Source organism: Parambassis ranga, chromosome 10 (assembly GCF_900634625.1).
Source record: "Parambassis ranga chromosome 10, fParRan2.1, whole genome shotgun sequence".
In the NCBI taxonomy this organism is placed as follows: domain Eukaryota; kingdom Metazoa; phylum Chordata; class Actinopteri; family Ambassidae; genus Parambassis; species Parambassis ranga.
Genome location: NC_041031.1, coordinates 151,952 through 261,600, shown reverse-complemented (window position 1 = coordinate 261,600; position 109,649 = coordinate 151,952). Strand labels below are relative to the sequence as shown.

Here is a 109,649-nt window from a genome sequence, read left to right as displayed (position 1 = left end):
CTTTTTACATACCACAGTATGATGTTGTAAAGCTCATCCGAATGTCTGAGGGGGTTTCAGTCTATACAACAGAGCTGACTGCTGTTATTCAATTTCAATTCAGTTTTATTTATATAGCGCATATTACAATCAGACATTGTCTCAAAGCGCTTCACAGGAACCCCCCTAAGAGCACTGTGGCAAGGAAAAACTCCCTTTAAGAGGAATGGAATTATCTGGGCTTTAAAACGGGTGGAGGAGGTCCTGCCAACAAGCTTCGGTGCTAGAAGTGTTGGGGAAGGGTAGTCTGGGAGCCCGGCCAGATCTTATTATTGAACTAGTAACGTGTATAGAATTGAGAAGGCTGGAGTGTCAGTGGGGTTTCTCTGGGTGGCTGCACATGTGGGAGTGGATGGTAATGAGGCAGCCAAAATGGCCTTAAGAATGAAGCCTAATGTATCAGTGTGTATGGGTGTGAGTGAGTGGGGGTCTGTCATAAAAGATTATTCCACAACGCTGTGGCAGAAGAAGTGGGAGACTGAGGAGAAGGGGCGGCATTATTTCTCTATTCAAAACAAAGTAAACGTAAAACCAAGGAAGAAGTCAGGCTGTAATTATGACCAGACTCAGATTAGGTCGTTGTGGTTTGGCATGGGATCTTCAAAGATTGGGAAGCATGAAGACGGTCTTTGCAGAGTCTGCAATACATTCCAAACAGTTGAGCATGTGTTGGACTGCTGGATATATAAAGAACAGAGATTTCTGCTCTACTGGACACTGGAATTAACAGAATATCGCTGCGAGGCATGTTAAACCCATCTGAAAACCAGCCACACATTGTGAAAGCAGTTTTGAACTTCATCACAGCAACAGGAGTTCTCTTCCTCCGAAATGAATGATACATCGAACCATTACCAACCCTGACCTGTGGGAGGCAGCGATAAGCCAATTGGCATCCAGTCTGCCGGAAATGAAGAAGAAGAAGAAGACACGCACGAGGAAGCAGAGCAACATCAACACCGCGTCATGTTTTGGTGAAGCGCTCAGTGACCAATGGAATAATGGAGAGCTCGGAGCTGTCTCTTACCTTGGCCTACGTGGTGTTCTCCGTGTGCTTTGTGTTCACGCCTAATGAGTTCCGCTCGGCCGGGTTAACCATCCAGAACCTGTTCTCGTCTTGGCTAGGGAGCGAGGACGTAAACTTCATCCAGTACCACGTCAGAAGGACAAGTGTTACCGTGCTGGTCCACTCCGTCCTGCCTTTAGGTCAGCACACACACGTCGCCATCACCAGCCATTAACGATCAGTGGCTTTTGTTGAAATGTGTTTTTTCGTTGGTTAAATCAAAGCAGGCAACAAACCTGCCTGCTAGCTTGTAAAAGTGTTACGTAATACTGTGGATGTAACAACTTAAGCTGATTCGTATGTTTTACACACAGTCAAATGTAAATAAACACAACATGCCCCCATGTCTGTACACGTGCTTTGACTGTGTGGGGTGTTGTGGACTGGTTCTGGTGGTCATGGGTTCTGTGGTCTTTTCGTAAATCCAGGTTACTACGTGGGGATGTGTATTGCTGCTCCAGAAAAACACCTTGTATACATAAACCAGGTCTGTCTGCTCATTTATTATCACACACATCTGTTAGACTAAATACAGCCACACTGCATTATGTTGACTGCTTGTATTATTAAGTGGTACAGATAATATTCTACATTTAGACACATGACAAATAGAACAGAACCAGAACTCAGTAACTGGTGTGGTCTAAGCAATCAGAAGCTATGTGTCTGTAATGTGTCTTCACACCTGTACTTCAAGCAACACTGGGTGCAAAAGTGTGGGCAAGTGCATAGACTGTAGAGAGATGTGACTGTCTACATTCATATTTGGATTGTCTTCTCTTATGTTTTTGTTTGTTTGTTGTTTGTTTTTTACACCTGTGTTTCAGCAGGTGAGTGACAGCTGGAGGGTATTTTTCCTCGTTTCCCTTTGCCTCCAGTTGGCCAGCTGGGCACTTATCATTTATTGGTCCCACTCTCACTGGCTCAATCATCCAATCAGCCGCACCCTGCAGGCCCATGTCCAGCCTCCCTACTCTAGCTGGGGCTTTGTGGCGGCCAACATCAACACAGAGTTCAGGCGCATTGATAAGTTTGCCACAGGGTCACCTGGAGCCAGAGTTATTGTCACTGACAGCTGGGTGCTAAAGGTGAGTAAAACTTTCAACTAATTAATGGACAAAACCTACAACCCCTACAAGGGTTTGCAAATGTATGCAGACATGAGGGGAAAACAAACCACCGCCCCTCAGGGCTTCTCTACAGTGAATAAGCATGTCGTACATTGTTTCACTGTACAAAGGTATTTTGCAATACATCACGATCAAACAATGGAAGGACACATGGTGGACCTATTGTGATGCAGTCACAGATAGATCTGGGCCTCTTGTGGCCGTTTCTTCTTAGCAGTGTGTACAACACGGTCTTCTAGCTGGATACCCTTTGCTCAAGCTGGAAATTCATGCATATAATTTATTCCAAAATGCTTTAAAGGGCTTTAAAAGACATAATAAAAAACAGACACAGATTTACAACAGGGATTAGAAAAAAAAATAAAAATGTAAAATTCAGAGAACTTAAATATTTAATGATTGAGAAATGATGATGATGATGATGATGGAACCCCCAACATCTCAGTCTGTAGCTGTTCTGTACTGTGAATGGGCTAAATTCCTCCAAGCCATTGTGGACAACTGATCAGCATCAACCTTTAGTTGTTAAGTTGTTGACTTAAATATAGTCAGTAACATCATGTGGGAGGGTGAGAGATGGCAGACATGTGCTGAGCCAGTAAGATTTGTACATGAATAGTGATGTTTTAAAGACAATTCTCTGAGAGACAGACAGCCAGTAGAGATTTTAGAACTGGAATAATGTGGTCATACTTCGGGCTTTAGTCAGGACCCAAACAGCTGCATTCTGAATACACTGAAGTTGTCGTATTAAGCTTGTTTTGAGAGCCCTGTGGGCAGACTATTACAGTAATCTAACCTGCTGGAAAGAAGAGTTACAGCACTTTCATCGCCTTTGACTATGCCCAGAAAGTTTGTTGCCACAGCATGGCAAGATGAAACATGCGTTGTCAGAATCAACATGTCCACTGCATTTGTTAAAAATGTCATTTACTAATTTTGGTGAGGACTGGGTGAAACATGGTTCAAGGAGTCAAAAGTATGTTGAACATGAACATAGAATTTAAAAAAATGGCTGATCTTTTTTCTCACTTGCTCGCTTCCATCTCACCACATGGTGGCACAACACTGTTAACTGTGTAACTGTGTGACAAAAGTTTCACCAGAATACCTTTTAGTAGTATTTATACTTTGAGCAGTGGTGGAGGAAGTGATGAAGCTTGGTGCTTATGGAAAAGTACAATTACCCAGTTAAATATGAACTTGAATTTACTTACTTTTGAATGTACTAAATGTATTAAAAGTAAAAGTCCTCTAGGTGGTGATATTTTGATAAAGAATGCAGATATACTGTAGCTCCTGGTGATACTTCTGCCTCTACAGATGTCACTACTAGTACATGCCAGCAGCTCTTTTCTTTGAGGCCCACACAGAACGCTTTGTTATATCCACCAATCGTTTAATATGTCCACATGTGGCTCAGCTCAGTGGAGGCTGACTCTGGATCTGTGTTCAATGGTGGTACTGCTCTGCTATCATTGGAGCTGGTAGAGCCACCTGATTGGTTCAAATTTCAGAGATAACAACACATTCAAACCAATTGTGTAGACTGAGGCAACATTTTGGCGGAACTGAATTCACAAAATGTAACGAGTAACAACAAACATTGTAGAAATATAGTGGAGTAGAAAGTATAGATAATGGCTACAAATAATAATTGAAACCTTTATTAGTCCCACAATGGGGAAATTGCAAAGAGCGCCATACGCCAGTGAGTACACTGGAGGCTATGCAGGTAGTGTCTTGCCCAAGGACACACAACAGTGACTAGGGAGGAGTTGGGATCGAACCACCAACCTTCCGGTTACAGGACAACCCTGCTATACCACTGCGCCACTGCTGCCCACAAAAACAGTGTTAGTAAAAGTCTAAAGTATGCATGGATTGATTTTACTTAAGTAAGTTTAATTAAGTACAATAAAGAAGTACAAAATCAAATTAAATCAGCTTTTATAGCTATTAGTGTCAAAAGTCATAGTAGATTTGTCAATATACATTTTTGCTATTTTTGTGTGCTTCTATTTTACCTGCTGTAACACTGAATTTCTCCTGTGGGGGACTAATAAAGGATTATCTTATCATAATGGACATTTAAGGTTTGGAGTTTTTTTCTTCAATAAAAGCTGTAGGAGTAGTGGGAGAAATTAAGATTAAAAAATAGAGCAAAAACATCAATCGCACAAATTAAACATTAAACACTATGTTGTTTATTTACATTCATCCCTGTGTATGGCTCATCTTTAGGTGACCACTTATCACATCTACATGGCCTTACAGAGTGAGTGCCATGTTACAGTGATAGACTCCATACAGCACCATCTTAGCCCAGATTCAGCCACACCTACAGAGATCTTGACCCTAAGAGTGGACAGCATCAACCCTGCTGTCAGGCCTTTTAACATTTGGTATGTGTGTGTGCATGTTTTTTTAAATGCTCAGGACCCAGATTGGTCTGACAAATGTATTGTTTAAAAATGCTATTTACTGTTTCCAGTGTCAACTCCACAGAGTATGCAGAGCTCAGGGAAAAGCTCCAAGCTCCCATTAGAAACTCCCCCAATGTTGTGATTCACCAGACGATTGGTGAACTCTTCTTGGAGACATTCAGAGCTCAGGTCAACCTCAACCAGTCATACACATTACCTAGTGGACAGGTACAGTTCATGGTCTCACTGTTGAATCAAAAACTGAATGAAGGTGTAAGTAAACCACAATGATGTGTTCTCTGCACAGGAAGTTGAGCCCTGTATTGGCTGTATGCAGGTTCCAGCTAACACCAAATTGGTCAGACTCTGTCAAGCAGCAGGTAAGAGTGTCTGTGTTTCTGTCTGTGGGGGTGCTAGTGTATCAGGGTGTCCACGGGGCTTTAAAAAGAATTCAAATTAATACATTTAAGGCCATTAAAAGTGGTACATTTTGTTTTAGTGGTATTACTTTTTTTTGAAATAGGTATGATTTTTTAGACTCTGAGGTGTCCTATTTTGATTGAAATTCTGTCTGCTAAAGTTTGCGTTAGTTTGTTTAAACGGTGGGCTTCAGCCATATCTTGATCCTTGTCTCAGCTGTTTGACGCCATATTCAGTGGTTGTTCGATATTTAAACACTGCACGCTCAGCTGGCTTACATTTTTGGTTTGCTAGGCATATCTTCAATGTCCAGTCCAGACAACTATTATCGTCATTGGCAAGTTTTCTGACAGCTGGGTGGAAGACCCAGCATTTAAGGACTGGTTCAGGCCTGCAGTAGGGAATAACCGGCAGGCTTATTTTTTGGTTTGTAAAAGAATTTCACTGTGAACTGGAAGGAAGCTAACGCACTTTGGTCATACATGCAATCCACTTAATATACATGCGCGGTCGGCGAGAGCAGTTAACTCTACCACTATCAACTTTCTGTGCTGCTGCACCACCACCACCACAAACTAGTGAAACCAGCAACAACCGTTATGTTAGTGAGTCTCGAATCTACTCTTGAGTACACATCACACACACATTACATTAGGTTGTGGATTAACACTCAATGTCGTGATGGTTTTAAAAAAAATCAAAGGTAGAAAAAAATGTATTAAAAAGTATTACATTTCCTCTTCAGGATTGCTGCATATACCCTGTGTGTGTTTTAGTTAATGTGACTGCTGTGTTGCAGGAGGGGACATTGAGTCAGAGTGCCAGCAGTGTTTTTGCAGACCCATGTGGTGTCTTTCCTGTCTGGGTCGATGGTTCGCGAGCCGTCAAGATCAGCAGAGACCAGAGACTTGGTTGTCTAGCAAAGTCCCCTGCCCCACCTGTAGAGCTAAATTTTGTATCGTGGACATCTGCATGGTCCGGTAAGACCACACAAACGCATCTGTTCTGAGTCAGAATAATGTGGAGGTGTGTTTTAGTGCAGCAGCTTCTCTGCAAGAATAATGGACAAGACACTGGTGCTGCTTGACGGTTGTTAACCCTTTATTATTTTCTATATTTCTGAATAAATATGACCCATAACATCAGCTGATTTTCTGACAGTAGTATAAGAGAAACCAATGGAACGCAAAACATGTATTTTGTCATTTATTTGTTCAGGAAAATGGTCCAATATTACATAAGAGGAGTGGCAAAAGTATGTGAACCTCAACTATCAGCAGGTCAAAGTAGAATCCATCTGTTCAGACATGTTTTCAATAAAAATACAGTGGGTACAGAAAGTATTCAGCCATTTGCTAAAATCATTTAAGTTCATTTTTGTCCTCTTTAATGTACACAAGGCACCACATATTGACAGAAAAGACAGAGTTGACAGAATTGTTGACATTTTTGCAGATTTATTAAAAAAAGTGAAATATCACATAGACAAGACAGTGTGTCATGTGGCAGGTAAACAACAACAACCACACAAGTCATTTTACAAAAAAATTGTTTATGTTTTGAGATCCCTGTTACAGACAGCAGACCGTTACAGTGATCTAACCTGCTGGAAAGAAGAGTGACGGTACTAAGATGTATGTGCAGATTTCAAACCTGGTGTATATTGATTTACTGGATGCATGATCAACAGGTAAAATCTGCAGGCTGACTTTAAGGTTCAATCAAGGTCTACAACTGACGGGTCTTATGCTGTTTCATGTGCCTACTTTTAATGTTCGTGTCCGGTATTGAATAAGCATCATTAAATATATTTTTTAAATATAGTAATTGTACTTTATGTTTACATATTAACTTCATGTGTATGTTCTGTGCAGATTTTAAATGTTGGTACGTATGCTCATAAAAGAAAATGTACAAAGACATTTATAGCTTTTTTCAAGTTATATATATATATATATATATATATATATATATATATATATATATATATATATATATATATATATATCCAGAAACTAGATTATTTTATTATATATATATATATATATAATAAAATAATCTAGTATTATTTATTGGGCGTGTATTGGGGCCCACCTGATGAAATGAGTGGACTTATCTGCATTTGAGTTGATGCTGAAACTTGTTGGTGGGCCTGTGCTGATGGCTGGATAATTCTATGAACGGTCTTGTATGAATGGAAACATTTCAGTAGTAAAATAACTTTTATTGGTCCTACAGAAATTTTTTTCATGTGCATTTAAACAAAAATACGCATGTGCATAAATATACGCACCCCAAAGAAATAATTCCATTAATATTTACTTTTGCTGCAATAGCTGCAACAGCCTGTAGACGCCTTCTATAGCCACAGACAAGTCCCTTCCTCCATACAAAACAGCTCCAGTTCAGTCAGGTTTCTTGGCTTCTGTGCGTAGAAAGCACAGAAGGGTCTGAGGACTGGGTGGCCATTCCATAACGTTGTACTTTGGTACAATTCCTTGGTGGATTTTGAACAGTGCTTAGGATCATTGTCCTGCTGAAATACCAACCCTGGCATAGCTTCAACTTTGAGACTGACTCTTGAACATTCTCCAAAAATCTGCTAATACTGAGAGGAATACACGTGGCCCTCAACTTTAACAAGGTTTCTAGTACCTGTACAGCCACACAGCCCCGGAACATGATGGAACCTCCACCAAATGTCACGGTAGGCAATAAGTTCCTCTCATGGACTTCAGTGTGTGTTTTCCACCATGCATGCCTCTTCTACTTGTGACCAAATAACTCTATCTTAGGCTCATCTGACCACAGTATTTCTTTCCCAAAAGAAATTTCTTTCTTGTCCAGATGTGCTTTTGCATACATCAGGTGACTCTTCTAGTGATGAAGTAGCCAGATGTTCTTGTAGTTCTCTGGAGGTGGTCTGTGACCATTCTAACCATCCTTCACCTGTGCCTTTTCTGTATTTGTTTCGGCCATTCACATCTTTCCTTCACAGTGACTGCTCCTGTGACCTTCTGTTTCTGCACTACATTTCTGACAGTGGAGTCAAGACAGTCCAGACCTTCCAGGTCATTTGTTGTACCCTTCTCCTAATCCATAATAATGAATCTTCTTAGTTTTTAGGTTTAGTTTAGAATCCCCCATGTTTCCACTCTCCAAGGACAAGCACAGCCAGTGGTGACCTATATGTTAAATAACCTTTCATGATTGATTCCACCTGTCTTTGTAACTGAAGATCTAACAAGCCAATCAAAGCAGTTTTGTGCTTCAACCTGTCATCTACAACTCCCTACACATCTTGAAATGAATGTGAGAGAAAGGGTGCCCAAATTTATGCACATGCCTAATTTTATTTAAATGTTTCTGTTGGGTCAATAAAGGTAATTTCCATAAGATATAACATATGTTAAAAAAGTTGCTGCTTCAAAAGCTCAGCAAGTGACACTGTATACAGCACATTTTACAATCAGAATTGTCGCAAAGAGCTTGAACCCCCTTAAGAGCAACAGTGGCAAAAAAACTCCCTCTTAACAGGAAGAAACCTTGAACAGGACCCGACTCATAAGGAGAACCTTCCAGCTGCCGGTCGGCCGGGTGGAGGAGGAGAAGAAGAGGGAGACAGGACAGAGAGGATGAAGGAGAGAGAGAGAGGAGAAGAGGGAGACAGGACAGAGAGAGGAGAAGAAGAGAGAGGAGAAGAAGAGGGAGACAGGACAGAGAGGATGAAGGAGAGAGAGAGAGGAGAAGAAGAGGGAGACAGGACAGAGAGGATGAAGGAGAGAGAGGAGAAGAGGGAGACAGGACAGAGAGAGGAGAAGAAGAGGGAGACAGGACAGAGAGAGGAGAAGAAGAGGGAGACAGGACAGAGAGGATGAAGGAGAGAGAGAGGAGAAGAGGGAGACAGGACAGAGAGGATGAAGGAGAGAGTTTACATACCCTGGCAGAATTTATGATTTCTTGTTATGTAAATTTATGAGCACAACTGTATGCTAAAAGTTAAGAATTTATCGGCCCTGTGTACATTTTGTGTTTTTTTTGTGTGTGTAATTACCCCCAATATGTCCAATATGGACTCTGTATAAACGAGTGACGAGAAAATATTTTTGTTTTTTTTATTGCACTTTTATGAAAGGGACTCATTTGGAGCCTAAGCTTAAAATGTGTATGTTTTTTGAATATTCTCTCATTACTCCAACAATAATATAATCAATGTTGTTATCAATTATTGACCAAGTGAAGACTGTCATAGCCTCATACCAATCAGGTTCTGGCACATCACTTTTTAATAATATTGCATATTTTGCATTGCCATAAGGTTTTAATTACAAAAAGAGTATAAAAATGTAAAAAAATATTAAAAAACAATAATGAATTTTATATCAATAGTTCCAAAAAGAGTGAAGTTGCCAAAAAGATTTGATGCAGTGAAAGTAAAAAAAACAAAAACATTTTTATTGCACTTTTATGAAATGGACATGTTTAGGTCCTAAGCTAAAAAAGTGTGTTTTTTTTAATAATCTCTCATTACTCCAGTAATAATAATAATGCATCAAAATCAATGTTGGTATCAATTACTGTCATTGTGAAGTTAGGGCTGTAATAGTTTCATACCAAGTAACTCTTGGCACATCAATTTTTGAAAACATTGCATATTTTGTGTTTTGCCTGTCAAAAAAAACACAAGTTTATATATATATAAAAAAACGACATCAATAGTTGGGTCTGAAGTTGCTGAAAAGTCCATTTAAACAAGCCTCTAAAGGGTTAAAGGTGGAGGTGGTGTCTGCCTCCCGAACCCAAGTTGTTAACTTGTTCCATAATAGCCTGATAGCTAAAGGCTTGTCCTCCCATTCTACTGTTATGAGTTTCAGGAACTACAAGTAAACCTGCACATGCATCTAGTTCTGATATGTTTGGGTCTGAAAACAATGACCTCAGTTTTGTCCGAGTTAAAAAATGGAGGTCACCCAGTCCTTTATGTCCTTAAGTAATGCCTGTAGTCTGACGTATCGGTTCTGTTTCTTCAGGCTTCATGGATAAATACAGCTGGGTATCATCAGCACGTTGAGTTAAATATATTTTTAGAATTATAAAAAGTGTTTGACAGTTGTGATACAAAATAAAGACTTTGAGAAAGGGCATGAATAACTTCTTTTTGTCAAACTTTGTGTTTTTTACCACAGTGTCTTACTGTCCTTTGCATCTTTGTTGTGTCATTTTTGGTCAGAACAGATCCATTAATACACTTAAAATTTGGCTAAGGCCAAGATTTTCTTTTCTTCTTAACTATAGGAACGGGGGTGCAGAAAAACTTGCTTCATGCATAGTTGCTTAAGTTGTTTTAACTTGGTGGAGGTATGGCTTTTTGGCGGCAATTCTTCTACGAACACCTTTTTGGCCAAACTTCTATAACTTTCCCACAGTCGATGGCTGCACCTGGATCCATTCTTCTCTGCCAGTTCTGTGCTTATGGCACTGCTGGACATCTTCCCATTCCAAATGCCATTAAGCATGGAGTTTCCTTGGCTGACTACTGCATTACAATCCTTAACACTGCAAGTTTCTTTGAGCTTTTTCAAAAGCGGCTTTAAAAGCACATATTGAAACTGTTCTACTTTGAAATCTTTGCCTGTGAGAGACCTTGCTGCATTATAACTACCTTGTGCCTTGTTGCTGTGCTCAGTCTTGCCGTGGTATATAACCTGTATCATAAACGTTTCTCCTCAACCTCACCTTAGAACAAGAGTTTATCTGTTCTTCATTCAGGTTTAAGCCTCCTATAAAGCTATTTCTGTTTCAGTAAATGACTGTTTGAACATGCATATAAAATGACCTGCTTGGTATACCTGGGTAATCATACTTCATACTCATAATCATACTTACTCTACTTCTGCAAAAAAGACATTGTGTGTATTTGACGCAAAGGGAAGTCACAAAAATCTTGACTTGATTTAGATTTTTCTATTGTTGTTGATAAAAAATACTATAATATTCAAGCATTCTTGAAAATTGACAGCATTTTTTTCACCCATGTCAAAAATGTCTGCAGTGCAAGTGCTGTATGTTTCAAATTCAGCATAGACATGCAATACCAGAGGACTGCTTCTGGTGATCATACCACGTGTTTTGCATCTTTTATGCAGTTGGAGAGGCATTTGACACTGGCTCTGATAACAGGCAACAGACATTTTTGTCATTTGTATTGAAATAACAAAGTTAATTGTGTTTACAATGCTGAGACCACACAATCTTAGGGCCGAGTGCTACAAACAAATTCAAACAAAATACAGATCTGAAGCAGTAATGTGCAAGGTCATTGTTCAGTCTTCACTTATCTTTCTTCTTGCATATATTTCAGTTTTTATAGTGCTGATCAATGTATAATTCTCCTCTAGCATCCATCTTCTTCATTGTCATCTGTCCTGTGATCCTCTGTAGTTTTAGCCTCACTCCTGAAACACAAAGAAGAATTAGTCCAGAAACAACAACATTATAGATAGGACAGACCCAAAACAAGCAGCCAATACTGACAAACCTTACAGTTACTGGATATCTGTCACACATCACCAATCTACTTCGCAATTTGACAGCTATTGATTGATTTGGAGGTGCTGACCCTCATTCCAGCCGCATTACACTCAGATGTAAAACTAAGAATGATGATGCCAGCATGACAACAACATAGAATGTGACCTCCCAGTCCCCGTGCCCCAGCCACACCTAATCACCCCTAATCATGACAATCAAGAACAGGTCCAGAGACAGCACAGCCTGGCAGAGTCCAACTCCCAACTTAAAACCAGTCCGACTTTATTCCGACTAACTGAACACTGCTCTTAATTTTGAGCTGCCCAGATACTCCATACTTCCTGACCACCTCCCAGAGAGTCCCTCTGGGAACCAGGGTTGTAAGCCTTCTCCAGGTCCACAAAATAATTATAGGCCTGTTTGGCAAATTTCCAGGTCCCTATTGACCAGCTGCAGGATAGTTAAAGGCTGGTCCCACCATGGCAGCCCAACATCGCTGAGGGCCTTCTGCACTAATCTCATCCATGTTTCTGTTAATGAAAAAACCATCAATGCAAACGTGTTGTCAGTGGTGAACATAGCTATACCAGCAAACTGTATGCAGTTTACCTGTAGACCACGCACCAAGTAGAACAGAGGCAAGCCAATACACAAAGCCTCAGCTCACGATCACAACATACTTGGTTTCATGTGGGTGGATATCAACTTCTTCTGTTCTTTTTGTCTTTCAGTGTGAAATGTGCACATTAGATTTGGCTCTGAACCGGCTGTTAATGTCAGCGTGAGTGTGAATGGTTGTGCCTCTGTGTGTGTTAGCCCTGCGGTAGACTAGCAACTCATCCATAGGGCCAGTGATGTTGTGGGGGTGGAGCTGGACTCCTTGACAGTGGTGTCAGATAGAAGGATGCTGTCTAAGCTGAGGGGGATCCTGGAGAACAGCTTCCATCCTCCCCACAGCGTGCTGCTGAGCTGCAGGAGGACTTTCAGTGCTAGAGCCCTCCTAAATGCAGCACTGAACTGTGATCTAACACATTCTCTTATTCATTATACAATATTGGATGTTATTTTAATACTGTTATATTTTAGTTGCTTGCGTATTCAAATTATATTATTTGACTCCTATGTTTCGACGGCGTTTTATTATTTGTTTAGAATATTTTATATATATAATATTTTATTTAATATTTAATTTACTTCGTGCTATTTTACTTCACCTTATTTTATGTTTCTAATGTGTTCATATTTCTGATCATGCATGGAGCACCTGTGAACAGTTTACTGTACAGTGGTCCCTCGTAATCGCAGGAGTTACGTTCAAAAATAACCTGCAATAGGCGAAATCCACAAAGTAGTCAGCCTTATTTTTTACAATTATTATATATGTTTTAAGGCTGTAAAACACCTGACTACATATACACCTTTCTTAGACAGGCATTAACATGTCACACTTTTCTCTCTGGTTTAAACACTCTCAAAACTCAATAGTTTCCAAAACTTTCATAGAAGAATACGTCCAGTACTATAGAATGAAACCAAAGATCAAACCCTGTTTTCAGACCTGTACTGTACAGGAGACACAGCATGAAGGAGATTGGCAATGTTCTACAGCCAATCAGGACGCTGACACAATGCGCTGTAAAAAAATAAAAATAAAAAAAAGCCTGCTAAATTGCACAAAAAAAAAAATCTGTGAAACTCTGTGAGTTGTAGTGAGGTAGAGTGGTTACTCTACCTTAATAAATCACTGGGCCTTTGTGTAAGCAGAATGAATGAATAAGCTGCAGAAAAATTAAGAGCAGCGCTTCTTATTGTCGGTTTAAACAGAAAGTTGGAAAGTTGTAATTATTCAGATCTTTTTTGGAACCAACATGAAACTGGCCTCAAGTCAAAGCTACAAGGATCATGAAGGTGGCTCTCTTTTAAGCTGGCTACATCACTGTGGTAACTTATGCTGCAAGATTAGGATTAAGAAACATTTACTTGTGACAAATATACAACAAAAAACAGAAATCACGAAGGGGTCGAACACTTATTCACTGCTTGTGTGAGTGTGTGTGTCATTTTTGCCTTAAAGAAGACTCAAAGTCTTTTTGCCTGCTAATTGTGTGCATATTCAGTTTCAGTGGCTCTGAGACTCCAACGTTCACTCCACCCTCCTCCTTTTACCCTCTGTCTTTCTAACAGCTGCTGCTGTCTGACAGGCTAGAGGATGATTGTGTTTTTCCCTCTCAAAGTATGCTGGAGCAGATGGCCTGGAGAGGCAGAGTGGGGGAATGTGTTGGAAAGACTGCTAGTGAATGTGCCGTGAGTGTGTGTGTGTGTGGTTTCAGTTCGCGTGCCTTCTCACTGCCCTCTGCCCTTCATGGCGCCAGCTCCACTTCCCCTCCACTCTAAACATCTGGTGTCTGGGACTTTCAGGACACACACACACACAGCAGGGAAAAGTAAGTGGATGTAAAAGTTGTGCACTAACTTTGCTTCACAAATGTGAACCTCAGCCAAGTTTACTTACTTTGGATATCACTGCTGTTAAACTCCAACAGACATGGATTATAGACTCTTTCTGAGTGTTGGTTTCTACTTATATTTACAAATATAACACATTTAACCCTTGTGATGTTCAGTATATTGTAGACTGGGACTGTAGGATTTGGGGCCTGCAAGCCATCTGAAATATTTCGAAACTTAATTTGAAAGATTACTTTTAATTTGCTGCGTGTGAACCTTATGTCAAGAACACAGTGCATACACACAGATTAATGAAAATTTAGGTCTTCATCTAGATTAATTTCTGGCCCTTAACAAAAAAGAACCTGGGCCTCTAGTACAGATACAGCATGCAACATTATTGCAAAGACAGTTGACAATAAGATTTTGTTGCGCACACTTGGAACTCCAGAGGAGAAAGGAATATCGTGTAATCTATAAACTCACCCATAAAACTCCAACAGTAGCAGACCAGAAAAATGACAAGAAACATTCAGAAGATAACTTACCTGTAGTCATACCAGTCCTCAGAGTGGAATGACTCTGTTTTTGGCTATGATTTTTTGGACAGGGAGGACTCTACTAATATGATTAAAGGAATTTTAAAGCATTGTGTGCAGTCTCACCTTCCTCTTCTTGCTCCGGCCCTCAGCCTGCAGGGTCCTGGTACACTGTTCCACACACTGAGAGAAGCTCAGACTGCTGTGGTCTGAACTGTAGTCCAGCTCTGCTAACTGAGCCAGAGACAGGATATAGTTGCATGCAATTCGTAAAATTGCCAGCTTTGACAGCTTCTGCCCATAAGAGTAACATGGGACCTGGAAAGAGAAAGCAATTGAGAGAAATGAACACCAAATGTTTTATTTCTTTGCCTTATAATGGAGTTTGTAGGACAACCAGAACACCCAATCCATATGCATTTCACCACAGTATGGTGCACAATCACAAACACAGTTTTATCCCATTACATAAAATTCAGAAATTCCCCCTGGGGATCTATCCATCTAAACCTTCCCATCCTCTATTAGTTTAAAATGTGTGCCTGCTGTCACAAAAAGAAAAATGCCACTCACATAAAGTAACATGGTCTTTTTCACTGCCCCACCCCTTCATCACATGTGATTCCAATGGAAGAAGTGAACATGATCTCACATTCTGAGTATTTCTGTTCCCCCATATATCACCATTTATTCTCATATAAGCATTATTTTTTTCAATAAAACCATACCATGTGTGCAAAATGTGATGCATATTTTTGTTAATGGTATCACAAACACAAGAGTCTAAGAGGAGAACAGCTGTGTTACTGTCCTTGCAGGGCTAGTAGAGATCAGACATTAGTAGCTGTGTACTGACACAGTGTATCACTTGCTGTTGCGTGTTCATATAGTGGAAACAATACATGTGTAATGTTGTTGGTGAGACACCAGCAAGTAAGCCATGTATGTTTAGTGATAGTAGCATTAGCTACTAATATGTAATTTACATGTTGTTATGCTAATGATGACATTACAGAGTCAGCAGGCTAGGCTTGGGCTTAGTTGCACTAATTTGAAAGCACTGCTAATGATAGCTAATAAAATAACTACAAGCATATCAATTCAGTGGCCAATCAGCCACGGGTATTGAATTGAACTGAATTAGAATCTGTTATCTAGCCACTATTTTGCATCATCACAAAGAGAGAAGGTTGTCTTTGTTATATATCACTGAAGTACGCCATGGGGCTGGCAGTGATTGCCTAGAAGCTCTTATAAGTCTTGGTCTGACCTGTTTCCTCAGGGCTTCAAATGCAGCACTGATAGTGTGGACACGGGTCCTCTCTCTGGCGTTTGCTAGAAGCCTCCTTGTTTGCTGGATGGCTTTGACCTCTGGAAGATGACCAGGCCCATCAGTACTACTACGCTTCCTGGGGGATTCCTGACAGCAGAAACAATAGAGGTTTAGGTTGTACAGCTCATTAACAGTTCAGTTACCCCTGTATTACACTTAGTACTATGTGACTCTGATTGTTAAATAATAGATGAAATTACTTTATTATTAGAATTGGTGTTGAATAATGTTCTGTTTGTTGACCTATAGTGTGAGTGAATAATCAATAAAAGTTTCATTTTCTACACAGTGAATTTCCTGAAGGGCTTTCCTTTATTCTGATATATTCACCTTTGATGAAGGGGCCTGGGGCTCCACATGTTCATGACACTGGGAGGACTGGGAAGTACTGGACAGTCCTGCCCCCTGTTCTGACAAAGAGGGCTCCAGGGAGAAGGCCTGGTGGTTGAGTGAGTGGCTGCTGCTGCTTGATGTTGACAAAGGGAAGGTAGAGTGAAAGCCAAGTTTAAGTCTGTTGGATAAAGGCTGAGAAATGGAGGTAGGCCAGTGGGAGATTTCTGGGCTTGAGAATGGAGGGGTGGGTAACTGGGACACTTTGGAAGTTATGTCAGGGAGATTAATGCCAATTCTCATGTCTATAGCACCACTCTGAGCGGAAGCCATGGTCTCTTCTGGTAGTCCTGAGTGAACCCCTGTAGTGCTGGCTATTGCCTCCTGTGACATCATCAGCTCTCTCTGGGATGCCTCCATACCACTGTCATATACTGAGTCTATATCCGCCATGACCACTGGGTAAGTTTGTATCCTCTCAGTCTCAGAGCCACCATAAAGTCGTTTTGGCTCGCGGGACTTCCTCTTGAACTTTTTGTTTGTTGCTGACACGGAGGTGAGCACTGACTCTCTCTTGATGGATCTGTTCCAGGTATTAGTCAGTGGAAGAGGATTCTTCATGTTGCAACAAAGTGTAAAACCAGCAAGCCAATGTGAAATATAAAAAAGTCTAAGGTCCAACAATTGCTTTCAATTCCATACTGTTCGATCATAAACAAACTAAACTACATCTAAAGCAGACAACAACAAACTGGCCTCAGCTGCTAGACGTGCTGTCACCTGTGCTGCCATGTGTGTCACTTCAATCTACCAGCAGGCTCCTCTCTGTCTTTTACAGAAGCATCCTGTACTAAGTCCACATTAGTACACAAAGCAGTGTAATAACTGTTGCTCCACACAGCTTGTCCCTGTAGAGTGCGAGCAGACAGCCTTTCCTCTGCTGTGAGGGCTTCTCTGTGTGAGGAATCCGGGCCCTTCCCTCAGATTTAGGGTTACATTAAGGCTGTCTGAGCGTGGCTCCAGTCAGTCTGCATAGCAGCCCTGTGAATAACCCACACTGACACACACACCGAGCACAGATATGCTTGCAGTGCAGCTGCTGGACATAAAGTGAGCGCAGGAGAGAAACTCTTTCACTGTTGCACTGAGCGGTCATGACAGCTCTAACACCGCTGACATGTTTAGCGCACGGGTAACGAACAGACACACAGAAAAGGACACACAGACACAGTTCATCTGTGAGGAACTGTCATCAGACTCCACCGCTCACCGACAATTCCTCTGTCCACCTCTGGTTCCTGAAGGCAGCTTTCGGACGCTTAATGTTTCAATAAGTTAGCCTACTTGTTATCCAGGTACTGGTGTGTATGAATAAATCCAGATGTGTGCTGGATTCAGGCGGTAGATCGGGTCTGGACCTCCGGTCTTGCTCTCCGTACTCCCTCCCGGTCGTCTGGAAAGAACGTTCACGTAGTCTACCTTCCAGCACGAACCATAGCCGACAGCTAATCAGATCCACTGCAGAGGGGGCTCACGCTCCTCCAAATCCAATGGCGTCTGACTGGCTGGATCCCTCTCTCACACACACTCTCTCTCTCTCTCTCTCTCTCACACACACACAGACACACACACACACACACACGCTTGCGGTTCCTGTGTGGATCTGTTTAGCTGTATGATGAAGCCTGGTCAACAGCGCCAGCTTTTACCAGCATATTTGTCTCTCAGCACAACAGAGCTCTCCAAGAGATTCGAATGGTCTACATCGCCTCCTGGTGGCACATAGCAGGTGTTGATTTTGATCAGGAAAGCAATATAGTTTTGTTTCATTGTTTTCAGTTTTGTGCAGACATTAAAGAGGTAGGTTAAAGAAGTAGGCCCATAGCTTGTGGAAGTACTTAGATTTGTCTCGAGCCTTTCAAAGCTTCATCTTCAGCTTAAGGGAGCATCATCATATTGAAAGGTGAAGTCAATGAACAGAGCCAGGTGTAGAAGCAACAAACTTGTTCCAACTTCAGCAAGATGATAATCAGCAATTTGATTCTAGTTAGACTGTCTTAACTGGCACAGCAATATGCAGTGTTTGCATATAAAAAGCTGTGCTTCCAAGGAAAAAATAGTTTCGCTGTGGTTATGTAGGCACAGAGACATGCACCTCTGTGAAACCCTGCAGAAGGTGGCTCAGAGGCAACCACTGACACAGTCCTGCATATACAGACTGGGGAAAAATACAACGAATAACAGAGGCTGGGTTGTGTTAACTAATAAATCACAGCTACAATATATTTTGTCAGTTGCAGTTGTCAGTGCTGGTGCAGTTCTAAAAAACAGAATTAGCTTTGCAGCTTGCCAGCAGAGTATAGTTGGCTTTTGCATTATTTGAAAACTGCTTTTTTATTAAGCTTTAACTTCTTAAATGGATAAGCCACCTCCATTTGTATATGTCTCAGTGTAGAATCAGTCCTGTGTGTTTATACCAAGGTTATTTATGTAAAAATGACCACCCTGTTAAGTAAAAGATCTGACAGCACTGCCAAAATACAGGCTTAAAAAATTTTGTCCAGGCTGCCACTGGCATTTTAAAGATGATTTTTATTTATATATTTATTTTCATGGTTATTTTGTATCTACATTGTCTTATGGTTTGTTAAAGTTACTTCTGGCTTTACAAGAATAAGCCCCATCAGGAACATAGAGATGTTTTCAAAAGGTGAAACAAAGCCGACTACAGAGGCATGGCTATTGAAAGGGAACAGCAAACATATAGCAAAGGGACGTGGAATTTGTTTTAAGCAAATCTGTCTTAAAATGGAATTCTCACATTACAGTAAACAGCAGATTGTTGGCAGGGTTGTTTCACCACAAGTTTGAATTTATGTAGACTTTTCCATGTTGCTTAAGACATAAGTACATCCATTCCCTGTAAGCAATGCTAATTACAATGCCCACACATACAGCGAAGACGGTTTGATTTCGCAGTTGACCATGATGCAGGATAGAGCTGACAGTGCTTTCATGCAGTTAGAAATATTTCTATACAGATGACGTCTCTCACTGCCATAAAAAAACAGCAGAATGCTGAAAGGTTAAAAAAGTACTATGGAAATTTCTTTATTGGACTACATAAATTACTGCAAAGACCACTGACAGGGAAGTGATGGTTCTATCAATTATGGTGGAAACAGGACAGAAAACAAGACTTAATATCAACAGCCCTGGTCACTTTTCATGTTTCCCCCTCTTTACTCCAGTAACAGTAAGACTTTTAATAAGGTTGAGGAGACTTAAAGGCTTGAATAGTTGATCAAGCTTGTAGTGTGTTTTCTGTGGAGATTTGTGTGGCTTTCTGCTGTTTATTTTTGTAGCTGGGCCAGCGACAGACAGGGCAGCAATGTCTGCCTGCTGCCAGCCATACCACAATGCACTGCTGGTGGAAGGCATGGCCACAGGGCAGACCCATCAGCAGCTCTTCACTCACAAAGTTTTCCAAACACACCACACATTCTGAGCACTCAAGCATGTCACAGGGCCACACTGAGCAATCACAGTGCTGATGAGGTGTGCTGCAGCCGTCCTCCATACACTGACTCCTGGAGCCTATGTTGCTATAACTGGAGGCCTGTGTGCTGCTGTTGTGACTGTACAGTGACCTCTGGTGACTGTGTGGAGGGTGAGCATGAGAGGAATCCCTCTGCTCTCGGCTCTCTGTGTCTGAGTTGGAGCTATCAGTGTCCTCTGAAACCTCCCCTCTGTGCTGACCAACAGCCCTGAGCCTCCAGGTTGGTAGTGCTTTAATGTAGTCCATGTTTACTAGTGGGCGAAGCCAAAGATCAGGGAAAGCCAAATGCTCTAATAAGAAGTTGGGATCGTCCTCCCAGTCTGAGTGGTCAGATGGAAACTGCTGTAGTGATGCAATGGGGTGAAGCAAATAGGAAGTGTACCAGTCCCACAAACTGGCCAGCCACTCTAGATTGGTGGTGCTGTCCTCCTGGCTCCTAGCACCACAGCGCCTTTTCTTCTCAAAGTAGTCGACCAGCAGGCCATGAGCCAGGTAGGTGGATAGGAAGAGAGCTGGGTGGGATGAGTAGAAGGTCCAATCAGCTCTCACAAGGCTGGCCAACGTGGTGGTGTCAGCATACCGAAGCAGCTTTAGACTGTAGCCATAAAAAGTGTCCAGATAGGGCAGCTGTAGAAGAGCCTAAATGGAGGGAACAATCCATAATTAGTGATCAATTCAGCTAATTTAAAACTGCTTTTAATGTTTTCTAACACTTTGTGCTCAGAGGCGACTTTGATGCAAAACATTATATTGAGAAACTGACACTCCATTAGAGTTGTCTGGAATGTCAACCAAGTGCTGGAACATTTGTTTGCTCATGTGGACTAGGACTGCATTACAATTTTCTTTGTTTAACAACCACTACACAGAAAATGTCTGCTTTGACAGTCAGTTAAAGCTGAAATTGTATCTGAAACTGAAAAGGTTAAGGCATTGAAACATTTTGATGTTAAATTGTTAAAACAAAGTTTTAAAGATGAAAAGCACAAATGAATCAAGAGTCAAAATGTTTATTGTTAATCATTTCTGTAGCTTAAAATGTGTTTCAGGTATAAGGAGATAAATTAACCTCAGAGCCTTTAAATTGTGAATGTAACTCTGCTGCGTGCCTGCCTCTGTATCAGCACATGTAAGCTGAATCCCTTGTTTATGTGTTTGATTGCCCCGTTTGTGTTATGTTCCTTGTGGTTTAGTCTTGTTTGCTGTTTTATTTTGATAGTCTTGTCTTCCTTGTGTTTTCCTATGTGTTTTCAGATAAGAAAATCCTTTATTAGAATTAAGAAAAAAACAAAAAAACAGAAGAAGTTTTATTGCTTTGTAGCAATGAAAACACAAGAAATCAGTAAAGTCAGTAACAAGAATGGTGTATTGTAAAAGATTGCCTACCAGAACAGGAAGCCAGGACACCAAGAGTATGGAGTTGTAGGTTCCAAGTGTTCGGATCAGGACTACAAATCGTTTGACCGTTGCACCCTGTGTATGAAGGTTATTACATAGTACACATATTAATAAAGTGCACAATAGAAAACTGAATAACTATGCTAATGTAAAAAGATATCCTTGACAGTCTTATGTAAAAGCACAAAAGTCACCAGCATATATTATAATTATGACCACCCGCCTAATATGGTGTTGGCCATATTATTGCTCCCAAAACAGCTCTGACCTGTTCAGATATTGGATCAGACTCCACTAGACCTTTGAAGGTATGCTCTGGTATCTGGCCTCCATGGATCTGACATGTTTGTCCAGTACATCACACAGATGCTGGATTGGATTGAGAAGTCAACACCTCAAACTTGCTGTAGGCTCCTGAAACCATTCCTGAACCATTTTTGCTTTGTGGCACAGCGCAATATCCAGCCGAAAGAGGCCACAGCCATCAGGGAATACTATTTCCATGGTCTGCAACAGGGCTTAGGTAGGTGGTACATGTCAAAGTAACATTCACATGGATGGCAGGACCCAAGCTTTCCCAGCAGAACATTGTCCAAAGCATCACACTGCCTCTGCTGGCTTGCCTTTTCCCCCATAGTGCATTCTGGTGCCATGTGTTCCTCAGGGAAGTGGTGCACATGCAGCTAGCTATCCACGTGATCCACATGAAAACATGATTCGTCAGACCAGACCACCTTCTACCATTGCTTCAGGGTTCAGTTCTGATGCTTATTTGTCCATTGTGGTGCTTTTAGTACTGGACAGGGGTCAGCTTGGGCACCCTGACTGGTCTGTCTATGCAGGTCCATACATAACAAATTGCGATGTGCTGTGTGTTCTGACACCTATAAGCACCAGCATTAACTTCTTCAGCAGTTTGAGCAACAGTAGCTCATTTGTTGGATCAGACCACACATCCAGCCTTCACTCCCCACATTAATGAGCCTCTGCCATCCATGACCCTGTCGCCGGTTCACCAGTGTACCAGTACTTTTGATAGATAATAATCACTGTAGACTGGGGACACCACACACGAGCTGCAGTTTTGGAGATGCTCTGACCCAGTCTAGACCTTGTCAAACTTACTCAAGTCCTTATGCTTGCCCCTTTTCTCTGCTTCTCTGATGACAAACTGTTCACTTGCTGCCTAATATGTTCCACCCACTGACAGATCTTTTAGTTCACCTCATCAATGGTTAAATGGTCAACGTTTGTAAAGTGTGTTAATTTATGTAACACTTGGGTGAGGTTTCTTTACCAACATTTCTGCACCATTGTGACATGGCATGGATGCATAAAGACTGCTGAAGTGTTGGTTTTCTTCTTCTAGGAAAAATGGCCTAAGACGGGCTTGACACTAATGACACAGTGTCCTTTCCTGAATATGGTTTTACCGAGTGGCTGTTCAGCTGGTCAGTGACTCATTCAGTGAAGGTTTGCCAACTCCTTTTCAGCAATGACCCACTGAGGCTTACACTACTTGACAGTTGTCAAGTCAGCAGTCTTTTCCAAGATTGTGCTTATGTGCATCGTACAATACCCAGTACTGCTTGAAACGTAATCTTGTCAAACTCTAAATAAAATTTGAATGCAATGTCTGCCTGCTGCCAACCACACCACAATACACTTACATTTTTAAGCTGTAAGAAAAAGTTACAACAGAAAAATTGCTTGGTAGAATCATTATGCATTTTAGATTGTGTGTGATGATTCTAGCTTATTACACTTTTTACTGATGGAAAACATTGAACTTTTTCACAATATTCCAATATTTGAGATGCACCTGTATATTAGAGCCAAACCAATATTTGATCTTATGACACTGGCCTATCATAGATCAGTATCAGTGTATCAGTGTTAGCTGATTAAGGGTGCTCCAATCAATAGTTGCAGATCCTAATAGGCCAATATTAGCTCTAAATTGATCAATGGCACATTCCAAAAAGGCCAAGCGTAGCCAATTTGACGATGTAGTTTAATTTAAGTTTCTCATTTATACTGTAGTAACGCAGTGTGAAACACACAATGACACTGCATTGCACAGACGACCTGTAAACATCTCATTTTGGCCAACAGATAGGGCTGGCTGCTACAGGGGGCTTGAACTTATTCAATAAGTCACCAAAATTCAATCCCTAAATTTATATATTTGTATTTCACTGTGGTCACAATAGGCATGGCCAGATGCCCTAGCAGCACACCCTAGAATGACATCTGGGTCCCAATTAGACCCGACACATACAGACCTACATTTAAGAAATATCTCTTAAAGCCAAGGGTGTAGTTTTGCTTTTGACATTGGTGGGGACCTAAGATTCCAACAGAATTTAACCCTTCCTGCACCCAATGAAAATCTGTTTTTTAGGAAGGAATCAAATTATTGGTGGGGTTGCGTCCCCTCCATCCATACTAAAACTACACCCTTGCTTGAAGGTGTCTCTGATATTAACAGGAAGTCTGTCATAGGGCCGATAAATTCCTAAACTTTAGCATAGCTATGCGGCTTCTTGCCACTGTCAACCTGAAATATTCGCTACTAAGACACTAATGACCACAAGTTATCAAGATCTTTACTCTTCTTTACATGGTTTGCCTTAATTGTACACCTTATTCTGCCACTTACATTGCCACTTATATTTTTTTTTATATTGCTGGAATTGCTAAGACCTGCCAGACCTGCTTTAACTCTACTTTCTTTATGTTTTACTTATTCCAATAATATTAAATAATTCTGTTCTACTGTGTTCTTTGCTGCTGTAATTTCAATCTGCGGGATCAATAAAGTCTGTGTCTGCCTGTCTGTCTTTGACTACATGGAGATGAAAAGGACATGATGCAGTGTTAGATATAGACATGTGTGTCTGTGCATGTTTAAGAGGCAAATGACTGAATAACATGATTAAGTGTAAATGTGTGTAACTGGCATGTTTGTTGCAGTCAGCAATGGGGCTGAATTAAATTTAATATGAATTAATTAATCACTATACCCAAGGCATAAACCTGGTTAGAGTTGGTGTAAACCTTAACTGTGATCGTTTCTAATTCTACAAATTAATTTATCTTTTGTCTTCCTCACAGGTGTCTTTTAATAACATATTAACAAAAGGTACCTGGAAGTAGCGCGTGCCTCAGTGCAGGACCATGTTGAACTAGAACAAGCTTTTTAGAAGAAAATGCTTGCTTAATGTTGAAGTATCTGCTCTGAATATGTTGAAGAGAATAAAATCTGAAAGAATTTTTTAAAGATTTAGTCAGGTGTATGTCTTGAAAAGGATGAAGAAATTGTCAAACTAAAGTTTAATAGAAGGCTGGAATTATATCTGAAGCTGAAGATGGTGACTGGTCAAATTTATTGGGCAGGGTTCTCTCCCCTGCCGGAAGCTCAGGAATTGAGACTCCGTTCTCAGTCTATGCGTCACCAGTGGGTTATTCCTCGAACATTTCAGAGAACGGCTTAAGATTACGGATGCCTCCCTGACGGGCTGGGGTGCTGTCTTAGAAGGCAGGTCTGCCCGCGGCCTTTGGGGTCCGGTGCACTCCACTTGGCACATCAACCGCCTTGTGGCCCTTCCTGCCAGCTTTACAGGACAGGAAGGTCATGGTGAGGACAGACAGTACTGCGGTGGTGTCTTACATCAACCATCAGGGCGGTCTGAGGTCACCGACCTTGCGTGCCCTCCTCTCTTGTGTGCTTGGTCAGAGGGAATGTCTCTGAGGGCCTTCTATCTCTCAGGCACCATGAATGCAGCAGCAGACCTGTTGTCAAGGATGGGCCCTCATCCTGGTGAATTCACCAGATCTGGCGCAGCTTCGGCTAAGCCTCAGTGGATCTCTTTGCCACAGCGGACAATGCCCATTGTCCTCTGTGGTCCACAGGGGCCGACGCACTGAGCCTTTCATGGCCTCAGGTGCTGTTGTATGCCTTTCCATCCACTTGTTGATGACGATTCTCAATCATCCAGGTCATATATGTAGGGAAGATTGAAGCAAGGCGTCTGGATTTGTAGAGTTTTACTTGGCGTTTCACTGCTCATCCGAGCAGCTTCATCAGTTCTACTTCCAGCCTTCCTCCACCGGGTAAGGCTGTTGCAGGCCTGTGTGCTCTTGGTGGCCCGAAATGGCCGCAGAGGCCTTGGATGGCCAAGCTCCAGGAGTTGGCAGCTTCCCACTAGGACAGATTTATTGTCACAAGCGCAAGGCAGGGTGTGGCACTCTCGGCCAAAGTCCCTGAGCCTTCATGAGTGGGCCTTGAATGGCGCCGATGGCGTGATCTTGGGCTGGATAATGATGTAGTGGCTACCTTACAGGCTTCACGGGCTCCCTCCACTCAGTGCTTGTATGCCTGTAGGTGGAGGGTGTTTGAGTGGTGTTCTGAGAGGACAGTTGATCCCTTATCCTGTTGCATGATTATGATACTGTTCTTCCTTTAGCGTCTGTTAGGCCAGGGACAGTCAGAGTCCCCTATTAAGGGGCTCTTGCTGTTTCTTCTGCTCATGGCAGGTGTGATGGCTTGACTCTGGGAGCGCATCCCCTTTGCCACACAGAGGTGTGAGGAGGCAGCGCCCCAGAAAGGGGATGTTGCTCCCTTCCTGGGATCTCTGATGGTCTTCCGGGTGCTCTGCTTGCCTCCATTTGAACCATTGTCTGGTCTGGACCTTCGCCTTCTCAGCCTGAAGGCTATTTTTGTGGTTGCCATCACTTTGGCTAAGTGGGTGAGCCAGCTGGCTGCCCTCTCAGTTGGTACGGTCTGCCTGCAGTTTGGTGAAAACGATGGGGTGGTTCATTTGGTGCCTTTCCAGGCCATCCACCGAATATCCAACTATAGACCGTCTCCCAACTTTGTCACTGGACCCCTTTGGAGTCGTTTTATCCTCCGCCACACCATACGGGGGAGGACGACAGACTTCACTGTTTGTGTCCTGTGAGGGCTCTTAGGTCATATGTAGACCACACTCAGTCCCATCCTTCCACTAACAATCTGTTTATGATTTATGGTGAGGTCACAGTGGGCAGGCCTGTAATGAAACATCGTCTTGCCCATTGGATGGTTGACCTCTTTGCACTGGCCTATATACACAGCCGGGGCAACCTCCCCCATCACGAGTGGTCGCCCACTCTACTCGGGATGGCTGCATCATGGGCACTGTTTAGAGGTGCGTCACTAGAAAAGATGTGTGATGCTGCCGGTTGGGCATCCTCCTCAACCTTTACCAGGTTTTATAGGCTAAACCTGCCTGCATCCACCATCCCCTCAGCTGTTCTAGGAGCTGTGATGGATGGGTGACGTTTGTCAAAGTCACAGTCAGTTTTATTGTCAAACTATATGTGCTGTACATAAAGATAATTTGTTTTTTTGTTTCTTCATTTCTTATGGAGCTTATTATGTTCTGGGTAGTATTACTTGCCCATCACTTCAATGGTTGTCCCAGAATCACTTTCTGTTCAACAACCGTGTAATAGATTATATTGCATTTGCCTGCAATTGTTGCTGTGCTCTGTTCTGTTATTGACAGCTGTTGGGTGCCACTCACCTTGTTTGTGACTGATTTGGCATTTTGTTGTCACAGGGTTACAGGTCCACTGATATGAAATAGAACATTTACGGATGTAAACACGGTTCTATGAATGAAGTGAACCTGTAACCGTCTAGGTCACTCTCTTTCGGTGATTGGCTGGGTGAATTAACCATAACGCTTCTGAACCGAGGGTTGTAGTCACAGGGTTACAGGTTCACTTCATTCATAGAACCATGTTTACATCCGTAAACAATCATTCGCTCAGTTAATAAATGAACCCACACACTGTCACAATCACACACTCGATCTGGTTCTCACATACAGCCTAGAAACTAAGAACCTGCTAGTGTGGTCTCATTAATGACTTTTGATTTTACAATTCCAGACCTATCGCCGTATCACAGTTTAGGACAGCAATCCTACCATTACTCCCTGAAGTCCGATGTATAAGTACTAAAGGGAGTATTAATTTAAATGTTACTCCTGCAGAAATTGACTGCTGTATCAATAACACTGCAGACACATTACACTCAGTTTTAGACAGCATTGCTCCACTGAAGAAGAACACTACAAATCAGAAGAGGCAAGCTCTGTGGTACAACTCAAATATCCGATCGTTGGAACAGTCTACACGAAGGATGGAGAGAGAGTGGTGTTCCTCTAAATCAGATGAATCCCAAAGGGCCTGAAGAGACAGTTTAAGACGTATAAGAAGGCCCTTCTCGTAAAGCTAGGACAGCTTACTACTCATCATTAATAGAAAAAAACAAGAAACACCTACGCTTCTCTTTAACACTGTAGCCAGGCTGATAAAGAGCCACAGGCTCTGTGGAGCCTGCAATTTCTGCAGCTCTTAGTAGTGAAGACGTCACGAGATTCTTTGCCAAATAAATGTACTAATATTAGAGAAAAAAATCAACCATGACCTCTCTGCGACCGCTGAGAATACACCGCTACTTCTAGAAACAGATCCTAATCTAACTCTGGACTGCTTCGTGCCCATAGACCTCCCCAAGCTGACCACCAGCATCAATAAATCTAAACCTACTACCTGTCTTTTAGAAGGATGCTATTCCTCTGATAGGAGACTCCATATTAGGCCCGATCAACCTGTCTCTAACAACAGGATCACAGGCTTTTAATCTGTGTGATCATTCCTAGACTTAAAAAACCTTCACTGGACCCAGACATCTTAGGAAACTATAGACTGATCTCCAACCTCACCTTTATTTTTAAAATACTTGAAAGAGTGGTTGTAAGTCAGTTAAATGACCACCTGCATAGGAACAGTCTCTTTGATGTGTTCCAGTCTGGATTCAGGGCCCATCACAGCACAGAAACAGCAGTGGTTAAAGTCACTAATGACCTCCTCATGGCATCAGACCATGGACTTTTCTCTGTACTTGTTCTACTGGATCTCAGTGCTGCCTTTGACACTGTAGACCACAGCATCTTAGTACACAGATTAGAACATGAGATTAGGATTACAGGACCAGCACTACACTTTTCACAGTTTAAATCATATTTAAATCATATTTATCTGACATTTTACAATGTCTCCTCCCGTACAAGGGTTAATAACAGTGTTCCAAAGGGTTCAGTGCTTGGACCGATCCTGTTCACCCTCTACATGCTCCCTCTAGGAAATATCATTCAGAAGCACGGTATAAACTTTCATTGTTATGCTGATGATACCCAGCTGTATTTATCCACGAAACCTGAAAAACAGAGCGGTTACTCAGACTACAGGCATGACTTAAAATGCCTGTAGTCATGACATAAAAGACTTGATGACCTACAAATTAAACTACAAACTGAGGTCATTGTTTTTGGCTCCAAACATCTCAGAAGTAGATTGATGATAACATTCTCTCTCTGGATGGCATTACTCTGGCCTCCAGTACGACTGTGAGGAACCTCTGAGTTATCTTTGATCAAGACATGTAGTTTATCTCTCATATTAAACACTCACTTTCACCTCTGTAATAATTTGGGGGGCAACAGTGGCGCAGTGGGATAGCAGGGTTGTTGGTGGTTCGATCCCAACTCCTCCCTAGTCACTGTTGTGTGTTCTTGGGCAAGACACTTCACCCTAGCCTGTGGCGCGCCTGGCAGTCCATTTTTTTTTGCTACTTCTAGACTGGACTACTGCAACTCCATAGTGTCAGGATGTCCACATTACTCCATTAACAGTCTGCAGTTGATCCAGAATAAGCAGCTAGAGTTCTAAAAGGAATCAGCAAAGGGATCATATCTCTCCTGTCTCTTCACTGGCTCCCAGTGGGCTCAAAAACTTCAAAATCTTTCTCCTTACCTACAAGGCTCTACATGGACTAGCTCCATTGTATCAGCAGGACCTGATAGTACCGTATGTTCCTAATAGAACTCTTAGATCTCAGAGTGCAGGTTTACTTGTAGTTCCTAGGATTAGAAAAGTAGAATAGGAGGACGAGCCTTTAGCTATCAGGCACTGCTAATATAGAGCCAGTTACCAATTTTACCACTGACACAATCCATTCATTATTCCACACAGTACACACTGTACGGCCAAAAACTGACTTGATTTTTAACCTGCAGTTAAAAAACTAATAGAGATTGCAAAAAGTCTAATATTTAAATTTTAATCAAAATACAAGCACCCATGTCCTTAAAAGCAGAAGAGTTTGGTATTTGATTGGTTCTAATAGCACGAAGCATATGGATGTAGTTAGAAACCTATTTTATTAATGATAATTATAATTAATCAATAATTAATCAAACTATTGCTCCACTGCTCTGCCTTTATGGGTACAGCTATCAATTTTAAAGCCAATACTCACCAGTTATGACCGGGGCCCAATTGATCAGAGCACCTTTGTATCCAATATTAAAGTACTTAACTCCCCCCAAAAATCCCAGCAATGTTCAGTACTGTGTCTGAAGGAGCAAGTGACCTGTGTAATGAAGAGGTCCATCCAGGCCAGCAAGTTGATGAGCACCAGACTGAGGACAAAAAGATCATTAACCTCTGGCTGGACTGAGCGCAGAAAAGTATCCATCGCAGCAAGGGACAGGAACTCCCCAGTGCTGCAGAGAAGAGAAGAGGACAAGAAAAACAGGAAATGAAACAGCGGTCATTAAAGACACATGAATTCTGCCTGTAAATAATCATTTCTATATATTTATTTACCACCTGTTGCCATAGTGATAAACGCCCTCCGGCATGTTGAGGATGTATGCAGGACTCTGCTTCACACCGATCTCCGACAGGCTGCTGTGGTTGTTCCAGTGACGAACGTCCACAAAGATAAACTCAATCCTGCCAGTGAATTTGACAGACAGTGAAGAGAAGAAAGCAGGGGGCTGGGAAAGATGGGCGAACAGAAACATTTTCACAGGGTGAGCTGGGTCAAAGCTCCACTCCTTCATCAGCTGCTCAGAGTGACTGAGGGTTTTGATTCGATGAGCCACATGTGAGGTCATCCAGCGGAAGATATGTTCAGTTTCCATGGTGTGGCCGTTATACTCTTTCAGCATGACTTTGCCCTTTGATGATGAAGTCTGAGGAACAGACATGATGAGAGTGGAGCGCAGCCAGCCACGCTTGATGCATGACCTGATGGATAGCATGGAGAGCCACTGTGTTAGTATGGCACAACATGTAGAACCTATTAATAAAGACTCTAAGATGAACACATTGTCAACATAAAACAGGTATTATGACATTATGATAACTTAATAGCAAGAAAAATCTGCCCAGAACAAGTAGAACCACTTCATTATTCATTGAGGCTTCTTTTGTGCTTTATGTAATGTCGGCATTGTTGAGGAGTATGTAGGATGCCAAAAGTACTGGCATGTTTACATTTGGGTACTTTTGGCATACTAGATCAAATCCTTCTTGATGTAGTAGAATCCAACCCACTATCCTGCATAAAGGAAGATGTGTCAAATGACTGAGCTGTCAAGACATATGAGACAACATATATAGTGAAATATGACAATGATACATGTGGCAGTAATCATTTAATTTAGAATGTTTAAATTATGAGAGCTACAGATTCAAAATTTAGGACCCCATGTGGCGAGGCCATAATTTAACAGTCATGTATGAAGAATAAATGGACGTTTTGAGAACAGTAAGAAGGAGTGATGTGGTTACTGGAACACAGCACTGGTGTGAAGAAAGTTAGAGTAACTGTTGATTGCTTTTGTGCTGTGACACTTTCTCACCTGTAGTCATTAGAGCAGTTGAAGGTTCCAGTTCTGATTCCAAACTGAGACACTTTCTGTACCATCTTCCCCCAGCTGGACTGACTGAGGAGAGCATCCCGATCATTGGCAATGACCTGCAGACACAGAGGGACGTGACAAGGTCACAGAGGGTTGTAAATCTGACTACTGAGCCTTTAAGTACAGCTTTTATGTTGTGTATTTTACCGACTCTAAACTGAGCATTGTGCATTATTCATACATGGACATGTGTATACAGTTATTGTGGCATGCCCAGTTGTAATTAATAATGCAACTGTAGGGTTTGTACCTGCCTGTTAGCTTGACAATAAAGTACATTTAAAAGTCGTCAGAAACGTCTTCAAGAAAACTCTACAAGTCCAGTTGCCTTGCTTCAACCCCTTTGAATGTAAACCATATTCAGCATTGAATAACACATAGCACGATCTTTAGTTAAAAGAGACAGCTGTGCCTCAGGTGGTAAGTGTCCACTAACCACAAGGTTAGCAGGTTGATCCCCTATCCTGCCTGCCCCTCACAAGCCCTTTAAGCACCTTTGTAAATAATTAAAAATAAAAATACACATACAGACTAATTCACAGATGACTGGTTGTCAAAATGATGGTAAAAAGTTGTGCACATTTGCAGGATATAAAACCAAGCCAGCTTAGCAGTTATAGAAGTCAACCAGTCAGAATTCATCCTTATATACATACACAATCATTACCATACCACAGTAAATTCAGAAATTTCAGAAGTATTTAGTGAAAGCTGATGAGACTGTTAAGCAGGGATGTTTATCATGTTAATGTGTGCCAGTGTACACATACTGGATTGTCCATAGAAAAGCTGTTGCCTTCCCTAACTTATACACTGTAATCTGTGTGGAAGCAATGCTCAAAAATCAGTTTGGCGAAACAGACCCCCAGTTGCCAGCCATCCTCAGTGTAAGCTCACAACATTCTAGATTTGCAGATTTACATGTACATTAAAGTGAAGCTAGTGTGGCACTATTGTAAAACTTAAGCTATTCAGAAAGACTTTTAAAAAAACTCATACAGTGTAGTATTCCTGTTCACTGTACTTAAATGTCCACTTACCTGAACAAGCCAGATCCCATCTTTAGTGTCTTCAACTAGTTCATAGAAATGCAATTCTCCACTAAAGTGAATTGAATCTCCTGCCACTGTCTGCTCCTTCTCTTTCTTGATGGCTGAGTACAGCTCCCCTTGTGTCAACTCACCTAGGAGGGAGCAAAGTGCCATTATATGACGTGTCATCCTTAAGTCCCCAACACCATTCAACATACAATATGTGTTATATGTAAGCCCACAAACATAGCAGGCAGAGATATAAACAACAGTTCTAGTCCATGTAGTCTCTAAGCTGCGAAGGTGCGATCTAACAGTACCTTAGGAAAAAGAAGAGGATTAGGTTAAAACGAACTTCTGCATAGATGTCTTTTTTATTGCATGTCGTTTGGCAATGTGTTTTTCTTATTATATTAATTTGATATCTGAGCATCACAGGTATTTACCATACACTCGGTGTTTATATACAGTATATTCAAAACTGCATGAGATAGGTTCCCACTCTTCACTAAAATCATTTTCCAGGACAAGTTCGGTGATGTAAGATGGTTTTGACAGTGTAGAAGGAATATTTGTTTGGTATCATACATGTGTACATGTGTATCACGGGGGTGTGTCTACTCTCAGGCCTCTGGAAGCTGTACCTAGTTCCCCAAAAAAGGGTGCCAAACCTTGTTCTGCTGTACATGCTGACCAGTATGAACAGGTCCGCTGTGAGACACAGAGCTGGCTGACATGACATGATACTGAATTACCATCCAAGCACATCAACACTACTTCTCCCAACTACTACAATTCATTTGTTAAATAATTGACCAACTGTTAATCAATTTTTACAAAAATATATGTACATCACAAACCAATAATCATGGCATTGTGTTGCTATCTCCTATTTCACCACAAGATGTCACTAAAACAAAGCTTTTAATGAATGAACCCATACTCGAGACAATTTATGAAGTGGTTCAATACTGATTCATTGCTTCATTTGCACATCACTAAGACAACATGTTTAACCAAACAGTGCAGACAACAACAGCAAAACAGGGAGAATACAGGGAGCACCGGTTGACAGAGTCTCTCTAGCACTGCACACTGCCCTGACTCACCTGGAGCATCCCAACACCTACGTTTCGATATGTTACGTCCACTCGGGTGTCCCTGAGCCAGGGTCGTAACAGGATATTTGTGGACTTCAGTTCAGACAAGCTGACACTGAAATTCCACAACCTGGGACTGCCTGGCTCTCTGTGCTTCTGGATCAAGGACTTTCTCACCAACAGGCCTCAAAATGGTGAGAATTGGGGACTCCACCTCATCCACACTGATGAGCACAGGCACACCGCAGGGGTCTTTTCACCCTGTTCACGCATGACTGTTCTGCCATTCATCCCACAAACATGGTTGTGAAGTTTGCAGATGACACCACCGTAGTGGGTCTCATAACAGACAATGATGAGACTCACTACAGAGAGGAGATCCAGCACCTGACAGGATGGTGTTCAGACAACAACCTTGTCCTGAACACTAGCAAGACCAAGGTCATTGTGGACTTCCAGGAGGATGGAACACATCCCTCTCCTCATTCATGGGGAGGAGGTGGAGCGTGTGGACAACATCAGGTTCCTGGGCATCCACATCACATCTGACCTGTCTTGGTCCCTGCACTTGTCCCACCTGGTGAAGAAGGCCCAACAAAGGCTCTTCTTCCTCAGGAAGCTCAAGAGGACTAGACTCTCCCCTCAGCTTCTGACAAACTTCTACAGAGCCTCAATAAAAAGCATCCTCTGTCTGAGTGCAACAGTGTGGTTCGGGAGCTGCACAGTGGGTTAGTGAAGGCAGCACAGGGGATTGTGGGGAGTCCTCTCCCACAGCTGGACTCCATATACGACAGCCGGATTCAAAGAAGGGCTGGTTGTATAGCTGCAGACCCCACCTACCCAGGACACGAACCGTTTGTACCTCTTCCCTCTGGACAGAGGTACAGGAGCATTAGAACTCACACCAACAGACTGAGACACAGCTTCATCCCCAGAACTGTGAAATCCATCACCCCCCTTTCCCACCGACAGACTGTACTTTTGAACATTAATATGCTGCAATATATTCATACTGTCACTTTAAAAAAGTTAATTTGAACTGTTAGTTTTACTGCTTTTATTCTTTAATCTATTTTATATTTATTTAGATATATTAAGCCTTTTTTTCATTCCATGTGTCTACCTGTGTGCCTTACGCCAAGAGCTGCTAACACAATTTCATTGTGCCTTGCTGCTCTGCATCTACGTCACACTGCCAGTCACTACCTGTTCATGTGAGAGGTCATGTTCTGTGATGTGGAGAAGCACAGGGAATGACAGACTTTCAGGGCTTACAATGATGCGTGTGCATAAAAACAGACTGCTGTGACGCCTCTGGTCATAGAAGGATGCATTTGCATTTAAATAAAAACAAATGCAAACAAATCATGTTGTGAGCACAAATAAATATATTTAAAAGTGGTATATTAATTTATGTCATAATCATGACATAGAGCCATCCACATGATGGAACAGCAGCCATCAGTCGCAGTTGTGTAATCCAATCAGATTGGGCCCTATCGGGACAGATTTGATGCTTAAAATACTTTGACTATCAATGGTTGAAAAAGTAAACAGTAACAGTTTTATAACCACCCTAAATTAAACAGAACCTTTGCAATAGTGTGCAAGTGCGTCGTATGCATTTTTACCATAATGTTTAGACTAAGGTCGCGTTCAAAAACGTAGGCTTGACCGCAGTTATGATGAGCGCTTGTTGCCACATCCTTGGTAACATTTTAATGACGTCTGCTTACAGAGCCGAACAGACGAACCCAGCACCGACTCTTACCTGACTTCTCCACCAGCTCGCTGACATCGTTCTTCTCAGCCAACCCGGAGTATCCCAGCCCACGACACTCCAGAATGGTCTTCAACTTCTTGTAACTCAGAGTAACTGGGTCGACCAGCTGCGTAGCGAACATACCAGTCTCATACCAAACCACTGTCTCAAAAATCCTCGCAAGCATGAATAACACGATGAAATACAAGAGCAGGAAGAACAGTTTCAACCACATCTTCCAGTCGGACGAGAGGTGCTTTGCGCCTGTGCCCTACAGAGACGTGCTGCACACCCACAGCCACCAGACGCATACATATATGTCTGTCAGGCGTTCATCATATGAAAAGATATTCCCAGACCGTTTCACTTTCAACAGCAGTTTACATTCATGCTAACGGTGACGGCTAAATTAGCTTAGCAGCGCAGGCAGGCCTCGAGGATGCATCACCGAAACGAGCAGGCCTGGCGTTTACTGACGGACCGCGGGTCCCTGCTCAGTATCAGCAGTGAGTGAGCCGGACTGTGGCGGCGGTTCCACACATCACAAACGTCTGAAAACCACACGACCGACTGAACCGATCGGGATCAGCTGTTGTACGCAGGTAGTGACGTGACGTCACATCCGGGTCCACCGCAAGCATGTAAACAAAGCACAAATGAAGTCTTAGAAGTGCAAATACATGAGTTACTAGTTCTGCATAAATTGGAATGTAAACACATCTTACAGTCATGGACAGCCTACACTACATTTACATGTGTTTCATCCGATTCTGTACAAAGGTAAAGTGATGGGCAGGTCCCTGTTCAGAAGCCAATCCACCCTACAGCCTAAATACCATTTTAGATTCAAACCCCCTCAGGTTACATCGCTGTAACGGTTTACCTGAACTTGAAATCTTAAATTGTATACAGTTGATATTCAAATGTTTGGACAGCCAGCCTGAGCCACTGCTGTTTTTATTGCATGCTGGAGAGCCTTCCTGTCCCAAAGCTAGTTTACCGCGAGTAGCAAACAAATCTGTCTTTCCTTTGTAAATTTGCGATGAAAAGTCCTAATTGACCCGTTATGAGCCTGCTTAACTGTCAATATCTAGGTGATGTATATGTTGTATACAGTGGTGGAGGAAGTACTGAAGCTTGGTACTTAAGTAAAAGTACAAATAACCAGCAAAATATATACTCGAGTAAAAGTAGAAGTGCTACATCAACAATCCTACATAAGTAAAGTCTAAAGTACTGACTTTTAAATGTACTTAAAGTATTAAAAGTAAAGGTACTCACGCACTGAATATATATTATTGATTTCCATTGCAAAGGATCTGAACAGGTTAAAATAATCAAAGAAATCATCTTAAATTAAAATGGACCATGTGTAGTTAATGTACATGTTCAGTACAGAAAGCTTTGAAATGTACCCAGAAGCAGCTATGGACAGGTCTGTGTGTCATGAGGCAGGCTGTGGGCATAAAGTGAACAGAGAGGCTGGTAATAAAAAAACAGGCATTCAGCATGTTTACTGTGTCAGTGTTCCTGCCTTAGATTAATGTTATGATTCATGTTAATCAGACATTAATGGATGGACCTGTGTTAGACAGTGTCATAGCTCACTGAGCCAGAGCACACCACCTCCATGCAGAGTCTGACCTCACATCAGTCCAGCAGTACAGTCCAGCACAGCTGTATGAACCCAACTGCATTCATAAATGTACTTGTAACTACAGACATTGTAAAGATTTGTATTGGAGTAGAAAGTACAGATAGTACAGAGAAGTACAGAAGAGCTGCAAAATGTATTGGAGTAAAAGTATGCACTATTATTTTTACTTAGGTGAAGTATAAATACATAAAAATTTACTTAAGTACATTAACGAAGTACAAATACTTAGTTACATTCCACCACTGGTTATATACATCTATTGTATATACCGCACAGGGAGGCCATCTTGGAGACTATGTCTACATAGGTTGTACAAAATCCTCTGTAATTCTGTTTCCCTTTATAAGAATGAAGTGAAACTTGGCAGCAATAATGTCCACAAGCTTAGCTACAGCTTGATATAGCTTTGGTGCTACAACTGTATCATTTCAAGAAGATATTCATTGGAAAAGTGAATTTTCAACGGACAAAAAATATTGTTCATTTTTGCTGTGTGCCATCTTAATTTACAAAGAGCATACAAACTAATACAATAATAATAATATAAAATAATACATATAATAAAAAAAAATAATACACTAAACACATCTGAGCAAATCTCACAGGTGTTCCTCACAGGTATATTCAAAGCATTCAAATAAATACACATTGTGGTTGCTGAGATACACTCTATTCATTTTGAGCATGCCATTTTCAAGCTGAGGCCTTAAAAATTGCTTGGGGTGGAAAGAGTTAAAAACACTGAAGTTCCATCCCTAGTTTGGAACTATTGGCTTCTCCATAACCCGGAAGTTAGGCCAAATTTTGTCCAACATTTTTTACAGTATAAGTCTATTAGATAAGATTACTTAACTCAGAAACAGATGGATGACATTTCCTGTCTTTGGTGGGATGGATAAATATTTCCAAATTTCTGTACCTTTTTCAATCTGTCCCCACTTCTTGCATGTGTAGGACAGACTATTTCTCCCAGTTCTCACAAATATTTGGTAATGAGTAATTTTGACCTGGTAGAGATGATCTAGGGGTTAAAACCTGGGCACCTCGGGGTTTGTCTAAAAAGCTTTATTCTTTCCAGACAAGGTAATAGTGTGAAACGTCCCCCTTTGTCAACTTTAGAAGACATTACATTGAGCTCTCTGAACTCTAGAGGGCAGGTGTTATGATTCCCTGCTCTGTAGGTGCAGTTTTTATTACGTTCTTTGCTTTTCCTGGTTGTTTGGTGTATTTGTGTTTTCCTGGTTTATTTTGGCCGGTTCCTGGGGGCATGCAATGCTTAACTAAGATCATTCCTATCAGCCTCATGTAATCACACATTTTACATCTGATGTGATGCTATACATAAGTGTTAAAAGTTTGTGAACTCTTGACGTGAGCCAAATCATCAACAGAACAAAAGAGAACCAATCAAACAAATGAAATAACATTTCACTTTTATTCATTTATTTCATATTTATTTAAGGAGGTATTTGAAGGGTAAGAAGTCAAGTGCCCAGTTTTACTTCAACAACAGTGATCTTTACAACGTGTTTGTGGAAGCATATAATGGCATAAAAATGACATTTCTGAGGACCTTTCTTTTCTCTTCTCTTTCTTTTGCACTATTGTTATTATTTATAAAATCCACCATCAGGAAAAGACTGAAACATGGTGTGCCTGGCAGAACTGCAATATGAAAGTGATTGCCTGCAGTTTGCTAAAGCTCATGTGGACAGTCAGTCGCTTGTGCCGCACATCCAAAGGACATCTGCTGATTATTCATGTTTCGTCATACACACAAACCTACCCACAGTAAAATCCACCAGTTATCACAGGTTGGTTGAAGAGAATACTGAGTGTGTTTGAGAGATAATAGTACTTAGTGGCATGACACTGGGCCTTACTTTCAAATGGAGGCTGCAGCCAATTATGAGCAGCTATATACCTGGTGGATGGAAGCTACGTCACACACAGGTGACGACCATGACACTGGCATCATGAAAATTCAAAATATAAATCACACTTCGTTGGGCAAATTTTGCAAAAAAGTCTGTTTTTTGTTGTTGTTGTTTTGGATTTGAGATATTTAAAGGAAATGTCAGCTGAAAAGGTTTTGTAATTAACCACCCAGTGGGAGGGGATACAAGTATATAAAAACCCCATCAAGAGCTAATTCAATTTTAATTTATATAGTGCATTTTACAATGAGAATTGTCTCAGTGCTTCACAGAGCCAGAGCCTGAACCCCTTTAAGAGCAACAGCGGCAAGAAAAACTCCCTTTTAACAGGAAGAACAGGACCCGACTCATAAGGAGAACCTTCTTGCTGATGGTCGGCTGGGTAGAGGAGGAGAAGAAGAGGGAGACAGGACAGAGAGGATGAAGGAGAGAGAGAAGAAGAGGGAGACAGGACTAGCTAAGGAGTCAGTTGTTGTGATGTCCACCTGTGTTGCAATGAAGGTTTTGTTTGTCTACTAAATGTGATCCTGACCCAAAATGTGATCCTGACCCAAGATAGTGCAGTAAATTGTCTTCACTAGTTCACTAGTTTTAATTATATTAGAACTTAAAATTATGTCAAAATAAAAACAATTGGCATTATTTATGCCATACACCATTTTATCATTCTAATTCTAATAATCTTCACCCCATAACTCTCTCAACTGATAAAGATCAATCTTAACCAATCGGTAAAAAGGACCGCAACAATTAATCAGTGATCCCCTTTACTGTGATGATCACTTACATCCAACTAATGCCAAAAAAGCAATGTTTCATAAATGAAATAAACCATTTCTGCGTAGATATTTTCTGTTTAGTGTAACTCTCTTAATATAGTGCATGTGTTTGTTAAAAGATCAAGGCATTCCAGTTTATCAACACTCACAGTTTGAGAGGAAACCTACTAGATTTTAATAAGGCTTTGGATAGTTCTAACACCAGGTTTAGTAGTTTTAATTGAGAATCTTATGTATTTGACTTTATTTCTTTAATGTACATAAGCCTTGAACAAGTCATCTTTTCCATTACAGGATATGTCTTCTGCAATGGTTTAGAAATGAGAGGCTATTCAGTAAATCAGTTACGGTTCAAAAGCTCATTGGCAGATCAAACATATTGCAACTTCAGTAAATTATGAAATGCAGCAGTGTTCTTCTTGGCAGGAATAAAATTTGATCTGTGAAATGTGAAAGGCGCTGGAGACTATTGGGAGTCCAAGGCTCCTAAAATCTTGTGGGGTTGAGGTCAACATTAGAGTTAACTGAGAACATTTATTACTGTCAGAGGAATGCTACTTAAAATCTCAATATGGCATGTATGATTACTATGATGGTTTAATACGTAAACTCCTTTGAATAGTTGTTTTGGCAGGTATACTCATGAACATCTTCCGTATGCATTTACACTGCAACCACATTCTAATGTTAGGCTGTATACAAGGTACACAATTTTACACACACAGCATTCGAGGCATTCGTGCAACTTTACTCTTGATTAAGGATATGTTTATATTGTGCAGCTAACCTGGCGATGTAGAACAAATAAAAACACACCACCAGTTTGTTAGAGACACAAGAGGCCTGAGTGTTCCTCTCATAGCCACAGACTGGCAGGACTATTTCAGATACTGCTGCTGTTGCATGTCCCATACATGTTTAGGTGCAGTAGACACGCACTGGGATATATGAAGATGCACAAAGTGACAGCAGACTCTTCTCTGTGCATTGCCTGTAATACCCAAAGTTTGCAACAATTGCTTCGTCATCTCCAGCCACTGATCTAGGGCTCCTTCAGGGCTTCAGCCAGCCAAGGCTAGTGCAAGTTGGGATACTTCAGGCAGAATCTGTTAAATGCATCATATATGGCTTTTCTGGAAATAAAACACATTTTTCAATTTTTCTTAATTGAGAACAAAGCAAATGATAGCATGACAAAGAAAGGGAGTCTCTTTTGTAATAAAGAAAGGTGGTTGAATCAAGAGCTCTGAACAGTCTCAACTAGTCTCACTAAAACTCTCTTAGCGCAGAGTATTACTTCACTACAGACTTGGGATATTCCTTCTTCTGTGGCTTACCTGAAGACATTCTGTTTAAACAAGTATGCACTGATGTGTCCTCCATTAAGGTATCGGACTTCGCAACTTGGCCAGATTTCCTGCAGACTGAGGACCCCAGTTCGCGGAACGTATGCGTCCTCTTTGGCCTGTACCACAATGATGAGACTGGTGTCTACAGGAACTAGAACAGAAGGAGAACCTGATTATTGGAGAACCTGTTTCATACTGTGCATAAACCACATACCTAGCTACATACAGACACCTGGAACGTTTTTCTTGAATTTGAAGTTATCTAGCACGAGGTAATATTTAACCTCTCTAAGAAGTTTCAATTGCCTTCCTGACTATACTAAAAAACTGCACACTATATTTTCTAGGGGCGGGACAGTTCAGGGAAAAAATCTGAACCGTTCGGTACACGTGTTTTGGTTCGGGGCGCGTGTTTTGTTTGGTTCTGGACATGCACATCAAGTAATGCAGGGAGGCATTTTTACCACAGCATAGAGACAAGTTTTGCCAACTTGGCGTCTCTCTCACTACATTTGGGGGCTTTCCAAACCTTTTTTTATTCAAAAGCAACTAGAGCGGGATGTAAATAGCATATTTCAATAGCAAAAATAAAAATAAAACCACAGACATCAGTACCTCTGTGCGCAGACACCAGCAGTGAAATGGTAAACGCACAACCACGCAGACAGAAATGACATGCTGCCGTGCAAATAAGATAAATAACATGAGCTGTTCAGTTTGTTTAATAAAGGAACAAGGTGCAGACCTGTTCTATAGGAAAGGTTTTCTTAAATGGCTTCTGTTATCTGGTGCTATATAGAAATTAAAAAGAAATGAAATTGACTTGACCTGATATGATGGGGAAACACTGAACTGATTCTTAAATATGGTGAATGTTGGATAATTAGGATATGTATTTTGTGCTCATCTGGTATTTCCAGAGTGTTAAAAGTAGAAAAATCTATTTAGTGAACCTTTCCACCCCTAATATTTTCACATCTAATGGAAATATAAAGGACAAGCTTTTTGACTCTTGCCGTAGAAAACTTAAATTAATCTGATAAAAACATAATCAGCTACTGTACACAAGTGGCATTGTTGTTCAAACTTGGTCAAATCTGTTAAAACATGAAAAAGACAAAAAGTATTTTGTTAAACTGGTCCACCTAACATCTCCTTAGTCGCTATGTGGATTCACAGCTGTCCTTCTACCAGTGAAGAAATGTACTTTCAGTTCAATTCAGTTCAATTTAATTGAATTTATATAGCACATTTACAATCAGAATTGTCTCTATGCGCTTTAGAGCATGACCACGAGCAAGCAGTGGAAAAACTCACACAGGACCTGGCTCATAAGGAGAACCTTCCTGCTGACACTCGGCCGGGTGAAAGGAGAAGGTAGAGGGGACAGAGAGGATGAAAGTGAGAGAGAGAGGAACAACATGAATTACAGCAGTCCAGCCTAGAAGTGATGAATGCATGGACTTGTTTTTTAGCATCACCACTACACCACAACTCACTTCCTCAGGAGGGCTTCTTATGTCTTCACAGGACTGGCTGTGAAAGGCTAAACTAAGAAAGCAGCTTACCGTAGGTTTCTGGAATAAATAAGCTTTTTGGAATCAAAGGACAACAACTGCAAAGAGGCACCGAGAACATCTCAGCTGAGAAAGCCTCATGGTGGTTGTGGATCAGGAGAGGGGATTCGTGGTGTAGTGGGCCACTTGGACACAAGTCCGGCACTGATCATCCCGAGCTTGTCTCTGTGTCGCCTGGGCAAGATTTTCTGATGATTGAGAGACCCGAAACACCCAATGACCTTGGTTCATCACTGAAGACGTGTCGAAGTAGTACTATCAGGTGTATTTTAGATCTTTTTATTTAAAAAAAATTTTTAAAACAGTAATGATCCTTGAGATGCTTAGCAATAGGAGGGACGCAGACCATAAACAGAGACATATCCCCCCATTAAAAAGGAAATTGGAAGAAGAGAGTCCTGCTAGGTTCTCTCGACAAGAAGTACAAGTTGTCTATGCCCTGGAAACTGCCAATCCGCACCATCCAAAGTGTAGTTTCAGTGAAAGAGCAGACCCACCAAGGCTGGGGACTGAAGAGTACTAGAAAGGTCTATAGATGACAGGAGCAGATAGTGGACCTAAGAGGGAAATATCAATGCAGCACTACTCGGAGTGGAACACAGTGATCTCCATGAACAAGATTCAGTCATAATCACAGTGGCAGACATACAAGAAAGGTTCTCAAACATGAAGAACTGGACAGCACCAGGACTGGACATAATCCATGCTGCCTGGCTGTCCAAAAGAACCAGCTAAAGGATGGAACCTATCAAGAATGGTTACTCAAAGGCTGTACAGTTCTGATCCTTAAGGAACCCCAGAGGGAAACTGCTCCATCCAACTACTGCCCAGTAACCTGCCTCTGCACAACATGCAAGCCCATATCCGGCATTATAGTGTACAGGTTAGGCAAGTGTTAGGGAACTTTGATTGGTGGAACATCAAAAAACAACAGCAACTTATAAGTTGTAACTGTGTGATCTTTGGAGAGTAATGTTTGTTTAGACCCATCTGACAGTTTACTTTGGTATTTTAGGTATGACTATTTCTGTCCTTTCTCCCTTTTCTTTGTCAGAAAACAAATTATTGTACATTAAACCTACCAGAGAAGTTAGCCATATGTGTACACTCATCCATCACTCCTTTCATGAAGCTTATAGACTCTCTGTGTAATGATGGCCGGTAGGATTTGGAGTCTATCTTCTTGCCATGTAGTGTGCTATATGCATTGAGGTTTCTGAAAGACAGAGACAGATGCACTATAATATTGTAATACTACACAGAAGTATAATTTCAGCAACTGGGTAATTTGTAAAACTAGAATTCTACCCTCTGTTTAAAATTATTAATATGAAACAACATTACTGGCCAGGTGGGGTTTGTTTGTCACAGAAACGCCTCACTTAAACTTGTTACATACTTCATGAGAACAGAGAAATTTGTTAGTCTTCTTGAGGTGGCAAGAGCAAGAACAAAGTTTGTTTCGGCCATGAATTTTTAGCCACGCCCCCTTCAAACCGTAATACTCTAGTACACAATCTTGAACATGTGTGTTCCTTATTGTCTCAAGAGTAGACACACTACATTTCAAGTAAATTAGATGAAGAATGTACGAGTAGTTAACAACAGTATGCTAACATGACATTTTATGCAGCCAGTAGGTGGCGCTGTCAAAGACTGAATATAGTTTTATAGATGTATTTAGGGTCTGCAATAAGTGATCTAACATGACCATAGATAAGAAAAAAACACTTCTCTCTAATATTTTGTTGACCTGCCTTTAGCTTTGATTAAAGCACACACATTTGCTTTGGTATCATTTCATAACCTTCTGCAATGTCACACAAGCTCTTGTCCTGCTTAAGGGAATCTAACCATTGAAGTCTTCTTTAGTACATTCCAAAACTTCTGAAGTGGTAGGTCTGGACTATGTGGTGGCCAATCTACGTGTGAAAGTAATGTCTAATTATCCTTAGTGATTCTTTCACAATTTGAGCCCAGTGAATTATGACATGTTACAGAACCCAGACCTGATTATCTAAAGAAAAAACAAAGATCTGACCAACCCTTGATCATAATACCAACCTTGGCAGATTGTCCAAGCTCAGTCTGCAGCTGTCCACTGATGATACCAGTTGGTCCCCATCGCCTTCACGGCCCCCACCAACCACAGTCTCCCCTCCTGCTTTGGAGTAGTGCCCCACTGACAAAATATTATCTCTGGAAAGGCCAAGTAGATGTTCTGAAGAATCCATATTCTTAATAAGTCCATGATCTATCCTAAAGGAATCAGCCTGACAGACAGAAACCAACAGAGAGACGCAGTACTTATGAATACTGATATGTGTTTGTGTATGTGCAATCATTCTAAGAAACTTACATAAAAAAATGCAACATAAAAATGTTTGAAAATGAACACATTATAATGTACAGGTACAAACTGCTTAATAAGTAACCAACTTTTAATATTTCTCATTAAAATCTCTGAACAGATACTACTACTGCTACTCAATAGCTTTGTAATATTCTCATAAATAAACTGTATTTTTACAACCAGTTGTAGCAAAATGGAAAAACTGGAAAAGTCTAAAGATACTATGTGACAGAGTTGAAAGATAACATACCCCACAGTACTCTAACAGCTTTATGATCTCCTCTTCATACACTGAATTAATGGCATACTGCTTCTCCAGCTCTCTCCAATTCACTGCTTTACTCAGCACACCCTACACACACAAACACACCGTGACAGGGTCATTTCTAATACAGGTTGCATATCTCATAATGAGGTTGTTAGTTGTGAGCTATGGGTCAGTAACATGGTGGGGTATAAAACATGTATCACAGACAGGCTTTGTGAAAGGCTTTTTAAAAAATGATTCTTAAGACAAAAGAAGGTTTCATCATCTACGTTACCTAATATCTTTAAACGTTAAAACATGTAGAAAAATACAGGGTCCTCAGCAACGCCTCTGTGAAGACACCTTTAATGGTGCATTCACACCAAGCTCTAAAATCGCTTTTGTCGCTGTTATCATTCAGAGAGTAAGAAGGAATGACAGACCAAACCAATTCATCAATGAACTCCTGCTGCAAATGATTGCTTCTGTCCAAGTCAAGCCATAGTGTTTCATAAGTAAAAATACTGTCTAGCATTTTCAATAGTTTATTATTTGACATTATTCTAAAGCCCCTTTGAACATGTCACAAATATTGTGAGAAAATAAAGTTTGGGGATTCACAATATGCAAGATTCAAAGGCTTTTTGTTGTCAATTTCACAGGACATACAGAATTGAAATACTATTTCTCTAGCAATGACATAAGTAGTAGTATAAGATAAAATAAGGTATTGACTCTGATACGCTAATGTGACACAATCCTTTCACGATTTGCTTCAGTTAAGGGTAGAGTTAGTTTGCCTTATAAAAGCACCCTAATAAATGTCAGTAGACTGATGTTTTGTCAAACTTAATAACTCAATTGTATTTCATATGAGACCTTTCAGCTTGGCTTTACCAAGTCTGAAGTGAGATCAGTAATAAATTGGTGCAGTCTTTTCTATTTACTGATTGGTTGATAAGAGTTCAACTACAGTGGCGGAGTGAGTTATGGGTTAGAGATCATTATAATATTTGAAAAGCCCTATGCATGGTGTAAAAAACAGCATTTTAATGAAGTACTGAACTGATGAGGCAGCTTAGAGCTGCTTGGCAGTTAAATGACTTTAAAGAACTCTACAAATCCAGTTAGCTTGCTTCAAGCTCTGGATACTAGGTATGAAGAAGTCTATGTCTAAAAGATCTGATTTAATCACAAAGTTCTATCAAAAATGTTAATCAGTTTGTATAATGTATCAGTCAATGTTGTCAAACCTTCATCCTTCCATCAACTAGTCCAGAACAAGAACCACTTATAGAAACCATACTACAATGACATAGGTCTGCTCTACTAATAACTGTAGGTGTTCTTATTGATGAATGTCAGAGAAACTGTGTTACCGTTGTGAACACACTGGAGGCAGTGGACCAGGACAAACAGGGAATTAAAGGAATGGGCTTCGGCCAGTTAGTCACTGCTAGGGACGCCATCTGGATATAAAGAGACAGCAACTCATCAAACATAGAATTTGTGACAGCAACAGGTATGATATAAGACCCTTTACATTTGTGTGTGGGATGGCAATCATGTTGGATTGTTATTTAGTGCAACACTGGTAGTTGCATGTTTGTCAAGCTGTCTGGGTGACTCACATATCCTCCCATTGAGATTCCTGTCATTCCTAATGGCCAGTATCCTTCTTTCTCGAGCCACCGGAGCAGTACTGTTGACTCCAGGATCAAAGCCCCTCCCATCACAAACAAGTCAGACACATTCTTTAGACAGGACCACCTAAAATACTCAAAAAAATCACCCCATTACTTTACAATTATTTCAACCTGGCTTTAAAGGAACAGTCCACATTTTAGGGATGTTCAACACAACTGTAACCCAAATAATGAATAAACCAGACCTATCCTGATTTTATATTGTAATATCGTATGCAAATGTATGCTTAGTATGCCTATATCTGACTTTTTCTAAGTGAGGATGTTGTATAGTATACTGTCCGCTATATAGTGTATGTGAGTTTTGTATTAGTATGAGTTGATTGAAGAAGCATCATGTTTGCAATGACTGGTTACTGAATGGTTACCAGTGGATTATATTGCATCTACTATTCAAGCAGAAAACAGCCACTCTCCTCTGCAAAGTAAGCTACAGACTCTTTACAGTTGTCCAGTGTAACTACTTTTCTCAAAACAGCTCTAACAGTCTATAAGTGTGTCTGGTACCCTCCCACACACTTGTAGCAGAGTATACAGTTGTGCTCATAGGTTTACATACCCTGGTAGAATTTATGATTTCTTGGCCATTTTCAGAGAATATGAATTATAACACAAAAAAATTGTGGTTGGCTGAGGCCATTTATTGTAAAGGAAAACGTGTTTACTCTTTTGAATCATAATGACAACAGAAACTACCCAAATGCCCCTGATCAAAGGTTTACATACCCTGGAGATTTTGGCCTGATAACATGTACACAAGTTGACACAAACAGGTTTGAATGGCTATTAAAGTAACCACCCTCATCTGTGATGTGTTTTCTTGTAACTAGTGTGTGCGTATAAAAGGTCAATAAATTTCTGGATTCCTGGCAGACCCTTGCAAGTGCTGCACTGATTGTTCTAGATTCTAAGTCATGGGAAAAGCAAAAGAATAGTCAAAGCATCTGCGGGAAAAGAGAATTGAGGAATTCAGGAAACAGAGCCACCCTGCACAGAAGGCGTTAACTTTGAGAGCCCTAATAAATATATATCCGAGTCCTGATCGGGAGGTAACATCCGATTCCGATCGAGTCTGAAATCACGTAATCGGGCCCGATTTCCGATCACGTGATCGGATTGGGACATCCCTAGTCGAGTCACCAGAAGAAAGCCATTACTACCCAGCTGCCACAAAGTATCCTGCTTACAATATGCCAGACAGCACTGAGACAAGCCTCAAACCTTCTGGCACAAAGTCATGAACTTTTTGGCCACAACCATAAATGCTACATTTGGAGAGGAGTCCACAAGGCCTGTGATGAAAGGTACACCATCCCTACTGTGAAACACAGAGGTGGACTGACGTTTTGGCGATGTGTGAGCTACAAAGACACAGGATATTTGGTAAACATTGATGGCAAGATAAAAAATGGCAAAATAATAAATAACAATTTGCCAGGGTATGTAAACTTATGAGCACAAATGTAAACACAATTCAATATAGAGTTCTGTTCACAACAATAAACTTGTTTTACTTATGTTAACTCATTTTCTAACCAGATCTTCTCTGACCGTGGTTCATTAAATTTATTATACTATAGCTGCTTAATTCAATGATTAAGCTATGTTCATACTATAGGGGAGTTGAAATCATCTTACAATGCTTAGTGTGCCTAACGGTGTGTCAGGGCTCTTGTTTAAAAATGTTTGTTCTTATTGTCACTGTGAACAAGCTCACTTGACTATTTCCACCAAACTGAAAAACACTCCAAAACAGTGATTAGACTTACAGTTGATCCTTTGGTTTACGAGATCCATGTAAGACAGCAGTCAAGGATTCAAACTCTAGTCAGAGACAGTATGCATTAGGGTTGGGCGGTATTAAGGTATTAATAAAGTTTATGAACATGACGTGACAGTGCGGAGGAGAGAGAGAGAGAGAGCTATAGTCGCACCTGACCTGGTCCCTGCTGCGCTTTACAGGACGAGCTGAGATGGTGTTTAGTTTCTGGACGGTGTAGGCACACGCCAACAGTTTGGTGCCATCTGAGCCTACATTTATAATTTTAAATGCAGGCTCAGAAAAACCTGGCAGCGGAAAACGTGACCGGCAGGTTTTCAGTTTACCGGAAGTGTTTTTATTACCATGCGTAACTTCTAATTGCACAAGCCTGCGCTCTTAACATGACAACATTATAAAAACAAACAGGGGGATATATATATATATATATATATATATATATATATATATAAAATTATTTAATAGCCTTAATAAAAACTATATTAACAGAAAAAGATCGCTTGTCATGTTTCAGGCAGTTTATAATGCACTTTACCTGCCATGAATTGTAGACTACAGCAGCTGAATTAAAATTTGACGTGCACGGTGTCTCTGCAACTTGTAATAAGTATATGCGCTGTTTTGATTGGGCTCTGCGCAGACACACCTCTCTCTCTCGGCAACTGAAGACGGGACCACGCAAGCATTAAGGGTAGATTTACCTGAAATGAGGATACCGCCTAACCCTAGTATGCATCAGACTAAGACAAATTGTATTGGAATGGGTGCTGTAATTCACTTGCACCCGAAGCCTTCACTGAAATGTATTTTTGTCATTGCCTAAGCGTTTTCTTTCTATTGATATTTCCAGTCACTTGTGCAGCTGCCCCCCCCCCCCCCCAAAAAAAAAAAAAAAACTTTGTGTTGAATGATAACTTACTTTAACTTACTCAATTTATAACTTTGGTGTGAGTGTGTGTGGGTTAAGGGAGAGGGGCTGTAGCGCCACTGTTTTCTCTATCCACTCTGGGACCCAGTCTCTTGACATTCAGAGTCTTTTGGGGGATTGCTATGCCATCTTTCGCCTCTTTCAATAACCATTAAAGAAAAGTATTAAACAGACAAGCCAATGGTCATTGCAACATCATCTGTCTCATCCGTCTGTGCCTATGATTACTTTGGTAATAAGTCAGTCAATCAAGTGGCATCAATTTTTATATAGCTGTTATGAAGTGGTCGTAAATGTATTTTTCTGGTTAAAGAGTGTGTTAAGTGTGACAGGTTGGTGTTGGCTCGTCTTTGGGTTTGCCTTGCTAGTAGAAGGTGTAGCCACCACTATCTTCTTTCAGCGGCCTTGTCCCATATCTTTAGGTACCCTAAAGAGGGTACTTTAAGGCAAAATATGATATCTACTTACAGATACTGGCTTCACCTACTGGTCAGATGTATAGTGAGTGAGATGATTGAATAAACCACTGCTGCCTAAATGTGCTGGCACAAGGCTAGGGACTCCCAGATCACACTGGAGAAAGTCATTCCAGCTTGAGCCCAGACAGCCTTTAAGCTGGATGCGTTCAGACCTATTTTCAAATCTGGCTAGCACACAGTTGTGTCCGCACTCAATCTGGCTTCATCCAGCGTGTTTGCTGTTCTCCAAACCACTAGGTGGCGCCTCGTAATATGGCTAATAATGTGGCTAGCCGGATTCACTAGCCACATTTGCGTTCACACCTGAGCCACATTTGAGCCAATCCTGCTAGATCCACCTCTCGAGGGTGGATCTAGCAGGCCTATTCTGTCCCCTGGTGTTTATCTGGGTTTGCCAAATCTGTTGCATTCTGCAACAAAATAGGGGCAGCACTGAGAGCCACTGCTGATGATCTTTGTCTTGTGAAACACTAGATGGTGCAGCTGTTTGCTGGAAAGTTGGCTGTGAAACACACTTTGTGGGATTTTTGGAAGACAATTTCCCCTCTGAGGGACTAATAAAGGATTATCTTATCTGATGTCTGGGACAACTAGAAATGACAAAACCATCCAGTGAAGCTTGCCCATATACAGTACAAAACATAGGTACCATGGAGAGTGATGCAACTAAGAAGGATATAATACGGGTTCTCCAGAAGCAGTGAAGCCATCCCTGCCTCTTTGATCATGGGGCGAGCCATGAGGGTCCGTCGACGCCAGAAAAACTACACACAAATCAGAAAAAAACAAAACTCAGAAAGTATAGAAAAATGCAGTAAAGTTACTAAACTAATCTGTGCTGTGGTGCTGTCCATACAATGGACACATGTAAGTGAACAGGCTGGGGGAAAAATGTGATTTAAAGGTAGGGTAGGAGATTTTGAAAACTCAGAGAGGCAGCCAGATTTCAAAAGTAAACACACGCTCCTTTCTCTCGGAGCTCACCCTGAAGCCACGCCTCCCAATCACATGGACACGCATCACCTGAAGACGAGCTGCGGTCTGTGCCTTCGGCCATCATGCACGTACCTCTCTGGTGCACAGAGCAGGAAGAGAGTGTCAAACAGCCAATATTTTTTACAGGGTCCACCCGGAGGATTGGCTGATGTTTTTAGTGTTTTATAGCTTCCACAGATGATTCATATTCTTCGTTTTAAAGCGAAACTGCCGAACTAATCGGTTACTATCGGATTATAAAGAGAAGTTAAACTAATTTAACAAAAAGTGCATCAGAATGAAATCTCCTACCCGACCTTTAAGGCAAAATATGATATCTCCTTACATGATCTCCTGTCCCAGCCAAGTGGATGCATACTGGTCTGTTCCTCTGCCACCTCTTTGGAACTATAAACTGGAAACTGAAACACACACAGTAAGGATCACTTCAGTTTTTTTTATATTTTGGTAAGCCTACAGTGATTAATGGTTTATGTTAATATTGTTTATTTAAATGGAAAAGCATCCTTTTTTTTGCAGGTTTTTCTATTTTTGATAATAAATTTGAACATGTATCCGTCAGTGGTCTACCATGGAGAAAATGCTCGACATTTACTTCATCAATCTGTTTTCTTGTGCACAAACAATCGTGTCTATTTACTGCACTAGTGTTAGACAAGAAACATAAACACAAACATATATCACAAAAATAATGTTCTGTGTTTGTATTTGTTAGGTACTTGGCTTTGATAGCCTCTTGTGGCAGGATTCCAGGAACCAAATGCTCTAGAGGAGAGATGAAGAATCCATCGTGGATGTGACAGTCAGTGAGCTCCTCTGTCTGGACACAAAGGTACAACCAAATATAGATGTCTGTGACTTAAAAAAACTGCTATAGATGCCCCTGTGCAAAAACAAGATGAAAAATTACCTTGTTAATGTAAACTGGATAGTCTTCTGGCACCAGAGACTTGCACTTTTCTCTGTCTCCAATGACTTTACGAAACTCAAAGATTCTGCAAAACACAAACATGTAAGAATGTACAGCATAATCTGTTTTATCATTCAAGGAGTGTGGTCAGGAATTTCGCCCTCACATCCCATGTGATAAAGGTGCTAGAGAGGGTGGTGCTGGCTACAGCTGTAATCGGACCTTAACTGTTAGGCCCAACAGGGCCTGAGCCCGACAAGTACATTTTTATTGACGTAGAGACGATTTATTGAAGCAAGGCATCTAGACTGGAGAGTCTTCTTGAAGATGTTTCGCTGCCCATCAGCAGCTTCATATTGTTTGTAAGTTTCACTCAGACCCACCCACTGAGGTCCTCCACCTCATATAAACCATGTTTCCCCACCAAACAGTTAGAACTGATGAAGCTGCTTGGAGGAGCAAAAAACATGCAGAGGCTCTGAAAAAAACATAAATCAGACCCGGTGCTGGAAAAGACTACTGTGGACCTTCAATCTGTCCTTTCAAGTCAAATTCTGTTGTAGTTTGTTTTCCATACCTCTTTAGGTCTTCAGGCTTTCCCCATCCCCCGATGAAAAGTTTGGTGAGGAGCAGCCTTCTGTAAAATACATCTAGTCGGCTCACACCCATGGACCAACCTCTAGCATCTACACAGAGAAACACATGCTTCATTCAGAAAATAGATAAAGTACTTGATCTTTCTCAGCTGTTCTTCCTCCTACTGAATGCTTGCACAACACATATTGCACTTTAAGTGCATAGTGGAGCATGCAAAGGCAAACAGGTATGCAACTTGACAAGTAAGCAGCCAATATGACTAGCTTTAATATTACAAATAAGGTCATATTCCAACTAAAGCTGGGGACACAACACAACTGTCAGTCTGTACAGATTTTGAAAAGAGTAGAAGTACACACTAACAGACTGGCTTCTGCAGATTTTTGTATGATAACAACAGTATCGGGTGAGACATCTCAGACTACATGAATTGTTAAACCAACAACCATACTGAATGCATCAAACTCTCGCGATGGCGACAGTTTAATGGGTAACAAACCAAAGTTGGTGGTGGTAATGCATCAATTTGTAGATGAAGAATAAAGAGCAAAAAGAAGAACACTGATGACAGTCGTCATCGATTGTGACAGCTCTCTCTCTCTCCTCTTCTCCGCGCTGTCACGTCATGTTCAGAAACTTTATCAAACGTCTCCAAAAGTATAATATAGTACATTACTATATTATATACATTATATAGTACAGTACATGGCATTTTTTAAATTGACATATTAAAAATGATACTGTTTGTATGCCCCGGTATACCTTCATACCGCCCAACCCTCCTCTGAGTAACACAACATGGAGTCCCCAGACTGAGGTGAACACACTAGATAAACTAGGAGATTTTATGGTTTACCTCCAAGTATTTGTTCAGTAAGTGAAGAGCTGTGTTTGGAGAGTACTCCAAAAAACTTCAGGTTCCCGTATTTTCCTATAGGGATCAATACAGTATTATTTAGCTATCTGTATATTAGACGCTGTTTGCGCCTTGCTGTATTGTAATATCACATTGCCCTGTACGAAAGGTTTGTACTTTTACGCTACGATTTAAATAATGACAATTTATGAGCAATGTTGTCTGTTAACTGACAATTACAGGTCAACTACGTGTAACCTTACCTACACTCGTGTCTCCTATTTCAAGGTGAAGTGTAGGACTATAAAAAGCATTGATACTATAGCACACAGCAGAGACTGCTGTTAGAAGTTTGAGCTAAGTGCTAGCGTTAGCTTAGTTAGCTTAATTCATTCATTACGGACGGTGTCAGCTGATGTGCACCTACACAGACGGTGAGAGAATAAAACAGACATTTGACAAAAACAGTAACGTTACGCTACCTCAGACTGCGTCCAGATGTTTGATATCCGCTCGGATTAATATACACAGCTAGCTAACGCTTAGCGTCCTGCCGAGAAGGCAAACGACATGAAACCCGTCAAGCTACCGTGAGCCATCACTTTCAAACTACAAAACAATGCGAAGACGACTTCCTTCCGAACTTTCAAAATAAAGCTCAAGCGAACACTCACACAATCCCAGACTTTAAATTAACAGTCACTACACCTTTATATGTTTTCTTAAATGATTTGCTAGATATAGGTAATCCTAAACACTTTTAAATAAAATAGATAAAGATATGATTGATCCACTGAGGTGTATTTTTCAGGGTTCGAACAGCGGTTTGCGGTCAGCTGACCTAGAGTTGGTGTTCAGAAGAACGTCATTGCTCACCTTGAGTGCAGTCTCAGTGCCGAAAATCCTGAAAATTGTTAAAGCAGTTGTTCAGTGTTATAAAGCTGCTTCCTGTAAACTACTTACTGCTGTCTCAGCAGCTGTCCTTGCTCTGCTGTAAAGATGCATGGGGAGTGTTCATGTTGGTGTCACCCTGCAGCTGTTGTTGTTCACCCTGCAGCTGTTGTTGTTCACCCTGCAGCTGTTGTTCACCCTGCAGCTGCTGTTCACCCTGCAGCTGTTGTTCACCCTGCAGCTGCTGTTCACCCTGCAGCTGTTGTTCACCCTGCAGCTGCTGTTCACCCTGCAGCTGTTGTTCACCCTGCAGCTGCTGTTCACCCTGCAGCAGCTGTTGTTCACCCTGCAGCTGCTGTTCACCCTGCAGCAGCTGTTGTTCACCCTGCAGCTGCTGTTCACCCTGCAGCTGAGGAGCGGATGAAACAGGGCGTTGTTGTCACTCCATGGTTTGTGTTCACTCTGCAGTGGAGCCTTAGGCTGAGAGGGAGGTAAAAAGGGTTGTAGTGCGTCAGAGAGTGGAGAAAACGATCTCTTAGCCGCCTCAGTCCACGTCCATTTGGGTGAGGGTCCTTTCCTTTAAGGCCATGTATTCAGTGCGAGCAGGCGACTGAATAAATCCTAATCAATGTTTGAGAGCGGACCGCTGATGAATGATTGTACTTCCAGTTTATTAAGTGTCTCTAAAGTTAAAGTTTAGAGAAACTTTTTTTCAAAAGTTCTGCTTCGCTCTCTCTTGTATGTGGTTTGACTCGACCTATGGGAAAACTCCAGTAGGCAGTGACCGTGGCACCAGGAAAACTGCAGGCGAGGATCCTGTCATTGTTCATAGCACCGCCTCCAAGCAAGAGGACTGACCATAAGAACTTAGCACACCTTCAGTTGGCTTAAATTCTCTTCTTGAACTGGAAAAAAATGTAACTATGGCAACGATGGAGAGAGAATTGTGGCACAATATTTTGTCAATGCAAAAAAACACTCATAATATCAGGGGTAAAAACTGGAGCAATTGTACTGCACCTAAACCCTGGGGTGGTGCTGGATGACAAGTTGGACTGGTCTATGAACACTGACCACTTCTACAGGAAGGACCTGAGACGCCCTCTATAGACACAGGCTGCAGGTGTCTGGACTTCCAGAAGTCTATCAACCTCCCCTTTGTAAATAGCATGAACATTATTTCATACTATCAGGTGAAAACCTGGAGAGCTCCGGTTCTTATTGGCTCTGGCACCTAGTAGTAAATATATGCTTTTCCTGTAATGATTGACTTGTAGATTTTTCTGACTTTATGTAAGTGTCAAAAAAGACATCAGTATCTCGTGTACTTGTGACATAAAGGGTTTTAAAAGACATTTAGCCTTGAACAAAAAAAGCGTTCTGGATGAAATTGTGTTTCTCTACTGTACTGTATGTATGTGTATGAGTTCATGAAATACTAGAAATTCCACTCAAAAGGACTTAGTGATCCAGAGTGGTCTTTCCCCTTGCATGTTCTTTAAAGATAAAATCTCACCAGGTTAAATCTGTGCACAGCAGAGATCAGAATTGACAGGACAACCTGCTTACAGGACTTTGAGGTCCTTTAAGAATATGAAAGAATGAATATGAGTCTATGCAATGTTGGACTGGGAAATGTATATTATATATGTAATAACAAGTTTGTTACCAAGAGTTTGCTGTTTACACCTGGCACCACTAATTGGTAAATGTTTCATGAAGTATACAATAAATAACAGTAAACTGTAATTCTGGTAAAGTTGATCCTAGTAAGATCAGACATAACTGTGGAAATCTCAAACCCTGATTCTTATTAAACCAACTGGATGGAGCCATCAACAAGTCTACAAACATAAATTCTGCTATAGAAATTCACTACACAATGACTTTCTTGCTGAATGGCAATAGTCTTTATTTTCCAATGGCAGAATGAGTCCAATAAACAATGCAGCACACATACTGGCACTATGGTTACAGCCCAGTTAAATGATTTTTTAAGACTCAAAAACACGACATTGTAGAGAACTGAACTGAAAACGACAAAACAATTGTAACTTGAGTAAAGCTGTTGCCTACTTGCAGACAACCAAACTTGATGGTGCTGCAACGTCTCAGACGTTCATCAGAAGTGAAGAACGCCCACTTCCTTAATTGAATGAAAAGAATAGGGGTGACTCGGCACACTTTGAAACAAGTTACCCCATGTTTTGGCGGTTTCCATAACCTCTACGGTGAGTGTCTTTCCAGTCATCCCAGTTTCTGGCTTTCAGCAGAGCATCCTCTGTATCATTTTCAGCATCCTTCTCTTTCTTTTCTTCATCCCTTTCATTTACATCAGTGTCATCCTCCAGAGCGACTCTTCTGGGTATACCCTGATCAGGCAGGGCTCCTTGTTTCCTATGCTGTTCATACCAGTCGTCTACTGTCATGGTGGGAAGGCTAGGGTAACCAGCCCCAAACACCTGAGCCTGTGGATGAAGCAAACTTTTATCAACACATGGTGGAACTTGAACAGGTGTTAGACGAAGTGTAGAAAACTCTAAAGACAGTACTTTGCATTAAAACTAATAAAGAACAAAGGACTAAGTACCAAGTGTATCAAAGTCAACCCAAAATGTGTTTTTAACACCCAAAATAAACACAACAGTTGACAAGGAAATTCAGACCGTAGTAGTGTAAAAGAGGGGAATACAGGCGGTGCTTGGTTCATTCAGACACAGGGAAAGGATGAGGACAAAGAGGAGACATGGAGGAAGCTTGGAGAGCAAAAAAATCTCACAATAAACCAAAGAAAGAATTTCATATTAATTATTTAATTTGCTGTTGTGTGTCATTGTTGTGTCATACAGTACATCAGGTCATCCATAATCGGTATTGTGAGATGACACACAAAAATGTTTTCATGTAAGGTATGATAGGGTGATATTATGATAATCATTTTTCACTCTGTTATATTGCAGCCATTTGAAATATCACATGGGCCTCAGTATTTAGACCCTTTGCTGTGACACTTATATATTGAACTCAGGTGCGTCCATTTCTTCTGATCATCCTTCAGATGGTTCTACACCTTCATTTGAGTCCAGCTGTGTTTGATGATACTGATTGGACTTGATTAGGAAAGACACACACCTGTCTATATAAGGCCTTACAGCTCACAGTGCATGTTAGAACAGATGAGAATCATGAGGTCAAAGGAACTGCCTGAAGAGCTCAGAGACAGAATTCTGGCAAGGCACAGATCTGACCAAGGTTACAAAACAATTCTGCTGCACTTAAGGTCCCTAAGAGCACAGTGGCCTCCATAATCCTTAAATGGAAGATGTTTGGGATGACCAGAACCCTTCCTAGAGTTGGCTGTCCGGCCAAACTGAGCTATCAGGGGAGTAAAGCCTTGGTGAGAGGGGTAAAGAAGACCCTAAAGATCACTGTGGCTGAGCTCCAGGGATGCAGTCGGGATGTGGGGGAAAGTTGTTGAAAGTCAATCATCACTGCAGCCCGACAGAACTTTCTCCTCAGTGCAAGACACGTGAAAGCCCGCATGGGGTTGGTAAAAAAAAAAACACCTAAAGGACTCCAAGATGGTGAGAAATAAGATTCTCTGGTCTGATGAGAACAAGATAGATCTTTTTGGCCTTAAATTAAAGCGGTATGTGCGGAGAAACCCAGGCACTGCTCATCACCTGTCCAATACAATCCCAATAGTGCAGCATGGTGGTGGTAGCAGTTATGTCCAGGCTGTACATAAGTCACAGGAGAATATACCAAATCAGGTTTATTATCTTACTTAACCTTTTGTACAAACTAAATAAAAATTGTAAATTGTGTGTAAATTGAGGGTTTGCTGACTGGTCTTTTCTTTAGTTGTTTTTCATATTCCTCATACTCTTTTATATGGTTTGTTCACAATTGATGTAACAGATTTGTGGTTGAACTACTCTTCACGACGATGGTCTTTCGGCACATCTTGCAGGTAACATTATTTTGACTGATGTCAGTCTTGTTGAAACTGAACCATTTAACCAGCTAGAGATGTCTCGGCACTAAATCATCTGCATTTCCTCCACGTGAGACAATGTTGTTATTATGGCTGCCACTGATGCAATATGCCCGCTGATTGGCTTTCAAGGAACGAATCGGATACAGGATATCACCATGTGTTGCATCTTTTTAAAAAAAGACTCATGGCTGTATTAGATCAAAAGAGTGCTTCTACTAAATACTGAGCAAAGGGTCTGAATACTGAAGATCATGTGATATTTCAGTTTTTCTTAAATCTGCAAAAATTTCAACTATTCTGTGTTTTTCTGTCAATATGGTGTGTTGTGTGTGCATTAACAAGGGGGTCTAAATACTTTCCATACCCACTGTACTAATGCCAGGTTCAGTTTGTATCACAGTACAAGAGCCACAGCGGTTTCCTGTGTGTTTGGGGTCCATGGCATTGCATCACACCAAGAGCAACTAAGACTGTAACTTCAGACTGGGAAAGGTCAAACCAGCTAGAATCGGATTGAATGTTTTTAAAGCTGAATACGTCCAGGCTTATTTTCAAATCTAGCTATAACACACACATTGTCCTCTAAACCACTAGGTGGCACAAACCAGATTGTTTAAAGTTTATGAGCAAGCAAAGATCAGCAAACACTGAATAAAGAGAGGGTTTTCAGACCTGCCATACAGTGCAATATGTGTGAAAAGGTTATCAGTCTCACCTGTACAGCCCCTTTGGTAAGGATGAAGGGTTTCATAGGACGCCTGACTGGCAGAGACGACTGCTTAGCAGTGCTCTGCTTCAGAACATCCATCTTTTTGAGTATCTCTTGTTCTTGGTTAATGCTCTCTATTTCTTCCAGACATACAGTGATCCATCTGCGGATGTTTAGCAGGTAAAAATCTCTGGTGACTTCATCATCAGCCTGTCCGCTGTCCACAGCTCTCCTTACATCCGACAATTTTTCCTCCAGCTCCTTCTTCTGACGATACCTCTCAATCTTAGCTTGCCTCTGTGTTGCCATGGTAACCAGGTCTGGCTGGCTGTGGGGAGACTGGCACAAAAACACAAAATTAATGTATTCTGTTCAGGGTGTCCCACGGCGCTTTATAGTTAAGGTGGTCGCCTTGATAACAAACGGCCCCCTGCCTTCCCCTTAAAAAAAAAAGTTCTGCCACATCCCAGCATGCACAGAGTAAAGTAAGGCTGCATTGCAAAGAGGCCGAATAGCGGCATCGGTTGGTTAAATATGTTACTGCGCCATCTATCAACATTATTTTTATTTATTTTAATCAGGAAGATGCTAATCATCCAGCAACTGGCTAGCATACAACAACCTGTTGTCATCGTGAGAAAGACATGTGGAGCTGAGACAATTATTCATCTAAAGTTTAGATTCTAAACTAAACATTTGAATAGAGTCCTGCTTGTCCAAATATTCTGTTTCATTAAGTTTTAATTCGCTTAGTTTCTTATCAAGACCGCTGATGTGTTTGAGCATGGCTTTCTGCTGTTTGACAATTGCACGTGGTGTGACAAAACCTCAAGACATTTAAAAAACATACTACCCTGAGTAGAGGCATCATAAAAACCCACCTGAAACCCCAATGGCATTAGAGTATGACACAACTTTATAACTGCACATGACTCAGTGGGATACACTCCTAATTTATTTATGTTTGATAGGCATCCCGAGGTCTTGGCTGACTTAATCTTTGGGCTCTCTACCATGAGGCCTTGAGTACAGTGAGTGAAGTGTGTTGTACAACTGTCTTTCTTAGACCTATGCTCAGGCTAAATGGGTCTTTCACTGTAGACTGTGTGCTTGGAGTAATAAAGTTCCATGGCCCCCACTACATCCACATGCCATCAAAAACAACAGACGGCAGGTGCATAGATTATCTGATGATGTGACAGAGATGAAGTACAGCTATTTGCATTCATTATATTTGTGCACCAAGCTATACACAATATCAGACTAAATACGAGGTCATGAATTTGTCAGGAGGTGTACCGATCTTTAATCTAAAACTAAACCTGCTGAGATCTAATACGAGAATTCGGTGTTAAATGCTAATCTCAGGACGGTAAGTATTTGATGTAACCCGTTTTGAGTGAATACTTGTTATGATTTTAAACTTTACTGGACTACCAATATAGTGAAGCTAGTATATTAGAAATAAAGGAATTGATTAATGATGTGGTTTACCACCTACGTAGTTATAGCGAGAGGTGCTCAACGTCATCAAGTACGCTCCCGTTTTAACCCTTTCCACCCCACAGCCCCCTTACAATCCGCCAGGAGTGTGTAAACCACCAAGCACACTAGTCCGTGCCCACTCTCATTAGCGGCTGGCATGTAGCCGCAGGAAAGAAAACATCTTTGAAGCATTACTTCGAAATCATTGCTAGTCGTTACGTTAGAGCTGTTAGCTTAACCACCTACCTTAGTTTTAGACCTTTCGTGTTCTGACGCATCGTCGTTTTCACTGGCGGATTTTGGCAGTTCAAACTGTGATACGTCATACTGCTTACATCTCAATAGGAAATCCATAAAGTACACACGGGCTGTGTTGACAATGTCCAGTCGTGTGTCCTGGCTGGTCTGCTTCAGGGTCAGTGCTCCTAGCAGAGCGGGCAGCAGCAGGTATTTCAGGTCTGCCGTGGCTATCTCCTCTAGCTCTTCGTTGCGGCTGAAAAGATTGAGCTCAGCGATCATTTTGGACGCTTCCATTAACATGTTAATACCTTCTTTGACTTTGAGCTGGACAGCCCTGGAACCGAGGGGCTCGTCTGTACCATCTATTTTCTCAAATATCTTCCAACCACGATCCAGCAAGTCGGATAATTTAGGAGACTCGGTATCAGAACTTACGGACCGCCTCACATCCTGGTTGTTGTCACGTTCAGCCATCTTGTTATGTTTTTCGTCACGCGACTTCTTCGTCGTACATCATGTAGGTCGATGCTCGTTCAAGGAATACTACTGCCCACTATAGGTAAAACATTAAAATAACTCAACGTTCAGTGTAATACGGAAGCGCTGACCTGCCACAGTAGAAAAAAAATTAAATCACTGTCTCGTTATTATGTCATATTATCTCGTTATAACGTCATATTATCTCGTTATAACGTCATAAGACGCTATCTCGTTATGACGACATACATTTTATTGCTGTAATAAAAAATGAACTGTTTATAAGTAGCCCAACCTAACCAGTTTGCTGCTCACATCGGAAAATGCCTAATTTACAAGATTTAATTATTCTATTTCATTTCAATTATTCTATTTCATCCTTGGATTAAGACATGGGGAGATTCTGCCTCAAGCCCAGCAAAATCCCCTCATGTGTTTGTGGCAATAACTGCCAAATTGACCCTGATGGCTCATGTGATGATGATCTGCCCATGTGCCCCTTGTCAAACACCTAGTATACATTTACATTAACTCTGAGGTGTCCAAGTCTTCTGACACAACCTAGCCAGTTGTTGACACTGCAGAAAAATGTCTTTAAAGGCCCTGGGGCTCTTTTTGATCATTGGAGGCAAAGCAACTTTGGCACTAATATTACATGTGAGTGGCAGAAGTATGTAAATGAGCTGAGCTTCTGGGGAACTCCCAAAACACTATAGTTGATTCACAGAAACTGAATTAGCCTTTGTGTTTGTAAAGAACAGCAGATCAGTGAGAACATGTTAGGAAATCAGAGACATACCAAAGCATTGTTTTATTACATAGATCTCACAAGCAAATGCAACTCATCAACAAAATGTAAAAACAACATCAACAACATTTCTAAAAGATACTGTATGTATCACAGAAAGGCACATAATCACTGCCTCAGCAGTCTGCTGGAAAGACATTTTCTTCCTTCTTTGTTTAACTTTGTTTTATATTATTCACTTTGTCACTGTAAATGTCTTTATACTTTTGAAAAAATGTGAAAATAGAACAACATTTCAAAAATGCTCCTTTTCTGCAAATGTGTTAATATCTTTTAAAGATTGGCTACTTTGAAGGGAAGATTTTATCATCACTTTATAAAATTAATACATACTGCTCAGAAATTATAAACCAGGAGACTACACATTAAGCCTGACATGGAACGCTACAGGGCTCTATAAGGCATGATTATTAAATTGCTTAAATCCTGGAAGCCTTTTGAATGGTTGGCACATAGTTCAAAATACACAGTGACAATGGCTCTCTAGTTATCAGCATTTGTTTCTTGTTGAGACTTTGTTAAAAGGCACTTTGCATTTACACACACCATATACTGAAATTATGGCTTAGCAGATATATTACACATTGTAGTTACCATAGACCACACTCTACTTTTTATACTCGATACTTTCGAAAGTGTCCTGTCCTCTTTGATAAGTGTTTTGAAGCTAGAGGCTTCACCAACCTTAGCTCATCAGGAAGCTGTAACAGAGAGAAAATTAGCTATTGCCATATCCAATCACAACAGGTCAAACAAATGAATGAGTCCATCTCTCTATACCTGTATGGGTATCCATGGTACTTTGCTCTGAAAATCGACAGCAGCCAGCTAAAGAACAGCATCACCAGACCAATACCTGCTATGCACATAACTGAAAAAGACACACACATTGTTATATTCACTAAAGGATAATGACTACTTATGAATAACATTTGGGTACACGCAAACACAATGACTCATAGCTGGAAGATCCTGGTATATATTCAGGAAATAAAATAGAACAGGATCAGTTGCTTCTCTTGCATGTGTAAAATGATCTTCATAGTTGCAAACATCTGGATGACAAAATAATGTAGGAAACAAAAATAGTTTGTGAGTTCATACTCTTCCTCTTCCCAATATCCATGTCAGAAGTGGCAGCCTCACACAGCAGCACTATTCCCATGGTAACAGCAGCATCTGACAGTAAGATTAAGGGTCAGACAACAAACGACAACAAACAAGTGCATCATGTCAGCCTACTTGACACTCAAACTCCTACAGTTGTGTTCAAACGTTTGTGAACCTTTAGGAATTTGCTATATTTTCTGCATAAATATGACCCACAACACCAGCTGCTGGTCATACAAAGCCTGAAAATAGAAGAAACCTATTCAAAGAAAAAAAAGAAAAAGAAATACAGGTTACATACAGCTCCTTTAATGGGATGTTGGAGGGTTACCTTACTGCAGAGTATTTTTGTCACATCAATGTGACTTTTACCTCCACTGTCTTTGCACAAATATCACAGTATATGATTTGTACACTTAAAACAAAACTATACAATACTAGTTTGTTACAGTTTTTTTCTTTGATAAAATATTTTCCGCCAAAATCTGTTCTTTTTTTTTTTTTAAACATTTTTAAACATTTTCGTTTTTACCTAAGAAACAAAGATAATTATACAGACCTAAGCACAGAAATGACAAAAAGAAGCATCATTTTATTACTAATACACTTTAACTGTATGTATTATTTTGGAAACCTCAGATTTAAAACATGGTTTGAGCTTCTTTGGCTTTTCAATGCAAGTGAATGTAGAGGTAAATTCGCACTTGTCTTCCTCTTCACTGAGGCATTGAATCTTGGTAAATCACATATTGCGTGTCATCTTCGCTCCCTCCTCTGCCCTTCCTCTCACTTTCTCTTGAATAAAGCAAATATGCAAATAAAGACTAGAAATGAAATTAATATCATTTCAATATCATCTTTTTAAAGAAGAAAAAAAACTGCATGAGTTGTGTGCTTTCAGTCAAAGATTCTAGATGATTTGTTGTTTTAAAACAGTTGACTAAAGAATCTTTACCCTTTTTGTCTGTTTTTAGAGCAAGACCCCTGATGAAACGAGTGCAGAAATGGAAAAGATGGTCATTGGCATCTATGTGATCAAACATCCAGATGCAAATGCTGATCAGGCATAATAGTTGAACATGTGCAGGTGTGTGAGGGACTCAAAGATGTTGCCAATGCTTGTGCCCTACTATTTGTTATCATCTATGACCTGAACCTGATGGAGCTCAATTCACACTGCTGGACTGATTGCTGCCAATTGCAGCATTGTTGTTAGCCTGTGTTAACCTGGAGGCTATATAATGTGTGTGTTCCTCTCACCTGAGCTGTGGTACCTGTTTTTGCTGTTTTACCTGGCAAAGCCCGTTTTGAAGAGCTGTTGACACTAAATAAAAGTGTTGTTTTTAAGAGCTTTTTATATACATTATTGGTCACTCAATGGACAAAATATACTTATTTAAGACCAACTTAACTACATCAAGATAATCTTATTTAATAATCTTGTATTACTTTAGGGTATATTTATATTATTCACTGAACTTAACCATATCCTATAAGTTTAATGTAAGCGTTAAAAAAAGCAATCCAGTTAAGTGGCAGTTACTGTTGTAAAATATACTTAAATGTATAGTGTAGATCAAATGTAATTAATTTTATTAACACCTACTTCACAGAGTTACATGGAGATTTTTTTCTTTGAGTTCAGCCAATAAGTGGCGCTCGGTCAAAGACTGAATGTTGTTGCATAGATGTATGTATGTAGCGCCGTACTGGAGCGCTCTGGTCTACTTTAACCCTGATGTATCGCTGTTTACCTTTCTGCCGTCTTTTCATGTGTAACTTGTGTGAAACCTCTCTGTCTGCTTTATAGACTGCAGATTCTCCAGCAATTCAGAGCAATCATTCACATCAGTGTTCAAAGCAATGCTTCAACTGCACAAACAGACTTGCATTTTCTTCAGGAAATGCAAGTCTTTATCTTCAACGTAAGTGGTTATTCACTGCCACTTATTCTTTCTTGAGAAAAGGCCAGGATAACCAGGAACACCTATGTAGGCATGTGTTTAAACCCTTTCAGGGGACACCTCCAACAGAACTGGTCATAAGCCTTCTCCAAATCTATCAAATCCCAAAAAGGCTTCAAATATACTAAATGGTTGTTTCTACAGAGGGCTTTGAGATAACGTGTTGACGATAGACACATAAGAGGTTCACATATTGGAAAGGTCAGAATGGTTGGCTTACCTGTTTAGTGTTGCTTGAGCTTCCTCTATTTGACTTTAAATGTGTTAACATAAATACTTTTTACTAATCTGTGAATACTAGGTAAATAGGTGCGTGCTTAAGGATACTGAAGAGTAGGATGATGTGCGTCTCTGCAACAAACTGGGCCTGACTGCTGCCATGGATGTAACTCTGAAAAGATACATCAGCAAACATTAATGTTCAACATTTCAATGAAGATTCTCTGTCATTCATGTAATTTTTCTTGAAGACGTTTCGCAGCTCCAAAGCAGCTTCATCAGTTCAAACTGTTTTGGTGGTTTGGTTAATATGTAGTTGAGGACCTCAGAGGGTGGATCTCTGTAAAACTCGCATGACTATTTTAGCTCCCTCCAGTTTGAATCACGACCAAAATCGTTCTTATCACACACAGGCATGATAAGTACAACTATAGCTGTAAATGGCCTAAATCGTATCTGTGTTGGTTATTCTCACTGTCAGTTCAGGTCTGTCTAACGACTGGCCAATGGCTGTGAGACTGCTGGGAAACTGTGGTAGGGCTGAATGACCTATTATTTTTAGTGTAAGTAAGTATGACTTGGAGTGAAACTTCCTGGGAATGGATGAAAGCTGCATTGTATGTGGTAGAAATATCATGGCTAAGTCCACCACCTATGTTAAGGGAAGGTTTTTCCTGCTTAACATACATGGCTTTAAACCACCTGTCCTCTCTGTCTAAAGTGTGTACATATGATCATTCTGTTTTCCTTCTACACTGGTGGGTATAGTTTGTGATTGACTGCAATATAGCCTGTGTTCACAAGGGCATCACCTAAAAAAGTCCTCCTGTGATAGTATACAAATGCCTTTTGAAAAACCTCTTCTGATATGACCTGGCACATGTGAATTGCCACGGAATGTGTAGAAGAGGTCTGGACATATTTCACAAACATGCTCCAAAATGTGCTTTTCTATTTACCCAATGTAATTACAAAAGGTGCAGTTGTTGTCACAGACAAATTTTTAATTTGTTTAATTGGTTAAAATAATTATTGAATTGAATTTAACCTGCTACAGACCCATCTCTTTTCTGCCCTGTCTCTCCAAAATATTGCAGCTCACGCATCATTTGGAGTCTTACAATATCCATAGCCAGGTTCTGTCGGGTTTCAGATCTGGACATAGTTGCATCACCGCTACACGGTTGAACAGAATAGGAGACATAGGACTTTCTGAGAGACGCCTGGCCTGGTTCAAAAGTTAATGTTGGGCAATAGTCAGAGGGTCAGATACCAAAAGGCTCAGACAATCTTTTCTGTCTCATGCCATAAGACTGTACATCACCTCATCTCTGTGCCAGAGATAACACGGACTCACTGCTGTAATGGACAGATTTTAACAAGGTTAGGTTTGTAACTTTCAAATTGCACAATGTTGTTCTTGTACTCATATCATATCTATATACTAAATTGCACTTCTTGTTTTCTGTTCTTGTTCAGACTTGTATTTATACCTGCATTACAAATTGCACACTTTTGCTTCTGCACCTATGTTTATTTTTTTTATTGTGCTGTAAATAATGTTTATATTGTTTATTACTGCATAATGGGTCCTACATTATTTAATGTATACGTTAATGAGTCAAATGGTACGTTTAATTCAATTTAATTCAATTTTTTGAGCAAGCACTCAAAAACAGACAGTGGCAGTTTCTTCCTTTAAAACAGGAAGAAACTTTAAGCAGGACCCTGCTTATAAAGGGGGGCACTCCTGCTTATGGCTAGCCAGATAGAGGAAGGGAAGAAAATGTAGATTGGACAGAGAGGATGAAATAGAGAGAGGACAGACATGTAGCCAACAGTCAATACAAGAGTTGTCCCTGGTGGCCTCAAGACTAACCGTGATGTTTCTGTCCACTGCGTTTAATAGTTCGTTGGGTCTTAATTTGAATCTGAACCAGCAAGTGTGAGTGGTTCCAGAAAGGAACTCAGGGCTCTATTCTCTACACCTTCATGTCGATGTTGGTCACTGTTTGAGACCATTGACAGTAAAAACTATGGACAGAGCTTCCGTGACGTCACCCGTTTGTTTCTGAAGAGCCGTTCTGAGGCTCGGTGGGAGGTTCCAGGACGTTGATGACCGCCGCCATGTTGGCAGCGTCACGTCCACCAAAACTCCAAATATGGACAAAGAGGGGGAGCACGAGCGGGGTTTAGGGGGGCGGGCGATCGTGGAAGCAGGAAACTCACGCTGTGATACGTCAACTGTCTGTCACTCAAGCGGCAACGCCCATAATTAATGCGTAATTTTAAGTCGGAATACAATTGAAACTAGTGAGTTGTAAAAAAATTCACCCCCCCTACAATTGACACTAGAAGGGAACCACTAGAAGGGAATCACTCTGGTCTCATCTGAGACTCATCTCTCTGGTCTCATCTGAGACCAGAGTGGTTTTTTGTACCAGGCCGTAAACATGTTAATTTCTGCTGTGAAGTCGGCCATTTTAACATGGGAGTCTATGGGAAATTACTCGCTTCTGGAGCCAGCCCCCAGCAGCTGCGGCGTGAATTACAAGTTTTGACACTTCCACATGGGCTTCAAGTCTGAGCCCTGAAGGTTGCCGCTTGTTTGAGACACAGGTGACCCCTGGGGCAGCCATGGTACTGTCTGCAAAACTTCCCATCGCTTGGAAATAGGTGGGGGTCAGGCAGAGTTCCAGTAGGTCACAGATATGGTCAGGGGTGGCGTTTGTTCTTTTCACGAGTGTACTGTTTTGTAAGAGGCTTATCTTTATCATCCCTATGGCCTTCTTGGACTTCACAAAGGACAGAAACCTCAATATCAACACAGACCAGTACTTATTCTTTGATTCCTACCACCCCCTGAAACAACAAGCTGGTAGTCATTGGAACCCTACAAAACAAAGCACAAACGGTACCCACCAGCTCAGAGAGAAAACAGAGGGAACATCATATTAGCTCCCATGCAGTCTCACAGCCGTTAGCCAGTCATTGAACAGACCTGAGCCTCAACAAGCAGTCGGTTTAACCAACATAGCTAAATACTGAGCCATTTACAGCTATAGTCATGTGAGTTTCAGTGTTTGACCGACTAAGGTCCTCCATCACATACAAACCTGTTTCCCCAACAAACAGAACTGATGAAGCTGCTTGGAGGAGCAGAGAAACATCTTCAAGAAAACTCTACAAGTCCAGTTGCTTTGGATTAATTGTGTACTATAGGTGCAGAGAAGCTAGGCTTCCTCTTTCTCTTACACAGCTCACCCCAACTCTGACATTTAGAGCATTTAAAGGCCATATTATTATATTATTATATTATTATAAGATTAAGATTAAGAAACCTTTATTAGTCCCACAATGGGGAAATTGCATTTTCGCAACAGCTGATACAGACAGCAAAGGATAAGTTAAGAAAAGATATATACAATATAAAATAAACTACCAATAAAATATAGAATAGAATAGAATAGAATAGAATCAAAAAACAGTTTACATATTAACAGTTATTGCACAGGTGAGTGGAGGTAGAAGGGGTCTGTAAGAAAAATTATCATATTCTTGGTGCAACAATCTATTTTAGGAAACAATGCAGCTGATGACAATTATGCCACTTTCAGATGTCACTGTTTGATTGATTGGGGCTTAAAAACCTAATCAACTGAAATAGCTATACTGAAAGAGTATGGGCAACGGCTACCCGATTGTCATGCTAGATAGCTCAGCAAAGCAAAACTTCTTGGTGGGCAGTATACAAAGTTAGGTCATTTTTGTGTGTGAATCTTATTAACTTTGTCACCTACATTTCTTTAACATGTGGGGAAACAATGGAGAAATACGAAAAATGTGCTTTGCTTAACCTTATTCATAAAAATGGAATGTACACACAACCTGCTTGTTATTATTAAAGAATTATGTTTTGTCTATCTTACTACTTGTCCTGTGCTGGGGTTCTTGTGGGCATATGGTGGTCCTCTGATATGATTCCACATCTGCCCTGAAGTCATGATCAGGACAAAGCACTGAAAAATATAGGCAAAGAAAAATGCTTTTTTAGTACAAAGGTCAATGTTTTTTGTACAGGAAAACATGCAAGATTGCAATACACGAGTACATTACACAATACACAAGTAAATGTTTATCATTAAAAGCCCTAATAAAAATTCCAGCAAGTGTTTCTGATAAGGAAAGTGAATATGTATAGTTCATTTTAAAAGAACAAATGAAAAAGTAAAAAACAACCAGCTTTCAGTAAACTTTGGCAGATCAAATTTCTGTTCTGTTCTGATTTACTTCAATCAAAAAGACAAAAGAATGCTTTAAATAGAGGGCAGTTGCCTTTTGCAGAGATAAATAAAACATCTGTCATTTTGTAAAATGTAGCTGTTAAACGTTTATACCAATGAAGAAAAGCCCCAGACATTCTTATTAAAGAGAAACTCCAAATTATGTCTTCGTAGATATGCCAGTCCTCCAATCACAGACAGGAGGAACCCCAGCATAAGAGGCCCTGCATAGTTGGGAGGACGAATAACACGGATCTGGAACACACATATGTTACAATAATCAGACACTCCCGTTATGGCAGTTATTACATTTGATCAAAATTAATTTTCAGCATAACAAAAACAGTGATTGAGCTCTGTATGTACCTGTACATCAGTCCTGTCAGCCACCCATCGAGCCAGTTGCTCAGCTGCAAAACCTCTGACCTGCAGCTCGTAGGTATCAGACCTGCGAGGTTTTCCTTTAGATGGGAAGTGGAGGAAAGTCGGTGCAGAATTCATATTTAGCTAAAAACAAATGAAAACATGTTATATCAAACACTATCTTATTGCACCTAAATCCCGGTGCAGCCCAAACCAAGAAGACATTGCTGACCAGAAAATTCAATTAAAGTCAAATCCAAGGTTATACACTAAGATTTAATTCAGGAAAGACCAGAGGATGTAAATATTGCTCACTAGTCACCAACTGTAACTACACAGTCGTATTATTTTTTTGTTTTTTATATGACTTCAGGGGTTATTCATAATGTCATGGTAAACATCAACATAAAGTGTTTCTTAAAGTTTCTCAGAATTGCAAATAAAGATCTGCAAACTGCTGCAAGAATGTTTGCAAAAAGAACTGAAACCTTAAAACTTGGGTTTTGAAAGAATGAACCATTATTGTAAAACTTCAGTGGATGTAGTTTTGCATGTGTACTTTAGGGCTAATTTTACAACACCCACTTTTCAGACTTTTGCCCACACAGATGCAAGCTTGTGCATATACAATTTTTGCCAGGGTTTTAATCGCAGGTTTGATTTTAAACCTTCAAAGAGACATCTAACAAACTGAAAAAGCCTGCTCCCCAGAAGAAGGACATTTGCTAACTAAACAGTGCTGAAGTAATGAAAACCATTCAGCTGTGTTACAATCCTAAGCTAACTTTACAAAAACAGCTAATACTAACAAATACCTATTAAGTCAGTTCACTACCAAAACAAAAAAAACAAATAAAGAGAAACATTACACGGACATTACTTACTTGGACCCCAAAATCCAGATCCGACAGGGTTTTGCAAGGTTGCAAAACTACTAAAGCAAATTCAACAATTCCTCCTGAATTCTGCACAGCCTTGCAATTTTAACCAATCACCACAACATTTACCCACAAAAATAACTTGACTGCGAGAAGCAGTATCCAAGCATTCTGCAGTGACTGGCCCTATTGTAATTGGTTTAAACACTACTCGGCCAAAAGAGGAGCAAATTTGAGGGCCTGGACATATTAAAAAAGTCACCAAACTCCCCAAAATTGAATATTGAATATTTGAAAAAAAAAATTTGAAAAGTGTTGGCTCTTATTGCCTTAAAGGTCAGGTAGGAGATTTCATTCTGATGCACTTTGTTAAATTAGTGTAACTTCTCTTTACATTCCGATAGCAACCGATTAGTTCAGCAGTTTCTCATTAAAACGAAGAATATGAATCATCTGAAGCTATAAAACACTAAAAACATCAGCCAATCCTCCGGGTGGACCCTGCGCGGAGTATTGGCTGGTTGTCACTCTCTTCCTGCTCTGTGCACCAGAGAGGTACGTGCATGATGGCCGAAGTCACAGACCGCAGCTCGTCTTAAGGTGATGCGCGTCTATGTGGTTGGAGGCGTGGCTTCAGGGTGAGCTCCGAGAGAAAGGGGCGTGTGTTTACTTTCGAAATCTCCTACCCTTAAAGGACAGAAAGTTATTAAAAGCTTTGGTCTGAGTTACACTGTCCAGCTGTGGCGCCACCATGAATTTAAACCTTTGCCATCACAGTTTTGATAAGGGTCCGGGTCTAAACGGACAGATATGTCACCTATTGGCAGTAGGTATTATGTTTTTGACGATTTAACATTTCCATAGGCCTACGTCGTATTTTAATGAACTCCTCTCATGCCTGGTTTACAATGTGGCATTTTGGGCTGTCCCAGATGAAACACACCCATCGTAAAAGAAACGTAGAGATATCTTTGCTCATGGTTCTAAAACGGTGGTCTTACGACACATCGTGAGAGAGGTTCCACAACGACCACTGTCAGTGTCTTGTGACCAAAAATAACCTGAGATACATTTCTATCGGTGTCAGAAATTTAGGGTCACCATCTCACAGTGTGACAGCTGCTACGACCTGTCACCTGCTTCTTGCACACGTTTTATTGCACCGCAGTCCTGATCCTGGCCCAGAAGCCGTCCCATACGGACCAAACCTACAGGTTACTGTCAGCCACAATAGCAGGTAAAACCTGACAGGTCGCTCTTTTAACCGGCGCAGCTTTCATTGACTTTACGATAGTGGTTTGAGGAAACGCAGACAAATTGCATGCGAGTTTATCGATGCCACGTGTCTCAGCCAATCAAGTCTGGACATTCCAGGAAGTAAATTGTGCAACTCTACAAAGCAGACGGAGAGGCGAATTTCACACAAGTTACACATGAAAAGATGGCAGAAAGGTAAACAGCGATCCATCGAGGGTAAAGTAGAGCAGAACGGTCCAGTATGGCGTTCTGGCACCCAGATAAATAATGCGTTCGGAAAACGATTAAATAGTCCCACAGCAATGTTTAGCAAATTCAATAAATCAACTAAGTCAACCACCCCTCCCCTCTCTCCTTCCCTCTGTGCTCTCACCACTTTGTTCTGCCATACCTGTGCATTACTAAGATTGTTTTGAACAAAAACTTGACAGATGGCCACGGTATGCCCTCCTTGTGAATTTGTAACTAAAAATGCTAATAAATAAATATGATCTTTATGAAGTATGAAGGGAGAAATACCCTAACGATAGAATTTATAGATGGAGTTACTGGCTTGTGACAGGATCACCTGTGAGTGGAGAGAAGAGCCCCGAGTTCCTTTTCTGGAACCATCCCCACCCACTGGTTTAGATATGTGGATGACACCTGGGTCAAATCAAGACCCATGAGGTGGAACGTTCACAGAACACATTAACGCAGTGGACAACAAGATCAAGTTCACTCGGGAGGACACCAAGACCAACAATCTGGCTTTTTTGGACTGCACAGTCCACATTGAGAAAAAGATAAGCCTCAATGTGGAGGTGTACAGGAAACCCGCACACACGGACCACTACCTGCTGTTTGATTCACACTGGAACATATGCTAGGAGTCATCAGGACTCTGCAGCACAGAGCACAAAGTGTACCCACCAGCTCAGAGGGGAAGAAGAACGAGCAACACTACATCAAGGCACTGCTCAAAGCCACAAAAGCCACCAACAAGAAAAAGTACAACAACCGGCTGAGAAAGAACATTGCCATTCCATATATTTCAGGAGTATTAGAGAAAGTCTGCATTTTCAACATCATGACATCCCGGTCAGTACACTCTCATTCTTAGAGCAGAGGATCGACCCACCAACCTCGAAGTTGGGGGCAACCGCCTACCAGCTGAGCCAGTCAAATGCAACATTTCAAGTGCATTTGACTGGCACTGTCGCCTTACTTGCCTGTAACAGAGGTTTAGGTTCTGGTTTGTGTCGCACCTTGAGACTACTGATTGTGTTTATAACACTGCACTGTATTTTGTATGCATTTCCTGAAAAGACAGCAGAATAAAATAAACATAAAATAACCACAAAAAACATGTCTCACCATTTGAAAGACATCTGATCCCTCATCAAAATCAACTGACGCAAAGAAGACTTTGTTAGTAAAGGCAGAGGAATAACGCCAGGAGTTGGCTAACACCTGGAATTCCTCATCAGCTTGCCTGAAAAGAGGCATTACAAATGTAAATAAGAATTACAATAAGAGCAACATACATTACAATTATTACTTCTACTTACCTGCAGACTCCACACTGTCTCTGGGGCTGTAGTGCTGTAAACATGATGACCACTGAGTAATTCCGAGGAGGAGCCTTAACAAAGCGACGAAACTTATCTCCAGTCATTCTGATAACTGATCGCTTAGAGGTCCACTCCATCATCTGGTTTACCTTCTCTGACAGCAGAGTCTACACACAAACACAGACATCAAGACATCTACTAGTACCTCTGGAATAAAAAGACATCTTCATCATTCATCATAATATGATGGCAACTATAAGTTAGGTATGGGTCAGCTAGATACACTGCTCAATGCAATATTTTAATATTCTAATGGCCATTTTGTTAATACATACAGTACTTAGTTTCAAAAGTAGTTCTAAAAGTAAATTTTCCATAGCACATTTATTAAGCTTTTAAATCCAATAAAGGAGTGGTGGAGTGTGAATAGATTGATAGACATAATCGAAAAGCTGAAGTCACTGGTCTGTCCTGATCTGTGTGCTTGGCAATTAACGACAGTGTTTTATTCCCTGAAAACAAAACTTTCTTAAACCAAGACAAGGTGACAGTTTTAAAACTACAGGGCAGTTTGAAACAATGCTGCTACTGTGGAACATTTACATGCATTCTACTATAACCAGTGATCACCAGTCACATTTTTTCCACACATCTTAATGTCCTTCTATTAAAACAAGTAACTGTGCACAGGTCAGGTCATTGCTGCTTGCACCTTTAATTTATGCTGTTTACACTTTTTTGTTTACTTCATTTATCACCACTGCTGCCCTGGGAACAAAACTGACTTCAATACTGTAATACGACAGTGGAGAAATGATACACCTCTGTGCAACACTATGATATTTCATAAACATCTAACCTATGCAATTATGTGCCAGACGGTTGTACAAATCTGCATAACATAAAAAGAAGCCATAATATCTGTAATACATTTGAGGATGAATCTCTCCCCACAAGAATAACATTTAAAACTGTGCAGATGTAAATGTACATACATCATGCCAGATGGCCCTAATATCTAATATGTAAATCTCTGTCACATAAACAAGCCCACAATATGAGGCTGATGTCTCACCACAAAAACAACATTAAAATCTATGCACATATACAACATACTTTGGTTAAACATATATACAACAATAGTAGCCAGTATTAACAAAACTAAAATAATAAGCATAATAATTGTACATTTTGTAAAGACCGGTATTTGTACACTTCAGATAAGGTAAGGTAATGTCAAACTGTAAATTACTTTAAATTTTATTTACTCTATATGTATGTGTATCCAAAATATTAAAGAACAAAATTATTAGGAATCATCCAATGATTGCCAGAATTATAGTCCATTGAATATTAAGTGAAGGCTTGTCAAATGTCGACGCGTCACATTCACACTGGATCATGTCATTATTGTCGTATGTTAGTAGCGCTGTAACTTCAAGGAAAGGCTTCGACTTTATTCACACCGACCCAGTGTGTTGTTGAGCTCCATTAAGTTTACTGTTAGCTTAAATAGCAACCAACCTAGGTAAGGAACTAGACAATAGACAACTCAGAAAAAGTGCAAAACTTAACCCAAAGTTAAGTAACTTTCTTCGAATCACTAAAGCCGTCTTACCTCTTTTTTCTTCTGTGCGCCAGTCGGCTCATGGTAGAAAATAACGTGAAAAAGCAGCAAAATCAAAAGTTTTCTGAACATTCTCCTATACTGTCCGCAATAATCTCCTGGCAGCATCTTATTGGTCTCCTGTCATGAGAGGAGAACAGTTGTTAGGCCTACTTCTTTCCATTTCCGCTTCCGCTTCTTCTTCTTCTTCTGCTGCTGCTGTTAAATGTCGAATTTGAACTGATTTCTGCCGCCTATCACGTTGGAGTCATCTCCACACTGCATTATCACACAAACGGCATTCCGTCTTCTCACGTAGACCTGTCAAAAGCAGTGATTCACTTATTCGCCATGAACGTGGATGGAAGAAGTGCCAAACCAAACCGAAGCCCCTCCGTGAGAGGAGCAATGTAAAGTGGGGATTCCGGGGAAAAATCTATATACTGCCAAGAAGACTTTAAGTGAGGTCTACTTATTAGGAATGAGAGATTAACATTTAACACATTATCACAACGGGTTCTTGTCATTCAGTTATTTTTTATATTATGTATAAATAATCACTAAGTCACTATATATATATATATATATATATACATATATATATATATGTATATATACACATATACATATATATATACATATATATATGTATATATACACATATACATGTATATATATATGTATATATACACATATACATGTATATATATGTATATATACACATATACGTATATATATATATACACATATACATATATATATATATATATATATATACACATATACATATATATATATACACATATATATATATATATACATATACATATATATATATACACATATACATATATATATATACATATATATATATATACACATATACATATATATATATATATATATATATATACACATATACATATATATATATATATATATATATATATATATATATATATATATAGTGTATATACACACAGTGCATCTGGAAAGTCACAGCACTTTACTTTTTCCACATTTTGTCATGTTACAGCCTCATTCCAAATTGTATTAAATAAATCTCTCTATTTTTTTTTTACATTTTTTTGAATTTATTAAAAATAGAAAACTAGGAAATCACATTTACATAAGTATTCACAGCCTTTGGAATGAAGCTCAAAATTGAGCTCAGGTGCATCTTTTTTCCCATCATCCATGAGATGTTTCCACAGCTTAATTGGAGTCCACCTGCGGTAAATTCAGTTGATTGGACATGATTTGGAAAGGCACACACCTGTCTATACGGTCCCACAGGTGACCGTGCATGTCAGAGCATAAACACCAAGCATGAAGTCAAAGGAATTGTTCATAGACCTGCGAGACAGGATTGTCTTGAGGCACAAATCTGGGGAAGGACACAGAAAAATGTCTGCTGCTTTGAAGGTCCCAATGAGCACAGTGGCCTCCATTATTCATAAATGGAAGAGGTTTGGAACCACCAGGACTCTTCTTAGAGCTGGCCGGCTGTCTAAACTGAGCGATCTGGGGAGAAGGGCCTTAGTCAGGGAGGTGACCCAGAACCCGATGGTCACAGCCTTCCAGAAGGACAACCATCTCTGCAGCAATCCACCAATCAGGCCTGTATGGTAGAGTGTCCAGATGAAAGCCACTAAAATTAAACTAAAATTCAGTAAAAGAAACATGGCAGCCTGTCTGGAATTTGCCAAAAGGCACCCAAATGACTCTCAGACCATGAGAAACAAAATTCTCTGGTCTGATGAGACAAATATTAAACTCTTTCACACCAAACTTTGGTGTGAATGCCAGGCGTCATGCTTGGAGGAAACCAGGAACCGCTCATCACCAGACCAATACCCTCCCTACAGTGAAGCATGGTGGTGGCAGCATCATACTATTTCTGATTGGCTTCAGAACCACTCTGTGAATGCCCAGCTGTAATTATCCATGAAGCCTGAAGAAACAAAGACGTTCTGACAGTCTGAGCAGAAACATGCATATTAGTGGCCTGCTGGAGGTCATGTTGCAGGGCTCTGGCAGTGCTCCTCCTGCTGCACAAAGGAGGAGGTAGCGGTCCTGCTGCTGGGTTGTTGCCCTCCTACGGCTCCCTCCACGTCTCCTCCATGCTCTGGACACTGTGCTGACAGACACAGCAAACCTTTTTGACACAGCTCTCAATGATGTGCCATCCTGGATGAGCTGCACTACCTGAGCAGCTTCTGTGGTTGTAGACACCTCCTCATGCTACCTCTACTCTCTGTCCATTTGCACAACAGCAGCTGAAACTGATTCACAATCAGTGTTGATCCTAACTGGACAGGCTGAGTTCACAGAAGTGTGACTGACTTGGAGTTACGTTGTGTTCTTTAAGTGTTCCCTTTATTTTTTTGAGCAGTGTATATTAAACTATTTTCTGTTTTTGGTTGACTCACTGTGTTCCCTATGAGATGGGGTCTGTAACAAGGATAAATATTAATACCTTGAAAACTAAAGCCAGGATTTAATTTCACGCTCTTAGTATTGAGTAATGAGGACATAACAAAAGCAGGCTTTTCAGTATTTTACTCTTCAAATACTCTTTTACATAAACAGCAGATATCCATGACACCTGTACAATTTACCATCACATACAGAGGCTTTATGCTTAGACCCCAAAAGCATTTATTCTGATGTGGATATTTTTTTGATCACCATCAGAGCATGAATGCACTGAGCACAGTGAATACTGTCCTATCAAATCCACACATGCATGTTCAATGTATCAGTCCCGCCAACCCTAACGGATAAGCAAGCCTCAAGAGAAAGGCTAACCTACACTTTTTGTAACATTGCTACAGAGCAGTCTGTAATGATGCATTTGTCCTAATATTTCCCCTTTGAGAACAGTATGAACTATTGGAATGCATGGTGCATTCTTGTACAGCGCTGCCAACTGCAAGCTCATAGTAAACCAAATGAAAAACATTCTGAAGTAAAATGCCTGAAAGAAATAATGTTTTAGATTGTACACTAATATTTTTGGAGCAGAAAGAACTATCAAATCACAAACAACCTTTCTTGGTCACTGACATGCCACCCACCACCCAGGGTCTACCTCTAACATTCAAGATCCAATAAAAACTTGTTCTGTGGCTGTGGCTGTGTAAAGGAACATAGCCCCCATTATTGTATGTTTAAACATTTGACATGGAAAGCAGCTCGGAAACAACAGCCATGCAGATGGTGAGTCTTTGGTTATTCTGTCAGTAGTGGCCTCAACAGCAGAAAGCTGAATCTGAAACATTACAGCAGGCTTCTAGGCTGTTCTCTGAGGTCTGAGGTTGGGATCCCAGGAATCTTAAGACTTTACTCAAATAATAAGAAAATCAGTTTAAAGTGTTGACATAAGCCTCATCAGAAGTTCAAAATATAGTATGATGAAATGATAATTCACCTTGGAAGTGTGTAGAAGTATCTTCAACATGTTATGAGGTTTCACTACCTATGCCCTTTGATAGTGTTATTCCTCGTCAGTGAACAATATAATGCATCTAAGCATTTCAGTGTGTAACAACACAGAACTGCAGATTCCAAAGCAAGCTCTCCATCAAAAAGACCTTTGGCTTTGGCCGAACCTTGCAACAGGATGTCAGATGAGATCTTTGGTGTTTACATGTAGTCATCGTCCACAGGTTCTCCAGGTGTATCACAGTGATGAAGAAAGAGAACCACCACTCTTTGAAACACTCCTCTTTTGCTCTGCCTGCGTTCGGAGATCTCCTCTCCAATGGTCTCCATGCAGATGTCAGCAGACAGTTGTCCTTTGCGCCGCGGGGCATAGATGGTTGCTAAAATAGATTGTAATGACAGACAGAGGAATATTTTCATGTTCTGTGTACACAATTGTGCACATTTAGAGAGCATGTGGATGAATACTGATAAGACATGACAGTACTGACTGTACTCACTGCTTTCATCATCCTCAAAGTCATAGCGGGCATAACTGTTAGGATCAGCTGCTCTCAGAGTCCTCAGCCAGGGAAAGTCTGTTATCATGCTGTAAGGAGCACCATCCACCGCTCCTGAACAGTAACATGACAAAAATATAAACATCTGAACGTCTTTATCCTTATGGTTTGTTTGTCTCAAACATAAATTTATTCTCCATCCATCCATCATCCTAACCCTTTCCACCTAACAGCCTTTTGCATGCACCCAACAATAAAAGCCATAAAACACTGCACTAACCATGTAAAAAATAATAATCACATTGCATATCAAATTAAACAGGAGAACCGCTACTACAAAGTATATTTATACACATCAAACATAACTCCAACACCATGCAAATCAATTATCAGTCATCAAAAAAAAAACACCAATAGTGACCTAAAAGTGAAATGTATAGTTTGGCTAATCAAAACATTCAAATTTATGTCTACATAGGTGGGACCCTCTGTAATTTTGTTTCCCTTTATTAGAATGAAATAAAACTAGTATAAAGATAGAGTCCACAAGCTTAGCAACAGCTTGATATAACTGGTGCTGCGACTGCATCATTTCAAGAAGATATTCATTCAAGTGTGAATTTTCAACAGACAAGAAAAACAAATGTTCATTTTTGCTGTGGCATCTTAATTTACAAAGAGCCAGTGGCAAACAAATTAATACGTAGATTTTCCCTTTACTAGGACACCAAAAGTATTCAAATACACCCTGTGGTTGCTGTGATACACTCTATTAATTTTTGCCATTTTCAAGCTGAGGCCTTAAAAACAGGCTTCATCCTGCAGTGGAGGGTCACAGGGGCTGGAGCCTATCCCAGCTATCTATGGGTAAGAGGCAGGATCCACCCTGGACAGGTCACCAGTCTATCACAGGGCAACACACACAGACAAACAGCCATTCACACTCGTGGGAAATTTAGAACTGTAAACCCCACACAGAAAGGCCCCAGTCAGAAACGAACCAGAATAGAACCAGGCGACAGTGCTAACCACTGCACCGCCGTGCCCCCCATGGATAATGATGTCATGTTTCAGTTCAAATCCAGCAACAAAATCCTGCTCCTTCAATATATCACTGATTATTTAGAGGTATGAGTATAGAACACCATATTTGATTTGGTGTGTATGAGCACGACAACTCTTACGTGATAAATTATAAATCTGGTGTCACTACCAGGCACTAACCCTCTATTGTATAGAGGTCCCGTCCCCAGGGATATTTGGGATACTTCTTCACATCCTCTTCTGTCCTGGTGGCCTCTGGGAAGAACTCATACTTGATTAACTCTCTAGGAGAGAGAAAGAGAGCAAGAGAGAGGGAGAAAGAGAAAGACTTCATAATACAACTGGCCATGGTGCTTCTAATTACAACCAACCATTAGTTGTGATTACATATGTAACTGATGCACCCAGTTCCATAAAGCGAACTATATGGAACTTCTAACAAAGGAACATTAATGTTGTTGAAACCAGCTGCAAAAAACAGAACAGGGCTACGTTTGTGTCCTTAACTACTACAACATCGTCAAGAAGCTCTTGAGGATCCAACACTTTTGAAAGTACTTCTTGTCATGACACATCCAACACAACCAAACATCCTTTCAGGTCCTGCTCCTCATGCCACTTGCTTTACTGCACTTTGAGCAGCACTTCGGCTTCTACCTGTACATTTTCTGGTATTTTGTAAGGTTACATTTATTAATCGTTTCTAAAATATAAAGATAATCATCAATTTAACACCAACTCAATTGATGCTTAAGCTGGGTACACATTACACGATTTTCTGTGGGATCATACACTTAATATGATACACATACACTCATACTTGCGCCTGATAAGGGATCACAGACCAAATAATTTGTCAAACCAACTAAAGAATACTGAATGCATACTGAGGGCTCAAGTTGGTGGTGGTAATGCATCAAACTGTTTTTTGCCAACAGGCAACAAGCTTAAAGTAGAAGAAGTAAAACACTGATGACAATCCCTGCTGCTGTTGCCTGCGCAGCCAACAGCTCAGAAAATAAAACACGAAGATCAAGTAGTGCTACTGCTACTTCCCGTCATCTTCTGTGTTTACAGCAGAGCTGCTCAGTCATTTTTGGTTAAAGCAGATACTACTCACTGGCTGATGTTGGCTATAGTGTCCATCCAACTGCGAATACGAACTTTGTTACGTATATTTGGAGGGTTGCTGAACTCATGTACTACAGCAATATGATATGGATAGGGTCCCTGGAAGAGCAGACGCTCCAATGCCACTGAGTCTATCTGAAAAGGAGATAAAGACGTAAGGGTCAGAGAGGCTAATGGGTAAGGTGTAAATCCTTGATGTTCAGACATTTCTACATCAAGGATAGCAGTACAGTACCATCAATTTGTATTCGGAGGGAATATTACTAGCGGGCAGCACTATAATCAACTTGATGGTAAAGATTGATATCACAGATTACCAACCTGGTGCATAGGACGCATGTAGATAATGCGGTTTCTCTCAGGAGGGATTCTTAGTATCTCATCCAGGACCTGTTCCATGTCAAGCTTCTTACACTGCGAATAGTCAAACCTGCTTACTATGGGGGCACATTCAACTCGCAGATGCTTTAACACTCGACACCTGGTAGCTATAGAGAGGGAAGACGGAGACTAATAAGTGATTCAAGTCTTTTTCACTCAATCTCCTGCATGTACATACAGTGTGTACAGAAAGTATTCAGACCCCCTTAAATTGCAGCCATTTCCTAAAGTCATTTAAGTTCATTTTTCCCTCATTATTGTACACACAGCACCTCATATTGACAGAAAAACACAGAATTGTTGACAGTTTTGCAGATTTGTTAAAAAAAGAAAATCTGAAATATCACAGGGTCTCACATGTCTCTGAGCTCTTCAGGCAGTTCCTTTGACCTCATGATTCTCATCTGCTCTAACATGCACTGTGAGCTGTAAGGTCTTACATAGACAGGTGAGACAAAGACTAGCTGAGATAAAATTCTAGCAGTGTCAGAAATTTAGGATGACTGTCACACAGTGTGACAGCTGCTACGACCTGTCACCCTGCATCCACGTCTTCCTCCTCCACGCATGTTGACGTACGTCGTAACCTGCAATTGCCTGCGATTCAGTAAATGGTCATCATACAATCTGGATGCTTAAAACTTGACGTCGACATTAGATTCTCGTTGTGTAGTGTGTCATGCAATGGTCTTATAAGATCGCTAAAAATCGCACAGTGTAGAAAGGCCATTATTAGGACAATGTTGTTTTCACACAAATTTGCAAAAAGTCAACAATTCTGTGTTTTTCTGTCTATATAAGGGTGCTGTGTGCACATTTATGAGGAAAAAAATGAACTTAAAGGTAGGGTAGGAGATTTTGAAAACTCAGTGAGAGTCAGCCAGATTTTTAAAGTAAACACACGGCCCTTTCTCTCAGAGCTCACCCTGAAGCCACGCCTCCCAACCAGTCTGTGACTTCGGCCATCATGCACGTACCTCTCTGGTGCACAGAGCAGGAGTGACAACCAGCCAACTATACGTGCAGGTGCGCCTCGTAGGATTGGCTGATGTTTTTAGTGTTTTATAGCTTCAGATGATTCATATTCTTCGCTTTAAAGCGAAACTGCCGAACTAATCTATCTAGCTATCAGATTGTAAAGAGAAGTTACACTAATTTAACAAAAAGTGCATCAGAAGGAAATCTCCTACCCTACCTTTAAATGATTTTAGCAAATGGCTGCAATATAACAAAAAGTGAACTATTTAAGGGGGTCTGAATACTTTTCGTACCCACTGTATATATACCTGCTCTACAGAATATACTTGACATGAGCATCTGGTTCTGCTGTGTTATTTTGCTCATACACACAATATTAAAAAAGAAAAAGAATAATTCAGTTAGTTGTACTGTGCATAGAGTCAAAAATAGGTACAAAAATGGCCTCAGGCATTGTTAGACTTAACACTCAGGACCATGTTAAACAATGTAAACATAATTATTCAAAACAACTATATGAAAAGACAAATTTGATAAACAGCATAAAGAAATGAAGACTCAATTGTTATGTTATTCTACTGGAAAGATTTTAAGAAAAACTTATTATACTTATTACACTTATAACTGTTTATTGAGATAAAGACCTTTAGTTGAACTTTAGTTTAATAAATCAGATAGAACTATCAACCATCAAGTCCTTGTCTTTTACCATGAATGAACATCATCTTGGGACAGTCTTTGAGAACCAGATCAGTGATTCCACAGTTGGTGAGAGTGATGCCCACCAGGTTTTTACACTTCAGACACAATATCTAAACAAGAACATATAAACTCAGTATGTCAGTTTTACAAACATCATGGCATGAAATAAGCATGTTCTGTCACACCACCTACACTCCTAAGTCACAGAAAAACAAATTTAGCATTTATACTTTTGCTGTAAAACTCTGAAGATGGATAATTGCTATCATTATTGTATGCCAAAATTAAACACTGCAAGAACATACCTGCAAATATTGACATTTGCATTTTACACAGTAACTGAGGTATTTTCTCATACTGGTCTCAGTAATACCCTAATCTTTCTTGAATATGAAAAAAGCCACCACATCTTTAATGACATTGTGACTTCACATTAGATTGTGCATATACTGCAGAGATTCCACATTGGGCCATTTTTGGTCATTTTGATGATTTGGGTGAATATCAGGGTTCTGGAGTTTTTATATTTCTGGTGTTGTTTCAGTCAGCTTCTGTGTATTTTTATGTTTACCTGTACATGATCATCCTCAGTGACAGGGTCTGAGGTGCTGGTTGATTTGTCAGCCATTCGTTTCCTCCGGAGTGTGACTCGAGGCCTGGCTCTTAAAAGATCTACACAACAGAACCAGCAAAAATAAAAAAATTAAAAAATAAAATAATTAAAGCTAACAGGGATTAAAGCATGTGCCATTTATTGCTACGCCACTAATAAGCACTGAAGAAAAAGCTCTCTGTGTATATAAGTTTCCAATAGTTCCACAAGGTCCACCAACATGTAGTACATTGAAGTGCTAAAGGAAAACTAACACATTTAGGTAGATTTGCTAGTAGACTTGTATAAACCCTGATATTTTTTTTTTCAATAGAAGCAAATAGTTACATAATGCTGAGACCAGAGCCAAAGTTCAGATTTAGTGGCAAATTTTAAAAATCACAATATTACTGATTTCCCACAACGATCCATTCATCCATCCATCTTCTAAAAACTTGCAGCCAATTTACCCAGAAAATGAACACACAGACAAGTTAATCTGGCTAGACAAAAGCTCAATGTTACTACACTTACTTAGTTTAGCTTTAGTTTTGTCTTACCTGTCTCTGGTACCAAGGACACTGAAGACATTCGTGTGCAAGATCGAGTCAAGGGTCGGCGAGGAACAAAATCCTTATGTCTGTCCTGACACTGTGACCTTGACCCAACAAAGGGGGCAGGCAGTCTCTGTTGTTGTCCTTGTTCAGCTGCTGGTCTCCGAGGAGCATTGTTTACAGCACCATTACTGGACTCTAGACTGCCCACACTGGAAGGACCTGCACTTGGCCTCACAGCTTCCACTCCACAGGGATCCTCTGGGTCATCATTAGCCCTGTCAGATTCTGTAGTTCTGTTAGTGGATGCTGCTGCACCATGGGGGGTGCCCACCACCACTCTCCCACATCCAAATGTGGCGGACGCTGAAGCACCCCTACCAACAGATCCAGTCACTGGCCTCCCTGATGCTGCCCCGGTACTTCCAGTGATCTGCCGTGTCCCAGTGTCAGCTCCTGGCCTGGCAGTGGACTCCAGGGTATCGGTAGTAATTTCTTTACCGTTAGTCCGTTTGCTTTTCTCAGTAGCAACCTTCATGTCGGCTTTAATCTGTTCACTGTTCACCTGACAGCTCTTTTCACAGCTGCTCTCTAGTTCTTGAGCCTTTGGTTGACCATCAGAAACTGCCACCGATACAGCTATATTACGCCGTAGAGGTGTCTTTCCTTTACCTGGAATAGCATGCGCAAACACATCTATATTACTATGGTGGAGACATGCAGTTCTACACTGTTACCCTTTTATCCCTGTTGTTTTTGTGTTCAAGTTCATTTAATATATTGTTGAATCACCAGACATACGGCAATGCAGACATATTTGTCTATTATATCAGCTGCAGTGTACGCAAGTTAAGCGTGGTGAGAGTGCATGTTTGACCAAATCTTTCACAACACACTGGGTAAGTAATCAAATAATAGTATTTGATTACTTACCCAGTGTGTTGTGAAAGATTTGGTCAAACATGCACTCACACAACAAACAAAATCTTACGACTGGGAAAAGAATTACATGTATATTTGCATTTCACATTGTGTACATAGAGCTTCAAAATGCAAAAAGAAGAAACAGGAAAAAGAGACAAAAAGTCGGCAGTTAGAAACTTCATTTAACTCAAACAGGCTGCTCATCATCTGATCATAGGTTAAGATCACTGACAAAAAACAAAACAGAACTAAGTGTAAAAAAAGGACTCAGTTTTCTGGAAATACTATATATCAGCATAAAATATATATTGTAATTATCCAACATTTACCATATTTAAGAATCAGTTCAGTGTTTCCCCTTCCACTATATTAGAAGGTCAAGTCATATTTAGGGCCCGAGCACGAAATGTGCGAGAGCCGAATTGAAATGCAAGCGTTTATTATTATTATATACGTCATTCTTGTTCCGTCCACGGTATCATGATTTTGACCCCTGAGCGTGTTCAAAAACTCAACAAATTTGGCACAAAAATTGTCCCTGATGAAAATCGTGACTTGACAGTCACCATTGGTTTTTCTAGATGAGAAAAAAAAGTCTTGGAGGTATTCTCTAAAACGCACAGGAAGTCTGCCATTTTGAAAAAACTTCGCCATTTTGCATTTTTCACTCCCTGCAACTTTACGAACTCCTCCTAGGGGATTTGTCCATCCACCTGAAAATTGGTCTGCTTACTCTTAAGGCATTAGGGACCAAAAGTTATCAAAAACGCAGCACTTCGTCATATGCTCTGGCTGTGGTGCCGCCACGAAATTGACCCTTCGCCAACGCACAGGAAATAGATGTTTTGTGGCGTATCTCCCCTCATACTTCATCTATGTGAATAAAACTTTACAGTCATGCTAAACATCTGACTCTGCACAGATTGATACGCTGCTATGCTACAGTCACTGCGCCACCTACTGGCCGGAGGACATGTCTTATACAGTGATTAGGGAGTGATTTCGGACACAGCCTATGACATTTTCTTTGAAATAGCAACAGATCCGGGTTAGACGTGTTTAATTTCCGGTTCAATGTCACCACCTGAGCACCTGAAGTTGCAAGCAGTGATGTTGCAGCACAGCATCGCACTGTACAGTGTGAGCACATAAATCGTGCAATTTGACTTGACATTGCATGCCACTGAAATATGCAATTACCATCCCACTCTATAAGCCTTGACGGGACCTGCGGCAGCTTTGCGCACGATTGGACTCAGAGTGGTGTGGGTCTCGTCTCTGCTCTGCCTGCAGCTGAAGCAGACCGCCTGTAAGTGCTTTGAGGCGGGGGAGGAGCTCATGGTTGCTGCTTGTTGAGGACAGTAGCCTAACTGCAGAATGATACGTGCTTTCACGTCAGTCTCCAAAAATCACCAGAGAAAGTCACTATTGCTTGTGACGAAAAAAAGGTTTGGAAGGTCGCCAAAATTTGAGACTAAAGTCTTGAAGATTTGATCAGCCTGTAAATGCAGTTTTCAATAAACTGCCTACTCTCTATTTTTTGTTTCTTGTTCCTGTTTTTTACATTCTTAAGCTCTAATAATTAATACTAAACATAATTAAATAAAATCGGACAGATATCATTTGCATGCCTAAGGGCCATTTCAGTGGGGTATTCTAGTGTGTTCTTGTCCACAGACACTGGATTACTAGCAGCTTTGCCCTTTCCATACATGTAGCCCTTCTATCACTCCCATCTTCCACTAGGTAGAGCCAAAACAGGAAGAAGGGATAGAGTAAAAGAAGTTAGTGTTTACTCACTTACTTCACACACTAGTGTGTAGTGTGTGAAGTAAGTGAGTAAAATAAAAAGCTTGCACAATGGTGACTTATATGTGTGTTCTGTGTTGTGATGAAACCTGTTATACATGAGACTGGCTGCTGCAAGCAGGAAGGTGGCATTAGCCTTGAAACCAGGCCTTCCTCTTCTTCACTGTCCGAGTCTGAGATGACCACTGGAGCCTTGGAGTCAGCTGGTCTATACTGCTGGCCTAAACCACTGGGTCCTGGGCATTAAAAAGCATTATAAATATACACACAAACGGTGATTTATAAAGAGAACAGGTCTCTTCAATTAGCAACTCTTTTAAAATATCAAAAAGAGCAGCTCCAAACCTGCTTTTTCTTCATCAGGAGGTTGTAGTGTCTCAACTGGACAACTGGGCCCTGGAGACCTGTCACTTTCATCTACTTTCAACTGCCCTTCTGCTGTTCTCAAACCTACATAAGGATCAGCCTCTATGTCCTCATCCTCTTCCTCTTCATCCTCCTCCTCCATGCCATTTTCTTCCACCTGTGCTGTAAAAACAGTGCAAATTCTTACTTAATCCACATTTGTTTGAAATAGTCAGTTAAGTGATCACAAATAGAACTCACAGATGAGGAGCAAAGAAAAAGACATCTTCAAAGTTGACATACGTTGCAATCAAAATGATTTACCCTGTTTTTTGTGGCCATCGACACAAGTTTCTCTATTACTTTTTCCTACTTTTGTCTTCCAAGTTATTTTTCATTTACATTTTGCACAGCTGCAAGATTTTAGCAACTTCACTAAAAATGTTGGTTTGGAGGCGTCTTTGTCTGTTTTTTCACGGAATTACTCTTTTTGTTCTGCAACAGATCATCACTTTGTAACACCAGGGATCAGCTGAAGCCAGCCGGCTAGCAATGGCGTAGGGGGATATTCCAGCTGAAGTTTGGAGGAAGACACACCGGGGTTGCAGAGGGATAGATCTGTCAATAACCTGTGATGACCATCCACGTCGGCAATTGCAAAACTACAGACTGAACTCCGAGTGCTCTCATCATTATGCTTGGGTGATTTCAACCACGTCTCCATAGACAAAACACTGCCTAAGTTCACTCAGTATGTGACCTGCAAGACCAGAGAGGCGTGGACCGCATAGAGTACTGCAAGTACGGGTAGTATAACTTCATCACATATGCTCCTGACATGCTCAGTTTTGTTTAATGTCATAAAGACTCAACCCTAAACATGTATGCATACTGACACGAGTTCTCCGGACAGCACCACCTACTGGAAACAGGAAGTCACTTACTAACAATTTGTACATATAGGCTGTGTTCGAAATCACTGCCTAATCACTATATAGGGCCCATATAGTGCCTTTGTCAATTTGTAGTGCTGTCTGAAATCTTAGTGAGAAATTATAGACCCCATATAGGGCCCTCAATGTATCCCACAATGCATCTTAAAAAGTGTCCATCCGATGGTCACTACTTTAACAATATGTACCCTCATGCATGCGCAGGACCGGCGAAGAGAACGGGAACAGACGTTACTTTACAGTCTTATAAATATAATGATGGTTTAAAGAATGTAGCATGAGCGGTTATGTTTGCTTTATTTATGTTTTGCCATAAAACGTTTATTGGGCCTGTAAAGGCACAAATCATAATTGCTAACAACGTAGTTTGTTTTCGCCCGCCGGCATTGATCGGCTTGTTAATTTGCGACAGCAATGACATCATTAACGGCGACATAAAATGAAGGAGGTAGTGTCCGAAATGTCTGAAAATGCTTCAACAATGAGTTCCCATATTAGTGCCCTACATTGAACTCCCCATATGGGGAGTAGGGAGTGAGTGAGTGATTTTCAAACACAGCCATACTTACAGATTTGATACACAGGCATGTCTTCATTGGCCACATCCCTACAGCTTATGGCAGAAACGGGTCGCCTGGAGTGTGAGGGCCCATTCATTGCTGCTTGCAACTTTAATATACTACTTGCATTTTTACAACCTTTACAAACAAGTTTTTCAATCTACCCTGAACATCAACTGTAGCAACTGTGTACTAGTTGTACTGGCAAGTGCAAGTTTTTGTTTTTAATAATCTTGTAAGGGCAGACACTTTAAATAGAGCAAAATTTAACTGACATGTATATAAGGGGTTTGTGAAGAAATATCATGATTTTTAGCTTAGAAGTGGACGTATTTCCACAGTACAGTATATGTCACACATGGACGCTGTTAAGGACGCTGTCATCTTCCTGCTGGACAGAGTCTACACCCACTGGATAAGCCGGCAAGCACTGTGAGAATCATGTTTTTTTATTTTTCAAGTGCTTTGACACCATCAGGCCGGCCCCGCTGGCTGAGAAGCTGACAGCGAGGCAGGTGGATGCCCCACATCCAGTACGACTGTGAGGTAACCTTGGAGTTATCTTTGATCAAGACATGTCGTTGTCTCTCATATTAAGCAGGTCTCCAAGACCGCTTTCTTTCACCTGCGTAATATTACTAAGATCAGGAGCATCCTCTCTCAGAGTGATGCTGGAAAAGCTCATCCATGCTTTTGTCACTTCAAGACTGGACTACTTGCAACTCTTATTGTCAGGATGTCCACATTACTCCATCACACAGTCTGCAGCTGATCCAGAACGCAGCAGCTAGAGTTCGACAGGAAGCAGCCAAGGGATCATATCTCTCCCTGTTCTAGCGTCTCTCACTGGCTCCCTAGTGGACTCAAGAATACACTTCAAGATCCTTACTTCTTAACCTACAAGGCTCTTCATGGACTTGCTCCATTGTATCTGCGGGACCTGATTTACCATATGTTCCTAATAGGACACTCAGATCTCTGAGTGCAGGTTTACTTGTAGATTCCTAGGATTCATAGAAGTAGAATGGGAGGACGAGCTTCAGCTATCAGGCAACCGCTATTATGGAACCAGTTTACCAATCGGGTCAGAGAGGCAGTCCGGTACCGTGAAGTCTCTCTTGCTCTACGTTGTCGGGGGGCACAAACACATCCTCTGAGCAGATTTCCCCCTCACCCTCTGACCTCTCCTCTGCTCTCCTTAGTCTGGATCCTACTGGGTAATATCGTCTCATAATCTGTGTTCACTGTCTTCCCTCGTAGTTCTGTACCTCGCTCTCTCTCTTTGCAGGTCTCAAGTCCTGCTTACTGACCTGCAGTCTGGCCCCTGATCTCTCCTGTGCTCATCGACTTCACTAGCCCCTGCTGCTCATCTTTGCTACCAAATTACTATTCCTACTTATGGACTGACGATATATATAGATATCTATTACAATATAATCACTGTTTCATCTTGCTGTCATGTTGCTCTGTACTGTATCATGTTTGTATCATGTTTGCTCCTCTTTCTCTCCTCTCTCTCCTCTCTCTCTCTCTCTCCCCTTTCCTTCCTCTCTCTCTCTCTCCTTTCCTTCCTCTCTCTCTCTCTCTCTCTCTCCTTCATCCTCTCTGGCTAGCGGCAGGACTGGTTTCCCCCTTAAGCTGACGGTCCTGTTCAAGGTTTCTTCCTCTTAAAGGAGTTTTTCCTTGCCACAGTGCTCTTAGGGGGGTTCCTGTGAAGCGCTTTGAGACAATGTCTGATTGTAATATGCGCTATATAAATAAAACTGAAATGAATTGAATTGAATTGGTGTCCTGGATGGTGGACTATCTGACTGGCAGACCACAGTATGTACGCCTACAGAGCTGTATGTCAGACAGACTGATCAGCAACACTGGGGCTCCACAGGGGACCGTCCTCTCTCCCTTCCTCTTCACTCTCTACACCACAGACTTCACCTACTGCACAGAGACCTGCCACCTCCAGAAACTCTCTGATGACTTCAGTGGTTGGATGTATCACTGGTGGAGATGAGAGGGAGTACAGGTGGATAACTTTGTCACCTGGAGCGAGAGCAACCACCTACTGCTCAATGTGACAGAGACAAAGGAACTAGTGGTGGATCTGAGGAGGACCAAGACTCCAGTGACCCCTACCAGCATCAAAGGGGTCAGTGTGGAGGTGGTGGAGGAGTACAAATACCTGGGAATGTACTTGGACCACAAACTGGACTGGAGTAAGAACGTGGGACACTGTTACAGGAGGGGCCAGAGTCGCCTCTACTTTCTGAGGCAGCTGAGGTCCTTCAACATCTGCAGGACGATGCTGAGGATGTTCTCTGAGTCTGTGGTGGCCAGTGCCATCATGTATGCTGTTGTCTGCTGGGGCAGCAGTCTGAGGGTGAGGGACATAAACAGACTCAACAGAACCATCAGGAAGGCGGCCATGTTGTGGGAGAGGACCTGGACTCTCTGACAGAGGTGTGTCAGAGGAGGACGTGGTCCAAAGAAAGACCATACTGGACTCTCCCTCCCACCCGCTCCACACTGTGCTGACCAGCTAAGGAGCTCGTTCAGCAACAGACTCCAACTCCCACGATGCACCAGGAAGTCATTCCTGCCTGTCTCAATCAAACCACTGAACTCTTGAACTGTAACAGTCACTCAGACACTGTACATTCATACTGGTACATTCATGTCCTGCTCTTACTATGTAAAGGTTTTTATACAGTAGTAAATATGTTCTTTAGATACAGGGATTTAAATGCTGTCTAGGTATTTAGATATTTATTATATATTTCTATTTCATATTTCAAATATCTTTTCTTCTATTTGTCTGTAACAAAAAATAAAGTAATTTCTGATTCTGATGGTGCCTTACACACACGCCTATTGGAAAGTTTGACTATTCTGTTACTATGGTTTTCTGTCTATGATCAACATCAATTAAAAACATTTCTACTTGTGGACACATAAAACAAGAAATATGGCAGGTTTAAACAACACTATATTGGAAATAGTTTTGAAGTTCAAATAAGTAAGAATGTAAATGTGACTTGCCATTGTGATGCTGCCTTTGATTGTTCTGGTTGACAGGTGGGGGAACAGGAGGTACATTGGCCTCATTATGATGATGGTGGTGGTTGTTGTCATTGTCACTGGAGTTCTGATTGCTGACTAGTGCAGAGGACACGCCAATACCAGTTCCTGCACTCAGACCCACCCTAGCACATCCCTAAAGCACATATAATGAAAAACATGCATCAGTATATACCAGCCAAGTTAACTTGCCAGATGTATACCAGTCACATAGAATTTTTGTATGTGACTGGTAGAGTTGTTTTTTTGCTCCGTTTGAAAATTTTATGGCAGTACTGTTAATGCTAGATACAACTACCTGATGAAAATTTAATTGAAGACTAACATCATTTACTGATAGTGAAAAAAATTGTTAAGTTGTAGGTTTAGATAAGCTGTACCGAAATAAAAGATATAAGGGCTTTCGTAAAATTTAATTTCAAATGACTATTAATAATAAACAGGCTGCATGAACCATTTGAGACGACAGCATAACTGATTAAACAGCTGTGGGACTTTTGTCATTTGTTAATATGCAGATGATGCATAATCAGGAGGGCTTTTTGCTGGGGTGGGCTGAATCCACTTGTCTATGTAGAAGGATAGTGACTGCAAATCAACACATAACCTGATAGATATGTTTTTTTCCATGACGGCATTGGCTGCACAGATAGTCACTCAAGTCATGAGTAACCTTTAGTCATGGCCTTTACAAGGTCACCATGCTGCTTACCCAAGTAGCTACGTAACTGGGCATAAAATGCACTCTGTTACCAACTACACTACAATTATTTTTTTCACTCTTTTCTGGCCAAACCATTATAAAACTTATACCTGAAAATTAAGGGAAACAAAGTGGGTTGATTCATATTATTGTGAGCATTACATTATGTAATTTTTTAAAATTATTTATTTTAAATAATACATCCATCCATCCATCTACTACAAATTATGTAGGGTTGGGTGGCGGAGGCAGTAGGCTAAGGCACAATTTTTGTAAACATTTTGTGTACATTTACACAAATAATTCATAAACATTCTTTTGATACACCATTAACACTTAAATATGAATTGCTTTAACAGTGTTATAAGAAATTATGTATTTAACAAAAATATGGATGTGCTGGTAAACTATAGTTTGAACAAAAGCCATCTAATGCATGCAGGTCAATTTTTTGTATAACGTTTAACACCCGTAGTTGCAGAACACACTGTGATGAACTTAATTCTTAGGCTTTTCAACAGTGTGCTCTTAATGTTTCAGGGTAAACATATGAAATTTATTACACTTAATGATTTTTTCCCCCCAACTGTACATTTATTTAAAAGCCCTTGTTTTACTCAAATTCACAGTTAAAGACAACACCAGGCCCCACAATTAAAAGAAAATATGATGATTGTTCTAATAGACCAATAGGTGTACATAACTAAGTTTATAAACAAATACCTTAGGTGGTTCTCTGAACATCTGGTCTAGACATATGTATTCCAGACTTGGTAGTAATTCTATAAACTGGGGAAAAAAGACTCCAGTTTGATAGCATGACAGCGGACAAGAGTGAGATCAACAAGACGGTTCCATCTGGACTGATCTGAAGACAGAAACAAGCAAGAGTGTCAACACTATCAGCAAACGACAGCTGCATCTACTTTTACTAACCACAAATGTTATCATTTCATATGCAATCATAGATTTACCTGTGATCCAGTGGTGAGGGTTGTGGAGGTGGGGACAGTTATAGATGAGCAGGTATTTAATATTAGTGAACACTTCATTCACCACTTTTATGCCAATATCAGTGATGATTCCCGGGTTTTCAATAACATCAGCCAGACCATACTTCACCAGCTCCAAATGGCTCATCTTACCTGCATTTAAACACACGTCTATTTATTTATCCCCCTGGACTCAAGGCACATTAAACTGAATTAAGATTAAAGCTGCAAGCAGCTGTCCTCCGGACACAGTGCAGCAGGTGGGTGACAGGAGGGTCCTGGCAAAACTATTTCTACTGTTGGTATTTTCTATATTGAATATTATCTTGCTGCACTCTCTCTCTTATTAGGGCCCGAGCACAAAACGTGCGAGAGCCCTGAAATGCAAGCGTTTATTATTATACATCATTCTTATTCTGGTGATTTTCGTTCAGGGGGTCAAAATCGCGACTTTCACTGTCGCCATTGGCGGGCGTGGGCGCATGGCTCTGCCGGGCCCCTAAAGTGTGAAAATATTCACTGCAACTGTTACAGACTTGAAACTTGGTACACTGATGTATTGCTTTGTGACAAGAAAAAAAGCCTCTTGGATGAAATTCCACAACGTACAGGAAGTCCGCCATTTTGAAAAAAACCATAGAGAAAGCTGCTGTCTTTCTTGATTTATTCATCCTACCTGCCTCTTACTCTATCATGACATCAGCCCCTGTGCATCTTTTCATATCACCTTATCGTCATATGTGGGCGTGGCCACATGGCTCAGCAGCGCCCCCTAGAACGAGATCTGACTCCCTATTTGACCTACAGACACGGACCTACACTACACATATGTATCACCTCTAGACGAGAACAAAAGTGCCTTAGAGATATCCTCTAGGACGCACAGGAAGTCCGCCATTTTAAAAAAAACTGCACCATTTTGCATTTTTCACTCCCCACACTTTACGAACTCCTCCTAGCGGATTTGTCCAATCGTGCTGAAAAGGGACCAAAAGTTATCAAAAACGCAGCACTTCATCATACCGTCTGGCTGTGGGGGTGCCACGAAGTTGCGGTCAGAGGGGCTGGACTATTACTCTGCTCCGATGTCGAGGAAGAAGCCCACTAAGAGACTGTGTTGTCTGCTTGCCCAAAAGCAAAAAACAAACCAGCTGCTTCATGGTGGAAGATTAGAGACTGCACTACAATCTGAAATAGACTATAAATCATTTAGAAATTATGCCTACTATCTTTGTCCTACACTCTATAAAATGCTGCACAAATGCACCAGAACACTGCTTGATATTGAATAGAAGGAACTAACATTGCAGCAGGAACTCATCCACATATCCAAGATGTAGTGTCTCAAACTGAGGAAACTCTAGTTCAGCCATTTTGAGAGCTGAGAAGACTCCATCTTTAGTCAGTGAAGGTTGGATACGCAGCTCATGAAGTCTGTTAAAGACAGAGATAATTATATTAAAATTATGTTGAGTACTCGCATTTTAAGAAATTCTGATACACATAAACACATACAGAGAAGCTAATCCAGTATATTCATTGATCTCTGTGTTCACACAATAAGTTGCCTTCAAATATTCTGTCTGTAGGGTAACTTTGTAACTTTAAAGCAAGACTATTGAAGCATATAGGCAGTACTGCTGAACCCTTGACTTGTTACAGAGCAGCAATTTTACTGTTCAATGTATACAAGCTTATTTATGCAACAAGGCAGAGCAGAGATTTTTTTTCATATAGAATCCTGTTTAGTGAGGAAATGGGGTGTGTGTGAATTTAGTGACTGAATTTATGTCGTAAAGCCTTTAGCTTAAACTGATGACTTGATGCTTTGGTACCTGCGAGCAGCAGTGATAATGAGGTAGCCCAAGTCCACTTCCAAAGCATTCTTACAGGCTCCAAAGACAATTGTGTGAATGTTCGAATCCTCCTAGAGATACACATGAGACCAAATAACGATTTAAAAGAGCAAAACAATTGAAAAGACACAGATAAATGCATATAAATACAGTATAACTTTTCTGCATACAACTCCCTCACTTTGGAGATGCTAACAATGTAAGGAGTATAAAAGAGGCAGTTACCCACAGCAGTAATTAACTTTGGAAATCATGGGTGAAATAAAAGCATGATGACTTTAGAAACTATTTGAAAAACTTGGACAGAAAAACAAATGGCACTTCACGACTGCTGGTGACATTGGTGATTCAGTTAAGCACAGAAGCTGCTGTCTGCAGTGGCCCCCTACAGACTGCAGGTGTGCCGGCCCAATCATCACTGCTTGCAGCATTTGTTTGCATCAAATCTTAGAATGATTTTGATTAGATTTACTACATCTACAGTATTTCACCTACATCGTGTAATGCATCGTGACTGCTCTTCACAGACATTTTTTCATTCTATTTTGCTACTAAACAAGCACTGGAGAATTTGGATCCCCTTAATGAATAAAAATATCACCCACTATTATTTTGCCCAGAAATCTGGCAACCTAATACTTAATGACTCAAACACTTAAAAAACATACAAAAGATATAGCTGCAAGCAGCAATAAGGTGGTCAAGCAGCAAAGGAGGCAGAAGTAACCAGTAACACAGTGTAGTTAAGTCTGAGAGTCTTTAGTACTCCAAGGATTCACAACACAATTACATCGCCCTCTATTGGCCATAATACCCCTGATTTGCTGTGACTCCTTGGGAATGGGTCATAGATCATGTTACCAAGATTGGTTATGATACAAAATAGTGCTGCCGAGAAATGAGATCACTTCCTGTTTGGCAGCTTCGGCGTAAAATTGGATTGGCTGTGATGGCTGGACAATGAAAACAAAACATTTAAGTGACCCTGCACTGCAGAATATAGCAGGTTTAGATAATGGATGGATGGAAGTTATATCAGCAATGGTCTGAAAATCATCTGTGAAAAGTTTTGTTTCTATCCTGTGAATATTTCATGTCAATATAATAATTTATAATAATAATAATTATTATATTGACATGAAAGGTTGGCAAGAATGTGACTACGAGCAGTATGATGAGAACTTGGAATTCAGTTTCTAACCCAAACAAATCATAAGAAATGAGCCAATATATAACATTTTTTGTAATTATGGCACCATTTAGTGTTCAGACTGCACCAAATTTGTTGTGACCCACAGTGAAGAGGTCAGGAGTCATGGGACCAAGATTGGATACAATACGTACTGCAGAGAGATGAGCTCATTTCCTGTTTGAGGACCTCGCCATCGATTTGATTGGCCGTAGCAGGCAAATGCTTTAAATTCTAAAGACAAAAGTGCCAACTTTTTAGAGGCTTAGTCTGATGATAGTCGAACTATGTGACCGCTAAAAATTTAGTTGCACTTTTGAAAAAATCCCCAAACATCTAAGTAGGAGGAAAAGACAGCATATGGTTGGGATTGGCTTGATACACGATCCATTGGAATGGTACCAGTTGTTTGAAAATCAGTCTTATAGGTCAAACGTTACCGACATTAATGCACCTCCAAATTTGAGCAGTTGGTGGCGCTAGAGCGTGGGTGTCCTGACATGAAACTGTGAAATAATCATGGTAGTGCTCTGAAAACAGTGTGCAAAATTTCACAACTTTCCCGCAGATGGTTCTATGGGCTGCCATAGACATCCCATGGCGTAAGAAAAATATTAACTGCTGCCAGACAATCCCTACGGTTGCCTCATAGCTTTGCTGCTTGGCCACCAAAAAAATTCCCAAAACATATTATTCAGGTAAAATAGGTCTTCAGACTGTGTGGAACCACATGTTCTCCTCACCTGACCGCCAGCTGTCCTCCACCACATGTTGGATTAAGCCTCCCAAAAAGGGAACTCTTACAAGCTCCAGCTGCTCCAGGTTCCGAGCTGATGCTAAACCAGTGACTAAGGGCACATATTTTAGGGAGTTGGTTGGCCCTGCGCAGTTGCGCATGACAAAGGTTCTCAGGCTCACACAGAGAAAGTCCTTAAATGGCTGTGGTTTGGTGAAACGGACCCACTTCAGATAAGGTGCCGGAGCATGGATACACAGGGGATCTCTGGAACATTCACACCTGCAACAAAGTGTGAAAATTATAATGATAATATAAAATTATTATAATTCCATAATGACATTATTAAAACCTGAGGTGACACTGAAGACCTTCTGAAATCAGTACAGAAATTCCATAGCTACATGTTTCAGGCCTGTCTATTTGGCACAGAATAATGCACTAACAGTACATTGTTACTCAGCTTTAATGCGGAGCCTTTGTCATTGTCATTTTTGCCAATCCACTTACCTACTAGATGTAGGGTCTGGACCTTTGCAGTTACGGGGATGGTAAGTTTGTTCTCGGCAGGAATGGGGAAAGCTCCATTACGATTGCGGAACTTTCCCAGGATATGAACCTGGGGCATATAGTTCCATATGGCTTCCACTAGCTCCAGATGGGACGTCTCAACACCCTAAAATAGGATCAAGTTAGGCTATTGGACAAATAATTTAGAATTTTTAAAGTAACTTTCCATTTACATGAACTGATGTCTTGTTTTTATCAGTGTATAGTTAAATTTACTGTGATGAGCATCCAGGTGATGGAACATTAGGTTTTACCGCTTTCACTTACATTCAGCTGGTGCTGGCAATGAATCAATGTATCATTAAATGCAGGAAGGAGGAAGGCTCATCTATACTTTCATACCAGACAACACACAATGCATGAAATATAGGAAAGTAAATGTAGATTCTGTTTATTTAAAAGTTGTACTGTTCTTGAGCAGTTTATTACTCTATTCTTCTAGTGCAACTCTTGTTTTAATAGTACCCACAGGACAAAGTGTGACTTGATTACTGAATATGGTAAATGTGTATATGTGTGCGCATGTGTATGTAATCTACGTACTGACCAGCAGATTTGGACAGGCTTGAAGTGCCTCCAAGACTCCAGGTATACTGAAGGCCTTGTAGCCTCTGACTCGTCTCCTCTCCAGATATCTTGGGTGTAGGCCATACAACTGCTCCAGGTCTGGCATTTTCCTCAAAAGAAGCAAAAAGCTGCTATCTGTGAAGCCTAAACCATGACACACAAAAACAGACTCTTGATCAAATAGGGAGGGGAGGGAGGGGTGCTGGATGGTGCCCCGACTTGGGACTCTGGAGGGTCATGTTGCTGGTAGACTTAATGTCCACGTGGGCAATGACAGTAAAACCAGGAGAAGGGTGATTGGGAGGAACGGCCTCCCTCATCTGAGCCCGAGTGGCGTCTTCTTATTGGACTTCTGTGCTGGTCACAGTCTGTCCATAATGAACACCATGTTTGAGCACAAGGTTGTCCACTAGTGCACTTGGCACCAGGACACCCTAGGCCGGAGATCCATGATCGATTTCGTAATCATGTCATCTGATCTCCGGCCATGTGTCTTGGACACTCGGGTGAAGAGAGGGGCTGAGCTGTCAACTGATCACCATCTAGTGGCAAGCTTCACCCAGATTTCAAGGGAGGTTGGGGACATTGGGTCTGAGCGTTCTTTGCCTCCACTGTCAATGCGGCTGCCCGAAGCTGTGGCTGCAAAGCCTCCGGTGCCTGTCGCGGCGGCAACCCCGGACCAGCAAGCTGAAGAAGAGGTCCTATCGTGTAAGGCCCCGGGGGTGGATAAGGTCCGTGCTGCATGGCAATTGGGGGCACTGCTGCTGGACTGGCAGACTGGAGGGTGTGCTCCAACTATAGGGGGATCACACTTTTCAGCCTCCCTGGGAATATCTATGCCAGGATACTGGGGAGGAGAATTCAGCCTATAGTCAGAAGCAAAAAATGCGGTTTTCGCCCTGGCCGCGGAACACTGGACCAGCTCTACACCCTCCGCAGTGTGCTGAAGGGTTCATGAGAGTTCGCCAAAACCAGTCCACATGTGTTTTGTGGATTTGGAGAAGGCATTTGACTGTGTCCCTCTTGGCATTTTTGTGGGAGGTGCTCCGGGAGTACTTGGTCCGAAGCCCTCCGTTAAGGGCTGTCCATTCCCTGTATGACCGGAGCAGGAGTTTGGTTCACATTGCTGGCAGCAAGTCAGGCCTTTTCCCTGTTAAACTCCAGCAGGGTTGCCCTTTGTCACTGGTTCTGTTCATAATTTTTATAAACAGAATTTCTAGGCGTAGTGACGGGTTAGATGGTATGGGATGGTATACGGTTTGGGAACCACAGTTTCTCATCTGTGCTTTCTGCCAATGATGTTGTCCTGTTGGCTTCATCAAACCAGGACCTTCAAGTGTGGTGGGATGGGATGGTTTGCAGCTGAGTGTCTGAGGCTGTAGTTTTAGACTGGAAAAAGATTGTCTTCTCTGGGTGGGGAGAGAGCTCCTGCCCCAAGTGGAGCAGTTTGTGTATCTGGTGGTTCTCGTTCATGACTAGTGTGACTAGTATCACAAATGACTGCACCCACCGTGCCTTCCCCTGTTTGACCTGCTGCCCTCTGGTAGGTGGTAGCTGACTTTGAGGGTGTAAAGCAGCACTACACCTTCACATCAGATATAGACATTTAATCTTTAGCAACTTTAGTCAGTCGGCGTCCAGTTGTCAAAAGCACAGAATTTTATTGGACGTAAGTTGCAGAATAGGCTGTTTTGATAGTAAGGCAGAACAGTGTTGTATTGTACAAAACATAACATTATCATTACCCAGCCAGTACCAATCAACAAAGACATGGTGAATGAGCCGACGGGAGTTGGAACAGCATGCCTGATAAGGTGAGCCATTCTCAGCCTGGCACCTGGCAGGCAGACCAGTCATGGCAGGTCCTCTACCCTAATGAAGTGAGATGTTTTGGGAATTGCTGAAAGATGCCATTTAGTGCTTTTTTTGGTTTTCCTCTTAAAAATGTCACCCTATAAAAAATGTAAAATTAGGGTATTTTCCTGCAGAACTTTGAGCATAGTCACTTTATCCAAGGGTTTCATTGTAATATTTAGAAAAAAATAAAAATAATAATGCAGCTTTAATGATTTAAAATAATAAGCTTTCTTTCTACTGGCTTTGACCAGGTTGCAGAACTTGAAAAAAAAACTTTAGCATACTTCTCAGGACTGCCAAACTAGTCTAGGAAGCTGTCTAATGCCTAGTTCTTCAGGCTATACTACACAGGTGAGACGGTAGGTCTATTACACCACAGTACAAGTAGCACAAATTGAATTGTTTATGTGGGGGATTTTGTGGTTTTACTGGGGTTCTTACCTGAAGGCATATACTCCCACCAGTGACCGGCACATAGATCAACTATTTTAATAACTCGCAGGTAAGAGTTACAGCCTCTCGAAGCTTTCTAGACAGACACTCCATACACATGATATCCTTCATTGGGATGTACCTATAAAACAGAAGAAAAAAAATCTAATATTTTGCAAAACAAAGCCATTCTTATATTTAAACAGGTTATTTAGTCACTACGATACATGATCACTTATACTTTAATTCAAAATAACAATATGTGTTTTAATCCTAGGTATGCAGTCTCTGTTCAATTAAACATATGTCACTTAGGCCATCTCACGATACACGATATATATCTCAATATTTTGCCTTAGCCTTGAATTAACAGTTCAATGCATGTAATAATGCCAGTATGATCTATACATCTACATTAAAACATTATTGTTCATACTTCATTCATTAATATATGCTGATATTAAACTAGGTCTGGGTATTAAATCGATTTTATGGATTCATTTGAATTTGCTCTATCCACTCGTTTTGATGAAAATCAATTTTAACTTCCACCACAGACACACCCCGCTGTGCTCCCGTAGTTCAAAGTGGGCTCAGCCCTCCTCCACCTGTATCCAACAACATGGAAGCCAACAGAGAAGAAGTCACCCCTAAAAAAGGCAGTTTGGAAGTGGTTCAGTTTTGTGGCATCAGAGCCAGAAGCCAGAGGCCTTTCAAAACTTTCTATGATCTATCCTCACGGTGCTGCAAAGATCTTTATAACACAGATGTCTCACTCTCTCCCGTTCGCCTGCGTCACTGCGTGTTTGCGCTTGCTAAAACAGCCTACGTGGCGAATCATTTTCAAAATGTGTTGTTTTTAGGAAACAACACAGTTTTGTTGTTGTAGCTTTGCAGCTACAGCTACCTGAGCTACTGCTGCTACGTGCCGTCAGGCGTATGCCGTTGCAAGCACGACAGTGTGTGATGTACATAAGTAGGTGCGCTTGTTTTATCTCTCTGTGAGTGGAGAGGAGAGAGTGAGGAAAAACATGTGGTTCGATGCCCACGGCTAAACGCAGCTGTGTGAAAATTGAATGTACTGTATACTCGAGTATTGACGTTATAGTCATTTTCTATATCCCACAGGGGACGAGCCGTGATATATCACGTATATTCATCATATCGCCCAGCCCTAGGTTAGCACTATTGCCTCACAGCAGGACAGTTCTGGGTTTCAATCTGTTGGTCAGCTGAGGCCTTTTAGTATGGAGTTTGTATGTTTCTTCCTGTTCCTGTGTGGGCTTTCTCCAGGTACTCTGGCCTCATCCCACATACAAGATGCACTACAGAATGCACTGTAAATACCAAACAGAAAGAGGGCGGTGTACCTGAATATATGACAGAGGACTTCATGTGAAAGCTCATTGATGTAGTCTTTAGGCTCACTGGGTTTCAGGATGAGTTCCCCACCACTGTTACCCACAAATGGCTGGGGTTTAGAAGCCTTCCTCCTCGGACCCATCACGTCTATGTCTCTGGCCCTTTGCACCAACACACTCCCTCCCTCCTTAAGTCTGGTGCTTCTATTTTGCAAGCATAAGACATAAGACAAAGAATCACAATCACAGGAAAGTAAGTTAATAGACATAAGTAGAGAGAAAACAAAACCATTTAACCTTTGCATTTGCATCTTGTTCAAAAGGGGAACTGATTTGGTCTGCTGTTCCAAGTTGTTTATCTGGTTTGGTCATGGTTTTGTCTTTTGGACACAGTTAAAGACCATGGTAGGTGGTTTGTGATGAATAATGGAATTTCTTTTGTTGATTATCATGACCATGTGGTAAAGTCTTCAACTCTCCTGCTATATATCTATGGAACATTATTTTGTTGTTGTAAGTTGTTGTAAAACTAAGAATAAAAAAAAGATTACTAGTAGAACATAGTAAAAGTCATAGTAGCCACTGTCCTCTTAATTGGCATTTCACGATATGTCCATTAAGACACTGTGATGGACCATAATATCAGTAAGGGGGTCGCAGTAAGGATGAAGAATTAAAGACAATGTTGGCTCTGTGATTTTGGTAAGCCATCACGCGTAACACACTGTACAGCAGATATAAAAAGTACAAACCTTTGTCAAAATACCAGGTTTTTGTGATATAAAAAGATAAGAGATAAATAATTTCAAGATGTTTCCACCTTTAATGTGCCCTATAACCTGTACAACTCAATCCAAAAACAAATTGAAATCTGAAATCTTTTTGGGGGAGTAAAAATAAAAAATAATGTGGTTGCATAACCTTCTTATAAGTGGGGATGTGGCTCTGTTTGGAATTAACCAATTACATTCAAACTCATGTTAAATAGGAATCAGTACACACCTGCCCTCATTTCAAGGGCCTCTGCTAACCCACAGTAAGCATCATGCTTTTACATTTTTCTTCAGCTGGAACTGGGGGCTTCAAGTTCCAGTCAAGGTCAAGGTGGAGGGGATTATAAACAGTTCTGCATACCAGTCAAGGTTGGCACAAAAACAGGCACTGCACTACCCACTCTTGCCCACTACCACTTTAGTCAATATGGTAGGATTGGTGCTGTATGTTTTTAGAGCCCGAGCACAAAACGTGTGTTTTTCCAATAAAGCTTTAAGCTGGATCCATACTCCACGAGAACAAAGAACTTTCTTCCCGCTCCCTGGGTGGCAAGAACAAGAAAACAGTTGGTTTCAGCATGGAGTGGTCATACTCCTCGAGAAGCGTGTGTGCAGAACTCCTCATAGGCCCTCCCACTGCAGCGCACGCCACACACAAAGGTTGACAATGCAATTGTATTGCAAATTGTGAGCACAGTCGTGGTTACCTGGCCTAACGAGCTGATAATGCTCAGGGAAGAGGGCGTATAGCATGACAATAGATAGAAGATTAGTATAGCTGACTGTATAGCAGACCTCTGTGTGAATTTATTTCTGTGAACTTGTGGATACCTGTCTGGAATAATATATCCCGTCTCCCGGTGTTTAATGTGCGTCTCGAGCCACTGTAACACCGGGATCAATACTGGATTAATTTCTTAATATGCAGCCATCGCCACCTTTTGGACAGACAATCTCCTCTGTGCGCTGTGTTTCTCCTTCCAGGAGTTGTTTGCCAGGTGCTCATCTAAACTGTCCATTGTCGTTGTACTTTCAAGTCTGTGTGTTCTGCGCACCTGAAGAAGCTCTTGTGCTTCACCACATTTATCACACCCACTAACGACCAATCACAGAATTGTTCTTGCACACCACTGAGAAAAAAGTTCTGCCCGGGCCATGTGTCTGCGAGAGCTGCCAAACAGCGCTCCGAGAACAAAATAATGTCATTTTGTAGTTGGAGCGCTGACAGCGAGAAGAAAGCTCTTTGTTCTTGTGGTGTATGTATCCAGCTTTAACCTCCTCTAGAGTGATAGTGGAGAAAGAGGACCAAGAGCACTGTGCACATGCTAACTTCATTTGCTGGCAATATGTTAGCACTTATGTTTCCACCTTGTTTACAAAAAACTGTAAAACTCTCAGTCACAGTCACTCACAGTCAACAAGTGGTGCAGAAGGGGAGACACTTAGATTTGTCTTGTTTATTGTAACAACGTCATGAAATAGGCCGATCTGGCCTGTTTTATTATGTCATTGAGTGCAGCAATTTAGGTGTAATCTATAAACTTCAAGACTTGTGGATTTTTCCATCTTCGCTCTACCTTACGACAATTTCTCCTAAATGATAGGATATCCTTGTTTATCCAAGGGCAGAAAGTGTTGCATTTAAGTTGAGCCACTATGTTTAAAACAGTCAGACAATGCTTATTAAAAGACTGGACAAAAGATTCAGCATCAAAAGCTGTTGGGTCAAACGACTGGAAAAATGTTTCCATAAAACTCTGATTTATAATGCGTCTGAATTATAACATTTTGTGAAATATATGGTCCAGATTAAAAGACAAATTAAAGAACAATAATCTTGAGATGTGGATGCCCACAGCACACACAGTTGGTCAACATTTAAGTTTAAGGAGCATATGAGGTCCAATGTATGGTCTTTTTTTATGAGTAGGACCTGTGACATACTGTAAGATGAAATGAGGATAACAGCTCAGTTGCAAGATTACAAGATGGCTCATCAATGTGCAGATTGAAATCACCAATGATTAAGACATGTTCAGTTTAAGAATAGATGATAAAAACTCATCTATGAATGCACACGCAGGACCAAGAGGTCAGTGGAGGTCAGGGTTGTCCAATAACCGGAAGGTCGGCGGTTCGACCCCAGCTCCTCCCTAGTCATTGTTGTGTGTTCTTAGGCAAGGCACTTTACCCGCATTGCCTCCAGTGCACTCACTGGTGTATGAATGCATATGAATGAATCGGCTGTGGTCGGAGAGGCCATAGGCACACTTTGGCAGCCACGTCTCTATCAGTCTACCACAGGGGAGCTGTGGCTACATCTGTAGCTCACCACTGCCACTGTGTGAATGTGGTGTGAAAGAATAATGCGTCTCAATGTAAGTGCTTTGAGTGCCTGCCCAACCGAGCAGAAAAGCTCAATATAAGACCAATGCATTATTATTATTAAGATACAATAGATTTATTTCGATTTATTTAGATTTAGAATTATTATCATCATTAAGATACAATAGAAAGAGTTTGTGTTTCCAACCATAGTCATTGCAGTTCAATGAAGTGGAATGGAAAACACCATGATTATAAAGAGAGAAATGAGAAGTCTTAGGACTTGGCACTTACAAAGAGCTTGGCAATGTGGGAGTACCGGGTATAAACTGTACTGTTGCTACAGGGCACATCTGTAATACATCTGTAATACATGAGTTGAACAATTATCACAAACAGTATTACCGGGACAAGCTTGCCCGAACTGCAATAAACGAAAACAAATATAAGCAGACAACATAATCACCAGTCAAACTATGACTGAATCCCCACATTGCCAAGCTCATTGTAAGTGCCCAGGTCCTTCTCCTTTATAATCATGCTGTTTTTCATCAAACAAATGGTGGTTGAAAGGGACATATGAGCGCGCCACGAGTTACACACAGCCTTACACATTGCCCTATATACTTTATAGAATTGAGAAACTACTGAGAAGCGGTCGTTCAGCGTTTCACAGTTTCGTTTAACTTTCTCCCAAATCAGAAGTTGCGATCGCAAACTACGTTGTATTACAAATCTAGCTAGCATAGCCACCGCTAACGCTGTAACAAAAAAGAGAAGACATCACAAATAAACATTTCGATAAGATTCTTTTTAAGTAGCCTTCCACTGACGTGTGGTGTTTACATACCAGTAATGTTCTAAGAGATCCGCTGTAATGCTCCTCGGGCATCCTGAGTGTTGCAGATTTGAGCACAAACACAGCTGCGCTCCAGCCCTTATTCCTTCGTCTTCCTTCCTGTCAGTTGAAAAAGAACAAAATGGTAATTACCGCCACCAACTGGCACGGAGTGTGAACATGCTCGGAACCAGAAAAGTTCTTTTTCCCCCCAGTAATTTTATTGAACCTTACAACAACAACAGATCAATGTGAAAATGCACAATCACAGATGGCAAAAGACAAAAAATGTCATTTTCAATAGGAGGAAGAGAAGCAAGCATATAAAAGTAGAAAAGATGAAGGAAACGAAAGTAAAAGTTGCAAAGGAGGGTAATGAGGGGCACTGTATAGTGTGGTCATCGGGGTAACCAGACTCTACTGCATCATTTTCTGTTGCCAATAATACTGTCATTGCTGTCACATAAATTAAACGTAGCTACTCTGCCGGCTAAACATGCTACATCACAAGCACTAGGCTACCATTTGTGCCTGTTATGATGTGTTCTCACAAAATAGTGTTTATATATTTGTTTATGAATTGTGCCATTGTCATTTGTTTCTCATGTGTTCAGAAAACTAAAGTCTACATTTATGCATATGAGCATTGCGATCCATAATTTTCAGTCACATGGCGCACGTGGTTCTGGAGGGCAAAAGGATGGACACATACGATGGATTACACTTTATTCTGATCCTGTTTTCCGTACCAATGTGAAATGTGAAGATATGAGGACAAACTACAAGTTGTGGCCATTTGCAAAATTGTTTGTATGTCTCTAAAACTGGCTTACAGGCAGCTGCAGGCTGTCGTCTGTCACAGGCACCTGTTAATCAACCTCAGTGAATAAAACAGTTGCAAACCTTTGCACACAGGCACACAGTTGGACACATGAAATAAAAAAGGAGCTGAGGGGAGAGTCCAGTCTCTTGAGCTTCCTGAGGAAGAAGAGCGTTTGTTGGGCTTTCTTCTTCTCAAGTGAGGTCAGATGTGATTTGGATGCCCAGGAACTTGATGTTGACCACCCGCTCCACCTCCTTCCCCTAAATGAGGAGAGGGATGTGTTCCATCCTCCTTGATCTTCTAAAGTCCACAATGACCACCTTGGTCTTGCTGGTGTTCAGGACAAGGTTGTTGTCTGTCATTACATTGTTGGTCAAGTTCTTATATTGGGTTTTATTACATTGCCAATCAAGTTTAGCACACGTACGTTTGCATGAGTTATTTTGTCATTAATTACTTTAACAAAAAGTGCATCAAAATGAAATCTTCTACCTACCTTTAATTTCTAAATTGAAATAATTAACCTCTAGTTAAGTTAACATGTGTTTTTAAGGCAGCAGGTGAACTTTCATTAAGTTTTAACATATTTAAGAGGTTTTGCAGTGAGTGGTTTATTCAAAAACAAAGGTAACAAAAGTGTTCCTCAGAGGAGTAAAAAGGCAACAGAACACACACACACACACACACACACACACAAAATGCAAAAACAAAAGACGACACAGGTGAACACAATTAGGGAGGAGCTGGTAATCAGGGAGGAGGCTAGAGGAGGAGAGAGGGAAGGATGAGGAGCAGAGAACAGGAGGGAGGAGGAACAGCAGAGAAGACAAGAGGAGACGAGAAGAAAGAAGATGACAGGAGGGAGAGAGAGGAAAGGAAATGCTAAAAATTAATAAAATAAGAGGAAGGAATATGGTAAATAATCTAAAAATGACAGGCAAAAGCAAAATGAATAGAAAACAACGATCAGAGCACCGGCTCATGACAAGTTTAGCTGCCGATCTTCGGCAGAACCAGCAGCTAAGGTGAACATGTTTGAAGCGGAGGAGGAGGAAGATTTGTTGCCACTATTCAGGATTTCAAGGTCCAAATATCTGTTTACCTAAAAATAACAAGCTAATAATGTTCAGAGAGGTGGGTGCATACATGCTCGTAGCATGATAATTATACAAACATACGTATACACGTGGCCCTTCCACTGCAGCTGATCAATTAAGAAAGTTAAAAAAGTCAAAGTATCTAATAGGGAGGCGGTCATTGGTTGGGTCATGGGAACAATGATTTTTTACTGAGTACTGAGAGTTGGCCAATGGAAAAAAATAGAACTACAGTTATTAGAAAGTGCCCTATATGAACGACAATACAATCAGTCGGCAACACATTCCAATCCTGCACTCGTCATATCGCACACCCCTGAGTTGAGGCAAAACCAGCCAGAATTTACGTCTGTATTTCAGTCATTCTAGGAGGTGTTATTTTACATGACGATAGGGGAGAAGAGGTGTGGCGAAGGCCTGCCTGAGGTGATTGCTGATTGGTGTCCGAGGAGTCCGAGGAAATAAGGTTTGGCAGTAAGCATGTGAAGAGTGACAAGAGCCGGTAGGCAAACTGCAGCTGGTCCATGGAGGAGCCCACTGTGGAATAGCAGTGTCTCAGGACCAGTCTCTCCAGTGTCTTTATCAGGTCTTTAGGCTGCAGTGTTTCAGGCACTGGTACCACAGGTTTTCCAGAGCTGTGGTACCACCCCCAGTTTAAGGCTCAGATTGAAGACATGCACCATAACTCCACGCATTTTGTCTGCACAGGATTTAAGCAGCCTGGAGCTAATGTCACCAGGTCCAGCTGCTTTCCTTGCCTGATAAAAAAGATTCTTGATGCTTAAAAATTCCAATTCAGTTCAATGCAACTCAACGCAACTCAACTCAACGCAACTCAACTCAACTCAGCTCAACTCAACTCAATACGAGAGAAGATTGAAGCAAGGCGTCTGGACTTGTAGAGTTTTCTTGAATTAGTTTCGCTGCTCATCTAAGCAGCTTCATCAATTCAATTCAATTCATTTTGTATAGTCAGAATTGTCTCATAGCACAACACAGAGCCTGAACCCCAAGGGGCAAGAAAAGCTCCCTTTTAACAGGAAGAAACCTTGAACAGCACCCGACTCATAAGGAGAACCTTCCTGCTGACAGTTGGCCGGGTAGAGGAGGAGAAGAAGAGACAGGACAGAGAGGATGAAGGAGAGAGAGAGGAACAAACATGACAGGTTGTTGATGTTGTCAAGTTGAAACTGTGTTTATATTATAGTGGATGTATATGGAGCTAGTCCATGTAGAGCCTCGTAGGTTAGGAGAAGGAAATATGAAGTGTATTCTTGACCCCACTGGGATCCAGTGAAGAGAAGCAGAGAACAGGAGAGATATGATCGCTTTTGCTGATTCCTGTCAGAACTCTAGTTGCTGAATTCTAGATCAACTGCAGGCTGTTATTGGAGTAATGTCTCTGTAATCCTAATCTCGTGTTCTAATCTGTGTAGTAAGATGCTGTGGTCTACAGTGTCAAAGGCAGCATTGAGATTCAGTAGAATGAGTACAGAGACGTCCACGGTCTGATGCCATAAGGAGGTCATTAGTGACTTTAACCAGTGCTGCACATTCTGCTATAAACTGTACACCTGTAGTAAAATGTATTGAGTTAAACAC

At 40.9% G+C, this 109,649-nt stretch overlaps 6 protein-coding genes across 12 annotated transcripts; 1 reads left to right on the top strand and 5 right to left on the bottom strand.

The window, feature by feature from the left end:
- Window positions 1–951: 951 nt before the first annotated feature.
- tmem129 (transmembrane protein 129, E3 ubiquitin protein ligase) lies at window positions 952–16,051 on the top strand. 5 transcript variants are annotated; one of them, XM_028415567.1, is made up of 8 exons: window positions 952–1,245; window positions 1,534–1,592; window positions 1,933–1,935; window positions 4,480–4,640; window positions 4,730–4,889; window positions 4,969–5,041; window positions 5,881–6,061; window positions 15,882–16,051. In XM_028415567.1, the coding sequence occupies exons 1-8, from the start codon at window positions 1,041–1,043 to the stop codon at window positions 15,979–15,981; spliced, it is 942 nt and encodes a 313-aa protein (XP_028271368.1). In that variant the 5' UTR covers window positions 952–1,040; the 3' UTR covers window positions 15,982–16,051. The 5 variants fall into 5 exon arrangements, with proteins under 5 accessions (XP_028271368.1, XP_028271365.1, XP_028271364.1 ...); XM_028415564.1 differs by lacking the exon at window positions 1,933–1,935 and adding an exon at window positions 1,936–2,193 and having other exon boundaries at window positions 15,882–16,033; XM_028415563.1 differs by having other exon boundaries at window positions 1,933–2,193; window positions 15,882–16,033.
- A 2,783-nt stretch (window positions 16,052–18,834) lies between these two features.
- rnf103 (ring finger protein 103) lies at window positions 18,835–35,558 on the bottom strand. 2 transcript variants are annotated; one of them, XM_028415893.1, is made up of 7 exons: window positions 34,949–35,558; window positions 32,087–32,229; window positions 30,987–31,102; window positions 29,944–30,369; window positions 29,708–29,840; window positions 21,208–21,294; window positions 18,835–20,460 (listed from the first exon to the last, which is right to left on the bottom strand). In XM_028415893.1, the coding sequence occupies exons 1-7, from the start codon at window positions 35,172–35,174 to the stop codon at window positions 19,567–19,569; spliced, it is 2,025 nt and encodes a 674-aa protein (XP_028271694.1). In that variant the 5' UTR covers window positions 35,175–35,558; the 3' UTR covers window positions 18,835–19,566. The 2 variants fall into 2 exon arrangements, with proteins under 2 accessions (XP_028271694.1, XP_028271695.1); XM_028415894.1 differs by having other exon boundaries at window positions 29,947–30,369.
- A 2,459-nt stretch (window positions 35,559–38,017) lies between these two features.
- On the bottom strand, window positions 38,018–53,700 carry abhd18 (abhydrolase domain containing 18). 2 transcript variants are annotated; one of them, XM_028416444.1, is made up of 15 exons: window positions 53,573–53,627; window positions 53,091–53,165; window positions 52,215–52,323; window positions 51,638–51,722; window positions 51,447–51,547; window positions 51,053–51,128; window positions 50,411–50,495; window positions 48,314–48,341; window positions 46,470–46,608; window positions 46,218–46,307; window positions 44,842–44,943; window positions 44,303–44,511; window positions 43,321–43,454; window positions 40,650–40,812; window positions 38,018–40,445 (listed from the first exon to the last, which is right to left on the bottom strand). In XM_028416444.1, exons 3-15 carry the CDS (start codon window positions 52,304–52,306, stop codon window positions 40,388–40,390), a joined length of 1,362 nt encoding a protein of 453 aa, XP_028272245.1. In that variant the 5' UTR covers window positions 52,307–52,323; window positions 53,091–53,165; window positions 53,573–53,627; the 3' UTR covers window positions 38,018–40,387. The 2 variants fall into 2 exon arrangements, with proteins under 2 accessions (XP_028272245.1, XP_028272244.1); XM_028416443.1 differs by lacking the exon at window positions 53,091–53,165 and having other exon boundaries at window positions 53,573–53,700.
- Window positions 53,701–55,868: 2,168 nt separating this feature from the next.
- On the bottom strand, window positions 55,869–60,918 carry igbp1 (immunoglobulin (CD79A) binding protein 1). The gene is made up of 3 exons (XM_028416835.1): window positions 60,422–60,918; window positions 58,697–59,029; window positions 55,869–56,449 (listed from the first exon to the last, which is right to left on the bottom strand). Exons 1-3 carry the CDS (start codon window positions 60,887–60,889, stop codon window positions 56,177–56,179), a joined length of 1,074 nt encoding a protein of 357 aa, XP_028272636.1. The 5' UTR covers window positions 60,890–60,918; the 3' UTR covers window positions 55,869–56,176.
- Window positions 60,919–61,671: 753 nt separating this feature from the next.
- Window positions 61,672–75,148, bottom strand: magt1 (magnesium transporter 1). The gene is made up of 10 exons (XM_028416505.1): window positions 74,946–75,148; window positions 73,325–73,494; window positions 73,131–73,248; window positions 69,643–69,783; window positions 69,391–69,531; window positions 68,923–69,012; window positions 65,102–65,165; window positions 62,805–62,879; window positions 62,481–62,571; window positions 61,672–62,401 (listed from the first exon to the last, which is right to left on the bottom strand). Exons 1-10 carry the CDS (start codon window positions 75,060–75,062, stop codon window positions 62,386–62,388), a joined length of 1,023 nt encoding a protein of 340 aa, XP_028272306.1. The 5' UTR covers window positions 75,063–75,148; the 3' UTR covers window positions 61,672–62,385.
- Window positions 75,149–77,486: 2,338 nt separating this feature from the next.
- fbxo38 (F-box protein 38) lies at window positions 77,487–106,248 on the bottom strand. Its single transcript, XM_028415777.1, is given in 25 exon segments — window positions 77,487–78,760; window positions 78,881–78,994; window positions 80,105–80,208; window positions 81,045–81,190; window positions 81,377–81,543; window positions 83,124–83,226; window positions 83,688–83,788; window positions 84,269–84,934; window positions 87,085–87,231; window positions 87,341–87,523; window positions 91,890–92,064; window positions 93,355–93,429; window positions 93,432–93,499; window positions 93,606–93,776; window positions 94,927–95,057; window positions 95,459–95,542; window positions 95,544–95,550; window positions 97,412–97,642; window positions 97,645–97,686; window positions 97,915–98,080; window positions 98,522–98,685; window positions 100,840–100,905; window positions 100,908–100,972; window positions 102,201–102,395; window positions 106,140–106,248. Coding segments are annotated over 24 exon segments (3,489 nt in total). The 5' UTR covers window positions 102,335–102,395; window positions 106,140–106,248; the 3' UTR covers window positions 77,487–78,581.
- Window positions 106,249–109,649: the final 3,401 nt, after the last annotated feature.

What these genes read in the sequence shown, in the direction of transcription:
- tmem129 (XM_028415563.1), top strand. Translation starts at nt 1,041, where the DNA reads ATGGAGAGCTCGGAGCTGTCTCTTACCTTGGCCTACGTGGTGTTCTCC. An exon ending in CCACTCCGTCCTGCCTTTAG is followed by an intron (nt 1,246 to 1,533) that starts GTCAGCACACAC and finishes TCGTAAATCCAG; the next exon opens with GTTACTACGTGGGGATGTGT. An exon ending in CTGACAGCTGGGTGCTAAAG is followed by an intron (nt 2,194 to 4,479) that starts GTGAGTAAAACT and finishes GCTCATCTTTAG; the next exon opens with GTGACCACTTATCACATCTA.
- rnf103 (XM_028415893.1), bottom strand. Translation starts at nt 35,174, where the DNA reads ATGTGGTTGAAACTGTTCTTCCTGCTCTTGTATTTCATCGTGTTATTC. An exon ending in TATCACTATGGCAACAGGTG is followed by an intron (nt 29,841 to 29,943) that starts GTAAATAAATAT and finishes TCTTCTCTGCAG; the next exon opens with CACTGGGGAGTTCCTGTCCC. An exon ending in TGTCCTGGCTTCCTGTTCTG is followed by an intron (nt 20,461 to 21,207) that starts GTAGGCAATCTT and finishes CCCTCCATTTAG; the next exon opens with GCTCTTCTACAGCTGCCCTA.
- abhd18 (XM_028416443.1), bottom strand. Translation starts at nt 52,306, where the DNA reads ATGGGTGTGAGCCGACTAGATGTATTTTACAGAAGGCTGCTCCTCACC. An exon ending in CCTCCAGTGTGTTCACAACG is followed by an intron (nt 44,944 to 46,217) that starts GTAACACAGTTT and finishes TTGTGTGTGTAG; the next exon opens with GGTGTGCTGAGTAAAGCAGT. An exon ending in ACATATGGCTAACTTCTCTG is followed by an intron (nt 40,813 to 43,320) that starts GTAGGTTTAATG and finishes CTTCTGTTCTAG; the next exon opens with TTCCTGTAGACACCAGTCTC.
- igbp1 (XM_028416835.1), bottom strand. Translation starts at nt 60,889, where the DNA reads ATGGCTGAACGTGACAACAACCAGGATGTGAGGCGGTCCGTAAGTTCT. An exon ending in ACGAAAGGTCTAAAACTAAG is followed by an intron (nt 59,030 to 60,421) that starts GTAGGTGGTTAA and finishes TTTTTGTGCCAG; the next exon opens with TCTCCCCACAGCCAGCCAGA. An exon ending in TTACCAAAGGGGCTGTACAG is followed by an intron (nt 56,450 to 58,696) that starts GTGAGACTGATA and finishes CTTCATCCACAG; the next exon opens with GCTCAGGTGTTTGGGGCTGG.
- magt1 (XM_028416505.1), bottom strand. Translation starts at nt 75,062, where the DNA reads ATGCTGCCAGGAGATTATTGCGGACAGTATAGGAGAATGTTCAGAAAA. An exon ending in GCGCACAGAAGAAAAAAGAG is followed by an intron (nt 73,495 to 74,945) that starts GTAAGACGGCTT and finishes GTTTGTGTGTAG; the next exon opens with ACTCTGCTGTCAGAGAAGGT. An exon ending in GGATATTGGGAAGAGGAAGA is followed by an intron (nt 62,572 to 62,804) that starts GTATGAACTCAC and finishes TGTCTTTTTCAG; the next exon opens with TTATGTGCATAGCAGGTATT.